This window comes from Petromyzon marinus (assembly GCF_048934315.1).
Source record: "Petromyzon marinus isolate PM22_M1 ecotype Great Lakes invasive population chromosome 73 unlocalized genomic scaffold, UKy_Petmar_22M1.pri1.0 chr73_unloc.3, whole genome shotgun sequence".
Lineage (NCBI taxonomy): Eukaryota > Metazoa > Chordata > Hyperoartia > Petromyzontiformes > Petromyzontidae > Petromyzon > Petromyzon marinus.
In genome coordinates, this window is record NW_027422609.1 from 100,260 (window position 1) to 207,704 (window position 107,445).

A 107,445-nucleotide genomic window follows, 5' to 3' on the forward strand; every position below is an offset into this window, starting at 1 on the left:
TGAGTAGGTGGGTTGGTGGGTGGGTGAGTGGGGGAGTGGGTGGGTGAGTGGGGGAGTGGGTGGGTGGGTGAGTGAGTGGGTGGGTGAGTGGGTGAGTGAATGGGTGGGTGACTGAGTGAATCAATGAGCGAGTGGGTGGGTGGGTGGGTGAGTGGGTGGGTGGGTTAGTGGGGGAGTTAGTGGGTGAGTGAGTGGGTGGGTGAGTGGGTTAGAGGAGAGGTGGGTGAGTAGGTGGGTTGGTGGGTGGGTGAGTGGGTGGGTTAGAGGAGAGGTGGGTGAGTAGGTGGGTTGGTTGGTGGGTGGGTTGGTTAGTGGGTGAGTGGGTGGGTGAGTGGGTGAGTGGGTGGGTTAGTGAGTGGGTGGGTGGGTTAGAGGAGAGGTGGGTGAGTAGGTGGGTTGGTGGGTGGTTTAGTGGGTGAGTGAGTGAGTGGGTGGGTGAGTGGGTGAGTAGGTGGGTGGGTTAGAGGAGAGGTGGGTGAGTAGGTGGGTTGGTGGGTTAGTGGGTGGGGGAGTGGGTGAGTGAGTGGGTGGGTGAGTGGGTGAGTAGGTGGGTGGGTTAGAGGAGAGGTGGGTGAGTAGGTGGGTTGGTGGGTGGGTTAGTGGGTGAGTGAGTGAGTGGGTGGGTGGGTGAGTGGGTGAGTAGGTGGGTGGGTGGGTTAGAGGAGAGGTGGGTGAGTAGGTGGGTTGGTGGGTGGGTTAGTGGGTGAGTGAGTGAGTGGGTGGGTGGGTGAGTGGGTGAGTAGGTGGGTGGGTGGGTGGGTTAGAGGAGAGGTGGGTGAGTAGGTGGGTGGGTTGGTGGGTTAGTGGGTGAGTGAGTGAGTGGGTGGGTGGGTGAGTGGGTGAGTAGGTGGGTGGGTGGGTTAGAGGAGAGGTGGGGTGAGTAGGTGGGTGGGTGAGTGGGTGGGTTAGAGGGAGAGGTGGGTGAGTAGGTGGGTGGGTTGGTGGGTTAGTGGGTGGGTGAGTGGGTGAGTAGGTGGGTGGGTTAGTGGGGGAGTGGGTGGGTAGTGAGTAGGTGGGTTGGTGAGTGGGTGGGTTGGTGGGTGGGTGGGTGGGGGAGTGGGTGGGTTGGTGAGTGGGTGGGTGGGTGGGTTAGAGGAGAGGTGGGTGAGTAGGTGGGTTGGTTGGTGGGTGGTGAGTGGGTGGGTGAGTGGGTGAGTGAGTGGGTAGGTGGGTGGGTTAGTGGGGGAGTGGGTGGGTTGGTGGGTGGGTGGGTGAGTGGATGCGTGGGTGGGTGAGTGGGTGGGTGGGTGAGTGGGTGGGTTGGTGGGTGGGTTAGTGGGGGAGTGAGTGAGTGGGTGGGGGAGTGGGTGGGTGGGGTGAGTGAGTGGGTGGGTGGGTGAGTGGGTGAGTAGGTGGGTGGGTGGGTTAGAGGAGAGGTGGGTGAGTAGGTGGGTTAGTGGGTGGGTGGGGGAGTGGGTGAGTAGGTGGGTGGGTGGGTTAGAGGAGAGGTGGGTGAGTAGGTGGGTTGGTGGATTGGTTAGTGGGTGAGTGAGTGAGTGGGTGAGTGGGGTGAGTGGGTGAGTAGGTGAGTGGGTTAGAGGAGAGGTGGGTGAGTTGGTGGGTGGGTTGGTTGGTGGGTTGGTGGGTTAGTGGGTGGGGGAGTGGGTGAGTGAGTGGGTGGGTGGGTGAGTGGGTGAGTGGGTTAGTGGGTGAGTTAGTGAGTAGGTGGGTTAGTGGGTGGGTGGGTTGGTGAGTGAGTGAGTGGGTGGGTGGGTGAGTGAGTGGGTGGGTGAGTGGGTGAGTGAATGGGTGGGTGACTGAGTGAATCAATGAGCGAGTGGGTGGGTGGGTGGGTGAGTGGGTGGGTGGGTTAGTGGGGGAGTTAGTGGGTGAGTGAGTGGGTGGGTGAGTGGGTTAGAGGAGAGGTGGGTGAATTACTAGGTGGTTTGGTGGGTGGTTTAGTGGGGGAGTGGGTGGGTTAGTGAGTAGGTGGGTTGGTGAGTGGGTGGGTGGGTGGTTAGCGGGTGGGTGGGTGGGTGAGTGGGTGGGTGGGTGAGTGGGGTGGGTGGGTGAGTGGGTGGGTTAGTGAGTGGGTGGGTGGGTTAGTGGGTGAGCGGGTGGGTGAGCGAATCAATGAGTGGGTGGGTGGGTGAGTGGGTGGGTTAGTGGGGGAGTTAGTGGGTGAGTGAGTGGGTGGTTGAGTGGGTTAGAGGAGAGGTGGGTGAGTAGGTGGGTTGGTGGGTGGTTTAGTGGGGGAGTGGGTGGGTTAGTGAGTAGGTGGGTTGGTGAGTGGGTGGGTGGGTGGGTTAGCGGGTGGGTGGGTGGGTTAGCAAGTGGGTGGGTGGGTGAGTGGGTGGGTGGGTGGGGTTAGAGGAGAGGTGGGTGAGTTGGTGGGTTGGTGGGTGGGTGAGTGGGGGAGTGGGTGGGTGAGTGGGGGAGTGGGTGGGTGGGTGGGTTAGAGGGAGGTGGGTGAGTAGGTGGGTTGGTGGGTGGGTGGGTTAGTGGGGGAGTGGGTGAGTGGGTGGGTGGGTGAGTGGGTGAGTAGGTGGGTGGGTGGGTTAGAGGAGAGGTGGGTGAGTAGGTGGGTTGGTGGGTGGGTGAGTGGGGAGTGGGTGGGTGAGTGGGGGAGTGGGTGGGTGGGTGAGTGAGTGGGTGGGTGAGTGGGTGAGTGAATGGGTGGGTGACTGAGTGAATCAATGAGCGAGTGGGTGGGTGGGTGGGTGAGTGGGTGGGTGGGTTAGTGGGGGAGTTAGTGGGTGAGTGAGTGGGTGGGTGAGTGGGTTAGAGGAGAGGTGGGTGAGTAGGTGGTTGGTGGGTGGGTGAGTGGGTGGGTTAGAGGAGAGGTGGGTGAGTAGGTGGGTTGGTTGGGTGGGTGGGTTGGTTAGTGGGTGAGTGGGTGGGTGAGTGGGTGAGTGGGTGGGTTAGTGAGTGGGTGGGTGGGTTAGAGGAGAGGTGGGTGAGTAGGTGGGTTGGTGGGTGGTTTAGTGGGTGAGTGAGTGAGTGGGTGGGTGAGTGGGTGAGTAGGTGGGTGGGTTAGAGGAGAGGTGGGTGAGTAGGTGGGTTGGTGGGTTAGTGGGTGGGGAGTGGGTGAGTGAGTGGGTGGGTGAGTGGGTGAGTAGGTGGGTGGGTTAGAGGAGAGGTGGGTGAGTAGGTGGGTTGGTGGGTGGGTTAGTGGGTGAGTGAGTGAGTGGGTGGGTGGGTGAGTGGGTGAGTAGGTGGGTGGGTGGGTTAGAGGAGAGGTGGGTGAGTAGGTGGGTTGGTGGGTGGGTTAGTGGGTGAGTGAGTGAGTGGGTGGGTGGGTGAGTGGGTGAGTAGGTGGGTGGGTGGGTTAGAGGAGAGGTGGGTGAGTAGGTGGGTGGGTTGGTGGGTTGTGGGTGAGTGAGTGAGTGGGTGGGTGGGTGAGTGGGTGAGTAGGTGGGTGGGTGGGTTAGAGGGAGGTGGGTGAGTAGGTGGGTGGGTGAGTGGGTGGGTTAGAGGAGAGGTGGGGTGAGTAGGTGGGTTGGTGGGTGGTTTAGTGGGGGAGTGGGTGGGTTAGTGAGTAGGTGGGTGGTGAGTGGGTGGGTGGGTGGGTTAGCGGGGGGTGGGTGAGTGGGTGGGTGAGTGGGTGGGTGGGTGAGTGGGTGGGTGGGTGAGTGGGTGGGTTAGTGAGTGGGTGGGTGAGTGAGTGGGTGAGCGGGTGAGTGTGAGAGTGAGTGGTTGAGTGGTGGGTGGCTGAGTGAGCGGTTGGGTGGGTGGGCGGGTGAGCGGGCGAGTAAGTGAGTGCTGACTGAGCGGGTGAGCGAGCGAGCTGGTGAGCGAGCTGGTGAGAGTGAGCGATTGGGTGAGTGAGCAGGTGAGTGAGTGAGTGGGCGATTGGGTTGGTGAGTGAGTGGGTGAGTGAGTGGGTGGGTGAGCGACTGGGTGAGTGAGCGAGTGGGTAGGTGAGCGGGTGGATGAGCGAGTGGGTGAGCGAGTGAGGGTGAGTGAGAGAGTGGTTGAGTGGTTGAGTGAGTGGGTGGCTGAGTGAGCGGTTGAGTGGTTGGATGGGTGGGCGGGGGAGCGGGCGAGTAAGTGAGTGGGTGGTTGAGTGGTTGAGTGAGTGAGTGGCTGACTGAGCAGGTGAGCGAGCTGGTGAGCGAGCTGGTGAGCGAGACGCTCACCACTTGAGGTGAGCCCTATCGGCGCTGCTCTGGGCCTGGTTGTGGTAGGCCCGGAGTTTGGCTACGAGGTCGGTGGCATCTTGAGCGGCGTTCATGGCGAGGGTTCGAGGGATCACGAGCAGCGAGCGAGCAAACTCGGCTATAGCCAGCTGCTCCCGGGAGCCCTACACAACCACAACAACCACAACAACCACCACAACCACCATCATCACAACCACTACCATCACAACCACTACCATCACAACCACCACCACAACCACCACCACAACCACCACCAGCATCATCATCACAACCACCACCACAACCAGCATCATCATCATCACAACCACAACCACCACCACCATCAGCATCATCATCATCATCACAACCACAACCACCACCAGCATCAGCATCATAACAACCACCACCATCATAATCACAACCACCACCACCACCATCAGCATCATCACAACCACTACCACCACCACCATCAACATCATCACAACCACCATCATCATCATCACAACCACCACCACCAGCATCATCACAACCACCACCACCAGCATCATCACAACCACTACCATCACAACCACTACCATAACCACCACCACCACCACAACCACCACCACCATCATCACCATCACAACCACTACCATCACAATCATGGCGAGGGTTCGCGGGATCACGAGCAGCGAGCGTGCAAACTCAGCAATAGCCAGCTGCTCCCGGGAGCCCTACACAACCACAACAACCACCACCAGCATCATCACAACCACCACCACCACAACCAGCATCATCACAACCACCACCACCATCAGCATCATCATCACAACCACCACCACAACCAGCATCAGCATCATCATCACAACCACCATCACCATCATTACAACCATCACCACCACCACAACCACCACCACAACCACCACCACCATCAGCATCATCACAACCACCACCATCATAATCACAACCACCACCACCACAACCACCACCACAACCACCACCAGCATCAGCATCATAACAACCACCACCATCATAATCACAACCACCACCACCACAGCCAACATCACCATCATCACAACCACCACCATCGTAATCACAACCACCATCACCACAACCATCAGCATCATCACAACCACCACCACAACCACCACCAGCATCAGCATCATCACAACCACTACCATCATAATCACAACCACCACCACCACCACCAAGACAACCACCACCAGCATCAGCATCACAACCACTACCATCACAACCACCAAAACCACCATCATCATCACAACCACTACCATCACAACCACTACGACTACCACCGCAACCACCACCATTATCATAATCACAACCACTACCATCACAGCCACTATCACCGCAACCACCACCATCAGCATCATCACAACCACCACCATCATAATCACAACCACCACCATCACAACCACCACCATCATCATCACAATCACAACCACCACCATCAGCATCATCGTAACCACTACCACAACCACCACAACCACTACCATCACAACCACCACCACTACCACCACCACCACCACCACAATCAGCATCATCACAACCACCACCATCACAACCACCACCATCAGCATCATCATCACAACCACTACCATCACAACCACTACCACTACAACCACTACCATCACAACCACCACCACCACAACCATCATCATCACAACCACTACCATCACAACTACTACCACCACAACCACCACCACCATCATCATCATCACAACCACCACCATCACAAGCACCACCATCATTACAACCACCACCATCACAACCACTACCATCACAACCACCACCACTACCACCACAACCATGATCATCACAACCACGACCATCACAACCACTACCACCACAACCACCACCACAACCACCACCATCATCATCACAACCACTACCATCACAACTACTAACACCACAACCACCACCATCATCACACGGCTCACATACTCACCCACTCTCTCACCCACTCACTCACCACTCACCCACTCTCTCACTCTCCCACTCACTCTCTCACCCACTCACTCACCCACCCTCTCACCCACTCTCCCACCCACCCACTCACCCACCCACTCACCCCCTCACCCCCCACTCACCACGGACGTGGCCAGGTTCTCCAGGTAGATGGACAGGGCAGCCTCCACCGCCCCACCCCCGGGCACCACCGCTCGGGACTCCACCACTCTCACTCACTCACTCACCACTCACTCACACACTCTCACACTCCACCACCCACTCACCCACTCACTCTCTCACCCACTCACCACTCACTCACCCACTCACTCACCACTCACTCACTCACCACTCACTCACTCAATTCACTCACTCACCACACTCTCACCACTCACTCACTCACTCACCACTCACTCTCTCACCCACCCACTCACCCACTCACTCACTCACCACTCTCTCACTCACTCACCACTCACTCACCACTCTCTCACTCACACACTCACTCACTCATTCACTCACTCTCTCACCCACCCACTCACTCACCCACCCTCTCACTCACCCACCCACTCACTCACTCACCCACTCACCCACTCACTCACCACTCACTCACCCACTCACTCACCACTCACTCACTCACCACTCACTCATTCACTCACTCACCACACTCTCACCACTCACTCACTCATTCACTCACTCACTCACCACTCACTCTCTCACCCCACCCACTCACTCACCCACTCACTCACTCACCACTCTCTCACTCACCACTCTCTCACTCACTCACCACCACTCACCACTCTCTCATCACCACTCACTCACTCACTCATTCACTCACCACTCACTCTCTCACCCACCCACTCACTCACCCACCCTCTCACTCACCCACCCACTCACTCACTCACCCACTCACTCACCCACCCACCCTCTCACTCACCCCAACAACTCTCACTCCCTCACACCCTCACCCCCCCACTCACCACGGACGTGGCCAGGTTCTCCAGGTAGATGGACAGGGCAGCCTCCACCGCCCCACCCCCGGCACCACCGCTCGGACTCCCACCACTCTCACTCACTCACTCACCACTCACTCACACACTCTCACACCACCACTCACTCACCACTCACTCTCTCACCCACTCACCACTCACTCACCCACTCACTCACCACTCACTCACTCACTCACCACTCACTCACTCATTCACTCACTCACCCACACTCTCACCACTCACTCACTCACTCACCACTCTCTCTCTCACCCACCCACTCACCCACTCACTCACTCACCACTCTCTCACTCACTCACCACTCACTCACCACTCTCTCACTCACCACTCACTCACTCATTCACTCACTCTCTCACCCACCCACTCACTCACCACCCTCTCACTCACCCACCCACTCACTCACTCACCCACTCACCCACTCACTCACCACTCACTCACCCACTCACTCACCACTCACTCACTCACCACTCACTCATTCACTCACTCACCACACTCTCACCACTCACTCACTCATTCACTCACTCACTCACCACTCACTCTCTCACCCACCCACTCACTCACCCACTCACTCACTCACCACTCTCTCACTCACCACTCTCTCACTCACTCACCACTCACTCACCACTCTCTCACTCACCACTCACTCACTCATTCACTCACTCTCTCACCCACCCACTCACTCACCCACCCTCTCACTCACCCACCCACTCACTCACTCACCCACTCACTCACCCACCCACCCTCTCACTCACCCAACAACTCTCACTCCCTCACACCCTCACCCCCCCACTCACCACGGACGTGGCCAGGTTCTCCAGGTAGATGGACAGGGCAGCCTCCACCGCCCCACCCCCAGGCACCACCGCTCGGGACTCCACCACTCTCACTCACTCACTCACCACTCACTCACCACTCACTCACTCACTCCACCACTCTCACTCACTCACCACTCACTCACTCTCTCACTCACTCTCCCACTCACCCACCCACTCACTCACCCACTCACTCACCCACTCACCCACTCTCTCACCCACCCTCTCACTCACTCACTCACCACTCACTCACTCACTCCACCACTCTCTCTCACTCACCACTCACTCACCACTCTCTCAGTGACTATTCACTCACCACTCTCTCACTCACTCACCCACTCACTCACTCACTCACCCACACTCTCACCCACTCACTCACCCACCACTCACCCACTCTCTCACTCTCCCACTCACTCTCTCACTCACCCACCCTCCCACTCACTCACCCCCTCACCCACCCACCCACCCACTCACTCTCTCACTCACTCACCCACCCTCTCACCCACCCTCTCACTCACCCACTCACTCACCCCCTCACCCCCCCACTCACCACGGACGTGGCCAGGTTCTCCAGGTAGATGGACAGGGCAGCCTCCACCGCCCCACCCCGGGCACCACCGCTCGGGACTCCACCACTCTCACTCACTCACTCACCACTCACTCACTCACTCACCACTCTCTCACCACTCACTCACTCATTCACTCACTCACTCACCACTCACTCTCTCACCCACCCACTCTCTCACCCACCCACTCTCTCACCCACCCACTCACCCACTCACTCACTCTCTCACCCACCCACTCACTCACCCACTCTCTCACTCACCCACCCTCTCACTCACCCACTCACTCACTCACCCACTCACCCACCCTCTCACCCACCCTCTCACTCACCCACTCACTCACTCACTCACCCACTCACTCACCCACTCACCCACTCACTCACCCACTCACCCACCCTCTCACCCACTCACTCTCTCACTCACCCACCCACCCACTCACTCACCCACCCACTCACTCACCCACCCACTCTCTCACCCACCCACTCACTCACCCACCCACTCACTCACCCACCCACTCACTCACCCACCCACTCTCTCACCCACCCACTCACTCTCTCACCCACTCACACACTCACTCACCCACCCTCTCACCCACTCACTCTCTCACCCCTCAACTCACCACGGACGTGGCCAGGTTCTCCAGGTAGATGGACAGGGCAGCCTCCACCGCCCCACCGCCAGGCACCACCGCTCGGGACTCCACCACTCCACTCACACTCACCACCACTCACACACTCTCACACTCACCACTCACTCACACACTCACTCACCCACTCACTCACCCACCCACTCTCTCACCCACCCACTCTCTCACCCACTCACTCACTCACTCTCTCACTCACTCTCTCTCTCACCCACTCACTCACCCACTCACTCACCCACCCACTCTCTCACCCACTCACTCTCTCACCCACTCACTCACCCACTCTCTCACCCACTCACTCACTCACCCACCCACTCACCCCACCCACCCACCCACCCACTCACCCACCCACCCACTCACTCACCCCACCCACTCACTCACTCACCCACACACACTCTCACTCACCCACTCACTCACTCACTCTCTCACTCACTCACTCACTCTCTCACTCACTCTCTCACCCACCCACTCACTCTCTCACCCACTCACACACTCACTCACCCACTCTCCCACCCACTCACCCACCCACTCACACCACTCACTCTCTCTCTCACCCCACTCACTCACCCACTCACTCACCCACTCACCCACTCACTCTCTCACTCTCTCACTCACCCACCCACTCTCTCACCCACCCACTCACTCTCTCACCCACTCACACACTCACTCACCCCCCCACTCACCACGGACGTGGCCAGGTTCTCCAGGTAGATGGACAGGGCAGCCTCCACCGCCCCACCGCCAGGCACCACCGCTCGGGACTCCACCACTCTCACTCACTCACTCACCACTCACTCACACACTCTCACACTCACCACTCACTCACTCACCCACTCTCTCACCCACCCTCTCAATCACTCTCCCACTCACTCACCCACTCACTCATTCTCTCACTCACTCACTCACCCACTCACCCACTCACCCACCCACCCTCTCACTCACCCAACAACTCTCTCACCCACTCACTCTCTCACCCCTCAACTCACCACGGACGTGGCCAGGTTCTCCAGGTAGATGGACAGGGCAGCCTCCACCGCCCCACCGCCAGGCACCACCGCTCGGGACTCCACCACTCTCACTCACTCACTCACCACTCACTCACCCACCCACTCACTCACCCACCCACTCTCTCTCTCACTCACTCACTCACCCACCCACCACTCACCCACTCTCTCACTCACCCACCCTCTCACCCACTCACTCACTCACTCACCCACCCACTCACTCACTCACCCACCCACTCACTCACCCACCCACTCACTCACCCACCCACTCACTCACCCACCCACTCACCCACCCACTCTCTCACCCACCCACTCACTCTCTCACCCACTCACACACTCACTCTCTCACCCACTCACACACTCACTCTCTCACTCTCTCACTCACTCACCCACTCACCCACTCACTCACCCACTCACTCACCCACTCACCCACCCTCTCACCCACTCACACTCTCACCCCTCAACTCACCACGGACGTGGCCAGGTTCTCCAGGTAGATGGACAGGGCAGCCTCCACCGCCCCACCGCCAGGCACCACCGCTCGGGACTCCACCACTCTCACTCACTCACCACTCACTCACCACTCACTCACCACTCACTCACCACTCTCTCACCCACTCTCCCACCCACTCACCCACCCACTCACCACTCACTCTCTCTCTCACCCACTCTCTCACCCACTCACTCACTCTCTCACCCACCCACTCACTCACCCACCCACTCACTCACTCACTCTCTCACTCACTCACTCTCCCACTCACCCACTCACCCACTCACCCACCCACTCACCACAGACGTGGCCAGGTTCTCCAGGTAGATGGACAGGGCAGCCTCCACCGCCCCACCGCCAGGCACCACCGCTCGGGACTCCACCACTCTCACTCACTCACTCACCACTCACTCACCCACCCACTCACTCTCTCACTCTCCCACTCTCTCACCCTCTCAATCACTCTCCCATTCACTCACCCACTCACTCATTCTCTCACTCACTCACTCACCCACTCACCCACTCACCCACCCACCCTCTCACTCACCCAACAACTCTCTCACCCACTCACTCACTCTCTCACCCACCCACTCACTCACCCACCCACTCACTCACCCACCCACTCTCTCACTCACCCACCCACTCACCCACTCACTCTCTCACCCCTCAACTCACCACGGACGTGGCCAGGTTCTCCAGGTAGATGGACAGGGCAGCCTCCACCGCCCCACCGCCAGGCACCACCGCTCGGGACTCCACCACTCTCACTCACTCACTCACCACTCACTCACCACTCTCACACTCACCACTCACTCACTCACTCACCACTCACTCACCCACCCACTCACTCTCTCACTCTCCCACTCTCTCACCCTCTCAATCACTCTCCCATTCACTCACCCACTCACTCATTCTCTCACTCACTCACTCACCCACTCACCCACTCACCCACCCACCCTCTCACTCACCCAACAACTCTCTCACCCACTCACTCACTCTCTCACCCACCCACTCACTCACCCACCCACTCACTCACCCACCCACTCTCTCACTCACCCACCCACTCACCCACTCACTCTCTCACCCCTCAACTCACCACGGACGTGGCCAGGTTCTCCAGGTAGATGGACAGGGCAGCCTCCACCGCCCCACCGCCAGGCACCACCGCTCGAGACTCCACCACTCTCCGCACCACACAGAGGGCGTCATGAACGGCACGCTCCACCTCGTCACACGCAGAGTCGTTCGGCCCACGCAGGATGAGAGACGCGCATGGGCGGGCACGGGTACTGGGTGGGGGAGGAGAGGGGGGAGAGGAGGGGAGAGGGTAGGAGTGAGTGGGTGAGTGGGTGGGTGAGTTGGTGGGTGAGAGAGTTGGTGGGTGAGTGGGTGGGTGAGTGGGTGGGTGAGTGTGTGGGTGGGTGGGTGAGTGTGTGGGTGGGTGAGTGAGTGGGTGAGTGGGTGGGTGAGTTGGTGGGTGAGAGAGTTGGTGGGTGAGTGAGTGGGTGAGTGGGTGGGTGAGTGTGTGGGTGGGTGGGTGAGTGTGTGGGTGGGTGGGTGAGTGAGTGGGTGGGTGAGTGAGTGGGTGAGTGGGTGGGTGAGTTGGTGGGTGAGAGAGTTGGTGGGTGAGTGGGTGGGTGAGTGGGTGGGTGGGTGGGTGAGTGAGTGGGTGGGTGAGTGAGTGGGTGAGTGAGTTGGTGGATAGGTGAGTGAGTGAGTGGGTGAGTGAGTGGATGAGTGTGTGGATGAGTGTGTGGGTGGGTGAGTGAGTTGGTGGATCGGTGAGTGGATGAGTGAGTGGGTGAGTGGGTGAGTGGGTGGGTGAGTGAGTTGGTGGATCGGTGAGTGGATGAGTGAGTGGGTGAGTGAGTTGGTGGATCGGTGAGAGAGTGGGTGAGAGAGTGGGTGGGTGAGTGGGTGGGTGAGTTGGTGGATCGGTGAGTGAGTGGGTGAGAGAGTGGACAAGTGAGTGGGTGGGTGGATTAGTGTGTGGGGGTGGGTGAGTTAGTGGATGAGAGAGTTGGTGGGTGGGTGAGTTAGTGGATGAGAGAGTTGGTGGGTCGGTGAGTGGGTGAGTGGATGAGTGAGTGGGTGAGTGAGTGGGTGAGAGAGTGGGCGAGTGAGTGGGTGAGTGAGTGGGTGGGTGAGTTGGTGGATCGGTGAGTGAGTGAGTGGGTGAGTTGGTGGATCGGTGAGTGGGTGAGTGGATGAGTGAGTGGATGAGTGAGTGGGTGGGTGAGTTGGTGGATAGGTGGGTGGGTGGGTGAGTGAGTGAGTGGGTGAGTTGGTGGATCGGTGAGTGGGTGAGTGGATGAGTGAGTGGATGAGTGAGTGGGTGGATCGGTGAGTGAGTGAGTGGGTGAGTGAGTTGGTGGATCGGTGAGTGGATGAGTGAGTGGGCGAGTGAGTTGGTGGATCGGTGAGTGAGTGAGTGGGTGAGTGAGTTGGTGGATCGGTGAGTGAGTGAGTGGGTGAGTGAGTTGGTGGATCGGTGAGTGAGTGTGTGGGTGGGTGAGTGGGTGGGCGAGTGAGTGGGCGAGTGAGTGGGTGAGTGAGTGGATGAGTGTGTGGGTGGGTGAGTGAGTGGGTGGGTGAGTGAGTGGGTGGGTGAGTGAGTGGGTGAGTGAGTTGGTGGATAGGTGAGTGAGTGAGTGGGTGAGTGAGTGGATGAGTGTGTGGATGAGTGTGTGGGTGGGTGAGTGAGTTGGTGGATCGGTGAGTGGATGAGTGAGTGGGTGAGTGGGTGAGTGGGTGGGTGAGTGAGTTGGTGGATCGGTGAGTGGATGAGTGAGTGGGTGAGTGAGTTGGTGGATCGGTGAGAGAGTGGGTGAGAGAGTGGGTGGGTGAGTGGGTGGGTGAGTTGGTGGATCGGTGAGTGAGTGGGTGAGAGAGTGGACAAGTGAGTGGGTGGGTGGATTAGTGTGTGGGTGGGTGAGTTAGTGGATGAGAGAGTTGGTGGGTGGGTGAGTTAGTGGATGAGAGAGTTGGTGGGTCGGTGAGTGGGTGAGTGGATGAGTGAGTGGGTGAGTGAGTGGGTGAGAGAGTGGGCGAGTGAGTGGATGAGTGAGTGGGTGGGTGAGTTCGTGGATCGGTGAGTGGGCGGGTGAGAGAGTGGGTGGGTGGATGAGTGGGTTGAGTGAGTGGGTGGGTGAGAGAGTGAGTGGATGAGTGGGTGAGTGAGTGGATGAGTGAGTGGATGAATGAGTGAGTGGGTGAGTGAGTGGATGAGTGGGTGAGTGGATGAGTGGATGAGTGAATGGATGAGTGAGTGGGTGGGTGAGTGGGTGGGTGGATGAGAGAGTGAGTGGATGAGTGGGTGAGTGAGTGGATGAGTGAGTGGATGAATGAGTGGGTGAGTGAGTGGGTGAGTGAGTGGATAAGTGAGTGAGTGGGTGAGTGGGTGAGTGGGTCAGTGAGTGATGAGAGAGTTGGTGGGTCGGTGAGTGGATGAGTGAGTGGGTGAGTGAGTGGGTGAGAGAGTGGGCGAGTGAGTGGGTGAGTGAGTGGGTGGGTGAGTTCGTGGATCGGTGAGTGGGTGGGTGAGAGAGTGGGTGGGTGGATGAGTGGGTTGAGTGAGTGGGTGGGTGAGAGAGTGAGTGGATGAGTGGGTGAGTGAGTGGATGAGTGAGTGGATGAATGAGTGAGTGGGTGAGTGAGTGGATGAGTGGATGAGTGAATGGATGAGTGAGTGGGTGGGTGAGTGGGTGGGTGGATGAGAGAGTGAGTGGATGAGTGGGTGAGTGAGTGGATGAGTGAGTGGATGAATGAGTGGGTGAGTGAGTGGGTGAGTGAGTGGATGAGTGAGTGAGTGGGTGAGTGGGTGAGTGGGTCAGTGAGTGGGTGAGTGAGTGGATGAGTGAGTGGGTGGGTGAGTTGGTGGATAGGTGAGTGAGTGGATGAGTGGGTGGGTGAGAGAGTGGGTGAGAGAGTGGGTGGATGAGTGGGTGGGTGGGTGGGTGAGAGAGTGGGTGAGAAATATGTGGGTGAGAGGGTGAGTAAGGGTGAGTGGGTTAGTGGTGGGTGAGTGGGTGAGTGAGTGGGTGGGTGAGTTAGTGGGTGAGTTAGTGGGTGAGAGAGTGGGCGAGTGAGTGGGTGAGTGAGTGGATGAGTGTGTGGGTGGGTGAGTTAGTGGGTGGTTGAGTGGGTGAGTGGATGAGTGAGTGGGCGGATGAGTGGGTGAGTGGGTGGGTGAGTGAGTTAATGGGTGGGTGGATCGGTGAGTGAGTGGGTGAGTGGATGAATGAGTGGATGAGTGGGTTGAGTGAGTGGGTGGATGAGAGAGTGAGTGGATGAGTGAGTGGATGAGTGAGTGGATGAATGAGTGAGTGGGTGAGTGGATGAGTGGGTGAGTGAGTGGTGAGTGGATGAGTGAGTGAGTGGGTGAGTGAGTGGGAAAGTGAGTGGATGAGTGAGTGGATGAGTGAGTGGATGAGTGAGTGGGTGGGTGAGTGGATGAGTGGGTGAGTGGATGAGTGAGTGGGTGGGTGAGAGAGTGGGTGAGAAAGATGTGGGTGAGAGGGTTGGTAAGGGTGAGTGGGTTAGTGGTGGATGAGTGAGTGGGTGAGTGGATGGGTGAGTGAATGAGTGGGTGAGAGTGGATGAGAGTGGATGAGAGTGGATGAGAGTGGGTGGATGAGTGAGTGGGTGGGTGAGTGAGTGAATGAGTGAGCGAGTGGTGTGTGAGTGTGTGAGTGGATGAGTGGGTGAGTGAGTGGATGAGTGGGTGAGTGAGTCGGTGGGTGAGTGAGTGAGTGGGTGAGTGAGTGAGTGAGTGGGTGGGTGAGTGGGTGGGTGGGTGAGTGAGTGGGTGAGTGGATGAGTGAGTGGGTGAGTGAGTAAGTGGGTGAGTGAGAGTGGGTGAGTGAGAGTGGGTGAGAAAGATGTGGATGAGAGGGTGGGTAAGGGTGAGTGGGTTAGTGGGTGGGTGAGTGGATGAGTGGGTGAGTGAGTGGATGAGTGAGTGAGTGGATGAGTGGATGAGCGGGTGAGCGTGTGGGTGAGCGAGTGGATGAGTGAGTGAGTGGGTGAGTGAGTGGATGAGTGGGTGAGTGGATGAGTGAGTGAGTGGATGAGTGAGTAGATGAGTGGGTGAGTGAGTGGATGAGTGAGCGGATGAGTGAGTGAGCGAGTGGATGAGCGAGTGGGTGAGCGAGTGAGTGAGTGAGTGGATGAGCGAGTGAGTGAGTGGTTGAGTGAGTGGGTGAGCGAGTGGGTGAGTGGGTGAGCGAGTGGGTGAGTGGGTGAGTGAGTGGGTGAGCGTGTGGGTGAGTGAGTGGGTGAGCGCGTGGGTGAGCGAGTGGATGAGTGAGTGGGTGAGCGTGTGGGTGAGCGAGTGGATGAGTGAGTGAGTGGATGAGTGAGTGGATGAGTGAGTGAGTGGATGAGTGAGTAGATGAGTGAGTGGATGAGCGAGTGGATGAGTGAGTGGTTGAGTGAGTGGGTGAGTGAGTGGATGAGTGAGTGGATGAGCGAGTGGATGAGTGAGTGGGTGAGTGAGTGAGTGGATGAGCGAGTGGGTGAGTGAGTGGTTGAGTGAGTGGGTGAGTGAGTGGATGAGTGAGTGGGTGAGTGAGTGGGTGAGTGAGTGAGTGGATGAGCGAGTGGGTGAGTGAGTGGTTGAGTGAGTGGGTGAGTGAGTGGATGAGTGAGTGGATGAGTGAGTGAGTGAGTGGATGAGCGAGTAGATGAGTGAGTGGGTGAGCGCGTGAGTGAGCGAGTGGATGAGCGGGTGAGTGAGTGGATGAGTGGGTGAGTGAGTGGATGAGTGGGTGAGTGAGTGGATGAGTGGGTGAGTGAGTGGATGAGTGGGTGAGTGAGTGGATGAGTGGGTGAGCGGGTGAGTGAGTGGATGAGTGGGTGAGCGAGTGGGTGAGCGAGTGGATGAGTGAGTGAGTGGATGAGTGAGTGAGTGGGTGAGCGAGTGGGTGAGTGAGTGGGTGAGCGCGTGAGTGAGCGAGTGGATGAGCGGGTGAGTGAGTGGATGAGTGGGTGAGTGAGTGGATGAGTGGGTGAGTGAGTGGATGAGTGAGTGAGCGGGTGAGTGAGTGGATGAGTGGGTGAGCGGGTGAGCGTGTGGGTGAGCGAGTGGATGAGTGAGTGAGCGAGTGGATGAGTGAGTGGGTGAGCGAGTGGGTGAGCGAGTGGATGAGTGAGTGAGTGGATGAGTGAGCGAGTGGATGAGCGTGTGAGTGGATGAGTGAGTGGGTGAGCGCGTGGATGAGTGAGTGAGCGAGTGAGCGAGTGGTTGAGTGAGCGGGTGACTAACTTCTTGACGAGCAGCAGCTCGTCGTCACAGACGCGCTCCTGCACGACCTCCTCAGCGTGGCCGAGCAGAGCGGCGTCAAAGCTCTCATCACCCTCGAGGTTGGCGAGGGTGGAGCACACCGAGCCTACCGGGGGTGGCACAAACACCCGGCTCAGATAGTCACTTAGTCAGTCACTCAGTCAGTCAGTCACTCAGTCAGTCACTCAGTCACTCAGTCAGTCACTCAGTCAGTCACTCAGTCAGTCACTCAGTCAGTCACTCAGTCAGTCACTCAGTCACTCAGTCAGTCACTCAGTCACTCAGTCAGTCACTCAGTCAGTCAGTCAGTCACTCAGTCAGTCAGTCAGTCACTCAGTCAGTCACTCAGTCAGTCAGTCACTCAGTCAGTCACTCACTCAGTCAGTCACTCAGTCAGTCAGTCAAAGCTCTCATCACCCTCGAGGTTGGCGAGGGTGGAGCACACCGAGCCTACCGGGGGTGGCACAAACACCCGGCTCAGATAGTCACTCAGTCACTCAGTCAGTCACTCAGTCAGTCAGTCAGTCACTCAGTCAGTCAGTCACTCAGTCAGTCAGTCACTCAGTCAGTCAAAGCTCTCATCACCCTCGAGGTTGGCGAGGGTGGAGCACACCGAGCCTACCGGGGGTGGCACAAACACCCGGCTCAGATACTCACTCAGTCACTCAGTCAGTCATTCAGTCAGTCACTTAGTCACTCAGTCAGTCACTCAGTCAGTCACTCAGTCAGTCAGTCAGTCACTCAGTCAGTCACTCAGTCAGTCAGTCACTCAGTCAGTCACTCAGTCACTCAGTCAGTCACTCAGTCAGTCAGTCACTCAGTCAGTCAGTCAGTCACTCAGTCAGTCAAAGCTCTCATCACCCTCGAGGTTGGCGAGGGTGGAGCACACCGAGCCTACCGGGGGTGGCACAAACACCCGGCTCAGATAGTCACTCAGTCAGTCACTCAGTCACTCAGTCAGTCAGTCACTCAGTCAGTCAGTCACTCAGTCAGTCAGTCAGTCATTCAGTCAGTCACTCAGTCAGTCACTCAGTCAGTCACTCAGTCAGTCACTCAGTCAGTCAGTCAGTCACTCAGTCAGTCAAAGCTCTCATCACCCTCGAGGTTGGCGAGGGTGGAGCACACCGAGCCTACCGGGGTGGCACAAACACCCGGCTCAGATAGTCACTCAGTCAGTCACTCAGTCAGTCACTCAGTCACTCAGTCAGTCACTCAGTCACTCAGTCAGTCACTCAGTCAGTCAGTCACTCAGTCAGTCACTCAGTCACTCACTCAGTCAGTCACTCACTCAGTCACTCACTCACTCAGTCAGTCAGTCACTCAGTCACTCAGTCAGTCAGTCAGTCACTCAGTCAGTCAGTCAGTCACTCAGTCAGTCAGTCAGTCACTCAGTCAGTCAGTCACTCAGTCAGTCACTCAGTCACTCACTCAGTCAGTCACTCAGTCAGTCAGTCAGTCACTCAGTCAGTCACTCAGTCAGTCACTCAGTCAGTCACTCAGTCAGTCACTCAGTCAGTCACTCAGTCAGTCAGTCAGTCACTCAGTCAGTCAGTCAGTCAGTCACTCAGTCAGTCAGTCACTCAGTCACTCAGTCAGTCAAAGCTCTCATCACCCTCGAGGTTGGCGAGGGTGGAGCACACCGAGCCTACCGGGGGTGGCACAAACACCCGGCTCAGATAGTCACTCAGTCAGTCACTCACTCATACACTCACTTACTCACTTACTCACTCAGTCAGTCACTCAGTCACTCAGTCAGTCACTCAGTCAGTCACTCAGTCAGTCAAAGCTCTCATCACCCTCGAGGTTGGCGAGGGTGGAGCACACCGAGCCTACCGGGGGTGGCACAAACACCCGGCTCAGATAGTCACTCAGTCAGTCACTCACTCAGTCAGTCACTCAGTCACTCAGTCAGTCAGTCAGTCACTCAGTCACTCAGTCAGTCAGTCACTCAGTCAGTCACTCAGTCAGTCAAAGCTCTCATCACCCTCGAGGTTGGCGAGGGTGGAGCACACCGAGCCTACCGGGGGTGGCACAAACACCCGGCTCAGATAGTCACTCAGTCAGTCACTCAGTCAGTCACTCACTCAGTCAGTCACTCAGTCAGTCAGTCAGTCACTCAGTCACTCAGTCACTCAGTCAGTCAGTCACTCAGTCAGTCACTCAGTCAGTCAAAGCTCTCATCACCCTCGAGGTTGGCGAGGGTGGAGCACACCGAGCCTACCGGGGGTGGCACAAACACCCGGCTCAGATAGTCACTCAGTCACTCACTCAGTCAGTCACTCACTCAGTCACTCACTCACTCAGTCAGTCAGTCACTCAGTCACTCAGTCAGTCAGTCAGTCACTCAGTCAGTCAGTCAGTCACTCAGTCAGTCAGTCACTCAGTCAGTCACTCAGTCACTCACTCAGTCAGTCACTCAGTCAGTCAGTCAGTCACTCAGTCAGTCACTCAGTCAGTCACTCAGTCAGTCACTCAGTCAGTCAGTCAGTCACTCAGTCAGTCAGTCAGTCAGTCACTCAGTCAGTCAGTCACTCAGTCACTCAGTCAGTCAAAGCTCTCATCACCCTCGAGGTTGGCGAGGGTGGAGCACACCGAGCCTACCGGGGGTGGCACAAACACCCGGCTCAGATAGTCACTCAGTCAGTCACTCACTCATACACTCACTTACTCACTTACTCACTCAGTCAGTCACTCAGTCACTCAGTCAGTCACTCAGTCAGTCACTCAGTCAGTCAAAGCTCTCATCACCCTCGAGGTTGGCGAGGGTGGAGCACACCGAGCCTACCGGGGGTGGCACAAACACCCGGCTCAGATAGTCAGTCAGTCACTCAGTCAGTCAGTCAGTCACTCAGTCAGTCACTCAGTCAGTCACTCAGTCAGTCACTCACTCAGTCACTCAGTCAGTCATTCAGTCAGTCAGTCACTCAGTCAGTCAGTCAGTCACTCACTCAGTCACTCAGTCAGTCATTCAGTCAGTCAGTCACTCAGTCAGTCAGTCAGTCAGTCACTCACTCAGTCAGTCAGTCAGTCACTCAGTCACTCAGTCCCTCAGTCACTCAGTCACTCAGTCAGTCACTCAGTCAGTCACTCACTCAGTCACTCAGTCAGTCATTCAGTCAGTCAGTCACTCAGTCAGTCACTCAGTCAGTCACTCACTCAGTCACTCAGTCAGTCATTCACTCAGTCAGTCACTCAGTCACTCAGTCAGTCACTCACTCAGTCACTCATTCAGTCAGTCAGTCACTCACTCAGTCAGTCAGTCAGTCACTCAGTCACTCAGTCCCTCAGTCACTCAGTCACTCAGTCAGTCACTCAGTCAGTCAGTCAGTCACTCAGTCAGTCAGTCAGTCACTCAGTCAGTCAGTCAGTCACTCAGTCAGTCAAAGCTCTCATCACCCTCGAGGTTGGCGAGGGTGGAGCACACCGAGCCTACCGGGGGTGGCACAAACACCCGGCTCAGATAGTCAGTCAGTCACTCAGTCAGTCAGTCACTCAGTCACTCAGTCAGTCACTCAGTCAGTCACTCAGTCAGTCACTCAGTCAGTCAAAGCTCTCATCATCCTCGAGGTTGGAAAGGGTGGAGCACACCGAGCCTACCGGGGGTGGCACAAACACCCGGCTCAGATAGTCAGTCAGTCACTCAGTCAGTCAGTCACTCAGTCAGTCAGTCAGTCACTCAGTCACTCACTCAGTCAGTCACTCAGTCAGTCAGTCAGTCACTCAGTCAGTCAAAGCTCTCATCACCCTCGAGGTTGGCGAGGGTGGAGCACACCGAGCCTACCGGGGGTGGCACAAACACCCGGCTCAGATAGTCACTCAGTCAGTCACTCAGTCAGTCAGTCACTCAGTCAGTCACTCAGTCACTCAGTCACTCAGTCAGTCACTCAGTCAGTCACTCAGTCAGTCACTCAGTCAGTCACTCAGTCAGTCACTCAGTCAGTCAGTCACTCAGTCAGTCAGTCACTCAGTCACTCAGTCAGTCAGTCACTCAGTCACTCACTCAGTCAGTCACTCAGTCAGTCACTCAGTCAGTCAGTCAGTCACTCAGTCAGTCAGTCACTCAGTCAGTCAGTCAGTCACTCAGTCACTCAGTCAGTCAAAGCTCTCATCACCCTCGAGGTTGGCGAGCGTGGAGCACACCGAGCCTACCGGGGGTGGCACAAACACCCGGCTCAGATAGTCAGTCAGTCAGTCAGTCAGTCACTCAGTCAGTCAGTCACTCAGTCAGTCAGTCACTCAGTCAGTCACTCAGTCACTCACTCAGTCAGTCACTCAGTCAGTCAGTCAGTCACTCAGTCAGTCACTCAGTCAGTCAGTCACTCAGTCACTCACTCAGTCAGTCACTCAGTCAGTCACTCAGTCAGTCAGTCACTCAGTCAGTCAGTCACTCAGTCAGTCAGTCAGTCACTCAGTCACTCAGTCAGTCAAAGCTCTCATCACCCTCGAGGTTGGCGAGGGTGGAGCACACCGAGCCTACCGGGGGTGGCACAAACACCCGGCTCAGATAGTCACTCACTCAGTCAGTCAGTCACTCAGTCAGTCAGTCACTCAGTCAGTCACTCAGTCAGTCAGTCACTCAGTCAGTCAGTCACTCAGTCAGTCACTCAGTCACTCAGTCACTCACTCAGTCACTCAGTCACTTAGTCACTCAGTCAGTCAGTCACTTAGTCACTCAGTCAGTCAGTCAGTCACTCAGTCAGTCAGTCACTCAGTCAGTCAGTCACTCAGTCAGTCAAAGCTCTCATCACCCTCGAGGTTGGCGAGCGTGGAGCACACCGAGCCTACCGGGGTGGCACAAACACCCGGCTCAGATAGTCACTCAGTCAGTCACTCACTCAGTCAGTCAGTCACTCAGTCACTCAGTCAGTCACTCAGTCACTCAGTCAGTCAGTCAGTCACTCAGTCACTCACTCAGTCAGTCACTCAGTCAGTCACTCAGTCACTCAGTCAGTCAGTCAGTCACTCACTCAGTCACTCACTCAGTCAGTCAGTCACTCAGTCAGTCACTCAGTCACTCAGTCAGTCAGTCAGTCAGTCAGTCACTCAGTCAGTCAGTCACTCAGTCAGTCACTCAGTCAGTCACTCAGTCAGTCACTCAGTCAGTCAGTCACTCAGTCAGTCACTCAGTCAGTCAAAGCTCTCATCACCCTCGAGGTTGGCGAGGGTGGAGCACACCGAGCCTACCGGGGGTGGCACAAACACCCGGCTCAGATAGTCACTCAGTCAGTCACTCAGTCAGTCACTCAGTCACTCAGTCAGTCACTCAGTCAGTCACTCAGTCAGTCAGTCACTCAGTCAGTCAGTCACTCAGTCAGTCACTCAGTCAGTCAGTCACTCAGTCAGTCACTCAGTCAGTCAGTCAGTCAGTCACTCACTCAGTCAGTCAGTCACTCAGTCAGTCACTCAGTCAGTCAGTCAGTCACTCAGTCAGTCAAAGCTCTCATCACCCTCGAGGTTGGCGAGGGTGGAGCACACCGAGCCTACCGGGGGTGGCACAAACACCCGGCTCAGATAGTCACTCAGTCAGTCACTCAGTCAGTCACTCACTCAGTCAGTCACTCAGTCAGTCACTCAGTCAGTCACTCAGTCAGTCAAAGCTCTCATCACCCTCGAGGTTGGCGAGGGTGGAGCACACCGAGCCTACCGGGGGTGGCACAAACACCCGGCTCAGATAGTCACTCAGTCACTCAGTCAGTCAGTCACTCAGTCAGTCAGTCACTCAGTCAGTCAGTCAGTCACTCAGTCACTCACTCACTCAGTCACTCACTCAGTCACTAACACACTTACTCACTCAGTCACTCATACACTCACTCACTCAGTCAGTCACTCACTCATACACTCACTTACTTACTCAGTCACTCAGTCAGTCACTCAGTCAGTCACTCAGTCAGTCACTCAGTCAGTCACTCACTCAGTCAATCAGTCACTCACCCGCTCAGATACTCACTCAGTCACTCACTCAGTCACTCAGTCAGTCACTCACTCACTCACTCAGTCAGTCAGTCACTCAGTCAGTCACTCAGTCAGTCACTCAGTCAGTCACTCAGTCAGTCAGTCACTCAGTCAGTCACTCAGTCAGTCACTCAGTCAGTCAGTCACTCAGTCAGTCACTCAGTCAGTCACTCAGTCAGTCACTCAGTCAGTCAGTCAGTCACTCAGTCAGTCAGTCACTCAGTCAGTCAGTCACTCAGTCAGTCAGTCACTCAGTCAGTCACTCAGTCAGTCAGTCACTCAGTCAGTCAGTCACTCACTCACCCTCGATCCAGTCACCACACTCACCCACTCCACCCCCTCCCACCCACCCACCCCACCACCCCACCCACCCCCCATCCCCACCATCCCACCCCCCACCCACCATCCACCCACCATCCCCACCACCCACCCCACCATCCCACCCCATCCCACCATTCCCACCCACCCACCACCCACCACACCCACCACCCACCCACCCCATCCCATCCATCCCACCATCCCACCCACCATCCCACCATCCCACCCACCATCCCACCATCCCACCCACCATCCCACTCCCACCCACCATCCCACCATCCCACCCACCATCCCACCATCCCACCCACCATCCCACCATCCCACCCACCATCCCACCATCCCACCCACCATCCCACCATCCCACCCACCATCCCACCATCCCACCCACCATCCCACCATCCCACCCACCATCCCACCATCCCACCCACCATCCCACCATCCCACCCACCATCCCACCATCCCACCCACCATCCCACCATCCCACCCACCATCCCACCATCCCACCCACCATCCCACCATCCCACCCACCATCCCACCATCCCACCCACCATCCCACCATCCCACCCACCATCCCACCATCCCACCCACCATCCCACCCACCATCCCACCCACCATCCCACCCACCATCCCACCCACCATCCCACCCACCATCCCACCCACCATCCCACCCACCATCCCACCCACCATCCCACCCACCCACCCACCATCCCACCCACCCACCCACCATCCCACCCACCCACCCACCATCCCACCCACCCACCCACCATCCCACCCACCCACCCACCATCCCACCCACCCACCCACCATCCCACCCACCCACCCACCATCCCACCCACCCACCCACCATCCCACCCACCCACCCACCATCCCACCCACCCACCCACCATCCCACCCACCCACCATCCCACCCACCCACCATCCCACCCACCCACCATCCCACCCACCCACCATCCCACCCACCCACCATCCCACCCACCCACCATCCCACCCACCCACCATCCCACCCACCCACCATCCCACCCACCCACCATCCCACCCACCCACCATCCCACCCACCCACCATCCCACCCACCCACCCACCTCCGCTGGCCTTAGCGATGCGCTTCAGGTCACGTAGCAGCACCCTCCTGACCCCCATGACCCCGGCCTCGGCCAGCAGGCGGATGTTCTCATCGTCCATGACTCCCGTCCACCCTCCCTCTTACCCACTCACTCACTCAGTCAGTCACTCAGTCACTCACTCACTCAGTCAGTCACTCACTCACTTACTCACTCATTCACTCAGTCAGTCACTAACACACTCAAACACTCAGTCAGTCACTAACACACTCACTCAGTCACTCACTCACACACTCAGTCACTCAGTCACTCACTCAGTCACTCACTCATTCACTCAGTCAGTCACTAACACACTCAAACACTCAGTCACTCACTCACACACTCAGTCACTCACCCACTCACCCACCCACTCACTCACTCAGACACCCACTCACCCACCCACTCACTCACCCACCCACTCACTCACCCACCCACTCACTCACCCACCCACCCACCATCTCACCCACCCACCATCCCACCCACCCACCCACCTCCGCTGGCCTTAGCGATGCGCTTCAGGTCACGTAGCAGCACCCTCCTGACCCCCATGACCCCGGCCTCGGCCAGCAGGCGGATGTTCTCATCGTCCATGACTCCCGTCCACCCTCCCTCTTACCCACTCACTCACTCAGTCACTCACTCAGTCACTCACTCAGTCACTCAGTCAGTCACTCAGTCAGTCACTCACTCAGACACTCAGTCACTCAGTCACTCACTCACACACTCAGTCACTCAGTCACTCACTCACTCACCCACCACTCACTCACTCAGTCACTCACTCACTCAGTCACACACTCACTCAGTCACTCACTCACTCAGTCACTCAGTCACTCACTCACACACTCAGTCACTCAGTCACTCACTCACTCACCCACCACTCACTCACTCACTCAGTCACTCACTCACTCACTCAGTCAGTCACTCACTCACTCAGTCACTCAGTCACTCACTCACTCACACACTCAGTCACTAACACATTTACTCACTCAGTCACCCACCCACCCACCATCTCACCCACCCACCCACCATCCCACCCACCCACCCACCATCCCACCCACCATCCCACCCACCCACCCACCTCCGCTGGCCTTAGCGATGCGCTTCAGGTCACGTAGCAGCACCCTCCTGACCCCCATGACCCCGGCCTCGGCCAGCAGGCGGATGTTCTCATCATCCATGCCTCCCGTCCACCCTCCCTCTTACCCACTCAGTCACTCAGACACTCACTCACTCAGTCAGTCACTCAGTCACTCACTCAGTCACTCACTCAGTCACTCAGTCACTCACTCAGTCACTCACTCAGTCACTCTACTCAGTCACTAACACATTTACTCACTCAGTCAGTCACTAACACACTCACTCACTCACACAGTCACTCACCCACTCAGTCACTCACTCAGTTACTCCGTCACTCACTCACACACTCACTCAGTCACTAACACACTTACTCACTCACTCACACACTCACTCACACACTCAGTCACTAACACATTTACTCACTCAGTCACTCACTCACCCACCCACCCACCATCCCACCCACCCACCATCCCACCCACCATCCCACCCACCCACCCACCTCCGCTGGCCTTAGCGATGCGCTTCAGGTCACGTAGCAGCACCCTCCTGACCCCCATGACCCCGGCCTCGGCCAGCAGGCGGATGTTCTCATCGTCCATGACTCCCGTCCACCCTCCCTCTCACCCACTCACTCACTCAGTCACTCACTCACTCAGTCACTCACTCACTCAGTGAGTCAGTCACTCAGTCAGTCACTCAGTCAGTCACTCAGTCAGTCACTAACACACTCACTCACTCACACAGTCACTCACCCACTCAGTCACTCACTCAGTCACTCTGTCACTCACTCACACACTCACTCAGTCACTAACACACTTACTCACTCAGTCACTCACACACTCACTCACTCAGTCACTCATACACTCTCTCACTCACACAGTCACTCACCCACTCACTCAGTCACTCACTCACTCAGTCACTCACCCACCCACCCACCATCCCACCCACCCACCATCCCACCCACCCACCCACCTCCGCTGGCCTTAGCGATGCGCTTCAGGTCACGTAGCAGCACCCTCCTGACCCCCATGACCCCGGCCTCGGCCAGCAGGCGGATGTTCTCATCGTCCATGACTCCCGTCCACCCTCTCTCTTACCCACTCACTCACTCACTCAGTCACTCACTCAGTCACTCACTCAGTCACTCACTCAGTCACTCAGTGACTCACTCAGTCAGTCACTCAGTCACTCACTCAGTCACTCCCTCAGTCACTCCCTCAGTCACTCAGTGACTCACTCAGTCACTCAGTGACTCACTCAGTCACTCAGTGACTCACTCAGTCACTCATACACTCTCTCACTCACACAGTCACTCACCCACTCACTCAGTCAGTCACTCACCCACCCACTCAGTCACCCACTCACTCACTCAGTCACACACTCACTCAGTCACTCACACACTCTCTCACTCACACAGTCACTCACCCACTCACTCAGTCACCCACCCACCATCTCACCCACCCACCATCCCACCCACCATCCCACCCACCCACCCACCTCCGCTGGCCTTAGCGATGCGCTTCAGGTCACGTAGCAGCACCCTCCTGACCCCCATGACCCCGGCCTCGGCCAGCAGGCGGATGTTCTCATCGTCCATGACTCCCGTCCACCCTCCCTCTTACCCACTCACTCACTCAGTCAGTCACTCAGTCAGTCACTCAGTCAGTCACTCAGTCACTCACTCACTCAGTCACTCATTCACACACTCACACACTCTCTCACTCACACAGTCACTCACCCACTCACTCAGTCACTCACTCAGTGACTCACTCAGTCACACACTCATTCACACACTCAGTCACTCACTCACCCACCCACCCACCATCCCACCCACCCACCATCCCACCCACCCACCATCCCACCCACCCACCATCCCACCCACCCACCATCCCACCCACCCACCCACCTCCGCTGGCCTTAGCGATGCGCTTCAGGTCACGTAGCAGCACCCTCCTGACCCCCATGACCCCGGCCTCGGCCAGCAGGCGGATGTTCTCATCGTCCATGACTCCCGTCCACCCTCCCTCTTACCCACTCACTCACTCAGTCACTCACTCAGTCACTCACTCAGTCACTCACTCAGTCACTAACACATTTACTCACTCAGTCAGTCACTAACACACTCACTCACTCACACAGTCACTCACCCACTCAGTCACTCACTCAGTCACTCCGTCACTCACTCACACACTCACTCAGTCACTAACACACTTACTCACTCAGTCACTCACACACTCACTCACTCAGTCACTCAGTCAGTCACTCATACACTCTCTCACTCACACAGTCACTCACCCACTCACACAGTCACTCACCCACTCACTCAGTCACTCACCCACCCACCCACCATCCCACCCACCATCCACCCACCATCCCACCCACCCACCCACCTCCGCTGGCCTTAGCGATGCGCTTCAGGTCACGTAGCAGCACCCTCCTGACCCCCATGACCCCGGCCTCGGCCAGCAGGCGGATGTTCTCATCGTCCATGCCTCCCGTGGTGAGCACCACCGTGGCTCCCGCCGCTATCAGCTTCCTCACTCGCTCGGCCGCCAACTCGCTCTCCCTGCGCTCCACCGCCACAGAGTCCACCGCCGCCCACGGCGTCACGAAGTCCACCGCCAGTCACGTAGTCCACCGCCGCCACCAGCAGTCACGTAGTCCACCGCCATCGTCACGAAGTCCACCGCCATCGTCACGAAGTCCACCACCGCCACCAGCAGTCACGTAGTCCACCGCCGCCACCAGCAGTCACGTAGTCCACCGCCGCCACCACCAGTCACGTAGTCCACCGCCGCCGGCGTCACGTAGTCCACCACCACCACCAGTCACGTAGTCCACTACCACCAGTCACGTAGTCCACCACCAGCCGCGTAGTCCACCACCAGTCGCGTAGTCCACCACCAGCCACGTAGTCCACCACCAGTCACGTAGTCCACCACCAGTCACGTAGTCCACCACCAGTCACGTAGTCCACCACCGCCGTGTAGTCCACCACCAGTCACGTAGTCCACCACCACACAGTCCACCACCATCGTCACGTAGTCCACCACCATCGTCACGTAGTCCACCCCACAATAGTCCACCCCCCATGACGAATGTGTCCTAGATGATCGGAGTCGGTCACCACCACCACCACCACAGTCAACCACACACTCAACAATCATAGAGTCCACCCTGCAGTAGTCCACCCTGTAGTAGTCCACCCCACAATAGTCCACCCCACAATAGTCCACCCCACAATAGTCCACCCCACAATAGTCCACCCCACAATAGTCCACCCCACAGTAGTCCACCACCTGTGGCGGATGTGTCCGAGCTGCTCAGGGTCAGTCACCACCACCACAACCACCACCACCACAGTCAACCACACACTCAACAATCATATAGTCCACCCTGTAGTAGTCCACCCCGTAGTAGTCCACCCCGTAGTAGTCCACCCCACAATAGTCCACCCCACAGTAGTCCACCACCTGTGGCGGATGTGTCCGAGCTGCTCGGGGTCAGTCACCACCACCAACACCACAGTCAACCACACACTCAACAATCAGAGTCCACCCTGTAGTAGTCCACCCCGTAGTAGTCCACCCCACAATAGTCCACCCCACAATAGTCCACCCCGCAGTAGTCCACCACCTTTGGCAGATGTGTCCGAGCTGCTCGGGGTCAGTCACCACCACCACAACCACCACCACCACCACCACAGTCAACCACACACTCAACAATCATATAGTCCACCCAGCAGTAGTCCACCCTGTAGTAGTCCACCCCGCAGTAGTCCACCCCACAATAGTCCACCCCACAATAGTCCACCCCACAGTAGTCCACCACCTGTGGCGGATGTGTCCGAGCTGCTCGGGGTCAGTCACCACCACCTGGACTCCCAGCTTCATCTTCACACGCTGGAGGCTGAAGTCCAGCAGGGCCAAGCGAGCTGACACCACACGCTTGGGCATCGCTACAGAGTGGGGAGAGTGGGTGGGTGGGTGAGTGGGGGGGTGGGTGGGGGGGTGGGTGGGTGAGTGGGTGAGTGGGTGGGTGAGTGAGTGAGTGAGTGGGTGAGTGAGTGGGGGGGTGGGTGGGTGAGTGAGTGAGTGAGTGGTGAGTGAGTGAGTGGGTGAGCGAGTGAGTGAGTGAGCGGGTGAGTGGGTGAGCGAGTGGGTGAGTGAGCGAGTGGGTGGGTGAGCGAGTGGGCGAGTGGGTGGGTGAGTGAGTGGGTGAGTGAGTGGGTGAGTGGGTGGGGGGGTGGGTGGGTGGGTGAGTGGGTGGGTGGGAGGGTGAGTGGGTGGGTGGGAGGGTGAGTGGGTGGGTGGGAGGGTGGGTGAGTGAGTGGGGGGGTGAGTGGGGGGGTGGGTGGGTGAGTGGTGAGTGAGTGGGTGGGTGGGGTGGGCGAGTGGGCGAGTGGGGGGGTGGGTGAGTGGGTGGGTGAGTGAGTGGGTGGGTGGGTGAGTGGGGGGGTGAGTGGGTGGGTGGGGGGGTGAGTGGGTGGGTGGGTGGGTGAGTGGGGGGGGTGGGTGGGTGGGCGAGTGAATGAGTGAGTGAGTGGGTGAGTGGGTGAGTGGGTGGGTGAGTGGGTGGGTGAATGAGTGGGTGAGTGAGTGAGTGAGTGAATCAGTGAGTGGGTGAGTGGGCGAGTGAGTGGGTGAGTGAGTGAGTGTGTGGGTGAGCGAGCGAGTGAATGAGTGAATGAGTGAGTGAGCGAGTGAATCAGTGAGTGGGTGAGTGAGTGAGTCGGTGAGTGAGCGAGCGGGCGGGCGAGTGGTGGACCGAGGAGTGGTGGACCGAGGAGTGGTGGACCGAGTGGGTGAGTGAGTGAGTGAGTGGGTGGGTGAGTGAGTGGGTGAGTGGGTGAGTGAGCGAGTGAGTGAGTGGGTGAGTGAGTGAGTGTGTGGGTGAGCGAGCGAGTGAATGAGTGAGTGAGTGAGCGGGTGAATCAGTGAGTGGGCGAGTGAGTGAGTGGGTGGGCCAGTGAATGGGTGAGTGGGTGAGTGAGTGGGTGAGTGAGCGGGTGAATCAGTGAGTGGGTGAGTGAGTGAGTCGGTGAGTGAGTGAGCGGGTGGGTGAGTGAGTGGGTGAGTGAGTGGGTGAGTGGGTGGGCCAGTGAATGAGTGAGTGAGTGGGTGGGTGAGGGAGTGTGTGGGTGAGCGAGCGAGTGAGTGAGTGAGTGGGTGGGTGAGTGAGCGAGCGAGCGAGTGAGTGAGTGAGTGGGTGAGTGAGTGAGCGAGTGAGTGAGTGGGTGAGTGAGTGGGTGAGTGGGTGGGCCAGTGAATGAGTGAGTGAGTGGGTGGGTGAGGGAGTGTGTGGGTGAGCGAGCGAGTGAGTGAGTGGGTGGGTGGGTGAGTGAGCGAGTGAGTGAGCGAGTGAGTGGGTGAGTGAGTGAGCGAGTGAGTGAGTGGGTGAGTGAGTGGGTGAGTGGGTGGGCCAGTGAATGAGTGAGTGAGTGGGTGGGTGAGGGAGTGTGTGGGTGAGCGAGCGAGTGAGTGAGTGGGTGGGTGGGTGAGTGAGTGAGCGAGTGAGTGAGTGGGTGAGTGAGTGAGCGAGTGAGTGAGTGAGTGGGTGAGTGAGTGGGTGAGTGGGTGGGCCAGTGAATGAGTGAGTGGGTGGGTGAGGGAGTGTGTGGGTGAGCGAGCGAGTGAGTGGGTGGGTGGGTGAGTGAGCGAGTGAGTGAGTGAGTGAGTGGGTGAGTGAGTGAGCGAGTGAGTGAGTGGGTGAGTGAGTGGGCGAGTGAGCGGGTGAGCGAGTGAGTGAGCGAGTGGGTGGGTGAGGGAGTGTGTGGGTGAGCGAGCGAGTGAGTGAGTGAGTGGGTGGGTGGGTGAGCGAGTGAGTGAGCGAGTGAGCGAGTGAGTGAGTGTGTGGGTGAGCGAGCGAGTGAATGAGTGAATGAGTGAGTGAGTGAGCGGGTGAATCAGTGAGTGGGCGAGTGAGCGAGTGAGTGAGCGGGTGAGCGGGTGAGTGAGTGAGTGAGTGCGTGAGTGAGTGAGCGAGTGAGCGAGTGAATGAGTGAGTGAGCGAGTGAATCAGTGAGTGAGTCGGTGAGTGAGCGAGCGGGCGGGCGAGTGGTGGACCGAGTGGGTGAGTGTGTGGGTGAGCGAGCGAGTGAATGAGTGAGTGGGCGAGTGAGCGAGCGAGCGGGCGGGCGAGTGGTGGACTGAGTGGTGGACTGAGTGGTGGACCGAGTGGTGGTGGACCCCCTTCCCTCACCCTGCGAGGCCACGGTGCAGTTGAGGGCGTATCCCACCACGAGGCGACTCTCCCGCTGGCTGCGTCCGTGGGCCTTGAGGACGCTGATGGAGGAGACGGGGCAGCGTGCACCGCCCCTGGCACTGTCCGCCTGGCGCACCGCCATCGCCGCGTCCACAACCATGGCGCCAAAAACGTCGGCGTCGCTGGCGGTGTCAAGGTGGTCTCACGGTGAGTGTGGTGTGTGGTGGTGGTGGTGGTGGTGAGCGTGGTGGTGGTGAGCTTGGTGGTGGTGAGCGTGGTGGTGGTGGTGGTGAGCGTGGTGGTGGTGGTGAGGGTGGTGGTGGTGGTGAGCGTGGTGGTGGTGGTGAGCGTGGTGGTGGTGGTGAGCGTGGTGGTGGTGAGCGTGGTGGTGGTGGTGAGCGTGGTGGCGGTGGTGGTGAGTGTGGTGGTGGTGAGCTTGGTGGTGGTGAGCGTGGTGGTGGTGGTGAGGGTGGTGGTGGTGGTGAGCGTGGTGGTGGTGGTGAGCGTGGTGGTGAGCGTGGTGGTGAGCGTGGTGGTGGTGGTGAGCGTGGTGGTGGTGAGCGTGGTGGTGGTGAGCGTGGTGGTGGTGAGCGTGGTGGTGGTGAGCGTGGTGGTGGTGAGCGTGGTGGTGGTGAGCGTGGTGGTGGTGAGCGTGGTGGTGGTGAGCGTGGTGGTGGTGAGCGTGGTGGTGGTGGTGAGCGTGGTGGTGGTGAGCGTGGTGGTGGTGAGCGTGGTGGTAGTGGTGAGCGTGGTGGTGGTGGTGAGCGTGGTGGTGGTGAGCGTGGTGGTGGTGAGCGTGGTGGTGGTGGTGAGCGTGGTGGTAGTGGTGAGCGTGGTGGTGGTGGTGAGCGTGGTGGTGAGCGTGGTGGTGAGTGTGGTGGTGAGCGTGGTGGTGGTGGTGAGTGTGGTGGTTGTGGTGAGCGTGGTGGTGAGCGTAGGGTGAGGATACGGTCCGATGAGTTTTGACGACATGGACGTCTGAGCGACGTTCAGGGTGAGTGTGTGGTGGTGAGGGTGGTGGTGAGCGTGGTGGTGAGTGTGGTGGTGGTGGTGGTGAGCGTGGTGGTGGTGAGCGTGGTGGTGAGCGTAGGGTGAGGATACGGTCCGATGAGTTTTGACGACATGGACGTCTGAGCGACGTTCAGGGTGAGTGTGTGGTGGTGAGGGTGGTGGTGAGCGTGGTGGTGGTGGTGAGTGTGGTGGTGGTGAGCGTGGTGGTGGTGGTTGTGGTGAGCGTGGTGGTGAGTGTGGTGGTGGTGGTGAGTGGGTGGTGGTGGTGAGCGTAGGGTGAGGATACGGTCCGATGAGTTTTGACGACATGGACGTCTGAGCGACGTTCACGGTGAGTGTGTGGTGGTGAGTGTGTGGTGGTGAGGGTGGTGGTGAGCGTGGTGGTGGTGGTGGTGAGCGTGGTGGTGAGCGTGGTGGTGGTGAGCGTAGGGTGAGGATACGGTCCGATGAGTTTTGACGACATGGACGTCTGAGCGACGTTCAGGGTGAGTGTGTGGTGGTGAGGGTGGTGGTGAGCGTGGTGGTGGTGGTGAGTGTGGTGGTGAGCGTGGTGGTGAGCGTAGGGTGAGGATACGGTCCGATGAGTTTTGACGACATGGACGTCTGAGCGACGTTCAGGAGGATTTCCCGGCTCAGGTCGTCCACGGGCACGGTGAGATTCTCACCAATGTAGCGGACTGCCTCCCTGGGGGGGAGGGGGGGGTGGGGGGGAGGGTGGGGGTGGGTGGGGGGAGAGGGAGGGAGGGTGGGGGGGAGGGGGGGGGGAGAGGGAGGGGGAGAGGGAGGGTGGGGGGGGAGAGAGGGTGGGGGGGGGGAGGGTGGGGGGAGAGGGAGGGTGGGTGGGGGGAGAGGGAGGGTGGGGGGAGGGGGGAGAGAGGGAGGGGAGGGGGAGGGTGGGGGGAGAGGGGGGAGAGGGAGGGAGGGTGGGGGGAGGGTGGGGGGAGGGAGGGTGGGGGGAGGGGGGGAGAGGGGAAGGGAGGGGGAGGGTGGGGGGAGAGGGTGGGGAGGGGAGAGGGGAGGGAGGGAGTCGGTCACCAGCAATGACAACAGTGGCAGTGATCGTGGTGGTTGACGTGGTAGTGGTGGTTGTGTGTCCGTGGTGGTGGTGGTAGTGGTGGTTGTTGTGTGTCCGTGGTGGTGGTGTGGTTGTTGTGTGTCAGTGGTGGTTGTGTGGTGGTAGTGGTGGTTGTGGTGGTTGTGTGTCCGTGGTGGTGGTGTGGTTGTTGTGTGTCCGTGGTGGTGGTGTGGTTGTTGTGTGTCAGTGGTGGTTGTGTGGTAGTGGTGGTAGTGGTGGTTGTGGTGGTTGTGGTGGTTGTGGTGGTTGTGGTAGTGGTGGTTGTTAGTGGTAGTTGTGTGGTAGTAGTGGATGTGGTAGTGGTGGATGTGGTAGTGGTGGTTGTGGTGGTAGTGGTGGTTGTGGTGATGGTTGTGGTGGTTGTGGTAGTGGTGTATGTGGTTGTGGTGGTTGTGGTAGATGTGGTAGTAGTGGTTGTGGTGGTTGTGGTAGTGGTGTTTGTGGTAGTGGTGGTTGTGGTGGTAGTTGTTGTGGTGGCAGTGGTGGTGGTAGCGGTGGTGGTGGTAGTGGTGGTGGTTGTGGTAATGGTGGTTGTGGTAGTGGTGGTTGTGGTGGTTGTGGTGGTGGTTGTGGTAATGGTGGTTGTGGTGGTGGTTGTGGTGGTGGCTGTGGTGGTGGTTGTGGTTGTGGTGGTTACCGGCAGGCGAGTCGGTAACCTGCGATGATGGACGTGGGGTGGATTCGCTGCTTCACCAACTCATCAGCATTCTTGAGCAGCTCGGCCGCCAGGATCACCTGGACAGCATCACATCGATAACCACCACGTTAACCACCACGTTAACCACCACGTCAACAACCACGTTAACCACCACGTTAACCACCACGTTAACCACCACGTTAACCACCACGTTAACCACCACGTTAACCACCACGATAACCACCACGTTAACCACCACGTTAACCACCACGTCAACAACCACGTTAACCACCACGTTAACCACCACGTTAACCACCACGTTAACCACCACGTTAACCACCACGTTAACCACCACGTTAACCACCTCGTTAACCACCTCGTCAACCACCACGTTAACAACCACGTTAACATCCACGTTAACCACCTCGTTAACCACCACGTTAACCACCACGTTAACCACCTCGTCAACCACCACGTTAACAACCACATTAACCACCACGTTAACCACCTAGTTAACAACCACGTTAACAACCACGTTAACCACCACGTTAACCACCACGTTAACCACCACGTTAACCACCTCGTTAACCACCACGTTAACAACCTCGTTAACCACCACGTTAACCACCACGTTAACCACCACGTTAACCACCACGTTAACCACCACGTTAACCACCACGTTAACCACCTCGTTAACCACCACGTTAACAACCACCACAACCACCACATTAACCAGCACATTAACCACCACGTTAACCACCACGTTAACCACCACGTCAACCACCACGTTAACCACCTCGTTAACCACCACTTTAACCACCTCGTTAACAACCTCGTTAACCACCACGTTAACAACCACGTTAACCACCACGTTAACAACCACGTTAACCACCTCGTTAACCACCTCGTTAACCACCACTACCACCACCACGTTAACCACACCACTACCACCACACCACTACCACAACCACCACATTACCCACCACATTACCCACCACGTCAACCACCACGACCATCACCCCACCCATAAAACCACCACCGCAATCGTCACCACCACGGGATGACTACCCCAAGTGTCCACCACATGACCGTGTGGTGTGGTTGACTACCCCCGGCTGTCCACCACTCACCACAGAAGTCGTCCCGTCTCCCACCTCCTGGTCCTGCAGCTGAGCGAGCTCGCACAGAACCTTGGCCGCCGGGTGCTGAACCTCCAGAAGCTTCAGGATGGTCGCCCCGTCGTTAGTGATGGTCACGTCCTTCAGGGTTAGTCAACCAGCATCACCAGCCATTACTCATCCACTCACTCACTCATCCACTCACTCACTCATCCACTCACTCGCTCATCCACTCACTCGCTCATCCACTCACTCGCTCATCCACTCACTCGCTCATCCACTCACTCGCTCATCCACTCACTCGCTCATCCACTCACTCGCTCATCCACTCACTCGCTCATCCACTCACTCATCCACTCACTCACTCATCCACTCACTCACTCACTCATCCACTCACTCACTCACTCATCCACTCACTCACTCATCCACTCACTCACTCATCCACTCACTCACTCATCCACTCACTCACTCATCCACTCACTCACTCATCCACTCACCCACTCATCCACTCACTCACTCATCCACTCACTCACTCGCTCATCCACTCACTCGCTCATCCACTCACTCACTCATCCACTCACTCACTCATCCACTCACTCATCCACTCACTCACTCACTCATCCACTCACTCACTCATCCACTCACTCATCCACTCACTCACTCGCTCATCCACTCACTCACTCGCCCACTCACGCACTCATCCACTCACTCATCCACTCACTCATCCACTCTCTCACTCATCCACTCACTCACTCACTCACCAACCTCTCACTCACTCACCCACTCACTCACCCACCCACCCACTCACCCTCTCACTCACCCACTAACTCATCCAACCACTCACTCACCCACCCACCCACCCACTCACCCACCCACCCACTCACCCACCCACCCTCTCACCCACCCACCCCCTCACCCACCCACCCACTCACTCACTCACCCACCCACCCACCCACTCACCCACTCACTCACTCACCCACTCACTCACTCACCCACTCTCTCACCCACCCACTCACCCACCCTCTCACCCACTCTCTCACCCACCCACTCACCCACCCACTCACCCACCCACCCACTCACCCACCCACCCTCTCACTCACTCACCCACTCACCCACCCTCTCACTCACTCACCCACTCACCCACTCACCCACCCACTCACTCACTCACCCACTCACCCACCCACCCTCTCACCCACCCTCTCACCCACCCTCTCACCCACCCTCTCACCCACCCTCTCACCCACCCTCTCACCCACCCACTCACTCACTCACCCACTCACCCACCCTCTCACTCACTCACCCACTCACCCACTCACCCACCCTCTCACTCACTCACCCACTCACCCACCCTCTCACCCACCCACCCACCCACCAACTCACTCACTCACCCACCCACTCACCCACTCACTCACCCACCCACCCACCCACTCACCCACCCACTCACTCACCCACCCACCCACTCACCCACCCACTCACTCACCCACCCACCCACCCACTCACCCACCCACTCACTCACCCACCCACCCACCCACTCACCCCAATGTCATCCACCAGCATCTTGTCTAGACCAACGGGTCCTAGAGAGCTCTTCACGATGTTGGCAATGGAATTTGCAGCCATCACTGAGTGGGGGGGGGGGGGGGGGGCAGTGGGGAGGTTAAAGTAAAAGTTACCCCCACACCCAGGTAGCCCACACGGGGCTAGACATTACACTACACTATATACTACACATTACACTACACTATACACTACACTATACACTACACATTACACACTACACTATACACCACACATTACACACTACACTATACATTACACTACACTATACACTACACATTACACACTCCACTATACACTACACATTACACACTACACATTACATTACACTACACACTACACTACACATTACACACTACACTATACATTACACTACACATTACACACTACACTACACATTACACACTCCACTACACATTACACACTCCACTATACATTACACTACACATTACACACTACACTATACACTACACATTACACACTCCACTATACACACTACACATTACACTACACACTACACATTACACTACACTATACACTACACATTACACACTACACTATACACTACACATTACACACTACACATTACACATTATACACTACACATTATACACTACACATTATACACTACACATAACACTACACATTACACTATACACTACACATTACACTACACTATACACTACACATTACACACTACACATTACACACTACACTATACACTACACATTACACTATAGATTACACACTACACTATACACTACACATTATACACTACACTATACACTACACATTACACACTATACACTACACATTACACACTACACTATACATTACACACTACACATTACACACTACACTACACATTACACACTACACTATACACTACACATTACACTACACTATACACTACACAATACACTACACATTACACACTACACTATACACTACACATTACACTATACACTACACATTACACTACACTATACACTACACATTACACACTACACATTACACACTACACTACACATCACACACTACACTATACACTACACATTACACACTACACTACAGACTAAATCCTACACTATACACTACACATTACACACTACACTAACGACTAGATCCTACACTATACAGTACACACACTATACATTACACACTACACTACAGACTACATCCTACACTATACACTACACATTACACACTACGCTACACATTACACACTACACTATACACTACACTAACGACTATATCCTACACTATACATTGCGTGAGTGAATGAATGCGTGAATGACTGGATGAACGATTGGGTGAGTGAATGAGTGGTTGAATTAGCAGTTGACTGAATGAGTTGGATGAATGAGCAGATGACTGAGTGAATGTGTGGATTGGTGAGTGAATAAGTTAATGGGTGGGCAAATCATTGAAGCTGAGTGAATGATTGGGTAAGTGAATGTAAAAAATGTGAATGTTTGGATTGGGTGAGTGAATGGGTGGATGAGTGAATGAGTGGTTGAATGATCGAAGGTGAGTGGATGAGTGATATGAATGATTGGGTGAGTGAATGATGGTTGGTTGAATGAGTGGATGGGTGAATGAATGAGTGGACGGGTGAATGAATGGGTGGACGAGTGAGTAAATGAGTGGATGGGTGAGTGAATGAGTAGATGGGTGAGTGAATGAGTGGACGGGTGAATGAATGAGTGGATGGGTGAGTGAATGAGTGGATGGGTGAATGAGTTATGGATGGGTGAATGAGTTATGGGTGGGTGAATGATCGAAGGTGCGTGGATGAGTGATATGAATGATTGGGTGAGTGAATCATGGTTGGTTGAATGAGTGGATGGGTGAGTGAATGAGTGGACGGGTGAATGAATGGGTGGATGAGTGAGTGAATGAGTGGATGGGTGAGTGAATGAGTGGATGGGTGAATGAGTTCTGGGTGGGTGAATGATTGAAGGCGAGTGGATGAGTGATATGAATGATTGGGTGAGTGAATGATGGTTGGTTGAATGAGTGGACGGGTGAGTGAATGAGTGGACGGGTGAATGAGTTCTGGGTGGGTGAATGATTGAAGGCGAGTGGGATGAGTGATATGAATGATTGGGTGAGTGAATGATGGTTGGTTGCATGAGTGGATGGGTGAGTGAATGAGTGGACGGGTGAATGAATGGGTGGTTGAGTGAGTGAATGAGTGGATGGGTAAGTGAATGAGTGGATGGGTGAGTGGATGGGTGAATGAGTTCTGGGTGGGTGAATGATTGAAGGCGAGTGGATGAGTGATATGAATGATTGGATGAGTGAATGATGGTTGGTTGAATGAGCGGATGGGTGAGTGAATGAGTGGACGGGTGAATGAATGGGTGGATGAGTGAGTGAATGGGTGAGTGAATGATTGGACGGGTGAATGAATGGGTGGATGAGTGAGTGAATGAGTGGATGGGTGAGTGGGTGAGTGAATGAGTGGACGGGTGAGTGGGTGAGTGAATGGGTGAATGAGTTAATGGGTGGGTGAATTATTGAAGGTGAGTGGGATGAATTAATCAATGTGAATGATTGGATTAAGTGAGTGAATGGGTGGATGAGTGAGTGGATGGGTGAGTGAATAAGTGAATGAGTTAATAGGTGGGTGAATGATTTAAGATGAGTGAATGATTAAATGAATGGTTGGGTGAGTGAACGATTGGGTGAGTGAATGAGTGCGTGAATGAGTGGTTGAATTAGTTGATGACTGAATGAGTTGGATGAATGAGCAGATGACTGAGTGAATGTGTGGATTGGTGAGTGAATAAGTTAATGGGTGGGCAAATCATTGAAGCTGAGTGAATGATTGGGTAAGTGAATGTAAATAATGTGAACGTTTGTATTGGGTGAGTGAATGGGTGGATGAGTGAATGAGTGGTTGAATGATCGAAGGTGAGTGGATGAGTGATATGAATGAGTGAATCATGGTTGGTTGAATGAGTGGATGGGTGAGTGAATGAGTGGACGGGTGAATGAATGGGTGGATGAGTGAATGAATGAGTGGATGGGTGAGTGAATGAGTGGACGGGTGAATGAATGGGTGGATGGGTAAATGAGTTAATGGGTGGGTGAATGATTTTAGGTGAGTGGGATGAATTAATCAATGGGAATTATTGGATCAGATAAGTGAATGGGTGGATGAGTGAGTGAATGAGTGGATGAGTGAATAAGTGAATGAGTTAATAGGTGAGTGAATGATTGCGTGAGTGAATGAATGCGTGAATGATCAGATGAACGATTGGGTGAGTGAATGAGTGCGTGAATGAGTGGTTAATTAGTTGATGACTGAATGAGTTGGATGAATGAGCAGATGACTGAGTGAATGTGTGAGTGAATGAGTGGATTGGTGAGTGAATAAGTTAATGGGTGGGCAAATCATTGAAGCTGAGTGAATGATTGGGTAAGTGAATGTAAATAATGTGAATGATTGAATTGGGTGAGTGAATGGGTGGATGAGTGAGTGAATGAGTGAGTGAATAAGTGAATGAGTTAATAGGTGGGTGAATGATTGAAGGTGAGTGAATGATTAAATGAATGGTTGGGTGAGTGAATAATTGATTGCGTGAGTGAATGAATGCGTGAATGATCGCATGAACGATTGGGTGAGTGAATGAGTGCGTGAATGAGTGGTTGAATTAATTCGTTGATGATTGAATGAGTTGGATGAATGAGCAGATGACCGAGAGGGTCTTTTATTTAGACCTCAAAGAATCCGACAAGCTACGAAGCTCTTTCACACCCGGTACGAATGAGTAATTGAGGTGGATGAATGAGTTCGATGAGTTCAATGAATGAGTTCAATGAATGACTGAACGCCATTGGTGTTATTTAGACCTAAACGAATCCGACAATCAAAGAAGCTCTCTCACAGACACCCGCTACGAATGAGTTCAATGAATGAGTTCAATGAATGAGTTCAATGAATGAATTCAATGAATGAGTTCAATGAATGACTGACCGCCATCTGTGTCATTCATTTGGACCTAAACGAATCCGACAATCTAAAGACGCTCGCTCGCTCACACAGACACACCAGCTACGAATGAGTTCAATGAATGAATTCAATGAATGACTGAACGCCATGAACGTCATTTATTTAGACCTACACGAATCCGACAATCTAAAGACGCTCTCTCTTACACACCCGCTAGGAATGAGTTCAATGAATGAGTTAAATGAATGACTGATGGCCATGGGTGTCATTTATTTAGACCTACACGAATCCGACAATCAAAGAAGCTCTCACACACGGACACCCGCTACGAATGAGTCCAATGAATGAGTTCAATGAATGAAATCAATGAGTTCAATGAATGACTGACCGCCATGGACGTCATTTATTTAGACCTACACGACTCCGACAATCTAAAGATGCTCGCTCGCTCTCTCACTCACAGATACACCAGCTACGAATGAGTTCAATGAATGAGTTCAATGAATGAGTTCAATGAATGAATTCAATGAATGACTGAACGCCATTAATTTGGACCTACACGAATCCGACAATCTAAAGACGCTCGCTCTCACTCACAGACACACACCAGCTACGAATGAGTTCAATGAATGAGTTCAATGAATGAATTCAATGAATGACTGAACGCCATGGACGTCATTAATTTGGACCTACACGAATCCGACAATCTAAAGACGCTCTCTCTCTCACACCCGCTACGAATGAGTTCAATGAATGAGTTAAATGAATGACTGATGGCCATGGGTGTCATTTATTTAGACCCAAACGAATCCGACAATCAAAGAAGCTCTCACACACGGACACCCGCTACGAATGAGTCCAATGAATGAGTTCAATGAATGAATTGAATGAGTTCAATGAATGACTGAACGCCACGGACGTCATTTATTTAGACCTACACGAATCCGACAATATAAAGACGCTCGCTCTCTCACACACACCAGCTACGAATGAGTTCAATGAATGAGTTCAATGAATGAATTCAATGAATGAGTTCAATGAATGAATGACCGCCATCTGTGTCATTCATTTGGACCTACACGAATCCGACAATCTAAAGACGCTCGCTCGCTCACACAGACACACACCAGCTACGAATGAGTTCAATGAATGAGTTCAATGAATGACCGCCATGTACGTCATTAATTTGGACCTACACGAATCCGACAATCTAAATACGCTCTCACACACACACCAGCTACGAATGAGTTCAATGAATGAATTAAATGAATGAGTTCAATGAATGACCGCAATGGACGTCATTTATTTAGACCTACACGAATCCGACAATCTAAAGACGCTCTCTCTTACACACCCGCTAGGAATGAGTTCAATGAATGAATTCAATGAATGAGTTCAATGAATGACTGAACGCCATGGGTGTTATTTAGACCTAAACGAATCCGACAATCAAAGAAGCTCTCTCACAGACACACCCGCTACGAATGAGTTCAATGAATGAATTCAATGAATGACTGACCGCCATGGACGTCATTAATTTGGACCTACACGAATCCGACAATCTAAAGACGCTCGCTCGCTCTCTCACTCACACAGCCACTCACACACACCAGCTACGAATGAGTTCAATGAATGAGTTCAATAAATGAGTTCAATGATTGAATTCAATGAATTAGTTCAATTACTGACCGCCATGGACGTCATTAATTTGGACCTACACGAATCCGACAATCTAAAGACGCTCGCTCGCTCTCACAGACACTCACACACACAACAGCTACGAATGAGTTCAATGAATGAGTTCAATGAATGAGTTCAATGAATGAATTCAATGAGTTCAATGAATGACTGACCGCCATGGACGTCATTAATTTGGACCTACACGAATCCGACAATCTAAAGACGCTCGCTCGCTCTCTCACTCACTCACACAGACACTCACAACACACACCAGCTACGAATGAGTTCGATGAATGAGCCAACGAACGAAGCGAATGAAACCGAACCCACGTCCTCCTCATCAAACGCCGGAGCCCACTGAAGGCCGCAGGCTTATCTCACGGGTTTTTTTTCATTCCCCTCACGCTCACCGTTCTGAGAACGAATCGTTTCGCCAGATGTACGCTGCCCGAAGAAGCTGAGCGGTCGTTCCAAAGCCATTTTTGTTCGTTCGTTCGTCGTCGTTCTTTTAAAACAAAAATTCTCCTCACGTTTGGTTGCTTTTTCGTGTCTAATCGGACGTTCGCACAACGTTCGACTGTCAGAGAATAGCGTGGGTGGGGTGGGGGGCGGTGAACCACGTGGGGTGGTGGTGCGGCGGCGGGGGGAAAGGGCGGGAAATTGACCGGAAGTGGGCGTCGGCCGCGGGAAGTTGGCTTGAAGTTGACCTTAAAACGTCGTGCAAAAATAGTTTGCTTATTGATACCGGGAGCGTTATCGCGGTGCGGGTGATGTTTGAGGTCGGGGTTTGTTTGCGAGGATTTAATTTATTTGTTTAAAAAAAAAATTCAATGCGCCGGTTGAGGGAGCGCCTTTGTAGCGGGACTCTGGAAAGAGCTGGAAGCTTGGCCGGAAGTTGGCGTCAGATTCACCGGAAGTTATATAATTTTTACTTTTTTTAAATTGTGTTACACTTTTGTTTATTAATATCACGAGCGTTATCGCGGTGCGTGTGATGTTTAGAGGTTGCGGGGTTTATTTGCGAGGAATTAATTTGTTTGTTAAAATTTAACTGGAGGTTTGAGTGAGCACCTTGGAAAGGGGCTGGAAGCTTGGGCGGAAGTCGGCGTCACATTAACCGGAAGTTTAATTAATTACTCTAAAAAAAATTGCGTTTATTAATATTTCGATCGTTATCTACGCGTGTATAACGTTGTCGGTTACGGTTCATTTGCGATAACGTAATTTACTTGTGAAAATAAAAATGTCAATATTAAAGTGGCCGTTTGAGAGATCGCCTTGTGGGAAGCCTGGCCGGAAATCGGCCACACATTAACCGGAAGTTGCGTTAGCGCACTTAAAATATTGTAGCGTTTAATTTCGTATATTAATTCATCCTTTGTTATTTGCGTGTGATTAGTGTCACGGCTTTAAGGTGTATTTGTCATAATTAAATGTATTTTTAAAATATCGCAGTTTGGTGGCATCAGCAGCTGTGAATGTATTGGGCGGGAGTGGATCGGATAACCGCACCGGAAGTTGTGGTTAAATGATATTTATAACTTTTAAAACAAAAGTAATATTTTCGCTCAAAAGTATTGCGGCTGTTTTCTGAGTGTCAGTATTATTATTTGATCACGTAATGTGTGATGATGTAATTTATTTTGTATATAAAAAAAAATCCAAATCGCAGTTGGTATTGCAGCTTCGTCGGAAAACTTGGCCGGAAGTTGGCGTCACTGAAGGAAAGTTAAATTAATTATAAGTTATATAATTTTTTAAAAAATATTTTAATACATTTAGTACGTAAATGTCGTGATTGTAATATAAGTTAGTTGCTGGGCATATATTTATTGTAACAATATAATACTTTAATTTATTTGTTGCTACTCTTTGAGTCTTTCGGTAAAGTCACGTAGATAGAAAAATAATATAAATTTAATAATAAAGTCACGTTGATGGAACATTTTTATTTAGTAACAATATTATTTCAGTAGGCTCACATGACATTGACTTCTCCAAGACAGAGGTTCTTTGTAAGCCATCTGGCTACCATGAGAGATTCGTTCATGAGGCTATCCACCATATACAAACAGAGATAATTTCAACCGAGAAGATGGATTCTGGCTTAGCAATCATTGGAAGGATTTGATAAACCATTTCAGGTCTTAATTGATTGATCATTGTTATAATTCAGTAGGCTCACATGACATTGATTTCTCCAAAACAGAGGTTCTTTGTAAGCCATCTGGCTACCATGAGAGATTCGTTCATGAGGCTATCCACCATATACAAGCACAGAGACAATTTTAACCGAGAAGATGGATTCTCGCTTAGCAATCATTGGAAGGATTTGATACACCATTTCAGGTCTTAATTGATTGTTCACACTTACGGTTACCATGAGAGATTCGTTCATGAGGCTATCCACATATACAAACACATAGACAATTTCAACCGAGAAGATGGATTCTGGGCTTAGCAATCATTGGAAAGATTTGATCAACCATTTCAGGTCTTAATTGATTGTTCACGCTTACGGTGGCTTTCAGACAGCATACATTCATTTTTCGTCTCCCCCCTCCTCTTTTCAGAACATAGATGGACTCGTCCTTCTAAATAAATTGCCAAATCGCTGCGCGTGGCGCTGACGTTTTTTTAAATAAATGCACCGTTTAAAAATAAATTAATTAATGCAGACCGACACACCTGATGACGACCGTTTGTGTTATGGTCGAAACGTCGTGAGAATTTTTTATTGTTTTACATATATTTTATTATTTTATTGTTTCCCTTTCAACGTGACTTTACCGAAAGCGCTAAGAATATAATAATATGTTTCTATCTACGTGACTTTACGTTGATAGAAAAATATTATTTTGTAATAATAGATAGAAAAATATTATTTTCTAGAAAAATATTATTTGGTAATAATATTATTTTCTATCTACGTGGTGACTTTACCGAAAGAACCAAGAATATGAATCCCTGCAGTCACGAAAGCTTTAAATCGAAATTCATTACTCTTTGTTGACAACAGCGTGGTGACGTCACTCCGCTGCACGTTTCAATCTTCTCGCGTGATGTCACGACGCACGAACAACGTGGTGACGTCACAAGGCTACGACGTTTTACACTCCAAATACAATCTTCTCGCGTGACGTCACGACACACCAACATCGTGGTCGACGTCACCCGGCTACGTAATGCCCAATTCCAATACCCGTTATCTTTGCTCGACGTCACGCCACTCGCGGGTCAACGTAATGACGTTGCCCGGCTACGTAGGGCAGATACTCCAATACGATCATCTCGCATGACGTCACGACGCACCGACATCGTTGTGACGTCCTTCACTACGATTCTTTGCGAGTGACGTCACGACGCACGGTCGCGGCTCGTGGCGGGAAGGATGACGTCACCACGCCCTTTCCCGGTTACGTCGTGACGTACACGACCGCCGCCTCTGCGTAATGGCGTCACGACGCGTACAGTCAAAACAAACGAACGCGATGACGTCGATTCGCGCGTGGGGAAGGGGGATCCCCCCCAGCGCGGCCTTTACGTCATGACGTCATCGGCCGAGGCAACGGCCAGTGACGTCACTCCGTCGCTACGTCGCGACGTCACCGCGCATTCATCGTTGATAAAACGCGGGAAAACGAAATAGTTTGTGGCGGGAAAGTCGCTTTCTCTGCTCGCCTGCTGAGGCGTAACTTTGAACGTCGCTTAAGTCAGAATTATAGATAAATTAACTGTTTGATTTAAATAGTGCGAGGTTTGTAAGGTTTAGACGGTTAACTAACCACTCAGAAAGGTAAGCCCTTTAAAAAAAATATGGCTTGGAATCAAATGGGTCCTAAATTTACCTCAGATTTGTAACGTGCTGATGATGTTGCTACTGCTGCTGATGATAATGTTGCTACTGCTGATGATTCTGTTAATGCTGATGATGTTGCTGCTGCTGATGATTCTATTAATGCTGATGATGTTGCTACTGCTGCTGATGATGTTGCTACTGCTGCTGATGATGTTGCTACTGCTGCAGATGATGTTGCTGCTGATGCTACTGCTGCTGATGATGATGTTGCTACTGATGATGATGTTGCTGATGATGTTGCTGATGATGTTGCTACTGCTGATGTTCATACTGCTGCTGATGATGATGTTGCTGATGATGATTATGATGTTGCTACTGCTGATGATGATGTTGCTGCTGATGTTGCTGCTGATGATGATGTTGCTGCTGCTGCTGATGTTGCTACTGCTGCTGTTGCTACTGCTGCTGCTGATGTTCCTACTGCTGCTGATGCTACTGCTGATGATGTTGTTGCTGCTGATGTTGCTACTGCTGCTGATGATGTTGCTGCTGATGATGATGTTGCTACTGCTGCTGATGATGTTGCTACTGCTGCTGATGCTACTGCTGCTGATGATGCTACTGCTGCTGATGATTATGATGTTGCTGCTGATGATGATGTTGCTACTGCTGCTGATGATGATGTTGCTGCTGCTGATGATGCTACTGCTGCTGATGATTATGATGTTGCTGCTGCTGATGATATTGCTACTGCTGATGATGATGTTGCTACTGCTGCTGATGATGCTACTGCTGCTGCTGATGATGTTGCTGCTGATGATGTTGCTACTGCTGTTGCTGCTGATGATGTTGCTACTGCTGCCGATGATGACACTACTACTGATGATGATGCTACTGCTGATGATGGTGCTACTGATGATGATACTACTACTAGTGATACTACTACTAGTGATGATGATACTACTAGTGATACTACTACTAGTGATACTACTGATGATGATACTACTACTACTAGTGATACTACTACTGATGATGATACTACTACTAGTGATACTACTACTACTAGTGGTACTACCACTGATGATGATACTACTAGTAGTGATACTACTACTAGTGATGCTACTACTACTGATGATGATACTACTACTGATGATGATGATACTACTACTGATGATTAACTAGTGATACTACTACTAGTGATGATGATGATACTACTAGTGATACTACTACTGATGATACTACTACTAGTGATACTACTACTGATGATACTACTACTAGTGATACTACTACTAGTGATGATGATACTACTACTAGTGATACTACTACTGATGATACTACTACTGATGATACTACTACTGATGATACTACTACTAGTGATACTACTACTAGTGATGCTACTACTAGTGATACTACTACTAGTGATACTACTAGTGATACTACTACTAGTGATACTACTACTAGTGATACTACTACTAGTGATACTATTACTAGTGATACTACTGCTAGTGATACTACTACTAGTGATACTACTACTAGTGATGCTACTACTAGTGATACTACTACTAGTGATACTACTACTAGTGATACTACTAGTGATACTACTACTAGTGATACTACTACTAGTGATACTACTACTAGTGATACTATTACTAGTGATACTACTACTAGTGATACTACTATTACTAGTGATACTACTACTACTAGTGATACTACTACTAGTGATACTACTGCTAGTGATACTACTACTACTAGCGATACTACTACTAGTGATACTACTACTACTAGTGATACTACTACTACTAGTGATACTACTACTAGTGATACTACTACTACTGGTGATACTACTACTACTGGTGATACTACTACTAGTGATACTACTACTACTAGTGATACTACTACTACTAGTGATACTACTACTAGTGATACTACTACTAGTGATACTACTAGTGATACTACTACTAGTGATACTACTACTACTAGTGATACTACTACTACTAGTGATACTACTACTAGTGATACTACTGCTAGTGATACTACTACTACTAGCGATACTACTACTAGTGATACTACTACTACTAGTGATACTACTACTACTAGTGATACTACTACTAGTGATACTACTACTAGTGATACTACTAGTGATACTACTACTACTAGTGATACTACTACTAGTGATACTACTACTAGTGATACTATTAGTGATACTACTGATGATACTACTAGTGATACTACTACTACTGGTGATACTACTACTACTGGTGATACTACTACTACTGGTGATACTACTACTAGTGATGCTACTACTACTAGTGATACTACTACTAGTGATACTACTACTAGTGATACTACTACTGATACTACTACTACTACTGATACTACTACTACTAGTGATGATACTACTAGTGATGATACTACTAGTGATACTACTACTAGTGATACTACTACTAGTGATACTACTACTGATGATACTACTACTAGTACTACTACTACTGATACTACTACTACTAGTGATACTACTACTAGTGATACTACTATTACTAGTGATACTACTACTAGTGATACTACTATTACTAGTGATACTACTACTAGTGATACTACTACTGATGATACTACTACTAGTACTACTACTACTACTAGTGATACTACTACTAGTGATACTACTACTAGTGATACTACTACTAGTGATACTACTACTGATGATGATACTACTACTGATGATACTACTACTAGTGATACTACTACTAGTGATACTACTACAACTAGTGATGATACTATTACTAGTGATGATACTACTACTAGTGATACTACTACTGATGATGATACTACTACTAGTGATACTACTAGTGATACTACTACTAGTGATACTACTACTGATGATGATACTACTACTAGTGATACTACTAGTGATACTACTACTAGTGATACTACTACTAGTGATACTACTACTGATGATGATACTACTACTGCTGATGATACTACTACTAGTGATACTACTAGTGATACTACTACTAGTGATACTACTAGTGATACTACTAGTGATACTACTACTAGTGATACTACTACTGATGATGATACTACTACTAGTGATACTACTAGTGATACTACTACTAGTGATACTACTACTGATGATGATACTACTACTGCTGATGATACTACTACTAGTGATACTGCTACTAGTGATGATACTACTAGTGATACTACTACTAGTGATACTACTACTACTAGTGATACTACTACTACTAGTGATACTACTACTAGTGCTACTACTACTACTAGTGATACTACTGATACTACTACTACTAGTGCTACTACTACTAGTGCTACTACTACTAGTGATACTACTACTACTACTAGTGATACTACTACTAGTGATACCACTGATACTACTACTACTACTAGTGATACTACTACTGATACTACTACTACTAGTGATACTACTACTAGTGATACTACTGATACTACTACTACTAGTGCTACTACTACTAGTGATACTACTACTAGTGATACTACTACTAGTGATACTACTACTAGTGATACCACTGATACTACTACTACTAGTGATACTACTACTGATACTACTACTACTAGTGATACTACTACTAGTGATACTACTACTACTAGTGATACTACTACTAGTGATACCACTGATACTACTACTACTAGTGATACTACTACTAGTGATACCACTGATACTACTACTACTAGTGATACTACTACTAGTGATACTACTACTACTAGTGATACTACTACTAGTGATACTACTACTACTAGTGATACTACTACTAGTAGTGATACTACTACTACTAGTGATACTACTACTAGTGATACTACTACTACTAGTGATACTATTACTACTAGTGATACTATTACTACTAGTGATACTACTACTAGTGATACTACTACTAGTGCTACTACTACTAGTGATACTACTGATACTACTACTAGTGATGCTACTGATACTACTACTACTAGTGATACTACTACTACTAGTGATACTACTACTACTAGTGATACTACTGATGCTACTACTAGTGATACTACTAGTGATACTACTGATACTACTACTAGTGATACTACTAGTGATACTACTGATGCTACTACTACTAGTGATGCTGTGGCTGTGCAGGATGAAGGTGGTGACGTCCGAGATCGCGTGGCACAATAAGCAGCCGGTGTACAGCCTTGACTTCCAACCCCGTGGTGGTGGCGGTGGTGGTGGTGGTGGAGGTGGTGGTGGTGGAGGGATACAGAGGTTGGCTACAGCGGGGGTGGACACTGCCGTGAGGGTGAGTCACCCACTGAGTCGCCCACTCACCCACTGAGTCACCCACTGAGTCACTCACCCACTGAGTCACTCACTCACCCACTGAGTCGCCCACTGAGTCACCCACTGAGTCACCCACTGAGTCACCCACTGAGTCACCCACTGAGTCACCCACTGAGTCACCCACTGAGTCACCCACTGAGTCACCCACTGAGTCACCCACTGAGTCACCCACTGAGTCGCCCACTCACCCACTGAGTCACTCACCCACTGAGTCACCCACTGAGTCACTCACTCACCCACTGACTCACTCACCCACTGAGCCGGCCACTGAGTCACTCACTCACCCACTGAGTCACCCACTGAGTCACTCACCCACTGAGTCACTCACCCACTGAGTCACTCACCCACTGAGTCACCCACTGAGTCACTCACCCACTGAGCCGGCCACTGAGTCACTCACTCACCCACTGAGTCACTCACCCACTGAGTCACTCACCCACTGAGTCACTCACCCACTGAGTCACCCACTGAGTCACTCACCCACTGAGCCGGCCACTGAGTCACCCACTCACCCACTGAGTCACTCACCCACTGAGTCACTCACTCACACACTGAGTCACTCACCCACTGAGTCACCCACTGAGTCGCCCACTCACCCACTGAGTCACTCACTCACCCACTGAGTCACCCACTGAGTCGCCCACTGAGTCACTCACTCACCTACTGAGTCACCCACTGAGTCACTCACCCACTGAGCCAGCCACTGAGTCACCCACTCGCCCACTGAGTCACTCACTCACTGAGTCACTCACCCACTGAGTCACCCACTCACCCACTGAGTCACCCACTGAGTCACCCACTCACCTACTGAGTCACCCACTGAGTCACCCACTCACCCACTGATTCACTCACTCACCCACTGAGCCACCCACTGAGTCACCCACTGAGTCACCCACTGAGTCACCCACTGAGTCACTCACCCACTGAGCCACCCACTGAGTCACCCACTGAGTCACCCACTGATTCACTCACTCACCCACTGAGTCACCCACTGAGTCACCCACTGAGTCACCCACTGAGTCACTCACTTACACACTGAGTCACCCACTGAGCCAGCCACTGAGCCAGCCACTGAGTCACTCACCCATTGAGTCACCCACTGAGTCACCCACTGAGTCACTCACCCACTGAGTCACCCACTGAGTCGCCCACTCACCCACTGAGTCACTCACTCACCCACTGAGTCACTCACTCACCCACTGAGTCACTCACCCACTGAGTCACCCACTGAGCCAGCCACTGAGTCACTCACCCATTGAGTCACCCACTGAGTCACTCACCCACTGAGTCACTCACCCACTGAGTCACCCACCGAGCCAGTCACTCACCCACTGAGTCACTCACTCACCCACTGAGTCACCCACCGAGCCAGTCACTCACCCACTGAGTCACCCACTCACCTACTGAGTCACCCACTCACCCACTGATTCACTCACTCACCCACTGAGCCACCCACTGAGTCACCCACTGAGTCACTCACTGAGTCGCCCACTCACCCACTGAGTCACCCACTGAGTCACCCACTGAGTCACCCACTGAGTCACTCACTGAGTCACTCACTCACCCACTGAGTCACCCACTGAGTCACCCACCGAGTCACCCACTGAGTCACTCACCCACTGAGTCACCCACTGATTCACTCACTCACCCACTGAGCCAGCCACTGAATCACCCACTCACCTACTGAGTCACCCACTGAGTCGCCCACTCACACACTGAGTCACTCACTCACCCACTGAGTCACCCACTGAGTCACTCACTCACCCACTGAGTCACCCACTGAGTCACTCACTCACCCACTGAGTCACCCACTGAGTCACCCACTCACCTACTGAGTCACCCTTTGAGTCGCCCACTCACACACTGAGTCACTCACTCACCCACTGAGTCACCCACTGAGTCACTCACTCACCCACTGAGTCACCCACTGAGTCACCCACTCACCCACTGAGCCACCCACTGAGCCACCCACTGAGTCACCCACTGAGTCACCCACTGAGTCACCCACTGAGTCACCCACTGAGTCACCCACTGAGTCACCCACTGATTCACTCACTCACCCACTGAGCCACCCACTGAGCCACCCACTGAGTCACCCACTGAGTCACCCACTGAGTCACCCACTGAGTCACCCACTGATTCACTCACTCACCCACTGAGTCACCCACTGAGTCACCCACTGAGTCACCCACTGAGTCACCCACTGAGTCACTCACTTACCCACTGAGTCACCCACTGAGCCAGCCACTGAGTCACTCACCCATTGAGTCACCCACTGAGTCACCCACTGAGTCACTCACCCACTGAGTCACCCACTGAGTCGCCCACTCACCCACTGAGTCACTCACTCACCCACTGAGTCACTCACCCACTGAGTCACTCACTCACCCACTGAGTCACTCACCCACTGAGTCACCCACCCACTGAGTCACCCACTGAGCCAGCCACTGAGTTACTCACCCATTGAGTCACCCACTGAGTCACCCACTGAGTCACTCACCCACTGAGTCTCCCACCGAGCCAGTCACTCACCCACTGAGTCACTCACTCACCCACTGAGTCACCCACTGAGTCACTCACTCACCCACTGATTCACTCACTCACCCACTGAGTCACCCACCGAGCCAGTCACTCACCCACTGAGTCACCCACTCACCTACTGAGTCACCCACTGAGTCACTCACTCACCCACTGATTCACTCACTCACCCACTGAGCCACCCACTGAGTCACCCACTGAGTCACTCACTGAGTCGCCCACTCACCCACTGAGTCACCCACTGAGTCACCCACTGAGTCACCCACTGAGTCACTCACCTACTGAGTCACCCACTGAGTCGCCCACTCACACACTGAGTCACTCACTCACCCACTGAGTTACCCACTCGCCCATCAAGTCACCCACACAGTCAACCCGAGTCGCCCCCGGTGGCCGACCTGTTGTCCACCCTCCCTCCCCCGGTGTTGTAGGTGTGGAAGGTGGAGAGGGGAAAGGACGACTCTCCCGTGGTGGACTTCTTGTCCACCCTGTCGAGGCACACGAAGGCCGTGAACGTCGTCCGGTTTTCACCCAGCGGAGAATTCCTGGCTTCTGGGGCTGATGGTGAGAGTCCACCACCACGTCCACCGTCAACACCACGTCCACCGTCAACACCACCATCACGTCCACCGTCAACACCACCATGTCCACCGTTAACACCACCATCACGTCCACCGTCAACACCATCACCACCACGTCCACCACCACCATCACCACCACCACGTCCACCACCACGTCAACACCACCATCACCACCACCACGTCCACCACCACCACGTCCATCGTCAACACCACCACCACGTCCACCACGACGTCCACCACCACGTCCACCGTCAACACCACCATCACCACGTCCACCACCATCACCACGTCCACCACCATCACCACGTCCACCGTCAACACCACGTCCACCGTCAACACCACCATCACCACGTCCACCACCACCACGTCCACCGTCAACACCACGTCCACCACCACGTCCACCGTCAACACCATCACCACTACGTCCACCGTCAACACCATCACCACCACGTCCACCATCACCACCACCATCACCACTACGTCCACCATCACGTCCATCACCTGTATCACGTCCACCACCACCATCACGGCCACCACCATCTCAACAACAAAAGTGTGTGTGATGGTGGACTCTGTGTGTGTGATGGTGGACTCTGTGTGTGTGATGGTGGACTGTGTGTGATGGTGGACTGTGTGTGTGATGGTGGACTCTGTGTGTGTGATGGTGGACTCTGTGTGTGTGATGGTGGACTCTGTGTGTGTGTGATGGTGGACTCTGTGTGTGTGATGGTGGACTGTGTGTGATGGTGGACTGTGTGTGTGATGGTGGACTCTGTGTGTGTGATGGTGGACTCTGTGTGTGAGATGGTGGACTGTGTGTGATGGTGGACTGTGTGTGATGGTGGACTGTGTGTGTGTGATGGTGGACTCTGTGTGTGTGATGGTGGACTCTGTGTGTGTGATGGTGGACTCTGTGTGTGTGTGATGGTGGACTCTGTGTGTGTGATGGTGGACTGTGTGTGATGGTGGACTCTGTGTGTGTGATGGTGGACTGTGTGTGATGGTGGACTGTGTGTGATGGTGGACTCTGTGTGTGTGATGGTGGACTCTGTGTGTGATGGTGGACTGTGTGTGTGATGGTGGACTTTGTGTGTGTGATGGTGGACTGTGTGTGTGATGGTGGACTGTGTGTGATGGTGGACTGTGTGTGATGGTGGACTGTGTGTGTGTGATGGTGGACTCTGTGTGTGTGATGGTGGACTCTGTGTGTGTGATGGTGGACTCTGTGTGTGATGGTGGACTCTGTGTGTGTGATGGTGGACTCTGTGTGTGTGTGATGGTGGACTCTGTGTGTGTGATGGTGGACTGTGTGTGATGGTGGACCCTGTGTGTGTGATGGTGGACTCTGTGTGTGTGATGGTGGACTCTGTGTGTGATGGTGGACTCTGTGTGTGTGATGGTGGACTCTGTGTGTGTGATGGTGGACTCTGTGTGTGTGTGATGGTGGACTCTGTGTGTGTGATGCTGGACTCTGTGTGTGTGTGATGGTGGACTCTGTGTGTGTGTGATGGTGGACTCTGTGTGTGTGTGATGGTGGACTCTGTGTGTGTGTGATGGTGGACTCTGTGTGTGTGTGTGTGATGGTGGACTCTGTGTGTGTGTGTGATGGTGGACTCTGTGTGTGTGATGGTGGACTCCTCTGTGTGTGTGATGGTGGACTCTGTGTGTGTGATGGTGGACTCTGTGTGTGTGATGGTGGACTCTGTGTGTGTGATGCTGGACTTTGTGTGTGTGTGTGATGGTGGACTCTGTGTGTGTGTGTGATGGTGGACTCTGTGTGTGTGATGGTGGACTCCTCTGTGTGTGTGATGGTGGACTCTGTGTGTGTGATGGTGGACTCTGTGTGTGTGATGGTGGACTCTGTGTGTGTGATGCTGGACTTTGTGTGTGTGTGTGATGGTGGACTCTGTGTGTGTGTGTGATGGTGGACTCTGTGTGTGATGGTGGACTCTGTGTGTGTGATGGTGGACTCTGTGTGTGTGATGGTGGACTCTGTGTGTGTGATGCTGGACTTTGTGTGTGTGTGTGATGGTGGACTCTGTGTGTGTGTGATGGTGGACTCTGTGGTAGACTCTGCGGTGGTGGTGTGGAGGCTGAGCGAGGGGGTGGACTTTACGTCGCTGGAGGACGACGAGGGAACGGTCAACAAAGAGACGTGGACCGTGCACAAGACGCTGAGGTGGACAACAACAACCACCACAACAACTACAACCACCACAACAACAACAACCACAACAACTACAACCACCACAACAACAACCACCACCATCAACAACCACCACAACAACTACAACCACCACAACAACCACAACAACTACAACCACCACCACAACAACCACTACAACCACCACAACAACAACCACAACTACAACCACCACAACTACAATCACCACCATCAACAACAACAACTACAACCGCCACCATCAACAACTACTACAACCACCACAACTACTACAACCACCACAACAACAACTACAACCACAACAACTACAACCACCACAACAGCAACCACCACAACTACAGCAACCACCACGACAACAACAACCATCAACCACCACCATCAACCACCATCAACAACCACCACAACAACAACTACAACCACCACAACTACAATCACCACCACAACAGCAACTACAACCACCACAACTACAGCAACCACCACAATCAACAGCAACTACAACCACCACAACAGCAACTACAACCACCACAACAGCAACTACAACCACCACAACAGCAACTACAACCACCACAACAACAGCAACCACCACAACAACTACAACCACCACAACTACAACCACAACAACAGCAACTACAACCACCACAACAGCAACCACCACAACAACTGCAACCACCACAACAGCAACCACCACAACAACAACCACCATCAACAACCACAACAACAGCAACTACAACCACCACAACAACTACAACCACCACAACAACTACAACCACCACAACAGCAACTACAACCACCACAACAGCAACCACCACAACAACTGCAACCACCACAACAGCAACCACCACAACAACAACCACCATCAACAACCACCACAACAACAGCAACTACAACCACCACAACTACAACCACAACAACTGCAACCACCACAACAACAGCAACCACCACAACAACTGCAACTACAACCATCACAACAGCAACCACCACAACAACAGCAACTACAACCACCACAACTACAACCACCACAGCAACTGCAACCACCACCACAATAGCAACCACCACAACAGCAACTACAACCACCACAACAACAGCAACTACAACCACCACAACAACAGCAACTACAACCACCACAACAGCAACTACAATCACCACAACAGCAACCACCACATCGATAACCACCACAACAACAGCAACTACAACCACCACAACAGCAACTACAACCACCACAACAGCAACCACCACAACAACAGCAACCACAACAACAGCAACCACCACCACAACAGCAACCACCACATGATGTTGATGTCTATGGTGGTTGTTGATGATGTTGTTGTTGTTGTTGTAGGGGTCACCTGGAGGATGTGTACGACGTGACGTGGTGGTTGTTGATGTTGTTGACATGGTTGTTGTTGTTGTTGATGTCTAGAGGTCACCTGGAGGATGTGTACGATGTGACGTGGTGGTTGTTGTTGTTGTTGTAGTTGTTGTTGATGTTGTTATTGTTGTTGATGTTGTGGTTGTTGTAGGGGTCACCTGGAGGATGTGTACGATGTGTCCTGGTGGTGGTTGTTGTTGATGTTGTTGATGTGGTTGTTGTTGATGTTGTTGTAGAGGTCACCTGGAGGATGTGTACGATGTGTCCTGGTTGTTGTTGTGGTTGTTGTTGATGTTGTTGTTATTGTTGACATGGATGTTGTTGTTGTGGTTGTTGTAGGGGTCACCTAGAGGATGTGTACGACGTGTCCTGGTGGTGGTTGTTGTTGTTGATGTTGTTGTTGTTGTAGGGGTCACCTGGAGGATGTGTACCACGTGTCCTGGTGGTTGTTGATGTTGTTGATGTTGTTGTTATTGTTGTTGTTGACATGGTTGTTGTAGTTGTTATTGTAGGGGTCACCTGGAGGATGTGTACGACGTGACGTGGTGGTGGTGGTTGTTGATGTTGTTGATGTTGTTGATGTTGTTGTAGATGTTGTTATTGTTGTTGTTGTAGAGGTCACCTGGAGGATGTGTACGACGTGACGTGGTGGTGGTGGTTGTTGATGTTGTTGTTGTTGACATGGTTGTTGTTGTGGTTGTTATTGTTGACATGGATGTTGTTATTGTTGATGTAGAGGTCACCTGGAGGATGTGTACGACGTGACGTGGTGGTGGTGGTTGTTGATGTTGTTGTTGTTGACATGGTTGTTGTTGTGGTTGTTATTGTTGACATGGATGTTGTTATTGTTGATGTAGAGGTCACCTGGAGGATGTGTACGACGTGTCCTGGACGTCCGACTCCGTGTCCCTCGTCTCCGGCTCGGTGGACAACTCAGCCATCGTGTGGGACGTCGGGAGAGGTGGGGGGAGTGGTGGGGGGAGTGGTGGGGGGGGTAGGGGGAGGGGTGGGGGGAGTGGTGGGGGGGGAGAGGTGGGCGGAGGAGCGCCGGGTGGCTAAAGCACAGCAGGTTGGCACAGTAGGGGGCACAGGTGGTGCATCAGCCAGTCATCTCAGTCAGTCATCTCAGTCGGTTGACTCAGCCGGTCGACTCTACCGGTCGACTCAGCCGGTCGACTCTGCCGGTCGACTCAGCCGGTCGACTCAGCCGGTCGACTAAGTCGGTCGACTCAGCCGGTCGACTCAGTCGGTCGACCCGTGGCACCTGCTGGGTCTGCCCCGTGACCTCCTGCCAGCGGGCGTTCGACACTTCACGTGGCCTCAGGGTGCACATAGCCTGGCACAAGCGTCGTGGTGACGTCACCGCCACTTAGTGGCGAATGGCGGTTGTTGTGTGTGTGTGTATCTACCTGTGTGTGTGTATCTACCTGTGTGTGTGTACGTACCTGTGTGTGTGTATGTATCTACCTGTGTGTGTATGTATCTACCTGTGTGTGTATGTATCTACCTGTGTTTGTATGTAGCTACCTGTGTGTGTACGTACCTGTGTGTGTGTGTATCTACCTGTGTGTGTGTGTATCTACCTGTGTGTGTGTGTGTATCTACCTGTGTGTGTGTATCTACCTGTGTGTGTGTGTATCTACCTGTGTGTGTGTATCTACAGTACCTGTGTGTGTGTACGTACCTGTGTGTGTGTGTGTGTACGTACCTGTGTGTGTGTGTGTATCTTCCTGTGTGTGTGTGTATCTACCTGTGTGTGTGTACCTACCTGTGTGTGTGTATCTACAGTACCTGTGTGTGTGTACGTACCTGTGTGTGTGTATCTACCTGTGTGTGTATGTATCTACCTGTGTGTGTATGTATCTACCTGTGTATGTACGTACCTGTGTGTGTGTGTGTACGTACGTGTGTGTGTGTGTACGTACCTGTGTGTGTACGTACCTGTGTGTGTGTGTACGTACCTGTGTGTGTACGTACCTGTGTGTGTATGTATCTACCTGTGTATGTGTACGTACCTGTGTGTGTGTGTGTCTACCTGTGTGTGTGTACGTACCTGTGTGTGTGTGTGTACCTGTGTGTGTGTGTATCTACCTGTGTGTGTGTGTGTGTCTACCTATGTGTGTGTGTATCTACCTGTGTGTGTGTGTATCTACCTGTGTGTGTGTGTGTCTACCTGTGTGTGTGTGTGTGTATCTACCTGTGTGTGTGTGTGTCTACCTGTGTGTGTGTATCTACCTGTGTGTGTACGTACCTGTGTGTGTACGTACCTGTGTGTGTGTGTCTACCTGTGTGTGTGTGTATCTACCTATGTTTGTGTATCTACCTGTGTGTGTGTGTATCTACCTATGTTTGTGTATCTACCTGTGTGTGTGTGTATCTACCTGTGTGTGTGTGTACGTACCTGTGTGTGTCTACCTGTGTGTGTGTACGTACCTGTGTGTGTGTGTATTTACCTGTGTGTGTGTGTGTGTATCTACCTGTGTGTGTGTGTACGTACCTGTGTGTGTCTACCTGTGTGTGTGTACGTACCTGTGTGTGTGTGTATTTACCTGTGTGTGTGTGTGTGTATCTACCTGTGTGTGTGTGTGTGTATCTACCTGTGTGTGTGTGTATCTACCTGTGTGTGTGTGTATCTACCTGTGTGTGTGTGTGTATGTATCTACCTGTGTGTGTGCATGTATCTACCTGTGTGTGTGTACGTACGTGTGTGTGTATGTGTATCTACCTGTGTGTGTGTACGTACGTGTGTGTGTATGTGTATGTACCTGTGTGTGTATGTGTATGTACCTGTGTGTGTATGTGTATGTACCTGTGTGTGTATGTGTATGTACCTGTGTGTGTATGTGTATGTACCTGTGTGTGTATGTGTATGTACCTACCTGTGTGTGTGTATGTGTATGTACCTACCTGTGTGTGTGTATGTGTATGTACCTGTATGTGTATGTACCTGTATGTGTATGTACCTGTATGTGTATGTACCTGTATGTGTATGTACCTGTGTGTGTGTATCTACCTGTGTGTGTGTATGTGTATCTACCTGTGTGTGTGTATGTGTATCTACCTGTGTGTGTGTATGTGTATCTACCTGTGTGTGTGTGTGTACCTGTGTGTGTGTGTGTGTATCTACCTGTGTGTGTGTATCTACCTGTGTGTGTGTATCTACCTGTGTGTGTGTATGTGTATCTACCTGTGTGTGTGTATGTGTATCTACCTGTGTGTGTGTATGTGTATCTACCTGTGTGTGTGTATGTGTATCTACCTGTGTATGTGTATGTGTATCTACCTGTGTATGTGTATCTACCTGTGTGTGTGTATGTGTATCTACCTGTGTGTGTGTGTATGTGTATCTACCTGTGTATGTGTATCTACCTGTGTGTGTGTATGTATCTACCTGTGTGTGTGCATGTATCTACCTGTGTGTGTGTACGTACGTGTGTGTGTATGTGTATGTACCTGTGTGTGTATGTGTATGTACCTGTGTGTGTATGTGTATGTACCTGTGTGTGTATGTGTATGTACCTACCTGTGTGGGTGTACGTACGTGTGTGTGTATGTGTATGTACCTGTGTGTGTGTATGTGTATGTACCTGTATGTGTATGTACCTGTGTGTGTATGTACCTGTGTGTGTGTGTGTGTATCTACCTGTGTGTGTGTATCTACCTGTGTGTGTGTATCTACCTGTGTGTGTGTATGTGTATCTACCTGTGTGTGTGTATCTACCTGTGTGTGTGTATGTGTATCTACCTGTGTGTATCTACCTGTGTGTGTGTATGTGTATCTACCTGTGTGTATCTACCTGTGTGTGTGTGTATCTACCTGTGTGTGTGTGTATCTACCTGTGTGTGTATCTACCTGTGTGTGTGTATCTACCTGTGTGTGTATCTACGTGTGTGTATCTACCTGTGTGTATCTACCTGTGTGTATCTACCTGTGTATGTATCTACCTGTGTGTGTATCTACCTGTGTGTGTGTGTCTACCTGTGTGTGTATGTATCTACCTGTGTGTGTATCTATCTACCTGTGTGTGTATCTACAGTACCTGTGTGTATCTACCTGTGTGTGTGTATCTACCTGTGTGTGTGTCTACCTGTGTGTGTGTGTGTGTATATATCTACCTGTGTGTGTGTATCTACCTGTGTGTGTGTAGGCCACAAGCTGTACATGTTTACAGAGCACAAGAGCTACGTGCAGGGTGTGGCCTGGGACCCACTGGGACTCTACATAGCGACTCTCAGCTGTGATCGGTGACAGTGACACACACACAGAGATACACACACAGTGACACACACATAGTGACACACACACAGTGTAACACACAGTGACACACACACACACAGTCACACACACACACAGTGACACACACACACAGTGACACACACACACACACAGTGACACACACAGTGACACACACACACAGTGATACACACACAGTGACACACACATAGTGACACACACACACAGTGTAACACACACACAGAGATACACACACAGTGACACACACATAGTGACACACACACACAGTGTAACACACACACACAGAGATACACACACACACACACAGTGACACACACACACAGTGACACACACATAGTGACACACACACACACAGTGTAACACACACACAGTGATACACACACAGTGACACACACATAGTGACACACACACAGTGTAACACACACACAGAGATACACACACACAGTGTAACACACACACAGAGATACACACACACACAGTGACACACACAGTGACACACACACACAGTGATACACACACAGTGACACACACATAGTGACACACACACACAGTGTAACACACACACAGAGATACACACACAGTGACACACACATAGTGACACACACACACAGTGTAACACACACACAGAGATACACACACACACACACAGTGACACACACACACAGTGACACACACATAGTGACACACACACACACAGTGTAACACACACACAGAGATACACACAGTGACACACACATAGTGACACACACACACAGTGTAACACACAGTGACACACACACACAGTGACACACACACAGAGATACACACACACACAGTGACACACACACACTGTGACACACACACACAGTGACACACACACACAGTGACACACACACAGAGATACACACACACACAGTGACACACACACAGTGACACACACAGATACACACACAGTGACACACACACAGTGACACACACAGTGACACACACACACAGTTACACACAGTGACACACACACACAGTGACACACACACACAGTGACACACACACAGAGATACACACACACACAGTGACACACACACACACAGTGACACACACAGAGATACACACACACACAGTGACACACACACACACAGTGACACACACAGTGACACACACACACAGTGACACACACAGTGACACACACACAGAGACACACACAGTGACACACAGTGACACACACAGTGACACACACACACACAGAGACACACACAGAGACACACACAGTGACACACACACACACAGTGACACACACACAGTCACACACAGAGTGACACACACACAGTGACACACACAGTGACACACACACACACAGTGACACACACACAGTGATACACACACTGACACACACACAGTGACACACACACAGTCACACAGTCACACACACAGTGACACGCACACACAGTGACACGCACACACACGGTGACTCACACATACACACGGTGACAAAGACAAAGACAAAGATCCCCCATATAGCCTTAACAGACTGTAGGGGCAAGTGCTGTTAGCGAGCACCTATGAAGGCCGGAACGGTACACGAGGGGGTGGGTGGCCAGCACCACGCCCGACCGCCTTTGTCTCCCTAGTGGCAATGTTTACACACCGCACCAGGTACTCATTTGAGGCTGAGTCGACCTAGGGGAGGCCCGGGACCGGTTCAGATAATCGTCACTGGTGTTGGCCGTGAGCGGGAATCGAACCGGGTCGCCAGGTTCATAGCGCAGCGCGCTAACCGCTACACACACACAGTGACACACACACAGTGACACACACAGTGATGCACACAGTGACGCACACACAGTAACACACACACACAGTGACACACACACAGTGACACACACACACACAGTTACACACACACACAGTTACACACACAGTTACACACACACAGTGACACACAGTGACACACAGTGACACACACACACAGTGACACAACAACAACCGCCATTCGCCACTAAGTGGCGGTGACGTCACCACGACGCTTGTGCCAGGCTATGTGCACCCTGAGGCCACGTGAAGTGTCGAACGCCCGCTGGCAGGAGGTCACGGGGCAGACCCAGGTGCCACGGGTCGACTGACTGAGATGACTGAGATGACTGGCTGATGCACCACCTGTGCCCCCTACTGTGCCAACCTGCTGTGCTTTAGCCACCCGGCGCTCCGCTCGTTGTTCTGAGCGTCGCTCCTCCGCCCTCCGTTGTTGTTGGAGGGCGACTACCTCCAACTGCCCAGTAGCATCCTTCACGAGCATCCTCCACAGAGGCCGATCTTGACACCGCTGGTACCAGTCATTGGCAAGTCCACTCAGCTCCACGTCCTCCTGTACCACATCACTCCATCTCTTCTCTAGCCCGTGCCATCTGGCATTTGCAAGACCGCCCTTTCCTGAAACCGCATTGGGGCTCCGCAAGCCTCTCCTCAGCGTGCCTGGCAAGGTGATGCTGAATAATCCTTGCCAGGACCTTTCCGGGCACACTGAGGAGTGAGATGCCCCTGTAGTTGTTACAGTCTGTGCGGTCCACCTTCTTAAAGAGGGGGACCCCACCAGGGCATCCTTCCAATCCTGCGGAACCCATCCAGTGGTCCAGACTGTTGTTATGATGTCATATAGGGCAGTCTGTGCACAAACGCCATCCTCCCTCAGCATTTCGCTTGGGAGATCATCTCTGCCTGGTGCCTTTCCTGGTCTCAGACTCTGGATCACCTTCAGTACTTCCTCAGCAGATGGCACCTCAGCCAGCCACTCACAGGGGGTGACTTCCAATATTTGAGGCACCGCAGCCTCAGCAGGGTTATCCTCACTTTGTGCCACGATGTTTTCCAGGCTGAGGGATCCCCCCTCTAACGGGACCTCACTGAAATGCTCAGCAAATCTGCAAACCTGTTCCTGGGGGTCGGCAGATTGGATCACCGTTCTTTCCCCTAATAATGGTAATAGGTGTGGCGCTGCAGGTTACTTTTTTGATAGAGTTAAATTGGGATTTGTGGTCGCGGGCCATTGAGGCAGACTCCATCTCCTCAGCAACCCGCGACCACCACCCATCCTTGCAGCGCCTCACGGCTCTCCGAACCTCCGAGCGAAGGCTGCGGTAAGCCTCCTCATTTTCTGACGTGGGATGCTGTAGCCGATGAGAGTGGGCCTGTCGCTTTTTCTCAACCATCCTGAACACCTCCTCTGTCAGCCAGGGTCTCTGGGGAGGTCTGGACCGCGTACCCACAGCAGCCATTGCAGCTGCATGAGTCACAGTCCTAAACCTCGCCCATTTACCCTCGACATCAGGAGGAGTGGGGGACGATGCTAACCCCAGCCGCAAGCGATGATGAAATTCTTGCTTGCAACTTTCATCAGCTAGCTGAGACCAGGCCACCTTAGTTTGGAATGGGGTCCTGGGTGTACACCCACCACCGGAGTGGAAGAATGGCAGGTGCATCTTACAGATGACTAGTCGATGGTCAGAGGGCAGATCAGCTCCACGGTAGGTCCTGGTGTCAAGGACATGGGCCCGCATCCGCTGTTCCGTCACTATGTAGTCCAGCAGGTGTTCTTGCTTGGACCCGGCATGCATCCATGATGTTGAGTGGATGCGCCGATGCCAGAACAGCGTGTTGGTAATTACAAGCCCATGGGCTGCACAGAAATCTAGCAGCCTCCTACCGTTGTTATTGAGCTGATCTGGCCCATGCCTTCCAATCACTCCAGACCAGGTGCCAGCATCGTGACCAACTCGGGCATTGAAGTCACCCAACAAGGATGACTCTATCCCGAGGGGCCACTTTAGCCAGCACCTGTGACAGGAGGTCAGAGAAGGCATCTGACTCATCGGCCTTGCCTGCATCCCTCCACGGATGTTCGTCTTCGGTGGGGGCATAAGTAACCACGACCGCCACTCCTCCCTCGCCTCCGGTTGATGGGAAGGTGAGCCCATAGTAGCCTGGGGCTTACAGCTTCCCACACCTCACCGCCACGCTCCCACGCCCCCTTCATTCTTTTGTTCAGAAGAAGAGCCACACCCTGTTGTTTGGCAGTCTCCTGCCCTAAGTAGAGGTTTGTCCACCCCTCAGGGTGGCAAGAGCCAGAGCCGGTCCACCGGACCTCCTGAATGCCGCAGAGATCCAGGCGGTACCGGTCCAGCTCCCGACAGAGGAGTGGCAGCCTCTCCTCCGCAGTGAGCGTTCGAACATTCCACGTGGCCACACGAAGTGGCTTTTCGTTGTTTCTGGAGGAGCCCCGCGGGTAGAGATTCAATCTCCTGGCTCCGCCAAATGGGGTTTGGCCAGGAGACGTCATAGACGCCCGTCCCCCCGGGGTCTCCGGCACAAGCTTATTAGTTAACATATTTCAGTCGTGGTTTAGTGGTACATTTTTGAAGGTGGAGGGGTTACCAGCCCCTCGCACCCGTCCAGAGCCCCCCGTTTAGCCACTGTGGTGGTCACAGACGCCATGAGGGGAGAGGGCCAATCGGAATTGGCCCTCTCCCCCACAGCACTGTCCACGACAGCGTTGCCCGTCCAGCACCGCGAGGAGGTAGGGGGTTGTTTTGCCAGACACAGTGACACACACACACAGTGACACACTGAGACTCTACATAGCAACTCTCAGCTGTGATCGGTGACACTGACACACACAGTGACACACACACACTAACACCCACACGGGTGTGACTGTGTGTGTGTGACTGACTAGTTCACGGTGTGTGTCTGACTGTGCGACTGTATGACTAGCGTGTGTGTGGCTGTGACACTAACACTGCGACACTGACTGTGTGACACTTGACTGTGTGTGTGTCTGTGACTGCGTGTGTGACTGCGGCTGACTGTGTGTGTGTGACTGTGTGACTGTGTGTGTGACTATGTGCGTGTGTGTGTGACTGTGTGACTATGTTTGTGTGTGTGTGACTATGCGTGTGTGTGTGTGACTGTGTGACTATGTTTGTGTGTGTGTGACTGTGTGTGTGACTGTGTGTGTGACTATGTGCGTGTGTGTGTGACTGTGTGACTATGTTTGTGTGTGTGTGACTATGCGTGTGTGTGTGTGACTATGTTTGTGTGTGTGTGACTATGCGTGTGTGTGTGTGACTATGCGTGTGTGTGTGTGACTGCGACTATGCGTGTGTGTCTGACTATGTGTGTGTGTGTGACTGTGTGTGTGTGACTGTGCGACTATGCGTGTGTGTGTGTGACTGTGCGACTATGCGTGTGTGTGTGTGACTGTGCGACTATGCGTGTGTGTGTGTGTGACTGTGCGACTATGCGTGTGTGTCTGTGACTCTGTGCGTGACTATGCGTGTGTGTCTGTGACTCTGTGCGTGACTATGCGTGTTTGTGTGTGTGACTGTGTGTGTGTGCGTGACTGTGCGACTATGCGTGTGTGTGCCTGTGACACTGTGCGACTGTGCGTGTGACACTGACACTGTGACACTGTGCGGCTGTGACTGTGCAGGGTGATGCGGGTGTACAACACCCAAACACGCCGAGTGGCGTTCAACGTCAGCAAACTCCCCTCGCTCACCGGCTCCTCAACCACACACCGCGAGGTAACCGTGGCAACCGCCGCTCCTCAGCCACACACGCGGTGGTTAACGTGGTTGTTGTGTTGGTTAACGTGGTTGTTGTTGTGTTGGTTAACGTGGTTGTTGTTGTGTTGGTTAACGTGGTTGTTGTTGTGTTGGTTAACGTGGTTGTGTTGGTTAACGTGGTTGTTGTTGTTGTGTTGGTTAACGTGGTTGTTGTGTTGGTTAACGTGGTTGTTGTTGTGTTGGTTAACGTGGTTGTTGTTGTTGTGTTGGTTAACGTGGTTGTTGTTGTTGTGTTGGTTAACGTGGTTGTTGTTGTTGTGTTGGTTAACGTGGTTGTTGTGTTGGTTAACGTGGTTGTTGTGTTGGTTAACGTGGTTGTTGTTGTTGTGTTGGTTAACGTGGTTGTTGTTGTTGTGTTGGTTAACGTGGTTGTTGTTGTTGTGTTGGTTAACGTGGTTGTTGTTGTTGTGTTGGTTAACGTGGTTGTTGTTGTGGTTGTGGTTAACGTGGTTGTTGTTGTGGTTGTTGTTAACGTGGTTGTTGTTGTGTTGGTTAACGTGGTTGTTGTTGTGGTTGTTGTTAACGTAGTTGTTGTTGTTGTGTTGGTTAACGTGGTTGTTGTGTTGTTAACGTGGTTGTTGTGTTGTGTTGGTTAACGTGGTTGTTGTGTTGTTAACGTGGTTGTTGTGTTGTGTTGGTTAACGTGGTTGTTGTGTTGTTAACGTGGTTGTTGTTGTGTTGGTTAACGTGGTTGTTGTTAACGTGGTTGTTGTTGAATTGGGTGGTAGTGGTTGTTGTTAACGTGGTTGTTGTTGTTGTGTTGGTTAACGTGGTTGTTGTGTTGTTAACGTGGTTGTTGTGTTGGTTAACGTGGTTGTAGTTGTTGTGTTGGTTAACGTGGTTGTTGTTGTGTTGGTTAACGTGGTTGTTGTTAACGTGGTTGTTGTGTTGGTTAATGTGGTTGTGTTGGTTAACGTGGTTGTTGTGTTGGTTAACGTGGTTGTTGTTAACGTGGTGGTAGTGGTTGTTGTGTTGGTTAACGTGGTTGTTGTTGTTGTGTTGGTTAACATGGTTGTTGTTGTTGTTGTGTTGGTTAACGTGGTTGTTGTTGTGTTGGTTAACGTGGTTGTTGTTGTGTTGGTTAACGTGGTTGTGTTGGTTAACGTGGTTGTTGTTGTGTTGGTTAACGTGGTTGTTGTTGTGTTGGTTAACGTGGTTGTTGTGTTGGTTAACGTGGTTGTTGTGTTGGTTAACGTGGTTGTTGTTGTTGTTGTGTTGGTTAACGTGGTTGTTGTGTTGGTTAACGTGGTTGTTGTTGTTGTGTTGGTTAACGTGGTTGTTGTGTTGGTTAACGTGGTTGTTGTGTTGGTTAACGTGGTTGTTGTTGGGTTGGTTAACGTGGTTGTTGTTGTGTTGGTTAACGTGGTTGTTGTGTTTGTTAACGTGGTTGTTGTTGTTGTTGTTGTGTTGGTTAACGTGGTTGTTGTGTTGGTTAACGTGGTTGTTGTTGTTGTGTTGGTTAACGTGGTTGTTGTTGTTGTGTTGGTTAACGTGGTTGTTGTTGTTGTGTTGGTTAACGTGGTTGTTGTTGTTGTGTTGGTTAACGTGGTTGTTGTTGTTGTGTTGGTTAACGTGGTTGTTGTGTTGGTTAACGTGGTTGTTGTTGTTGTTGTGTTGGTTAACGTGGTTGTTGTGTTGGTTAACGTGGTTGTTGTTGTTGGTTAACGTGGTTGTTGTTGTTGGTTAACGTGGTTGTTGTGTTGGTTAACGTGGTTGTTGTTGTGTTGGTTAACGTGGTTGTTGTTGTTGTGTTGGTTAACGTGGTTGTTGTTAACGTGGTTGTTGTTGTGTTGGTTAACGTGGTTGTGTTGGTTAACGTGGTTGTTGTTGAAGTGGTGGTAGTGGTTGTTGTTGTGTTTGTTAACGTGGTTGTTGTTGTTGTGTTGGTTAACGTGGTTGTTGTGTTGGTTAACGTGGTTGTTGTTGAAGTGGTGGTAGTGGTTGTTGTTGTTGTGGTGTTGCCTGTAGGTGAAGATGGGTCGCATGTTTCACGACGACAGTGTGAGGTCGTTGTTAACGTGGTTAACGTGGTTAACGTGGTTGTTGTTGTTAACGTGGTTAACGTTGTTAACGTGGTTAATGTTGTTAACGTTGTTAACGTGGTTGTTGTTGTTAATGTGGTTAACGTTGTTAACGTGGTTAACGTTGTTAACGTGGTTGTTGTTGTAGTGGTTGTTGTTGTAGTGGTTGTTTACATGGTTGTTGTTGTTGTTGACGTGGTTGTTGTTGTGGTGGTGGTGGTTGTGGTGTTGCCTGTAGGTGAAGATGGGTCGCATGTTTCACGATGACAGTATGAGGGCGTGGTTAACGTGGTTAACGTGGTTGTTGTTAACGTGGTTGTTGTTAACGTGGTTGTTGTGGTGGTGGTGGTTGTGGTGTTGCCTGTAGGTGAAGATGGGTCGCATGTTTCACAACGACAGTATGAGGTCGTTGTTAACGTGGTTAACGTGGTTGTTGTTGTAGTGGTTGTTGTTGTGGTGGTTGTTGTTGTAGTGGTTGTTGACGTGGTTGTTGTTGTTGACATGGTTGTTGTTGTTGTTGTGGTGGCCGCAGGTGAAGATGGGCCGCATGTTTCACGACGACAGTATGAGGTCGTTGTTAACGTGGTTGTTGTTGTTGACGTAGTTGTTGTTGTTGTTGTTGTTAACGTTGTTGTTGTTGTGGTGGTTGTTGACGTGGTTGTTGTTGTTGTTGACATGGTTGTTGTTGTGGTGTTGCCTGTAGGTGAAGATGGGTCGCATGTTTCACGACGACAGTATGAGGTCGTTGTTAACGTGGTTAACGTGGTTGTTGTTGTTGTTGTGGTGGTTGTTGTTGTTGACGTGGTTGTGGTTGTTGTTGTTGACGTGGTTGTGGTTGTTGTTGTGGTGTTGCCTGTAGGTGAAGATGGGCCGCATGTTTCACGACGACAGTATGAGGTCGTTGTTAACGTGGTTAACGTGGTTGTTGTTAACGTGGTTAACGTGGTTGTTGTTAACGTGGTTGTTGTTGTGGTGGTTGTGGTGTTGCCTGTAGGTGAAGATGGGCCGCATGTTTCACGACGACAGTATGAGGTCGTTGTTAACGTGGTTAACGTGGTTGTTGTTGTGGTGGTTGTGGTTGTTGTTGTGGTTGTTGTTGTTGTTGTGGTGTTGCCTGTAGGTGAAGATGGGCCGCATGTTTCACGACGACAGTATGAGGTCGTTCTTCCGGCGTCTCTCCTTCACGCCGGACGGCTCCCACCTTCTGGCACCAGGTGCGGTGCACGCAGCCAGCAGTGGAGAGAACCTGGCGGTGGTGGTGGTGGTGGTGACGGTGGTGGTGGTGGTGGCGGTGGTGGTGGCGGTGGTGACGGTGGTGATGGTGGTGACGGTGGTGACGGTGGTGGTGGTGGTGGTGACGGTGGTGGTGGTGGTGACGGTGGTGACGGTGGTGGTGACGGTGATGGTGGTGGTGGTGGTGGTGACGGTGGTGGTGACGGTGGTGGCGGTGGTGGCGGTGATGGTGGTGGTGATGGTGGTGGCGGTGGTGGTGGTGGTGGTGATGGTGGTGATGGTGACGTTGGTGATGGTGGTGGTGACGGTGTTTCTGAGTTCCGCGTGCTCTATCCACAGCTGGCTGCATCGAGTCGGGAGACTCTGTTATGAACACAACCTACGTGTTCTCACGGAGCAACCTGAAAAAGTGAGCTGAGTGGGGTTCACGATGTCCGTGTCTCTGAGTGGGGTTCACGATGTCCGTGTCTCTGAGTGGGGTTCACGATGTCCGTGTCTCTGAGTGGGGTTCACGATGTCCGTGTCTCTGAGTGGGGTTCACGATGTCCGTGTCACTGAGTGGGGTTCACGATGTCCGTGTCTCTCTGCGGGGTTCACGATGTCCGTGTCTCTCTGCGGGGTTCACGATGTCCGTGTCTCTCTGTGGGGTTCACGATGTCCGTGTCTCTGAGTGGGGTTCACGATGTCCGTGTCTCTGAGTGGGGTTCACGATGTCCGTGTCTCTGAGTGGGGTTCACGATGTCCGTGTCACTGAGTGGGGTTCACGATGTCCGTGTCTCTGAGTGGGGTTCACGATGTCCGTGTCTCTGAGTGGGGTTCACGATGTCCGTGTCTCTGAGTGGGGTTCACGATGTCCGTGTCTCTGAGTAGGGTTCACGATGTCCGTGTCACTGAGTGGGGTTCACGATGTCCGTGTCTCTGAGTGGGGTTCACGATGTCCGTGTCACTGAGTGGGGTTCACGATGTCCGTGTCTCTCTGTGGGGTTCACGATGTCCGTGTCTCTCTGCGGGGTTCACGATGTCCGTGTCTCTGAGTGGGGTTCACGATGTCCGTGTCTCTCTGTGGGGTTCACGATGTCCGTGTCTCTGAGTGGGGTTCACGATGTCCGTGTCTCTGAGTGGGGTTCACGATGTCCGTGTCTCTGAGTGGGGTTCACGATGTCCGTGTCTCTGAGTGGGGTTCACGATGTCCGTGTCTCTCTGCGGGGTTCACGATGTCCGTGTCTCTCTGCGGGGTTCACGATGTCCGTGTCTCTCTATGGGGTTCACGATGTCCGTGTCTCTGAGTGTGGTTCACGATGTCCGTGTCTCTCTGTGGGGTTCACGATGTCCGTGTCACTGAGCGGGGTTCACGATGTCCGTGTCTCTGAGTGGGGTTCACGATGTCCGTGTCTCTGAGTGGGGTTCACGATGTCCGTGTCACTGAGTGGGGTTCACGATGTCCGTGTCTCTGAGTGGGGTTCACGATGTCCGTGTCTCTGAGTGGGGTTCACGATGTCCGTGTCACTGAGTGGGGTTCACGATGTCCGTGTCTCTCTGTGGGGTTCACGATGTCCGTGTCTCTCTGCGGGGTTCACGATGTCCGTGTCTCTGAGTGGGGTTCACGATGTCCGTGTCTCTCTGTGGGGTTCACGATGTCCGTGTCTCTGAGTGGGGTTCACGATGTCCGTGTCTCTGAGTGGGGTTCACGATGTCCGTGTCTCTGAGTGGGGTTCACGATGTCCGTGTCTCTGAGTGGGGTTCACGATGTCCGTGTCTCTCTGCGGGGTTCACGATGTCCGTGTCTCTCTGCGGGGTTCACGATGTCCGTGTCTCTCTATGGGGTTCACGATGTCCGTGTCTCTGAGTGTGGTTCACGATGTCCGTGTCTCTCTGTGGGGTTCACGATGTCCGTGTCACTGAGCGGGGTTCACGATGTCCGTGTCTCTGAGTGGGGTTCACGATGTCCGTGTCTCTGAGTGGGGTTCACGATGTCCGTGTCACTGAGTGGGGTTCACGATGTCCGTGTCTCTGAGTGGGGTTCACGATGTCCGTGTCTCTCTGTGGGGTTCACGATGTCCGTGTCTCTGAGTGGGGTTCACGATGTCCGTGTCTCTCTGCGGGGTTCACGATGTCCGTGTCTCTCTGTGGGGTTCACGATGTCCGTGTCTCTGAGTGGGGTTCACGATGTCCGTGTCTCTGAGTGGGGTTCACGATGTCCGTGTCACTGAGTGGGGTTCACGATGTCCGTGTCTCTGAGTGGGGTTCACGATGTCCGTGTCTCTGAGTGGGGTTCACGATGTCCGTGTCTCTCTGTGGGGTTCACGATGTCCGTGTCTCTGAGTGGGGTTCACGATGTCCGTGTCTCTCTGTGGGGTTCACGATGTCCGTGTCACTGAGTGGGGTTCACGATATCCGTGTCTCTGAGTAGGGTTCACGATGTCCGTGTCTCTGAGTGGGGTTCACGATGTCCGTGTCTCTCTGCGGGGTTCACGATGTCCGTGTCTCTCTGTGGGGTTCACGATGTCCGTGTCTCTGAGTGGGGTTCACGATGTCCGTGTCTCTCTGCGGGGTTCACGATGTCCGTGTCTCTCTGCGGGGTTCACGATGTCCGTGTCACTGAGTGGGGTTCACGATGTCCGTGTCTCTGAGTGGGGTTCACGATGTCCGTGTCTCTCTGTGGGGTTCACGATGTCCGTGTCTCTGAGTGGGGTTCACGATGTCCGTGTCTCTGAGTGGGGTTCACGATGTCCGTGTCACTGAGTGGGGTTCACGATGTCCGTGTCTCTGAGTAGGGTTCACGATGTCCGTGTCACTGAGTGGGGTTCACGATGTCCGTGTCTCTGAGTGGGGTTCACGATGTCCGTGTCTCTGAGTGGGGTTCACGATGTCCGTGTCTCTGAGTGGGGTTCACGATGTCCGTGTCTCTGAGTGGGGTTCACGATGTCCGTGTCTCTCTGCGGGGTTCACGATGTCCGTGTCACTGAGTGGGGTTCACGATGTCCGTGTCTCTGAGTGGGGTTCACGATGTCCGTGTCTCTGAGTGGGGTTCACGATGTCCGTGTCTCTGAGTGGGGTTCACGATGTCCGTGTCTCTCTGTGGGGTTCACGATGTCCGTGTCACTGAGTGGGGTTCACGATGTCCGTGTCTCTGAGTGGGGTTCACGATGTCCGTGTCTCTGAGTGGGGTTCACGATGTCCGTGTCTCTGAGTGGGGTTCACGATGTCCGTGTCTCTCTGCGGGGTTCACGATGTCCGTGTCTCTCTGTGGGGTTCACGATGTCCGTGTCTCTGAGTGGGGTTCACGATGTCCGTGTCTCTCTGTGGGGTTCACGATGTCCGTGTCTCTCTGCGGGGTTCACGATGTCCGTGTCTCTGAGTGGGGTTCACGATGTCCGTGTCTCTGAGTGGGGTTCACGATGTCCGTGTCTCTGTGCGAGGTTCACGATGTCCGTGTCTCTCTGCGGGGTTCACGATGTCCGTGTCTCTGAGTGGGGTTCACGATGTCCGTGTCTCTGAGTGGGGTTCACGATGTCCGTGTCACTGAGTGGGGTTCACGATGTCCGTGTCTCTGAGTGGGGTTCACGATGTCCGTGTCTCTGAGTGGGGTTCACGATGTCCGTGTCACTGAGTGGGGTTCACGATGTCCGTGTCTCTCTGTGGGGTTCACGATGTCCGTGTCTCTGAGTGGGGTTCACGATGTCCGTGTCACTGAGTGGGGTTCACGATGTCCGTGTCTCTCTGTGGGGTTCACGATGTCCGTGTCTCTCTGCGGGGTTCACGATGTCCGTGTCTCTGAGTGTGGTTCACGATGTCCGTGTCACTGAGTGGGGTTCACGATGTCCGTGTCTCTCTGTGGGGTTCACGATGTCCGTGTCTCTGAGCGGGGTTCACGATGTCCGTGTCTCTCTGCGGGGTTCACGATGTCCGTGTCTCTGAGCGGGGTTCACGATGTCCGTGTCACTGAGTGGGGTTCACGATGTCCGTGTCTCTGAGTGGGGTTCACGATGTCCGTGTCACTGAGTGGGGTTCACGATGTCCGTGTCTCTCTGTGGGGTTCACGATGTCCGTGTCTCTCTGCGGGGTTCACGATGTCCGTGTCTCTGAGCGGGGTTCACGATGTCCGTGTCTCTGAGTAGGGTTCACGATGTCCGTGTCTCTGAGTAGGGTTCACGATGTCCGTGTCTCTGAGTGGGGTTCACGATGTCCGTGTCTCTGAGTGTGGTTCACGATGTCCGTGTCTCTCTGTGGGGTTCACGATGTCCGTGTCTCTCTGCGGGGTTCACGATGTCCGTGTCTCTCTGCGGGGTTCACGATGTCCGTGTCTCTCTGTGGGGTTCACGATGTCCGTGTCTCTGAGTGGGGTTCACGATGTCCGTGTCTCTCTGCGGGGTTCACGATGTCCGTGTCTCTGAGTGGGGTTCACGATGTCCGTGTCTCTGAGTGGGGTTCACGATGTCCGTGTCTCTCTGCGGGGTTCACGATGTCCGTGTCTCTGAGTGGGGTTCACGATGTCCGTGTCTCTCTGTGGGGTTCACGATGTCCGTGTCACTGAGTGGGGTTCACGATGTCCGTGTCTCTGAGTGGGGTTCACGATGTCCGTGTCTCTCTGCGGGGTTCACGATGTCCGTGTCTCTGAGTGGGGTTCACGATGTCCGTGTCTCTCTGTGGGGTTCACGATGTCCGTGTCACTGAGTGGGGTTCACGATGTCCGTGTCTCTGAGTGGGGTTCACGATGTCCGTGTCTCTGAGTGGGGTTCACGATGTCCGTGTCTCTCTGTGGGGTTCACGATGTCCGTGTCACTGAGTGGGGTTCACGATGTCCGTGTCTCTGAGTGGGGTTCACGATGTCCGTGTCTCTGAGTGGGGTTCACGATGTCCGTGTCACTGAGTGGGGTTCACGATGTCCGTGTCTCTGAGTGGGGTTCACGATGTCCGTGTCTCTGAGTGGGGTTCACGATGTCCGTGTCTCTGAGTGGGGTTCACGATGTCCGTGTCACTGAGTGGGGTTCACGATGTCCGTGTCTCTCTGCGGGGTTCACGATGTCCGTGTCACTGAGTGGGGTTCACGATGTCCGTGTCTCTGAGCGGGGTTCACGATGTCCGTGTCTCTCTGTGGGGTTCACGATGTCCGTGTCACTGAGTTGGGTTCACGATGTCCGTGTCTCTCTGTGGGGTTCACGATGTCCGTGTCTCTCTGCGGGGTTCACGATGTCCGTGTCTCTGAGTGGGGTTCATGATGTCCGTGTCTCTCTGCGGGGTTCACGATGTCCGTGTCTCTGAGTGGGGTTCACGATGTCCGTGTCTCTGAGTGGGGTTCACGATGTCCGTGTCTCTCTGTAGTTCACGATGTCCGTGTCTCTCTGCGGGGTTCACGATGTCCGTGTCTCTCTGTGGGGTTCACGATGTCCGTGTCACTGAGTGGGGTTCACGATGTCCGTGTCTCTGAGTGGGGTTCACGATGTCCGTGTCTCTGAGTGGGGTTCACGATGTCCGTGTCTCTCTGTGGGGTTCACGATGTCCGTGTCTCTGAGTGGGGTTCACGATGTCCGTGTCTCTCTGCGGGGTTCACGATGTCCGTGTCTCTGAGTGGGGTTCACGATGTCCGTGTCTCTCTGTGGGGTTCACGATGTCCGTGTCTCTGAGTGGGGTTCACGATGTCCGTGTCTCTCTGCGGGGTTCACGATGTCCGTGTCTCTGAGTGGGGTTCACGATGTCCGTGTCTCTCTGCGAGGTTCACGATGTCCGTGTCTCTGAGTGGGGTTCACGATGTCCGTGTCTCTGAGTGGGGTTCACGATGTCCGTGTCTCTCTGCGGGGTTCACGATGTCCGTGTCTCTCTGTGGGGTTCACGATGTCCGTGTCTCTGAGTGGGGTTCACGATGTCCGTGTCTCTGAGTGGGGTTTACGATGTCCGTGTCTCTGAGTGGGGTTCACGATGTCCGTGTCTCTCTGCGGGGTTCACGATGTCCGTGTCACTGAGTGGGGTTCACGATGTCCGTGTCTCTCTGTGGGGTTCACGATGTCCGTGTCTCTCTGCGGGGTTCACGATGTCCGTGTCACTGAGTAGGGTTCACGATGTCCGTGTCTCTCTGTGGGGTTCACGATGTCCGTGTCTCTGAGTGGGGTTCACGATGTCCGTGTCTCTGAGTGGGGTTCACGATGTCCGTGTCTCTGAGTGGGGTTCACGATGTCCGTGTCTCTGAGTGGGGTTCACGATGTCCGTGTCTCTGAGTGGGGTTCACGATGTCCGTGTCACTGAGTGGGGTTCACGATGTCCGTGTCTCTGAGTGGGGTTCACGATGTCCGTGTCACTGAGTGGGGTTCACGATGTCCGTGTCTCTGTGCGAGGTTCACGATGTCCGTGTCTCTCTGCGGGGTTCACGACGGCCCTCCCACCCGCCTTTGTATCCCCCCAGGCCTTTGGCCCACTTGCCCTCCCCAGGCAAGGCCACTGTAGCTGTGCGCTGCTGTGCCCAGTTGTTCAGCCTCCGCCCCTCGCCACCCGGTGGTGAGCACCACCCTCACCACCACCTCCACCCTCACCACTACCCTCACCACCACCCTCACCACCACCACCACTACCACCACCCTCATCACTACCCTCACCACCACCCTCACCACCACCACCACTACCACCACCCTCATCACTACCCTCACCACCACCTCAACCCTCACCACCACCACCCTCACCACCACCACCACCCTCACCACCACCACCCTCACCACCACCACCACCCTCATCACCACCCTCACCACCACCTCCTCCACCCTCACCACCACCTCCACCCTCACCACCACCCTCACCACCCTCACCACCACCACCACCCTCACCGCCACCTCCACCACCCTCACCACCACCCTCACCACCACCCTCACCACCACCCTCACCACCACCACCACCACCACCTTCACCACCACCACCCTTACCACCACCCTCGCCACCACCCTCACTACCACCGCCACCCTCACCTCCTCACAACCACCACCACCCTCACCACCATCATCACCACCCGTGTCTCCCACCCCCCGTGTCTCCTCCCCGTGTCTCCCATCCCCCGTGTCTCCCACCCCGTGTCTCCCACCCCGTGTCTCCCACCCCGTGTCTCCCACCCCGTGTCTCCCACCCCCCGTATCTCATCTCACTCCCACCCCCCGTGTCTCCCTCCCCGTGTCTCCCACCACCCTGTGTCTCCTACCCCGTGTCTCATCTCACTCCCACCCCCCCGTGTCTCCTACCCCCGTGTCTCCCACCCCGTGTCTCCCATCCCCCGTGTCTCCCACCCCGTGTCTCCCACCCCGTGTCTCCCACCCCGTGTCTCCCACCCCGTGTCTCCCACCCCCCGTATCTCATCTCACTCCCACCCCCCGTGTCTCCCTCCCCGTGTCTCCCACCACCCTGTGTCTCCTACCCCGTGTCTCATCTCACTCCCACCCCCCCGTGTCTCCTACCCCCGTGTCTCCCACCCCGTGTCTCCCACCACCCCGTGTCTCCCACCACCCCGTGTCTCCCACCCCGTGTCTCCCACCCCGTGTCTCCCACCCCGTGTCTCCCACCCCGTGTCTCCCATCCCCGTGTCTCCCACCCCGTGTCTCCCATCCCCCGTGTCTCCCACCCCGTGTCTCCCCTCCCCGTGTCTCCCACCCCGTGTCTCCCACCCCCCTCCCCGTGTCTCCACCCCGTGTCTCCCACCCTGTGTCTCCCTCCCCGTGTCTCCCACCCCGTGTCTCCTACCCCGTGTCTCCCACCACCCCGTGTCTCCCACCACCCCGTGTCTCCTCCCCGTGTCTCCCACCCCGTGTCTCCTCCCCCCGTGTCTCCCACCCCTCAGCGTCTCCCCCGTTCCTGGACTTGCCCTACCGTGTGCTGGTGGCGGTGGCTACTGAGGATACCGTGCTGCTGTACGACACCCAGCACGCCGCTCCCTTCGCCTCCATCTCCAGCCTGCACTACCACACGCTCAGCGACCTCGCCTGGTACACCACCGTCACCACCACTGTCACCACCACCACCACCGTCACCACCACCACCACCGTCACCACCACCACCACCGTCACCACCACCACCACCACCATCACCACCACCGTCACCACCACCACCACCGTCACCACCGTCACCACCACCACCGTCACCACCACTACCACCATCACCACCACCACTACCACCACCGTCACCACCACCACACACCCAGCACGCCGCTCCCTTCGCCTCCATCTCCAGCCTGCACTACCACACGCTCAGCGACCTCGCCTGGTACACCACCGTCACCACCGTCACCACCACTGTCACCACCACCACCACCGTCACCACCGTCACCACCACCGTCCCACCACCACTGTCACCACCACCACCGTCACCACCATCACCGTCACCACCACCGTCACCACCGTCACCACCACTACCACCATCACCACCACCACTACCACCATCACCACCACCACTACCACCATCACCACCACCACTACCACCATCACCACCACCACTACCACCACCGTCACCACCACCACACACTCAGCACGCCGCTCCCTTCGCCTCCATCTCCAGCCTGCACTACCACACGCTCAGCGACCTCGCCTGGTACACCACCACTACCACCATCACCACCACCACCGTCACCACCGTCACCACCACTGTCACCACCACCATCACCGTCACCACCACCACCGTCACCACCATCACCGTTACCGTCACCACCACCACCGTCCCACCACCATCATCACCACCACCGTCACCACCACCATCACCGTCACCGTCACCACCACCGTCACCACCATCACCGTCACCACCACCATCACCACCACCACCGTCACCGTCACCACCACCATCACCACCACCACCATCACCGTCACCACCATCACCGTTACCGTCACCACCACCACCGTCCCACCACCGTCATCACCACCACCGTCACCACCACCACCACCGTCACCACCACCACCGTCACCACCACCACCGTCCCACCACCATCACCACCACCACCGTCACCACCACCACCGTCACCACCACCACCGTCACCACCACCACCGTCCCACCACCATCATCACCACCACCGTCACCATCACCACCGTCACCACCATCACCACCACCACCATCACCACCACCACCATCACCACCATCACCACCACCATCACCACCGTCACCACCACCACCATCACCACCACCATCACCACCACCACCGTCACCACCGTCACCACCACCACCACCACCATCACCACCACCACCGTCACCATCACCACCACCACCATCACCACCACCACCGTCACCACCACCGTTACCACCGTCACCACCACCACCACCGTCACACCTTCATACCACCATGACCCCCGTGGGTGGGTGAATGTGTGAGTGAGTGGGTGGGTGAGTGGGTAGGTGAATGAGTGGGTGGGTGAGTGGGTGGGTGAGTGGGTGGGTGAGTGGGTAGGTGAATGAGTGGGTGGGTGAGTGGGTGGGTGAGTGGGTGGGTGAGTGGGTGGGTGAGTGGGTAGGTGAATGAGTGGGTGGGTGAGTGGGTGGGTGAGTGGGTGGGTGAGTGGGTAGGTGAATGAGTGGGTGGGTGAGTGGGTGGGTGAGTGGGTAGGTGAATGAGTGGGTGGGTGAGTGGGTGGGTGAGTGGGTGGGTGAGTGGGTAGGTGAATGAGTGGGTGGGTGAGTGGGTGGGTGAGTGGGTGGGTGAGTGGGTGGGTGAGTGGGTAGGTGAATGAGTGGGTGGGTGAGTGGGTGGGTGAGTGGGTAGGTGAATGAGTGGGTGGGTGAGTGGGTGGGTGAGTGGGTGGGTGAGTGGGTAGGTGAATGAGTGGGTGGGTGAGTGGGTGGGTGAGTGGGTGGGTGAGTGGGTAGGTGAATGAGTGGGTGGGTGAGTGGGTGGGTGAGTGGGTGGGTGAGTGGGTAGGTGAATGAGTGGGTGGGTGAGTGGGTGGGTGAGTGGGTAGGTGAATGAGTGGGTGGGTGAGTGGGTGGGTGAGTGGGTAGGTGAATGAGTGGGTGGGTGAGTGGGTGGGTGAGTGGGTGGGTGAGTGGGTGGGTGAGTGGGTAGGTGAATGAGTGGGTGGGTGAGTGGGTGGGTGAGTGGGTGGGTGAGTGGGTAGGTGAATGAGTGGGTGGGTGAGTGGGTGGGTGAGTGGGTAGGTGAATGAGTGGGTGGGTGAGTGGGTGGGTGAGTGGGTGGGTGAGTGGGTAGGTGAATGAGTGGGTGGGTGAGTGGGTGGGTGAGTGGGTGGGTGGGTGAGTGGGTGGGTGAGTGGGTGGGTGAGTGGGTGGGTGAGTGGGTGGGTGAGTGAGTTGGGAGCTGGGCCATTGAATGAGTGAGTGATTCACCCACCCCCCCCTCACCCTCACCCACCCCTCCCTCACCCTCTCTCCCTCACCCTCACCCCCCCCCCCTCACCACCCCTCACCCACCCCTCCCTCACCACCCCTCACCCTCCCTCACCACCCCTCACCACCCTCACCCTCACCACCCACCCCTCCCTCACCCCTCCCTCACCCACCCCTCCCTCACCGCAGGTCCGCTGATGGCTCCCTGTTGGCTATCTCCTCGACGGACGGCTACTGTTCCTTCGCTGTGTTTGCCGTGGGCGAGTTGGGGGAGCCCCTGGCCCCCTCGGAGACCCCCTCTGCGGGGGGGACCCCCTCTACGGGGGGGACCCCCTCAGGGACCCCCTCAGGGACCCCCACGGGGGGGCCCGGGGGAGCGGGGTCCACCCCCAACCCGGCAGGCGTTGGGACGCCCAGCCCCCCCGAGCAGAAGCCAAAGAAACGCGCGTCACGTGACCAGGCGGCGTCCAATCGCAGCGCAGCGGTGAGGGTGGGCTCGCAGACTCGCCACAGACTCGCCACTCACCACAGACTCACCAGAGACTCGCCACAGACTCACCAGACTCACTCACCACACTCACCAGACTCACCATTCACCACAGACTCGCCACAGACTCACCACAGACTCACCAGAGACTCGCCACAGACTCACCACAAACTCACTCACCACACTCACCAGACTCACCACACTCACCACACAGACTCACCACAGACTCACCACTCACCACACAGACTCACCACTCACCACACAGACTCGCCACAGACTCACCACAGACTCACCACTCACCACAGACTCACCACAGACTCACCACAGACTCACCACTCACCACACAGACTCACCACAGACTCACCACTCACCACACAGACTCACCACAGACTGACCACAGACTCACCACTCAGAGAACCCGTAGACTCAACACAGACTCGCCGCAGACTCGCCGCAGACTCACCACAGACTCACCAGACTCACCACTCACCACACAGAGACCCGTAGACTCACCACAGACTCACCACAGACTCGCCACAGACTCACCACAGACTCACCAGACTCACCATTCACCACAGACTCACCACAGACTCACCAGACTCACCATTCACCACAGACTCACCACAGACTCACCAGACTCACCACAGACTCGCCACAGACTCACCACCATCTCACTCACCACACTCACCAGACTCACCACACTCACCACACAGACTCACCACAGACTCACCACTCACCACACAGACTCACCACTCACCACACAGACTCGCCACAGACTCACCACAGACTCACCACTCACCACAGACTCACCACAGACTCACCACTCACCACACAGACTCACCACAGACTCACCACTCACCACACAGACTCACCACAGACTGACCACAGACTCACCACTCAGAGAACCCGTAGACTCAACACAGACTCGCCGCAGACTCGCCGCAGACTCACCACAGACTCACCAGACTCACCACTCACCACACAGAGACCCGTAGACTCACCACAGACTCACCACAGACTCGCCACAGACTCACCACAGACTCACCAGACTCACCATTCACCACAGACTCACCACAGACTCACCAGACTCACCATTCACCACAGACTCACCACAGACTCACCAGACTCACCATTCACCACAGACTCACCACAGACTCACCAGACTCACCACAGACTCACCACAGACTCACCACTCACCACACAGACTCACCAGACTCGCCACAGACTCACCACTCACCACACAGACTCACCACAGACTCACCACTCACCACACAGACTCACCACAGACTCACCACTCACCACACAGACTCACCACAGACTCACCACAGACTCACCACAGACTCACCACTCACCACACAGACTCACCACTCACCACACAGACTCGCCACAGACTCGCCACAGACTCACCACAGACTCACCACTCACCACAGACTCACCACAGACTCACCACAGACTCACCACAGACTCACCACTCACCACACAGACTCACCACAGACTCACCACACAGACTCACCACAGACTCACCACAGACTCACCAGACTCACCATTCACCACAGACTCACCACAGACTCACCAGACTCACCACTCACCACACAGAGACCCGTAGACTCACCACAGACTCACCACAGACTCGCCACAGACTCACCACAGACTCACCAGACTCACCATTCACCACAGACTCACCACAGACTCACCAGACTCACCATTCACCACAGACTCACCACAGACTCACCAGACTCACCATTCACCACAGACTCACCACAGACTCACCAGACTCACCACAGACTCACCACAGACTCACCACTCACCACACAGACTCACCAGACTCGCCACAGACTCACCACTCACCACACAGACTCACCACAGACTCACCACTCACCACACAGACTCACCACAGACTCACCACTCACCACACAGACTCACCACAGACTCACCACAGACTCACCACAGACTCACCACTCACCACACAGACTCACCACTCACCACACAGACTCGCCACAGACTCGCCACAGACTCACCACTCACCACAGACTCACCACAGACTCACCACAGACTCACCACAGACTCACCACTCACCACACAGACTCACCACAGACTCACCACACAGACTCACCACAGACTCACCACAGACTCACCAGACTCACCACAGACTCACCACTCAGAGACCCGTAGACTCACCACAGACTCACCAGACTCGCCGCAGACTCAACACAGACTCACCACAGACTCACCACTCACCACACAGACTCACCACAGACTCACCACTCACCACACAGAGACCCGTAGACTCACCACAGACTCACCACAGACTCACCACAGACTCACCACAGAGACCCGTAGACTCACCACAGACTCACCACAGACTCACCACTCACCACACAGACTCACCACACACTCACCACACACTCACCACACAGAGACCCGTAGACTCACCACAGACTCACCACAGACTCACCACTCACCACACAGACTCACCACACACTCACCACAGACACCCGTAGACTCACCACAGACTCACCACAGACTCACCACTCACCACACAGACTCACCACACACTCACCACAGACTCACCACACAGACACCCGTAGACTCACCACAGAATCACCACAGACTCACCACAGACTCGCCACAGACTCACCACTCACCACACATACTCACCACACAGAGACCCGTAGACTCACCACAGACTCACCAGACTCACCACAGACTCACCACACAGACACCCGTAGACTCACCACAGACTCACCACAGACTCACCACAGACTCGCCACAGACTCACCACAGACTCACCACAGACTCACCACTCACCACACAGACTCACCACAGACTCACCACTCACCACACAGAGACCCGTAGACTCACCACAGACTCACCACAGACTCACCACAGACTCACCACAGACTCACCACACAGAGACCCGTAGACTCACCACAGACTCACCACAGACTCACCACTCACCACACAGACTCACCACACACTCACCACCCACTCACCACACAGAGACCCGTAGACTCACCACAGACTCACCACTCACCACACAGACTCACCACATACTCACCACAGACTCACCACACAGACACCCGTAGACTCACCACAGACTGACCACAGACTCACCACTCACCACACAGACTCACCACACACTCACCACAGACTCACCACACAGACACCCGTAGACTCACCACAGAATCACCACAGACTCACCACAGACTCGCCACAGACTCACCACTCACCACACAGACTCACCACACAGAGACCCGTAGACTCACCACAGACTCACCAGACTCACCACAGACTCACCACACAGACACCCGTAGACTCACCACAGACTCACCACATACTCGCCACAGACTCACCACAGACTCACCACAGACTCACCACTCACCACACAGACTCACCACAGACTCACCACTCACCACACAGAGACCCGTAGACTCACCACAGACTCACCACAGACTCACCACAGACTCACCACAGACTCACCACAGACTCACCACAGACTCACCACACAGAGACCCGTAGACTCACCACAGACTCACCACAGACTCACCACTCACCACACACTCACCACCCACTCACCACACAGAGACCCGTAGACTCACCACAGACTCACCACAGACTCACCACTCACCACACAGACTCACCACACACTCACCACAGACTCACCACACAGACACCCGTAGACTCACCACAGACTCACCACAGACTCACCACTCACCACACAGACTCACCACACACTCACCACAGACTCACCACACAGACACCCGTAGACTCACCACAGAATCACCACAGACTCACCACAGACTCGCCACAGACTCACCACTCACCACACAGACTCACCACACAGAGACCCGTAGACTCACCACAGACTCACCAGACTCACCACAGACTCACCACACAGACACCCGTAGACTCACCACAGACTCACCACAGACTCGCCACAGACTCACCATTCACCACAGACTCACCACAGACTCGCCACAGACTCACCACTCACCACAAAGACTCACCACAGACTCACCACACAGAGACCCGTAGACTCACCACTCACCACACAGAGACCCGTAGACTCACCACTCACAACACAGAGACCCATAGACTCACCACTCACCACACAGAGACCCACAGACTCACCACACAGAGACCCATAGACTCACCACTCACAACACAGAGACCCATAGACTCACCACTCACCACACAGAGACCCACAGACTCACCACACAGAGACCCATAGACTCACCACTCACCACACAGAGACCCATAGACTCACCACTCACCACACAGAGACCCATAGACTCACCACACAGAGACCCATAGACTCACCACTCACCACACAGAGACCCATAGACTCACCACTCACCACACAGAGACCCATAGACTCACCACACAGAGACCCGTAGACTCACCACTCACCACACAGAGACCCGTAGACTCACCCCTCACCACACAGAGACCCATAGACTCACCACACAGAGACCCGTAGACTCACCACTCACCACACAGAGACCCATAGACTCACCACACAGAGACCCATAGACTCACCACACAGAGACCCGTAGACTCACCACTCACCACACAGAGACCCATAGACTCACCACACAGAGACCCATAGACTCACCACTCACCACACAGAGACCCGTAGACTCACCACTCACCACACAGAGACCCATAGACTCACCACACAGAGACCCATAGACTCACCACACAGAGACCCATAGACTCACCACTCACCACACAGAGACCCGTAGACTCACCACTCACCACACAGAGACCTATGGACCATAACGGTGAAGTATGGTCAACGGAGTCACATGACCCGCGTTCCCTCCTCCCGACAGGAGGAGCGACCTGTGACCTCCGAGTCCGAGGTCGCGACCTCAGGCGAGGTCACGGGGTCCAGCGAGGTTGAGCCTGGGGTCAGGTCGGAGTCGGAGGTCGTGACCCCAAGGCGCGTGACCCTGGAAGCCGGAAGTCAGCAGAGGTCAGCAGCCATTGCTCCCAGGTAAGGGTCAAAGGTCAGGGTGTGGGTGGTTTAGTGGGTGGGTGGTTTAGTGGGTGGGTGGGGTGGGTGGGTGGGGTGAGTGGGGTGGGTGGGTGGGTGAATGGGGTGGGTGGGTGAGTGGGTGGGATGAGTGGGTGAGTGGGTGGGTGAGTGAGTTGGTGGGGTGAGTGGGTGAGTGGGTGGGATGAGTGGGTGAGTGGGGTGAGTGGGTGGGTGGGTGAGTGGTGAGTGAGTGGGGTGGGTGGGTGGGGTGAGTGGGTGGGGTGAGTGGGTGGGTGAGTGAGTTGGTGGGTGGGTGAGTTGGTGGGTGGGGAGGGTGGGTGAGTGGGTGGGTGAGTTGGTGGGGTGGGTGGGTGGGGTGAGTGGGTGGGTGAGTGGGTTGGTGGGTGGGGTGAGTGGGTGGGTGGGGTGGGTGGGTGAGTGAGTGGGTTGGTGGGTGGGGAGGGTGGATGAGTGGGTGGGGTGAGTGAGTGGGTGGGGTGAGAGTGTGGGTGGGTGGGTGAGTGAGTGGGTGGGGTGGGTGAGTGGGTGGGGTGGGTGAGTGAGTGGGTGGGGTGAGAGTGTGGGTGGGTGGGTGGGTGAGTGAGTGGGTGGGGTGGGTGAGTGGGTGAGTAGGTGGGTGGGGTGAGTGGGTGAGTGGGTTGGTGGGTGGGTGAGTGAGTGGATGGGTGGGTGAGGTGAGTGGGGTGAGTGAGTGAGTGAGTGGGGTGAGTGGGTGGGTGGGTGAGTGAGTGGGTGGGTGGGTGGGGTGAGTGGGGGGGTGGGTGGGTGAGTGGGTGGGTGGGTGGGGTGAGTGGGTTGGTGAGTGAGTGGATGGGTGAGTGAGTGGATGAGTGGGTGGGTGAGTGAGTGGGTTGGTGGATTGAGTCCGGTTTATGTGTTTTTGGTTTTCACCAGGCGGATTCAACTGGTGACTTTAAGAAATCCACGGTCAAGTGTCGGTACTAACTCAGCCGCCACCACCAACCCAACAACCGCCACCACCAACCCAACAACCGCCACCACCAACCCAACAACCGCCACCACCAACCCAACAACCGCCACCACCAACCCAACAACCGCCACCACCAACCCAACAACCGCCACCACCAACCCAACAACCGCCACCACCAACCCAACAACCGTCACCACCACGGCCAACCCAACATCCACATCTGCTTCGCCAGAGATAAAGAGGCGGAGAGAGATGGACACGGAGAGAGACACGGGTGAGAGAGAGAGAGACACGGGGAGAGAGAGACACGGGGAGAGAGAGAGACACGGTGAGAGAGAGAGACACGGTGAGAGAGAGAGACACGGGGAGAGAGAGAGACACGGGGAGGGAGAGACACGGGGAGAGAGAGACACGGGGAGAGAGAGACACGGGGAGAGAGAGAGACACGGGTTGAGAGAGACACGGGGAGAGAGAGAGAGACACGGGTTGAGAGAGAGAGACACGGGGAGAGAGAGACACGGAGAGAGAGACACGGGGAGAGAGAGAGAGACACGGGTTGAGAGAGAGAGAGACACGGGTTGAGAGAGAGAGACACGGTGAGAGAGAGACACGGGGAGAGAGAGAGACACGGGGAGAGAGAGAGACACGGGGAGAGAGAGACACGGGGAGAGAGAGACACGGGGAGAGAGAGACACGGGGAGAGAGAGACACGGGGTGAGAGAGAGACACGGGGAGAGAGAGACACGGGGATAGAGAGAGACACGGGGAGAGAGAGAGAGACACGGAGAGAGAGACACGGGTGAGAGAGAGACACGGGTTGAGAGAGAGAGACACGGGTTGAGAGAGAGAGACACGGGGAGAGAGACACGGGGAGAGAGAGAGAGACGGGGAGAGAGACACGGGGAGAGAGAGACACGGGGAGAGAGACACGGAGAGAGAGACACGGGGAGAGACACGGGGAGAGAGAGAGAGACACGGGTTGAGAGAGACACGGGTTGAGAGAGAGACACGGGGAGAGAGACACGGGGAGAGAGACACGGAGAGAGAGACACGGGGAGAGAGAGACACGGGGAGAGAGACACGGGGAGAGAGAGACACGGGTAAGAGAGAGACACGGGTAAGAGAGAGACACGGGGTGAGAGAGAGACACGGGGTGAGAAAGAGAGACACGGGTGAGAGAGACACGGGGTGAGAGAGAGACACGGGGTGAGAGAGAGAGAGACACGGGGTGAGAGAGAGACACGGGGAGATAGAGAGACACGGGGTGAGAGAGAGACACGGGGTGAGAGAGAGAGAGACACGGGGTGAGAGAGAGACACGGGGAGATAGGGAGACACGGGGTGAGAGAGAGACACGGGGTGAGAAAGAGAGACACGGGTGAGAGAGACACGGGGTGAGAGAGAGAGAGACACGGGGAGAGAGAGACACGGGGTGAGAGAGACACCGGTGAGAGAGAGACGCGGAGAGAGAGACACGGGAGAGAGAGAGATACACGCACACACAGAGACACACAGAGACACGCGCACACAGAGACACACGCACACAGACACACACAGACACACAGAGACACGCGCACACAGAGACACGCGCACACAGAGACACACAGAGACACGCGCACACAGAGACACGCACACAGAGACACGCACACACAGAGACACACAGAGACACACAGAGACACAGACACACAGAGACACCCGCACACAGAGACACACGCACACAGAGACACACAGAGACACACACACACAGAGACACACAGAGACAGAGACACACAGAGACACACACACACAGAGACACGCACACACAGACACGCACACAGAGACACACAGACACGCACACACAGAGACACCCGCACACAGAGACACACGCACACAGAGACACACAGAGACACGCACACACAGAGACACACAGAGACACACGCACACAGAGACACGCGCACACAGAGACACACGCACACAGACACACGCACACAGAGACACGCACACACAGAGACACCCGCACACAGAGACACACAGAGACACACACAGACACGCACACACAGAGACACACAGAGACACACAGACACAGAGACACACAGAGACACACAGAGACACACACAGACACACAGACACAGAGACACACAGAGACACAGACACAGAGACACACACAGACACAGAGACACACAGAGACACACGCACACAGAGACACACGCAGACACAGAGACACACAGAGACACACAGTGACACACAGTGACACACAGAGACATACGCACAGAGACACACGCACAGAGACACACAGAGACACACGCACACAGACACACAGACACACAGAGACACACTGACACACACAGACAAAGAGACACACAGACACAGAGACACACGCACACAGACACACAGAAATACACAGAGACACAGACACACGGAGACACACAGAGACACAGATACACGGAGACACACAGAGACACACTGACACACACAGACACAGAGACACACGCACACAGACACACGCACAGACACACACAGAGACACACAGAGACAGAGACACACAGACACACACAGACACAGAGACACACACAGACACACAGACACACACACAGAGACACAGACACACAGACACACACAGAGACACAGACACACAGAGACACAGAGACACACACAGACACACAGACACAGAGACACAGACACACAGAGACACACACAGACACAGAGAGACACACACAGACACAGAGACACACACAGACACAGAGACACAGACACAGAGACACACACACACACACACAGACACACAGAGACAGACGCAGACACACAGAGACACAGACACACAGAGACACACAGACACACACAGACACACACAGAGACACACAGACACACAGAGACACACGGAGACACACAGACACACAGAGACACACAGAGACACACGGAGACACAGACACAGAGACACACAGAGACACACACAGACACAGAGACACACAGAGAGACACACACACAGAGACACACACACACAGACACACACACACAGAGACACACAGAGACACAGACACACACACACACAGACACACACACAGACACAGAGACACACACACAGAGACACACACACAGAGACACACACAGACACAGAGACACACACACACAGAGACACACAGAGACACACACACACACAGACACACAGAGACACACACACAGAGACACACAGAGAGACACACACACAGAGACACACACACACAGAGACACACACAGACACACACACACAGAGACACACACACACGCAGACACACAGAGACACACACACACAGACACACAGAGACACACACACACAGACACACACACAGAGAGACACACACACAGAGACCCACACACAGACACACACACAGAGACACACAGACACAGAGACACACAGACACACACACAGAGACACACACACACAGACACAGAGACACACAGACACACAGAGACACACGGAGACACACGGAGTGAGCGAGTGGAGTTGAGACCTCTCTGTGTTGCTCCCACAGCGTCGAAGAGGCCTCGTGAGGAGGTGACGGGAGACTCGCCACCACCTCCACCACCACCCACCTCCTCACCACCACCACCCACCTCCTCACCACCACCACCAACCTCCTCACCACCACCACCCACCTCCTCACCACCACCACGACCCACCTCCTCACCACCACCACGACCCACCTCCTCACCAGCACCTCCTCACCAGCACCCTCCACCTCCTCACTGCCAAGGCGACGACGACCGTGACGTCATCTTCATAGAGGATAACTGAGAGAGGTGAGGTGGAGGAGGTGGCAGAGGAGGAGGTGGAGGAGGAGGTGGTGGTGGAGGAGGAGGTGGTGGAGGAGGTGGAGCTGGTGGAGGAGGAGGTGGTGGAGGAGGTGGAGCTGGTGGAGGAGGAGGTGGTGGAGGAGGAGGAGGTGGTGGAGGAGGAGGAGGTGGAGCTGGTGGAGGAGGAGGAGGTGGTGGAGGAGGTGGAGCTGTGGAGGAGGAGGAGGTGGAGCTGGTGGTGGAGGTGGTGGCGGAGGTGGTGAAGGAGGAGGTGGTGGAGGAGGTGGAGGAGGTGATGGAGGAGGAGGTGGTGGTGGAGCTGGTGGAGGTGGAGGAGGTGGAGCTGGTGGAGGAGGTGGAGCTGGTGGAGGAGGTGATGGAGGAGGAGGTGATGGAGGAGGAGGTGGTGGAGGTGGAGCTGGTGGAGGTGGAGCTGGTGGAGGAGGAGGTGGTGAAGGAGGAGGTGGTGGAGGAGGAGGTGGTGAAGGAGGAGGTGATGGGAGACTCACCACCCTCCTCCTCCCCACCACCACCACCCACCTCACTGCCAAGACAACGCCGACCGTGACGAGGTGGAGTAGGAGGAGGTGGTGGAGGTGAATTGGTGAGTGAGTGGGTTATTGAGTGAGTGGGTTATTGAGTGAGTGGGTTATTGAGTGAATGGGTTATTGAGTGACTGAGTGAGTGAGTGGGTTATTGAGTCACTGAGTGAGTGAGTGGGTTATTGAGTCACTGAATGAGTGACTGGGTTATTGAGTCACTGAGTGAGTGAGTGGGTTATTGAGTGACTGAGTGAGTGAGTGGGTTATTGAGTCACTGATTGAGTGAGTGGGTTATTGAGTGACTGAGTGAGTGACTGGGTTATTGAGTGACTGAGTGAGTGAGTGACTGGGTGAGTGACTGAGTGAGTTATTGAGTGACTAGGTGACTGGGTGAGTGACTAGGTGGGTGAGTGAGTGACTGGGTGGGTGAGTGAGGGACTGGGTGGGTGAGTGACTGAGGGACTGGGTGAGTGATGTGAGTGAGTGACTGGGTGGGTGAGTGAGTGACTGGGTGAGTAACTGAGGCACTGGGTGAGTGACGTGAGTGAGTGACTGGGTGAGTAACTGAGGCACTGGGTGAGTGACTGAGTAACTGGGTGAGTGAGTGACTGGGTGAGTGACTGCGTTAGTTATTGAGTGACTGGGTGAGTGAGTGACTGGGTAGGTGGGTGAGTGAGTGACTGGGTGGATGAGTGAGTGAGTGACTGGGTGGATGAGTGAGTGACTGGGTGAGTAACTGAGGCACTGGGTGAGTGACTGACTGGGTGAGTGACTGACTGGGTGAGTGACTGACTGGGTGAGTGAGTGACTGGGTGAGTGAATGAGTGAGTTATTGAGTGACTAGGTGACTGTTTGAGTGAGTTATTGAGTGACTATGTGACTGGGTGAGTAACTGAGGCACTGGGTGAGTGACTGACTGGGTTATTGAGTGACTGGGTGAGTGAGTGACTGAGTGACTGAGTGACTGAGTGAGTTATTGAGTGACTAGGTGACTTGGTGAGTGAGTGACTGGGTGGGTGAGTGAGTGAGTGACTAGGTGGGTGAGTGAGGCACTGGGTGAGTGACTGACTGGGTTATTGAGTGAGTGAGTGACTGACTGAGTGACTGACTGACTGACTGAGTGACTGAGTGGGTTATCGAGTGACTGTGCAGCAGCTGGATACGATTAACAGGGAGATTGCCACACACGGTTTCGCATTGGACACTGGGCATCCTCTAGATCCGCTCAGACGTAAACTCTCTCTTGTATGCCATCTTGATGAAGTGATGTTCACCCGAAAATAAAAATAAACCTTTCTTGCAGAGTAAGAGTGGGTGTCTTTGGTCTGACTCTGTGAGCCTTAGTCTGGCTCTGTGAGCCTCAGTGATTAACACTGAACCCTGTGGGAGTGAGCCTTAGTCTGGCTCTGTAAGCCTCAGTGATTAACACTGAACCCTGTGGGAGCCTTAGTCTGGCTCTGTGAGCCTCAGTGATTAACACTGAACCCTGTGGGAGCCTTAGTCTGGGTCTGTGAGTCTCAGTGATTAACACTGAACCCTGTGGGAGCCTTAGTCTGGCTCTGTGAGCCTCAGTGATTAACACTGAACCCTGAGGGAGTGAGTCTTAGTCTGGCTCTGTGAGTCTCAGTGATTAATACTGAACCCTGCGGGAGCCTTACTCTGGCTCTGTGAGTCTCAGTCTGGCTCTGTGAGCCTTAGTCTGGCTCTGTGAGCCTCAGTGATTGACACTAAACCCTGTGGGAGCCTTAGTCTGGCTCTGTGAGCCTAAGTGATTAACACTGATCCCTGTGGGAGGGAGCCTTAGTCTGGCTCACTGATTAACACTGAACCCTGTGGGAGCCTTAGTCTGGCTCACTGATTAACACTGAACCCTGTGGGAGCCTTAGTCTGGCTCTGTGAGCCTCAGTGATTAAATTGAACCCTGTGGGAGCCTTAGTCTGGCTCTGTGAGCCTCAGTGATTAACACTGAACCCTATGGGAGGGAGCCTTAGTCTGGCTCTGTGAGCCTCAGTGATTAACACTGAACCCTGTGGGAGCCTTGGTCTGGCTCTGTGAGCCTCAGTGATTAACACTGAACCCTGTGGGAGCCTTAGTCTGGCTCTGTGAGCCTCAGTGATTTACACTGAACCCTGTGGGAGCCTTAGCCTGGCTCTGTGAGTCTCAGTGATTAACACTGAACCCTATGGGAGCCTTAGTCTGGCTCTGTGAGCCTCAGTGATTAACACTGAACCCAGTGGGAGCCCTAGTCTGGCTCTGTGAGCCTCAGTGATTAACACTGAACCCTGTAGGAGCCTCAGTCTGGCTCTGTGAGTCTCAGTGATTAACACTGAACCCTGTGGGAGTGAGCCTTAGTCTGGCTCTGTGAGCCTCAGTGATTAACACTGAACCCTATGGGAGCCTTAGTCTGGCTCTGTGAGCCTCAGTGATTAAAACTGAACCCTGTGGGAGCCTTAGTCTGGCTCTGTGAGTCTCAGTGATTAACACTGAACCCTATGGGAGTGAGCCTTAGTCTGGCTCTGTGAGCCTCAGTGATTAACAATGAACCCTGTGGGAGCCTTAGTCTGGCTCTGTGAGCCTCAGTGATTAACACTGAACCCTGTGGGAGCCTTAGTCTGGCTCTGTGAGCCTCAGTGATTAACACTGAACCCTGTGGGAGCCTTAGTCTGGCTCTGTGAGCCTCAGTGATTAACACTGAACCCTGTGGGAGCCTTAGTCTGGCTCTGTGAGTCTCAGTGATTAACACTGAACCCTGGGGGAGGGAGCCTTAGTCTGGCTCTGTGAGCCTCAGTGATTAATACTGAACCCTGCGGGAGCCTTAGTCTGGCTCTGTGAGCCTCAGTCTGGCTCTGTGAGCCTTAGTCTGGCTCTGTGAGTCTCAGTGATTAACTCTGAACCCTGTGGGAGCCTTAGTCTGGCTCTGTGAGTCTCAGTGAATAACACTGAACCCTGTGGGAGTGAGTCTTAGTCTGGCTCTGTGAGTCTCAGTGATTAACACTCAACCCTGTGGGAGCCTTAGTCTGGCTCTGTGAGCCTCAGTGATTAATACTGAACCCTGTGGGAGCCTTAGTCTGGCTCTGTGAGTCTCAGTGATTAACACTGAACCCTATGGGAGTGAGCCTTAGTCTGGCTCTGTGAGTCTCAGTGATTAACACTGAACCCTGTTGAGCCTTAGTCTGGCTCTGTGAGCCTCAGTGATTAACACTGAACCCTGTGGGAGTGAGCCTTAGTCTGGCTCTGTGAGTCTCAGTGATTAACACTGAACCCTGTGGGAGCCTTAGTCTGGCTCTGTGAGCCTCAGTGATTAACACTGAGCCCTGTGGGAGCCTTAGTCTGGCTCTGTGAGCCTCAGTGATTAACACTGAACACTTATGGAGTGAGTCTTAGTCTGGCTCTGTGATCCTCCGTGATTAACACTGAACCCTGTGGGAGCCTTAGTCTGGCTCTGTGAGCCTCAGTGGTCAACACTGAACCCTGTGGGAGCCTTAGTCTGGCTCTGTGAGCCTCAGTGGTCAACACTGAACCCTGTGGGAGGGAGCCTTAGTCTGGCTCTGTGAGCCTCAGTGGTCAACACTGAACCCTGTGGGAGGGAGCCTTAGTCTGGCTCTGTGAGTCTTAGTGATTAACACTGAACCCTGTGGGAGCCTTAGTCTGGCTCTGTGAGTCTCAGTGATTAACACTGAACCCTGTGGGAGCCTTAGTCTGGCTCTGTGAGTCTCAGTGATTAACACTGAACCCTGTGGGAGCCTTAGTCTGGCTCTGTGAGTCTCAGTGATTAACACTGAACCCTGAGGGGGCCTGAGTCTGGCTCTGTGAGTCTCAGTGATTAACACTGAACCCTGAGGGGGCCTTAGTCTGGCTCTGTGAGTCTCAGTGATTAACACTGAACCCTATGGGAGTGAGCCTTAGTCTGGCTCTGTGAGCCTCAGTGATTAACAATGAACCCTGTGGGAGCCTTTGTCTGGCTCTGTGAGTCTCAGTGATTAACACTGAACCCTGTGGGAGCCTTAGTCTGGCTCTGTGAGCCTCAGTGATTAACACTGAACCCTGTGGGAGCCTCAGTCTGGCTCTGTGAGTCTCAGTGATTAACACTGAACCCTGTGGGAGCCTTAGTCTGGCTCTGTGAGCCTCAGTAATTAACACTGAATCCTGTGGGAGTGAGCCTTAGTCTGGCTCTGTGAGCCTCAGTGATTAACACTGAACCCTGTGGGAGCCTTAGTCTGGCTCTGTGAGCCTCAGTGATTAACACTGAACCCTGAGGGAGTGAGTCTTAGTCTGGCTCTGTGAGTCTCAGTGATTAACACTGAACCCTATGGGAGGGAGCCTTAGTCTGGCTCTGTGAGCCTCAGTGATTAACACTGAACCCTGTGGGAGTGAGCCTTAGTCTGGCTCTGTGAGCCTCAGTGATTTACACTGAACCCTGTCGGAGCCTTAATCTGGCTCTGTGAGTCTCAGTGATTAACACTGAACCCTGTGGGAGCCTTAGTCTGGCTCTGTGAGTCTCACTGATTAACACTGAACCCTGTGGGAGTGAGCCTTAGTCTGGCTCTGTGAGCCTCAGTGATTTACACTGAACCCTGTGGGAGCCTTAGTCTGGCTCTGTGAGTCTCAGTGATTAACACTGAACCCTGTGGGAGCCTCAGTCTGGCTCTGTGAGTCTCAGCGATTAACACTGAACCCTGTGGGAGCCTTAGTCTGGCTCTGTGAGTCTCAGTGATTAACACTGAACCCTGTGGGAGTGAGCCTTAGTCTGGCTCTGTGAGTCTCAGTGATTAACACTGAACCCTGTGGGAGGGAGCCTTAGTCTGGCTCTGTGAGCCTCAGTGATTAATACTGAACCCTGCGGGAGCCTTAGTCTGGCTCTGTGAGTCTCAGTCTGGCTCTGTGTGCCTTAGTCTGGCTCTGTGAGTCTCAGTGATTAACACTGAACCCTGCGGGAGCCTTAGTCTGGCTCTGTGAGCCTCGGTGATTAACACTGAACCCTGTGGGAGTGAGCCTTAGTCTGGCTCTGTGAGCCTCAGTGATTAACACGGAACCCTATGGGAGCCTTAGTCTGGCTCTGTGAGCCTCGGTGATTAACACTGAACCCTGTCGGAGCCTCAGTCTGGCTCTGTGGGTCTCAGTGATTAACACTGAACCCTATGGGAGCCTTAGTCTGGCTCTGTGAGTCTCACTGATTAACACTGAACCCTAAGGGAGTGAGCCTTAGTCTGGCTCTGTGAGCCTCAGTGATTAACACTGAACCCTGTGGGAGTGAGCCTTAGTCGGGCTCTGTGAGTCTCAGTGATTAACACTGAACCCTGTGGGAGCCTTAGTCTGGCTCTGTGAGTCTCAGTGATTAACACTGAACCCTGAGGGGGCCTGAGTCTGGCTCTGTGAGTCTCAGTGATTAACACTGAACCCTGAGGGGGCCTTAGTCTGGCTCTGTGAGTCTCAGTGATTAACACTGAACCCTATGGGAGTGAGCCTTAGTCTGGCTCTGTGAGCCTCAGTGATTAACAATGAACCCTGTGGGAGCCTTTGTCTGGCTCTGTGAGTCTCAGTGATTAACACTGAACCCTGTGGGAGCCTTAGTCTGGCTCTGTGAGCCTCAGTGATTAACACTGAACCCTGTGGGAGCCTCAGTCTGGCTCTGTGAGTCTCAGTGATTAACACTGAACCCTGTGGGAGCCTTAGTCTGGCTCTGTGAGCCTCAGTAATTAACACTGAATCCTGTGGGAGTGAGCCTTAGTCTGGCTCTGTGAGCCTCAGTGATTAACACTGAACCCTGTGGGAGCCTTAGTCTGGCTCTGTGAGCCTCAGTGATTAACACTGAACCCTGAGGGAGTGAGTCTTAGTCTGGCTCTGTGAGTCTCAGTGATTAACACTGAACCCTATGGGAGGGAGCCTTAGTCTGGCTCTGTGAGCCTCAGTGATTAACACTGAACCCTGTGGGAGTGAGCCTTAGTCTGGCTCTGTGAGCCTCAGTGATTTACACTGAACCCTGTCGGAGCCTTAATCTGGCTCTGTGAGTCTCAGTGATTAACACTGAACCCTGTGGGAGCCTTAGTCTGGCTCTGTGAGTCTCACTGATTAACACTGAACCCTGTGGGAGTGAGCCTTAGTCTGGCTCTGTGAGCCTCAGTGATTTACACTGAACCCTGTGGGAGCCTTAGTCTGGCTCTGTGAGTCTCAGTGATTAACACTGAACCCTGTGGGAGCCTCAGTCTGGCTCTGTGAGTCTCAGCGATTAACACTGAACCCTGTGGGAGCCTTAGTCTGGCTCTGTGAGTCTCAGTGATTAACACTGAACCCTGTGGGAGTGAGCCTTAGTCTGGCTCTGTGAGTCTCAGTGATTAACACTGAACCCTGTGGGAGGGAGCCTTAGTCTGGCTCTGTGAGCCTCAGTGATTAATACTGAACCCTGCGGGAGCCTTAGTCTGGCTCTGTGAGTCTCAGTCTGGCTCTGTGTGCCTTAGTCTGGCTCTGTGAGTCTCAGTGATTAACACTGAACCCTGCGGGAGCCTTAGTCTGGCTCTGTGAGCCTCGGTGATTAACACTGAACCCTGTGGGAGTGAGCCTTAGTCTGGCTCTGTGAGCCTCAGTGATTAACACGGAACCCTATGGGAGCCTTAGTCTGGCTCTGTGAGCCTCGGTGATTAACACTGAACCCTGTCGGAGCCTCAGTCTGGCTCTGTGGGTCTCAGTGATTAACACTGAACCCTATGGGAGCCTTAGTCTGGCTCTGTGAGTCTCACTGATTAACACTGAACCCTAAGGGAGTGAGCCTTAGTCTGGCTCTGTGAGCCTCAGTGATTAACACTGAACCCTGTGGGAGTGAGCCTTAGTCGGGCTCTGTGAGTCTCAGTGATTAACACTGAACCCTTAGGGAGTGAGCCTTAGTCTGGCTCTGTGAGCCTCAGTGATTAACACTGAACCCTAAGGGAGTGAGCCTTAGTCTGGCTCTGTGAGCCTCAGTGATTAACACTGAACCCTAAGGGAGTGAGCCTTAGTCTGGCTCTGTGAGCCTCAGTGATTAACACTGAACCCTAAGGGAGTGAGCCTTAGTCTGGCTCTGTGAGCCTCGGTGATTAACACTGAACCCTGTCGGAGCCTCAGTCTGGCTCTGTGGGTCTCAGTGATTAACACTGAACCCTATGGGAGCCTTAGTCTGGCTCTGTGAGTCTCACTGATTAACACTGAACCCTAAGGGAGTGAGCCTTAGTCTGGCTCTGTGAGCCTCAGTGATTAACACTGAACCCTGTGGGAGTGAGCCTTAGTCGGGCTCTGTGAGTCTCAGTGATTAACACTGAACCCTAAGGGAGTGAGCCTTAGTCTGGCTCTGTGAGCCTCAGTGATTAACACTGAACCCTGTGGGAGTGAGCCTTAGTCTGGCTCTGTGAGCCTCAGTGATTCACACTGAACCCTAAGGGAGTGAGCCTTAGTCTGGCTCTGTGAGCCTCAGTGATTAACACTGAACCCTGTGGGAGTGAGCCTTAGTCTGGCTCTGTGAGCCTCAGTGATTTACACTGAACCCTATGGGAGTGAGTCTTAGTCTGGCTCTGTGAACCTCAGTGATTAACACTGAACCCTATGGGAGTGAGCCTTAGTCTGGCTCTGTGAACCTCAGTGATTAACACTGAACCCTGTGGGAGCCTTAGTCTGGCTCTGTGAGCCTCAGTAATTAACACTGAATCCTGTGGGAGTGAGCCTTAGTCTGGCTCTGTGAGTCTCAGTGATTAACACTGAACCCTATGGGAGTGAGCCTTAGTCTGGCTCTGTGAGTCTCAGTGATTAACACTGAACCCTGTGGGAGCCTTAGTCTGGCTCTGTGAGCCTCGGTGATTAACACTGAACCCTGTGGGAGCCTTAGTCTGGCTCTGTGAGTATTAGTCTGGCTCTGTGAGTCTCGGTTTCTATTCCCAGGCGCGCAGGATTCTAAATTCTTGAGACTATTTCTGGCGTGGGGGTTGTTTCTGTCTATGTGTGTGTGTCTGTGTGTGTGTCTGTGTGTGTGTCTGTGTGTGAGTCTGTGTGTGTGACTGTGTGTGTCTGTGTATGAGTCTGTGTGTGTCTGTGTTTGTGTGTGTGTGTCTGTGTGTGTGACTGCGTGTGTGTGACTGTGTGTGTGTGTTTCTGTTTGTGTGTGTGTGTGTCTGTGTGTGTCTGTGTGTGTGTCTATGTGTGTGTGACTGTGTGTGTCTGTGTGTGTGTGTCTGTGTCTTTGTCTGTATGTATGTCTGTGTTTGTGTGTGTGTGACTGTGTGTGTGTGGGTGTGTCTGTGTGTATGTGTATGAGTCTGTGTGTGACTCTGTGTGTGTGTCTGTGTGTTTGTCTGTGTGTGAGTCTGTGTGTGTGACTGTGTGTGTCTGTGTATGAGTCTGTGTGTGTCTGTGTTTGTGTGTGTCTGTGTGTGTGACTGCGTGTGTGTGACTGTGTGTGTGTGTGAGTCTGTGTGTGACTGTGTGTGTCTGTGTGTGACTCGGTGTGTGTTTGTGTGTGACTCTGTGTGTGTGTGTCTGTGTGTGTGTATGTATGTGTGTCTGTGTGTGTGTCTGTATGTGTGTCTGTGTGTGAGTGTGTGTGTGTCTGTGTGTGACTCTGTGTGTGTGTCTGTGTGTGTGTATGTATGTGTGTCTGTGTGTGTGTCTGTATGTGTGTCTGTGTGTGAGTCTGTGTGTGTGTGTGTGCCTGTGTGTGTGTGTCTGTGTGCCGGGAAAGGTCCTGGCAAGGATTATTCAACATTGCCTTGCCAGGCACGCTGAGGGGAGGCTTGCGGAGCCCCAATGCGGTTTCAGGATAGGGCGGTTCTGCACAGATGCCATATTTTCTGTCCGTCTGCTACAGCAGAGGTGTAGGGAATTCCAACAAGACCTACATCTCTGCTTTATTGACCTGGTCAAGGCCTATGATACCATCAGTAGGCCTGGGCTCTGGGTCGTTCTTCGTGCTTTTGGAGTCCCTGACCCTCTGCTCACGATCATTAAGGACCTTCATGATGGTGAGCGGGCCCGGGTAAAACTACGTGGCCGGGAGTCAAAGCCATTCCCTGTACACCTTGGAGTGCGACAGGGATGTCCTCTGGCTCCCACATTATTTAAGATCTATTTTGACCACGTAGTTCGTGAAGCCTTCAATAGCTGTACCGGGGGAATCTCCATATGGTACAGATATAATGGGAGGCTGATCGATGCCCGGGTGCGGTCAAGGGATGGCTCCCTATTGCTCAACCACGTTATGTATGCCGATGATTTGGTAATAGCTGTTCATTCAGAGGAGTTGGAGACGCTGCTGCTGAGACTGGAGCGTGCCACTAAGAGATGGGGCCTTACCAACAGCCCCACCAAAACTAAGCACCTGCCTGGTATTTTGTACCATCGGACACTCCACCCCCACAACATTTAGGCTAGCCTGCCTACGATCCATCCTGGGTTTAACCAGGCTGGATTGTGTGAGCAGCTCACAAATCCTTGAAAGATCTGGGCAAGGTCCCATCGGTGAGCTCCTCCGGCGGGCAAGGCTGCGATGGCTGGGTCATGTAGCCCGCATGCCCAGCCACCGCATGCCGAAACAGCTTTTGTTCGGCCGGATCGAGGGGGCTAAACGGGCGCGGCACGGGCTAGAGAAGAGATGGAGTGATGTGGTACAGGAGGACGTGGAGCTGAGTGGACTTGCCAATGACTGGTACCAGCGGTGTCAAGATCGGCCTCTGTGGAGGAGGCTCGTGAAGGATGCTACTGGGCAGTTGGAGGCAGTCGCCCTCCAACAACAACGGAGGGCGGAGGAGCGACGCTCACAACAACGAGCGGAGCGCCGGGTGGCTAAAGCATAGCAAGTTGGCACAGTAGGGGGCACAGGTGGTGCATCAGCCAGTCATCTCAGTCAGTCGACCCGTGGCACCTGCTGGGTCTGCCCCGTGACCTCCTGCCAGCGGGCGTTCGACACTTCACGTGGCCTCAGGGTGCACATAGCCTGGCACAAGCGTCGTGGTTACATCACCGCCACTTAGTGGCGAATGGCGGTTGTTGTTGTGTATGTGTGTGTGTGTCTGTGTGTGTGTCTGTGTGTGACTCTGTGTGTGTCTGTGTGTGTGTCTGTGTGTGTGTAACACAGCACTTGCCCCTACAGCCCGGCGAGAGGCTACACGGGGGAGCTTTGTCTCTGTGACAGACATACAAAGACATACAAAGCTCCCCCAGGTAGCCTCTAGCAGGCTGTAGGGGCAAGTGCTGTTACACAAAGACAAAGCTCCCCCAGGTAGCCTCTAGCAGAGCTGTAGGGGTAAGTGCTGTTACACACAGACAAAGCTCCCCCAGGTAGCCTCTAGCAGGGCTGTAGGGGCAAGTGCTGTTATCTATGAAGGCTACCGGCACTGTGACACAGAGGGGGGTGGGTGTCCAGCACCACGCCTGGCCGCCTTTGTCTCTCCCCCAGTGGTGGCGATGTTCACTCACTACCACCACCACAACTACACCACTACTACACTACTACTACACCACCACTACACCACCACCACAACTACACCACTACACCACTACTACACCATCATCAGAACTACACCACCACTACACTACCACCACCACTACACCACCACTACACCACAACGACCACTACAACACCACTACACCACCACTACTACACCACCACTACACCACTACTACACCACACTACACCACTACACCACCACCACCACTACCCCAACCACTACACCACCACCACCACACCACTACACCACCACCACTACACCACTACACACCACCACTACACCACCACCACCACTACACCACCACTACACCACCACCACCACTACTACACCACCACTGCTACACCACTACACCACCATTACACCACCACTACACCACCATCACTACACCACCACTACACCACCACCACTACACCACCACTACACCACCACCACTACACCACCACCACCACTACACCACCACTACACCACCACCACTACACCACCACCACTACACCACCACTACACCACCACCACTACACCACTACACCACCACCACTACACCACCACTACACCACCACTACACCACCACCACTACACCACCACTACACCACGACTGCTACACCACCACTACACCACCACCACCACTACACCACCACTACACCACCACTACTACACCACCACTACACCACCACCACCATTACACCACCACTACACCACCACCACTACACCACCACCACTACACCACCACTACACCACCACCACTACACCACTTTTACACCACCACCACTACACCACCACTACACCACCACTACACCACTACTACACCACCACTACACCACCACCACTACACCACCACTACACCACCACCACTACACCACCACCACTACATCACCACCACTACACCACCACCACTACACCACCATTACACCACCACCACTACACCACCACCACTACACCACTACACCACCACTACACCACCACCACTACAACACTACACCACCACCACTACACTACACCCCCACTACACCACCACTACACCCCCACTACACCACCACTACACCACCACTACACCACCACCACTACACCACTTTTACACCACCACCACTACACCACCACTACACCACCACCACCACTACACCACCACCACTACACCACCACCACTACACCACTACACCACCACTACACCACCACCACCACTACACCACCACCACTACACCACCACCACCACTACACCACCACTACACCACCACCGCTACACCAGGTAAGTAATTTGAGGCTGAGTTAATCTAGGGGAGAGACGGCTCAAGACCACTCCCGGCCGCCTTTGTCTCCCTTAACCCCCCATTTCATGCACACGCACTGTACCATTTACGTCTGAGTCGACCTAGAGTGAGGACGGCTACAACAGCGGCCCCACGTTCTGCCAGTTTATTATTGGAGTCCGGTGGGGGTGAGTGGGGGGTGAGTGGGGGGTGGGTGGGGGGGTGAGTGGGGGGTGAGTGGGGGGTGAGTGGGGGGGTGGGTGAGTGGGGGGTGAGTGGGGGGGTGAGTGGGGGGTGAGTGGGTGGGTGAGTGAGTGAGTGGGTGGGTGAGTGGGTGGGTGGGTGGGTGAGTGGTTGAGTGGGGGGGGGGGGTGAGTGGGTGGGGGGTGAGTGGGGGGGTGGGTGGGTGAGTGAGTGGGTGGGTGAGTGGGTGAGTGGGTGAGTGAGTGGGGGGTGAGTGAGGGGTGAGTGGGTGGGTGAGTGGGTGAATGGGTGGGTGAGTGGGGGGGTGAGTGGGGGGTGAGTGGGGGGTGAGTGGGGGGTGAGTGGGTGAGTGAGTGGGTGAGTGGGTGAGTGAGTAGGGGGTGAGTGGGTGGGTGGGTGGGTGAGTGGGGGGTGAGTGAGTGGGGGGTGAGTGGGGGGTGAGTGGGGGGGTGGGTGGGTGAGTGGTTGAGTGGGGGGGGGGGGTGAGTGGGTGGGGGGTGAGTGGGGGGGTGGGTGGGTGAGTGAGTGGGTGGGTGAGTGGGTGGGTGAGTGAGTGAGTGGGTGAGTGAGTGGGTGAGTGGGTGGATAAGTGAGTGAGTGATTGAGTGAGTGGGTGAGTGGGTGAGTGGGGGGTGAGTGGGGGGGTGAGTGAGTGGGGGGGGTGGGTGGGGGGGTGAGTGGGTGGGGGGGTGAGTGAGTGGGGGGGGTGAGTGGGGGGTTGGGGGTGACCCCCCACTCCCGACTTTAACTCGCAGCTGTTCACTGGGTCTATGACGTCACCAGGTGCTATCATTGTCACAATAAGGGTAACCCGCGCCCGTCCGCCAACGCACGTTTGAGTTACCTTAATTGTGAACCAACACTCACTCCCTCCCCACCACCACCACTCCCCACCACCACTCCCCACCACTCGCCACCACCACTCCCCACCACTACTCCCTCCCCACCACTCCCCATCATCACCACCACTCCCCACCACCACTCCCCACCACCACCACCTCCTCCCCACCACCACCACCACTCCCCACCACCACTCCCCACCACCACTCCCCACCACCACTCGCCACCACCACTCCCCACCACCACTCCCCACCACCACTCCCTCCCCACCACCACCTCCTCCCCACCACCACCACTCCCCACCACTGCCTCCCCACCACCACTCCCCACCACTGCCTCCCCACCACCACTCCCCACCACCACTCCCCACCATCACCACCTCCTCCCCACCACCACCACTCCCCACCACTCCCCACCACCACTCACTCCCCACCACCACTCCCCACCACTCCCTCCCCACCACCACTCCCCACCACCACCACCTCCTCCCCACCACCACCACTCCCTCCCCACCACTCCCCACCACCACCCCGAGTTTGAAGCTAAATTTAGCATCCTGTGTCACAAACTCCCAGCTCCAACCTTCAGTCGCCACCACCACAACCACCACCACAACCACCACCACCACAACCACCACCACAACCACCACCACAACCACCACCACAACCACCACCACCCCCGCCACCACCACAACCACCACAACCACCACCACCACAACCACCACAACCACCATAACCACCACCACTACCACAACCACCACAACCACCACAACCACCACCACAACCACCACCACAACCACCACCACCACAACCACCACAACCACCACCACTACAACCACCACTACCACAACAACCACCACGACAACCACCACAACCACCACCACAACCACCACTAACATACAACTACCACAACCACCACAACCACCACAAACACCACCACCACAACCACCACCGCCACCACAACCACCACAACCACCACAACCACCACCACAACCACCACCACAACCACCACCACCACAACCACCACAACCACCACCACCACGACATCGTTCGTCACGTGCGAGAGATGCGTCAGATGGTGAATTGTGGTGAAGTTGACGTCTGTGAGGAGGCCGCTGTGAATGCTGAATTGTAACGGTGAGTAGCTGATTCTATTACATTTGTGTGAGTTAGTGAGTGAGTAAGTGTGTGAGTGAGTGAGTGTGTGAGTGAGTGAGGGGGTGGGTGAGTGGGTGAGTGAGTGGGTGGGTGTGTGAGTGAGTGAGGGGATGGGTGAGTGAGTGAGTGAGTGGGTGAGTGAGTGAGTGAGTGTGTGAGTGAGTGAGGGGGTGGGTGAGTGGGTGAGTGAGTGTGTGGGTGGGTGAGTGTGTGGGTGAGTGGGTGGGTGAGTGAGTGGGTGAGTGGGTGGGTGGGTGAGTGAGTGGGTGAGTGGGTGAGTGAGTGGGTGAGTGAGTGGGTGGCTGCGTGGGTGGATGAGTGAGTGGGTGAGTGGGTGGGTGAGTGAGTGGGTGGGTGAGTGAGTGGGTGGGTGAGTGAGTGGGTGAGTGAGTGGGTGGCTGCGTGGGTGGATGAGTGAGTGGGTGAGTGGGTGAGTGAGTGATTGAGTGGGTGAGTGTGTGGGTGAGTGGGTGGGTGGGTGAGTGGGTGAGTGAGTGGGTGGGTGAGTGGGTGAGTGAGTGGGTGGGTGAGTGGGTGGGTGAGTGTGTGTGTGGGTGGCTGCGTGGGTGGATGAGTGAGTGGGTGAGTGAGTGAGTGTGAGTGGGTGGGTGAGTGGGTGGGTGAGTGGGTGAGTGAGTGTGTGTGTAAGTGAGTGGGTGAGTGAGTGAGTGAGTGGGTGAGTGAGTGTGTGTGTAAGTGAGTGGGTGAGTGAGTGAGTGGGTGAGTGAGTGAGTGGGTGAGTGAGTGGGTGAGTGAGGGGGTGGGTGAGTGAGTGTGTGGGTGGTGAGTGGGTGGGTGAGTGAGTGGGTGAGTGGGTGGGTGAGTGGGTGAGTGTGTGGGTGAGTGAGTGAGTGTGTGGTGAGTGGGTGGGTGAGTGAGTGAGGGGGTGGGTGAGTGGGTGAGTGAGTGTGTGAGTGGGTGAGTGAGTGAGTGGGTGAGTGAGTGGGTGGGTGAGTGGGTGAGTGAGTGTGTGGGTGAGTGAGTGAGTGTGTGGGTGAGTGAGTGAGTGTGTGTGAGTGAGTGGGTGAGTGAGTGGGTGGGTGAGTGGGTGAGTGTGTGGTGAGTGGGTGGGTGAGTGGGTGGGTGAGTGGGTGAGTGAGTGAGTGTGTGAGTGGGTGGGTGAGTGGGTGAGTGGGTGTGTGAGTGAGTGAGTGGGTGAGTGGGTGAGTGAGTGTGTGGGTGAGTGGGTGTGTGTGTGAGTGGGTGGCTGCGTGGGTGGGTGAGTGAGTGGGTGGGTGAGTGAGTGAGTGGGTGAGTGAGTGGGTGGGTGAGTGGGTGAGTGAGTGTGTGTGAGTGAGTGGGTGAGTGAGTGAGTGTGAGTGAGTGGGTGAGTGGGTTAGTGAGTGAGTGGGTGAGTGAGTGAGTGGGTGAGTGAGTGGGTGAGTGGGTGGGTGAGTGGTGAGTGAGTGAGTGGGTGGTTGAGTGAGTGTGTGTGAGTGAGTGTGTGAGCGAGTGGGTGAGTGTGTGAGTGAGTGAGTGAGCGAGTGGGTGAGTGTGTGAGTGAGTGAGTGGGTGAGTGGGTGGGTGAGTGAGTGAGTGGGTGAGTGTGTGAGTGAGTATGTGAGTGAGTGAGTGTGTGAGTGAGTGTGTGAGTGTGTGGCTAAGTGAGTGGGTGTGTGGGTGTGTGAGTGTGTAAGTGAGTGAGTGTGTGAGTGAGTGGCTGAGTGAGTGAGTGTGTGAGTGAGTGGGTGAGTGAGTGAGTGGGTGAGGGAGTGAGTGGGTGGGTGAGTGTGAGTGAGTGGGTGAGTGAGTGTGTGGCTGAGTGAGTGAGTGTGTGAGTGAGTGAGTGTGTGAGTGAGTGGTTGAGGGAGTGAGTGGGTGAGTGAGTGTGTGAGTGAGTGGGTGAGTAGGTGAGTGAGTGAGTGGGTGAGGGAGTGAGTGGGTGAGAGGGTGGGTGAGTGAGTGTGTTAGTGAGTGGGTGAGTGAGTGTGTGTGTGAGTGAGTGGGTGAGTGAGTGTGTGAGTGAGTGAGTGGGTGTGTGAGTGAGTGGGTGTCTGAGTGAGTGAGTGTGTGAGTGAATGAGTGAGTGGGTGAGTGTGTGAGTGAGTGGGTGAGTGAGTGAGTGGGTGAGTGAGTGAGTGAGTGGGTGAGTGAGTGGGTGAGTGAGTGGGTGAGTGAGTGGGTGAG

At 54.1% G+C, this 107,445-nt stretch overlaps 3 protein-coding genes across 3 annotated transcripts in view; 2 read left to right on the forward strand and 1 right to left on the reverse strand.

The window, feature by feature from the left end:
• Positions 1-4,049: 4,049 nt before the first annotated feature.
• On the reverse strand, positions 4,050-43,169 carry TCP1 (t-complex 1). Its single transcript, XM_076058396.1, has 11 exons — positions 42,921-43,169; positions 36,849-36,934; positions 35,325-35,453; positions 34,195-34,292; positions 33,057-33,167; positions 31,469-31,653; positions 29,099-29,225; positions 27,658-27,833; positions 16,805-16,928; positions 11,636-11,828; positions 4,050-4,243 (listed from the first exon to the last, which is right to left on the reverse strand). Exons 1-11 carry the CDS (start codon positions 42,988-42,990, stop codon positions 4,076-4,078), a joined length of 1,467 nt encoding a protein of 488 aa, XP_075914511.1. The 5' UTR covers positions 42,991-43,169; the 3' UTR covers positions 4,050-4,075.
• A 2,946-nt stretch (positions 43,170-46,115) lies between these two features.
• Positions 46,116-90,942, forward strand: LOC116937941 (chromatin assembly factor 1 subunit B-like). The gene is made up of 15 exons (XM_076058402.1): positions 46,116-46,306; positions 50,417-50,595; positions 53,606-53,738; positions 55,826-55,934; positions 58,164-58,267; positions 61,455-61,551; positions 67,020-67,113; positions 70,297-70,390; positions 70,749-70,818; positions 76,807-76,898; positions 78,220-78,364; positions 80,892-81,186; positions 86,025-86,188; positions 87,086-87,396; positions 90,610-90,942. The coding sequence occupies exons 2-15, from the start codon at positions 50,419-50,421 to the stop codon at positions 90,870-90,872; spliced, it is 2,148 nt and encodes a 715-aa protein (XP_075914517.1). The 5' UTR covers positions 46,116-46,306; positions 50,417-50,418; the 3' UTR covers positions 90,873-90,942.
• A 13,792-nt stretch (positions 90,943-104,734) lies between these two features.
• Positions 104,735-107,445, forward strand: part of LOC142908136 (rho GTPase-activating protein 20-like) — a 73,950-nt gene continuing 71,239 nt past the window's right edge. Inside the window, exon 1 of the mRNA XM_076058401.1 lies at positions 104,735-105,297. Coding sequence (XP_075914516.1) covers positions 105,282-105,297 — 16 coding nt within the window. The 5' untranslated portion in view covers positions 104,735-105,281. The remainder of the gene's footprint in view (positions 105,298-107,445) is intronic.

Coding starts and splice junctions, on each gene's coding strand:
- LOC116937941 (XM_076058402.1), top strand. CDS start 50,419: ATGCTGTGGCTGTGCAGGATGAAGGTGGTGACGTCCGAGATCGCGTGG. Junction 55,935..58,163: donor ACCGTGCACAAGACGCTGAG/GTGGACAACAAC, acceptor TTGTTGATGTAG/AGGTCACCTGGAGGATGTGT. Junction 81,187..86,024: donor CGTCCAATCGCAGCGCAGCG/GTGAGGGTGGGC, acceptor TCCTCCCGACAG/GAGGAGCGACCTGTGACCTC.
- TCP1 (XM_076058396.1), bottom strand. CDS start 42,990: ATGGCTTTGGAACGACCGCTCAGCTTCTTCGGGCAGCGTACATCTGGC. Junction 29,226..31,468: donor CTGCACCGTGGCCTCGCAGG/GTGAGGGAAGGG, acceptor CCCACTCTGTAG/CGATGCCCAAGCGTGTGGTG. Junction 16,929..27,657: donor CATCGCTAAGGCCAGCGGAG/GTGGGTGGGTGG, acceptor CACCCCCGGTAG/GCTCGGTGTGCTCCACCCTC.